This window comes from Vigna unguiculata, chromosome 1 (assembly GCF_037176805.1).
Source record: "Vigna unguiculata cultivar grain cowpea cultivar isolate G323 ecotype 2 chromosome 1, ASM3717680v1, whole genome shotgun sequence".
Taxonomy (NCBI): Eukaryota; Viridiplantae; Streptophyta; class Magnoliopsida; order Fabales; family Fabaceae; genus Vigna; species Vigna unguiculata.
This window is the reverse complement of record NC_140792.1, coordinates 3,455,864-3,577,759: the sequence shown is the minus strand read 5'-3', so window position 1 is coordinate 3,577,759 and position 121,896 is coordinate 3,455,864. Positions and strand designations below refer to the sequence as shown.

Below are 121,896 nucleotides of genomic sequence, written 5' to 3'. Positions count from 1 at the left end.
ATTGGAGCACTTGCTATTTTGTTGATGCTTTTCTTTTGATATCTACTTTTACAGTTTAGTTTGATCTTGCATTTCACTTAATCTGTGCTGCGCTTTACATTCCAATCTTGCCTTTTTATTTTCCCAGTTTTACTGAAAGTAGTACCTATTTTGTTCTCTGTTACACATTTCTCTTTTCAGTTAAATCCTGGTTTAGTTACATTTTTGTTTTCTAGTTTCACAGTCTGTATGTAGTGTTAATTGCATTCTAATTATTTTAGTTATTACTACTTTCTGTTCTTACTTCTGAAAATCCTCAAAAATCTGTCTTTCAACACAATCAATGAACTCATTGCATTGACTCCATCCTTGGACTGACCTGAGTTGATCCTTATATTGCATTAGTAAAGGGTGATTAATTCAGTTTGTTTGGGACAGTTTAGGCGACAAAATCTGTCTACCACTTGGGCGAGATTATCAGTTCTCGCCACTGTTCGTACCTGCAGCATCCATACCTTCATACCCAAAATACATAACCAGGCAGTTCACACATTCACAGTAACATGCAGTCCCTACAAGACAAGAAACATGGCTGAAACAGATAGATTTACGGAAAGTACTAAAGACCCTAGCTTCCCTTACATGGAAAGAGCTAGCAAACTACTTCGACCCTAAGCCCACGAACGCAACAACTCCCAAAGCAGATTTGAGAGCTGGAAATAAAGACGATGAACAGATAGGGAACGAGGTTATAATGCTAACCCTCAGTTGGAATCACGAAAACAAGTTAGGAATGGAAGAAGGGGAGTGAGATACAACTTACGTGGAGAAGAAACGAGGTTGAGCTAGCTTGAAGTGAACTAAGGGCTAAACCCTAACATAGGTTCTGTGAGGGAACTAAAGAGAGAAGTGAGGCATTGTTTTTGCAAGGAAGGCAAAAGTGAGAGGAGTTTGATTGCCTTAGAGGTCTTGAACATCCTATGGGTCAGTCCTTAAGCCCATTAGACTTTGGGGCAGCTCTTAAATATTAGGACTGAAATAAGAGAGTCTTACACTCTGCATATAAAAAATATACCAAATTCATTTTTATTTTTAGTCCCAAATACTAACTAAATATACTAATATTAATATTATTCTATTAAATATAAATACGTTCGAATAAAAATTTACAAATTGGACTACGTTGAAAAAACTCAACATTTAGTCTATTAAGTAAGTCGTGATTGTGTATATTCACAACTCTATCTATATTTGTTTCTTCTCGGATAACTTTATCATGGTCGAAGGACAAGATGAAAGAAGAACATTTTAGTTATATGATCTAAAATGACTCACGTAAGAATGGTAACAATCATTTGCAAATGTATTTTAGTCCATATAAAACTTACATATAAGCGCAATACAAAATTAAGTATAAACCTTAAACATATAATTTAATCCTTGTTTCAACAGTTTAAAAAAATTAATAAAAAAATAAGAATAATAAAAAGATTAAGTTAAAAGTTATCTTTCTTAAAAAATACTAAATATTTACCAAATATAACCATAACTTCAACTCAAATTGATTTCCTTCGGATTTAAAAGTTTGTAATTGGAATTACTTTATTGACTCAATTCAAGTTTACTTATTGTTTCTTGATTTTTGATGAAAATAGAATCAAATCAAACGGTAATAATAATGGTACGTATGTGATGGGACCCACTAACTTACACACGTGCCGACCGAGTTCGGTTCTCTGCTGTAAAAGCGGTGCTAAGCCTCTACTGTGCTATTTAAAACGGCGTCGCTCACACTTTTTGAATTTAATAAAATATTTATTTATTTATTTTTAATATATTATTGAAACGGTTGCGTTTAGTTTTAAAATTTAACAGCTTTAGGTTATTGAAACGGTTCGTTTAGTTTTAAAATTTAATAGCTTTAGGTTATTGAAACGATTGCGTTTAGTTTTAAAATTTAATAGCTTTAGGTTATGTCTGGAAAACTATGAAGCGAGAAAAAACAACAACGATGACTTTCATAACCATTAAGATGAATAGTACTGAATTTTGGGGATGGATTTAGGGCCAGCAGTATTTTTCGGAACTAATTGCAGTAACAGCAGTGCAGAGCGTTACATCTCATCTCCACCACAAGGCTTCTTCGTTTTCACCGATTCAATCGTTGCATCTCGTCTCCACCACCAGCGCCTCTGCAATGCAATCGGAAGCACCGTCAGATGGCTACGCCGACATCATTGTTGTTTTTACTGTTGCTCAAGGTTTATTTTGTACCCAATTGGTTTCCCTTTTTGATGAACATCCATCACTTTATCATACTCGCAAACAGAGGTGTTTCTAATTGGGAACATTAAATCCTTTTCCCCTTTTGTCAATTGTGTGTTGTCTTGGTTTATTGTTGCAGGTGGTTGTTGACATTCAAATAAATTCAGATCGCATTGAAATGTATGCCGATTGAACATCTAAAGGTAATGTCCTTGATATTGAATTTGCTCAAATAATGTTATTTGAATTCTGATATTGCCAATGGTACAAAAGATGTGTGGTTGGATGATGATGCCTTATTCAAATGGAAAAAGAATCCTGCAAATTAAGAGAATAAACTAAAGGAATTGTGTGTGCAAAAATTATTGCTTCAATTGACAAACATTGGTGACTCAGAAATTGAAATTTTCATTTCATTAGCTATGTCGTTACTGTTTGTTTTCAGAAATCATTTATGTTCCATTACCTGGTTCATTATATCTATGAAATTTTGGTGCAGTTGGAGTGGAGCCATCGGTCGTGCCACCTAGTCTAGAATATCTTGGCCCATCTAATTTATAATTATTGTTATTTCTGTGTAGGTAAGAATTTGTGTGTGATGTATGGGTAATGAAGAAGTGTGATTGTGTTTTGGTGTAAGTTTTGAGATAATTTATTTTGACAACAGAACATGATTGTGTTGATCTGAGTGCATTTCAATCTGAGTGCAGCAAGAAGTTGATATTGACATTGGGATGAACACAAAACAAGTATGTGGGGGCTAAAATATCTTCCACCTTCGAAAGACCTATGCTACCTAAAATGCACTGCTCCAAAGTTATGGCTACTTGATTGGAGTCTCCAGAGACGATTATGGTTTTCATGAAGAAGCTATACAAGAATTTCCTTGCAGCTTTAGAAGAATGACTTTTGAAACATAACTTCCTATTGTAATATGTAGTTTTTCTTTTGAAGCAAAGCTTCTTGTTGTAATATGTAGTTTATGTTTTGAAGCAAAACTTCTTGTTGTAATATGTAATTTCTTTGTATTGTAATAATGTACAATTTAATTGGTGTAATAAAAAGTTGTTCTCAGAAATACTTCTTTTTCATTCTTGTTTATACAAAAGATGGTGCAAAGTTGATTACAAGAGCATATCAAATTTCAGAACTTAAAAAGCATTAAGGAAGTCATATTTTACAAACAACTAATCATGACAATAAAGTGACCTAACTAAATTCTAATAATTGATTTGATGCAATATTGCAGCCATCTTAGACATCCTGAAACAATAAAATAAGATGTATGTTAGTAACTTCAATAAGCATGCTAGTTATTGTTGTAAGTTACTGTTAAATTCTAAATAAATACACATACCATAAGCATGCTAGTGAAGCTCATTTGAAAGGGTTGAGATAGAGAAGGTACTGAATATGACTCTAATGGAACTGAAGTTGATGACTCCAATAAATTTTGACTTGAATGAAGTTGTGAAGGATTCACTTTTCTTCTTTTTTATTTTAATTCATCAACCCAACTCTTCAAACGTCTATACTTCTTTTGTTTTGGACCATCTTTCTTCTTAAAGCCAATACCTTTGGATGTTGATGATTCAACCACATGTTGTGTTGCCTTAATAGTCGTACCATGAGTACCATGTGATTGATTGTTCAATCGAATCGCAACCACTTTCTTCTTAAGTTCTAACACCCCTTCCCAAACCATAGTGCATGCTTCTGAATCATCTGATACATCATGAGCTAATCTTAAAAGTCTTGAACATAGTTGCTTATATTGTTTTGAGCTTTCCAATCTAGGATCAACATTGATTGGCTTTCCACCATGATCACTCATTGCATCACTTCGTGCATGTCTTGCCCACCTCTTCAATATATATTTTTCTGGGAGAAGCTTGATATCCTTACAAAATAGTATTCTTAATGAATGACAACACAATATTTCCCATTGTTCAAATTTTCTACAACTACAAGTAATTGCCCACTCTCCATTCTCTAAGTATGACTCATATGAAACATTCCATTCTCCTTTTTCATCCACCATTGTTATGACATAGTTGCAACATACATTGGTTTCATTCCTTTCAATTATGTTTGTTGTAGATACAAGATCCCATTCTCGTTGGAACAAGTTGAACATAGGAGGAGTGTATATCTGTGAAAGTTGTCGAATTAATGGTGAACTTTGTACTATCATTCTTGGTATCTTTTGGCGCATCTCATAATCATGTTGTAACTCATTGTATCTTTTTTCTTGAACAATCCGTTCAAATTGCTTAAAAAATTGGTTGATATTCAAATTAGGCCTTGTGCAATTCTTTATATCTGAATTAATGCTTTCACTTAGTTGTGTGCTCCTCATGCCAAGCGTAAAAGCATTCTTCATATAACATGTTGCCCATTTCTCTTTTTTCTGATATATTGAATTCAACCATGTGTTTTCTTCAACATTGTATTTCACCAATAAATCTCTCCATGAGTTTTCAAAATCTATTTCTTCTTCATAATCATACATACACTTCTTGAAATCTCGTAAGAAATGTGATCCATCCTTCATTAAATTTCCAAGATGCTTGACTCCATTCCTCATTATATGCCATGTGCACAAACCATGCTTTGTCAACGACATAATCTCCTTTAATGCTCTTTTCATGGCTTGGTCTCTTGATCAGTAAAAATAGTTTGTGGATTTTTTTGATTGTGTGCTTGCAAAAATGTTTGAAATAACCATTTGAAGGACTCAATGGTCTCATCATACAATAAGGCTGCCCCAAATATCACCCCTCCTCTATAATGATTAAATCCCGAGAAAATTGCAAGAGGCCTATGATCTCCATTTGTACAATATGTTGTATCCAACAAAATGACATCTCCAAAACAATGATAATCAAATAACATTCTTGCATCAGCCCAAAATATGTTTGTTATTTGTTCTTCCAAATCCATTTGGTAGGCATGGAAAAATGAAGGATTATCTATTAGTTGTTGTTGGAAATATTGTAACAAAATTCCAGCTTCACCATATGCCATATCTCTTCGCCTCTTTGAGTTCAGATAGTTCTTTGCATCTTCTCTTGTATAGCCTAAATTCTCTCTACCTCCTGTATATTTACTCATCAAATCAAATGATGCCTTTTGTTGAATCCCTGCCTGTTCTGCCATTTCAAGATCATATGCTTGACAATCTGTTATTTTTCTTTGACAAGGTAATAGATGAACTGTTTCTGGTGGATGAAGTGGGTGGTTATGATCATCAATAAAATCAACTACTCTATATCTTTCACCAACTCTTTTAACTTTCATTCTTGTAGCACATCCTGTTCTTGTCTCAGGTCGAGGATTATTGGTCTTAAAGTCTCTTTTATCTGGTTTTCGCATACCTTCCTTGCAACAAACATAGATGTAAGAAGTAATACACCCATCTTTTTTATTCTTGCTAGGGTAGTGTTTTCTAACTCCAAAACCTTTACTACCACCATAATTAACCCAAAACTTCCATGCATCTTCTAAGTTATCAAATTCAAGACCAAGTTTAAGACTCAAACCTGTATCCATCAATTACTCCTATAAAAAACAAATATAAATAAAAACATTTATTAAATTGGTCATAAAAAAACATGAATGTTTTTAAGGAGAATCATGACAGAAACATAATAATATATGCTTACACATTTAAATGTTGAGAAGAAAAAAAAACTCAAAAGATCTACGCTGAATAACAAAAATAAATAAATAATGACCTGATAAACTTTTGAGTCCTGGTCCTGAGCAACTGCACTGTTTCATTCAGATGAGGGTTTTTTTACAACAGTGAAAGAGGAACTGTTAAAACGTTACGTTTCATTTTTTTCTACTAAAAGTTAATGTATTTTATAAAATTGGAAAAGTGTAAACGATGTCGTTTTAACTAGGCCAACAGGAATTAAATTAAAAAAAGTGCAAACGATACCGTTTTAATTGGGTCAGCAGAGACTCAGTACCTTCCTGTTCAGTAGAGAAACCAAACTCCGTGCCGACCATACCCACCCTTTTACGATTGAACATTGAAACCAAACCAAAAAGACCAAAACCAAAATCCACGGAACAAAAAATATTGATTTCATAGTTGTCTAAAAGATTCAGTGGTTCCACAATTCTTGCACGAAAACACAATTGTCTCATACCAAGAAGGCAAAAAATCTGTATGGAAAAAATATTTCATATGCACCAAGCTTGAAATTAAGAAAGGGAAAAAAATAAACTAAGGCTTTTATATACTAATTACATATAATTTTCCAATCACTTTATTAGTTTCTATTAAAATTTATAAAAATTACATGTTCATTAAAACTAAGAAAATTCAACTAAGTTTCTTCATTGGTGTACAACACTTTTAAATATACTTATGAAACTCTATCATAAGCTGCATACTTTAATACAACTAAATGTGTTAAAGATTCACAAGCTTTTAATAGAAACGAAAAAGTTTATGAAAAAAAACAAAAGATTAATTTTGGATATGAACGTGGAATTTATATGATCTTTGTCGTTAAAAAAATTATGGTAATCCTTTTTAAATTTGTTAGATCACTTTAAAGAATTTGATTTCTCTGTTCCCTTCTAAACAAATTCTCTAATTTTAAGTAAAAGATTTGATACTAAGAAAAATATTTTTAAAAGTGTATAGGTGGTGTTGTAAACAAAAAGATATATGGAAAAGATGCCGTGTCTTATTGAGGGTGAATAAAATATTAAAAGAGATTATATATATATATATATATATATATACATATATATATATATATATATGTATATACATATATATACATATATATATATATATATATATATATATATATATATATGTATATATATATATGTATATATATATATGTATATATATATATATATACATATATATATATACATATATATATATATATACATATATATATATATATATATGTATGTATATATATATATGAAGGTAGTTCTAAGATCAAGTGAATGAGTTTAAAACATGAGCCTATGCTAATAAGTAAATGAACCTAAATGAAACATCAAATAAATTTAATAAAATTTGGTTAAAAAGACTAAATTAAAGCATTTATATAGTTGAAGCACTAAATTGGCTCAAGGTTTTTAGGAGGGACTAATTCCAATTTTCACTAAAAGTTGAATAATCAAAAACATATTTAATCCCTCAATAATACATAGTCCCCTTCTCCACATATCTCTTTGTTCTTTGTTTTCTACATGGTATCAAGAGCCCTAAACAATCCATAATTGAGAATGGATCCTTGCAGTAGTTCCTCTTTCCTAAACCCTTAGCCATTACCCTTAAGCCCTAAGTTTCTTTCACAAATTTTATGATTTAGAAAAGATTCTTGTAGTAGTTCCTATTTCCTAACCCATAAGCCATAAGCCTTAAGCCTTTTTCGCAATTTTTCAGGTTTCACCTGATTACAATTTTGTTTTCTACTTTAAGGCATTTCTAGAGGTTCTACCCCATGTTCTTTATGTCATTTTAAGGTATTTGCAATCCTCTAATATTAGGATCTGTTTTGTTCGTTGCTTTCGCGGTGTGATTCACATTTTTTGTTTTGTATTCGATTTAGTATGGCAACTCGTAAAGATGATTCTCTTAAATATATTAATGTGCAATTGGATGGTAGAAATTATTCCTACTGGAGTTATGTTATAAAAAACTTTCTTCATGAAAAGTCCATGTGGGGTTATGGTTCAGGTAATTGGGATAAGGAGTAGGAATGTGGAACTCTATGTCTTGAACCAGTTCAAAGAATCAACAATTGCAACCTCTAGTGTGAATTTATTTTCATTTCACTTGTCTTCTTCTTTCTCAGCTTGCATTTGGTGGTGTTACAAGCACCTCAACATTCGATATTTAGACCTTTCACAATTTTGACATTTAATATTTTGATCTTTTGCAATTTTGGTATTTATAGATTTGTATATTTATTTTTAATCAATTATTTTATTTATAATTTATATTCTTTTATAAACTCGTGTGAATATAAATTTAAAAATATATTTAATTTAATATTTCTAAATTAATCCGAAATAAAAAAAAATTGAAGAGTAATTATAATAAAATACATAATTTAAATATATTGTAATAATGGTAATAGAAAAATTGTCATAATAAAATATTATAATTAATATTAGTTTTTGTAAAATTAATTTAGATAAATGTATATTTATTTGGTTAAAATAATTTATGTAATATATTTTTTGTATGTAATAAATTAGAAAAATAAAATAAAATAATAATATGATTGTATGTGGAAATATTTGAAAAAATATTAATGTAAAGTTAAAAATTAGTAATACGAATTTAAAATATATAGGTTTAATTATAAAAGAAATATTTGAAAAAATATTTAAAAAGTATGATTATTTTAAAAATTTTTATTTAGAAAAAATATGTAAATTTAAAATATAATAAAATATAAAATTTCTGAATAAAATTGTATAAAAAAATTTAAAATACAAAAGGTATAAAATTCAAAAATTTAAATTTAAATTCGAATGAGATAATTATTTGTGGTAGTTATTAGTTATTTAAATTAAAGTTCATAATTAAAAAAATATTAATGTTAAATTAATTATTAGTAATAGTTGTCTAGTAAACAAAGAATAAGGTAAATTAAGATAATTAATTTAAATTAAATTTGAAAAATGTATATTTAAATAGTTAAATCTTAATTTTATTTTCTAACTTATTATTATAAAATAAATATTTCATAAATTATTTTAATCAAATAAATATTGAATTTATCAAAATTAATTTTATAAAAAACAACCATAATTATAATATTTTTTTATGATATTTTTTCTATTACGATAATTACAATATATTTAAATGATCTTATTTATTATAATCATTCTTTAATTTTTTTTACTCAACTAATTTATAAATATTAAATAAAATATATTTTTTAAATTTATATTTAAAAAAAGTTTTTAAAGAAATATAAATTTTTAATAAATTAATTTATTATAAATGAATATATCAATTTATAAAACTAAAAAAAAAAGTTAAGAATTCGTTCATAAAAAACATAATTACAGTCGCAAACAATATGTAAAATTAGGAAAAAGCATGATGAAAATTTAATTTTGGAAAAAATGTATTTAAAAAGTAAAAAAAAATATAATTTGAGAAAAAAATTCTTATTATCAGGTCAATAAAATTAAAAGCGATCTACAATAATAAATAGGAAAAAAATATGTTTTTAGTCCCTGTAGTTTCAATGTATTTTGTAAATGGTCCTTGCTCGAAATTTGATTATCGTTTGGTCCCTGGGCTTTCAAAATGTTTGTTTTTCGTCCCTATTTTTGAACGGTGTTACGTGGCAAACAAAGTTCCACATCAGTACCAGATCTGTTGACACTTGTGTTGACACATAATTGACACGTGTCTCATTATTTTTTTTTTTTAATTTATGTTTTAAGATAAGTGAAATAGGCATTTTGGAAGTGAGTTTTTAATGGAAGAAAGGGTTGAATGGCAAGAGAGATATGGAAGGATTACAAGATAAAAACTAGTTGCAGTGAAATTGGGAGATCCAATTGACGAAGACATTGTTGTATTAAAAGGAGGTTAGTGGGTTGATGTTGGTGGTGGATGAAGTAAATTTTGGGGATTAGGGTTTCTTATTGTTCTCCCTTTCAAAAAATGAAAAAGAGTCATGGATCGAAGTGTTCCACCTCCTCTTCTTCATCTTCAAAGCTCGGATGTTCAAAAATTTGTGGATGTGGGAAAAGATTATTGCTTTTGAAAGCCACCACCGCAAAGAACAATGGTAGATTTTTTTGGAGATGTAGAAACTGGGCAGTAAGTATCAATTTTGGTAGTGTTTAGATCTGAGGCAGTTATTTGTTCTGAATGAATTTTTTTTTTTGGCCATTGTAGAGTGAAGGAAGTTGTAGCTTATTCCAATGAGCTGATGAGGTGGAACCTATTTGGGAAGGATTAACAGAGAAAAAAGAAGAAACCTTTTGTTATAATGAGAGAATGATTGTGGATTTGCTTCAGAAGAATGCCAAGCTAAAGAAGAAGTTGATGGAAGAGAGAAAAATGGGTTAAATTAAGATGTGGCTTTTCTTAGTTTCATGGGCATTTACTATTGTTTTTTGTACTTTATTCGTGCTGAAAATCAATTATAACATGTAGGCTGTTTATGTTTACTTTGTAATGAGTGGTGTTGAATTAAGACATTAGTTTTGGGTGTGTTATCAATCCATTCCATGGAAGTGTTATTTGTTATCAGTTTGTGGTGAATTGTAAAAAATGACATATAAATGTTAAAAACTTTGGCATTTGAAGATTATTTGTTATTAGTGTCTTTGTTACCAGTTCCTTACGAGTCCATTTGGAGTTGTTATCATTCCTTGTGACATATAATTGTTTAAAATTTTGGCATGAACTCGTCCATTATTAAGTGGTCCATAACATGTGTTGTAATATGAACACATACATGTATTAATTGGTTCAATATCATATAGATATTTAGCACAGAACATATTATATTACCAAGAGGATATAAATATAAAAGTTGCTCCATTAACATATCAAACGGTCCATAAACATTACAATGGTTCAATATCATGACAAGTGGTGATAAAGATAACAAGTGGTCCCCTAAAGTTGAATACAAAGCTTGATTCAAAGTTTGGTACAACCAAAATAACACATCTTCCCAAAATAAAGTTCCAATACCACTTAGAATTAAAAAACTCCCAAAATAACATAGCTTCTTCACTTTCATCCAATTCTTCAACACCACTATCATCCACATCACTTTGCTCATCCACACCAGCAACATCCTCATTCTCAGCATCTCTACCTTGACCAGCAAAATTATCCCTTCTGGCATCCCCTTTCTAAAAAACATCAACTTCTTCCAATATACCCTCATCCTCCACTTTGGCATCCTCTAAGTCAGCAACCCCAACATCTTTTATAGTAGCCTCATCCTCCAGTCTTGCATCCCCCTTATTAGCAACCACATCTTTTTCTCCAATATCCTCTTTCTCAACTCTTGCATCCCCCTTTCCCACCATATCCACATTCAACACCAGCCAACACCACATTAGGCCCCTCTTCACGTCCACCCTCACCTGCATCATGTGTTCATTCAATCAACTCAATAGGTTCAGCTGTACTCACCACATGTTCTACATAAATCTGGACCTCTTCTTTCTTTCTTTCTTTCTTTCTGCACAAGCACATAATTGCAGTGCATCATTATCTGATACAAAAGGCCTTAAATCCCTATCCATCCGACCTCTCTTTGGCTTCCACCATAGCTTCATCGCCTCATCGTATTTGAACTCCTCCTTCAATATAGACAACGCCTCAAAATAGGAGCACCTATCAAGATCCAATTCGTGGAAAACATGTTCTTCCCCTTCGTTGTAACGCAAAAACCCATCCTTAAATGACTCAAATTTTCCCATGTGGAAAAATGCAACTGAGAAAGACATTCTCTGCAAAATCAGAAACCCTAATTCGTCACCCCAAACGAAAATCCCAAATGCAACCAACGATTTCAAAGCATAAAACGAACCAACCAGTAAACGAATTGAAAACCTAAAAGAAGCGAATCAAACCTTCGTATTCAGCGGTGGTCAACGATTGTTGTAGCTCTGGTCGTCAGCAGATTTTACCATCCAAAGAAAAAATTACAGTAACCCTAAACGAGCGTTTCACCTATTTCACTTAACCTAAAACGTAAATTAAAAAAAAAATTAATGAGACACGTGTCAATTATGTGTCAGCACAAGTGTCAACAGATCTGGTACTGATGTGGAACGTCGTTTACCACGCAAGCACATTTTTATCGCCGTTCAAAAATAAAGATAAAAAATAAATGTTTTGAAAGCGCAAGGACCAAACAATGATTGAGTTTCGAGCATGGACTATTTACAAAATTCACTAAAACTACGGAGACTTAAAAACATATTTTTCCCTAATAAATAAGTTTAAAATCGATACTAATTTAAGATTTGAGAAACTTAGTAGAAGCCTCTGGATAAGATTAAATGAATATATAAATATAAATACAAATAAATTTAAGCTTATTTTTAAATTTATATAATGAATAGATTCTAAAATAAAAATAAATTGATCTTCGTCCTTTCTAGTATAACTTACGTACAAATTTTCGCTGTTAACAAGTTAAAACTCTTTGTGAATACGTTTATTTCATTATTTTTGGAATCCCTAGTTTTTCCTAATTAATAATATTCATTACATTCTCCTTAAAATATGCATTACATTTTAAATTTAAAAACTTCATTTAAATTCTTAAAACATATTTTTACTTTTATATAAACACAGCCTAATTAATATCGGCATTGACAATAGTAAATACTTTTATATAATTTTTAATCATAAGTTATTATTTAAATGAAGTCTACTTTAATCACATCACGTTTACTAGTTGGTATGAATTATCATTTAATCAACTTCAAACAGAAATTTAAGCTCTCCAAAACATATACATAAAAGAGAAGTAATAAGTGTATTGAATGAATTGAGAAAAAAAGTATGCTACATTTAATATAACCATAATCCAAACATACTATAAATCCGATTCAAAGTTCAAACATGCATTTATTCATGTTTATTAAGCAAGTTGTTAATTGTTTAACTTAATTTAAAGTATTAAATTTGTCTATAACTGTAATGCGTTTTCTTAAATTATCTTTAAATAATTAATAAATGGAGAAAAACAAACAATAAATTTTAATTTTAAAGCAAAATCTGTAAATTTTCATGGAAAAGAGAGAATCATAGACCATTAAAATAACTAAAAAAAGAATAAGATTTTTGTTGTCGTTGAAGACAATGTTTATGTTTGAAAGAAGAATGATAAGGCAGGAGACAGAGATGAAAAGTTCTCAAATTTTCAAAGCAAAGATTACATAACAAACCCGTTCTTACTCCCTGTTTTATTTTTAATTCGTTGATTTGTTTTTTCCCGAGAAAATTCTCTCTCCTCTGTCTCTCTCCCTGGTTTGAATTCTTCTTCTACTCACAAACGCGCACTTGTGTCTTCTTTCTTATTTATTGCACTTGTCATATCGTATACACGCTCTCACCCACCAAAATTTTCATCATTAACCCTTCCTCTCTGTTTCTGTAATGGCCCTTTGATAAAAAAACATCATCATTTCAGGTATTTGTCTCTCTCTATTCAATTTTCAACATCTCTGAGTTTTTATTCTTTTTTAAAGAAGTTTGTATATTTTCGTTTCTGGGTTTTGATTTTTCGAAACATTTTCATACATGGGGTGTTTAAAGTTTCAATTTTTAACTAAATTTTCGTGTGACCCACCTTATTAATGTCATTTTTTTAAATTTTGGTAAGAGTGTTGTTTTTGTGTGTCGTAGGTAGATCTGTGGTGGGTTTGGTCTGAAACCCAAAGCATTTGTTTGATGTTTCCAAGGTTGGGATTTTGGTTATTGAGCGTGTGGAATTGATGAAACACTTTGTTGCTACCCCTTGTGATTGATTCGCGTGATCAGTTTCTGCTTGGTCAATTGGGGTGTCTTAGATTGTTTGGGGCCATGCAAAAAATGTAAATGTTCAAACTGGGTGCCTTGGATTATCATGCATGTGTGTGGCTTGTTTTGGCTTTGGGGGTTAGGTTTTGATGGCATTGTGTTCGTTGACCTTTTTCATTTGTTGTGTATTGAGTTTGATTCGATAATGATGTTTATTGGAATGATTTGTGTGGGTTTTTGTGGACAGCCATGCATCAATTAACAGTTGGGTTACTGGTTTCTTTGTATTATATTAGTTTTTAGTTATTTTCCGTTGTTCACTTTCATCACTTCATTTTATGTTAATTTTTTGTTGTATAATGTTTCTTTTTTTTAATTAGTTTTAGCTCGTGAGTGTTGGTTTCTTTAGGCCACAATTTGATGCTAATATTGGTAGTTGAGTAGTGTTGGTGATTTTAGTCTCAATTTTGTGTAATTCCATTTCACTTTTCCGTTCATGTTTTTCTTCAATGTCTAAGGCAAATGGAAAACCCAAGCTATTTTGATGGGTACTTGATAAAACATACCCACTAGATCATTGCTTTTGGAAACAATTCCTAAGCTAGAAAAGTGGACTGAACTTTGAATATTTTTGAATGATGATTGCAACTTTTAGAAGTTTGATTTCTTTTGTTTGCTGTTATAAATTATATTCATCAGTTTTATGCTTTATTCAGCCATACAAAGTTGCTAAATTATATTTCAAAATCAATATTAATGTCATCGGTAATTGTTCTACCTTAATCCTCCCAACACAGGAAAGCAACCCTAGTTTAAGAAAATTGATAGAGAATGGATGTAAGTGTTAGTTTCCTAAGTTAAAATAAGTTGGTAATATGCATATAATACTTACTAGTTATGTGAACTGTGATAATGTATATTGTATAGAAAGAAATATGAATTCTATTCATCAAATTTCATGTGGTTGATCCGTGATTAATGAAATGATTTTCTTTTTTCATTCTCAAAAGGGCTTCTGGGGGTTGGTCGGACAAGCATGGCATCTAGTCATCCATTCTTTGATGATATTCGAAGCAAATCTAGCGTCGATCCTCCTCAAACGGAAGAGCCAACTGAAATTGGTGAACTTGTGAATGAGCCTCTGCAGACTGCTCTTAAACCTCATGGAACTGTTACAAGCAGTGTTCGCGAGCTGTTAGAGTGCCCTGTGTGTTTAAATGCTATGTACCCTCCAATCCACCAGGTTTGTTTTTGTTGATGTTAATTGCTCTGATTTGTTTGGTTCCTAACATAGCATGTGGTTGTAATTTAGTAGTACTGGGGTCAATTGTGCATGCCCTGATTGATTTTTGAAAACTAAGTACTTTTCCCTTCTTGATTTTGTTTCATGATTTGCAATGTTTTGCCTTTTTCTATGATTAAGTGTGAATTTAGTTCTCATTTGAAGTATTTTTCCAAAAACATGTCATTGAACTAATTGTGATTCAAATGTAAATCCCCTATTCATGTCTATGGGCTGATCTATGCTGAGATGATTGGATATCTTCAGCTTTTTTTGGTTAGATATGAAGAAATTTGGATTACACATGCTATGGAAATCGATGATAAATTATGGGTTATATCTCATTTGAAATGTCAAATAACTAAGTGTGTGTTTGGATCACCGTTGAAAAAGTTAAGTGTGGATGAATGACTGAAACTTCATCCAACGGAAAAGCATCAAAGGTGTTGCTTATGCAACCACAGTTTGGACCTCTTTGATACTCAATGAAACGTCAAAAAAATTGTCAAACAAGCGTATGTGACTTTCAATGGTCTTTAACTGACTTTTGGCTTTTGGGTGTTCGGTAATCCAAACACACGCTAAATCTTATTAAGTTTCATTTCATTTGAAATAAATCCTTTGAACTTAATTTAGAGGATGTGATACTCTCATACATGGAACAAAGATGAAAACACTAGGACTTAGTGATGTTTGTCATATGTAACTTTTGGAGTTTATTTATGTTTCTTTCAACTCAAAATAATCATACTTCGACAATTTTATTGAAAATAACCTATTTTGAAATTTGCATAACAGCATTTGCTTTGTTGATCTTTGCTGCAGTGTTCAAATGGTCACACTTTATGCTCTGGTTGCAAACCTAGAGTCCATGATCGGTGTCCTACATGTAGGCATGAGCTTGGCAATATCAGATGTTTGGCACTGGAAAAGGTGGCTGCATCATTAGAACTTCCCTGTAAATATCAAGGTTTTGGGTGCATTGGCATATACCCATATTACAGCAAGCTAAAGCATGAATCTCAATGTGCCTTTAGACCTTATAATTGTCCATATGCTGGTTCTGAATGTTCAGTTATGGGTGATATACCTTATCTTGTGACCCATCTGAAAGATGATCATAAAGTGGACATGCACAATGGTTGTACTTTTAATCACCGCTATGTCAAAACAAATCCACAAGAAGTTGAAAACGCCACGTGGATGTTAACGGTAATGTTTTTCGCCAAACTCCTTTCTCTATTCTTTTGTCCAGCTATTATTGATTGATGTTTGTTGTGACTGACTCATAAAATGATGCAGTTCTTTCTATATGATGAGCTTTCTCACAGTCTCATGATCTCAATTAAACTTTAACCAATAATAATAGGGTGTTGTTACTTGCTAGCAATCCTAAAGAATCCAGTGATGAAATTGTTATTTTCAGCTGTGTTAGTATGTAAATAACCACACTCTTCATCAGCAGATATCTTGATGGGAACATAGAATTGAAGTAAACTAAACTAAACTTATTCACCATTTGTAAATTTCTTATGCTTCAACAAGAAAAGTCATTAGATTAATGTATTTCAATTCTGCAACATATCAAACTTGTGTCTCACATTTTGGATAGCACCACAACACAATACAACATAACACAACACAACATAACACAACACAACACAATTTGCCTTCATATATAGATTTGTGCAAAACTATGTGACTTAGGCATTTAGCTGATTTTGGAGGTGACTTTTGTTTGTAGGTTTTCAGTTGCTTTGGTCAGTATTTCTGTCTACACTTTGAAGCTTTTCAGCTAGGAATGGCTCCTGTGTACATAGCTTTTTTGCGGTTCATGGGGGATGACAACGAGGCGAAGAATTACACGTACAGTCTGGAGGTGGGTGGAAATGGGAGGAAGATGATTTGGCAAGGGGTGCCCAGAAGCATAAGGGATAGCCACCGCAAGGTTCGTGACAGTTTTGATGGTCTCATCATTCAGAGGAGCATGGCTCTATTCTTTTCTGGGGGTGACAAGAAGGAACTGAAACTACGAGTCACTGGGAGAATTTGGAAAGAACAGTGATCGGTGATGATCCTTTTGTATTAACTACACTAGTTTGTAGTGTATCTATTTCTTAATTCTTTTGTAGTGGTATGAATCATCTGTTCATGTATTGTGTTTTGTAATTTAGGTGGCAACATCTCTTTGCTTAGCTCTAGATCAAATACATGAGCAAGCAGGCTCATTATGATATATTTTAATATAGATGTACAATCTTAGCTTGCTCCAATCTTCTGAGCTTTTAAAGTTCTTTAGTTCATGATTTCATCAAAAGGGTATGTGACAATTATAGTCTAATTTTTTTTTTTTTTAGTTTCTGGTTGAAATCTGAACCAAAAAGTGCTTTTTGCATTTTTATCCTTTAATACAGATTTCAACAGAAGTTTTATATGAATTGCATTATTCTGTCGTGAGTTTTTTGTGAAAATAATCTTAAGGGAAGATTGGTAAGTATGTATAGCTCAATGTTTTTTCTTTACCAAAAGGAAAATTTTTTATTTAGATCTGTCACTATAATTTAATATTTCATATTCAATGCATTTCTTAATTAGATTTAAAATATTGCAAGTTGATGTAAATATGGACTTACAAAAAAAAAGAAGATAAATATTAGGAGGTATTTATAATTTTGTTTAACATTTTTTATTTTATTTTTTTAATTATAAAAACTGTTTTTAACATTTTTTCGTTGTATAAAGAACATTAAAATCAACTTATTTTTATTTTCTGTACAATTTTTTAAATCAATGTGACAGTTTTTATAATTAAAATAAAAAATGAAAATGAACCATCCATTACAGAGCACTGTCACAAGTCACCATTTGAAATGATGCTTGAAAGGAGTTAATGGCCTTGATGGTTGAAGAAAATATAAAGGATAATGTAATAAAAATTACTGACATGCAACCAATCTTATTTCATTCACAATTCTAAGACCATACATCATGATTTAATTACACATTTGCATTCTTTAAACAATACAAACAAAAATTATAATTGATGGAGTTTCAAGGTGTGGTGGTTGGTTTAGACTCCATAGGCAACAGAATTGGAAATAGAAATAAGTGTTTAAGATTTTTGTAGTAATAAAATTCGGAGTGGTAAAAGGAGACTAGATTAGAAATTAGACTAGTGGAAGGTGGCTAGAGGAAATAGTGGAAACCTCTAACTTAGGTGCTCTCAAAATAATAGAAGAGTGGAGTGATCTCAACACAAACATTTTATTAGCAATTTCAAGAGTCAACTCTACAAAGTGCTCTAGGACTCTCTTTTATAGAAGAGAAGGTCACTAATGCACATGCACATGAAATTATATTTGAAATGAGATGCAAGTTTGGAGAAGAAGTCTCTTTCTTAGCCCTTGGATGAGCATGATGGGTTGGATGCGTGACAAGGGGCATGACACTCCTTTGCAAGCTACAAGCCACTTCTTTCATGTGGCAAGGAGAGTGTCTAGGCCAATGCTCTGTATTGGGATTGGATTAGCCCAATTAAAATCTAAGGAACAAGTTTATTTAGCCTACTATTTATGAAAGCAAGAGCTAAACAATGGACCCAATTTAAAAGGCTATTCTAATGATCAATCATGCAATCTCTTCATATCTTCACATCTTCTTTGGTCCATGAAAAGAATAATTGAAATCCATGAGAAGTTTGTCTATTTTGAGGCAAACTCATTTAGATATTCTTTAGAATGTTCCTTGTTATTAGGTCTCTTGGTGGGCTTTGGGCTTGAGATGCATGTGGGCCATGGATTGGGCCTTGAGCATGATTTGGGTCAAGGTTTTGGTCCAAGCTATAAGCCTTGTTGGGATCACATCATCCCCTCCCTCTTGAAGAGGATTTGTCCTCAGATTAAGAGGGTTGTTTAAGGCTCACAACAGCAAAAGTTGGGTTCCACCAAGATCAAAAATATATCTCTAATAATCATCAAACATTATTTTAGTATAATCATAGAGACCATGCAGTCGATATTGACACAAAATGCGTGAAGACGGGCTTTTAAGTTTGGAAAAATGTGATATGCGGCCCACTTTACATAAATTTTGATTTTCATTTTGACCTAATTGAAACCTAAAAGGTAACTCTAAGTCAAAGGTTGGTTTTGGAAAATCTTTGGAGGATTTTGAAATAATGGGTGAAGGTGGAAAACATTTTTAGGAAGAACTAAGACAAAAGAATTAATGGAAGATGAGGTAGAGTGTAAAGATGAAATCATTCCCTTTGAAAGCTTAATCTTGAGGTCTTTGTATCTCTATTACCCTAAATAAGAGTTCCTTTGCTTCTTTCCTCTTAATCTCTTCCTCTTTTCTTTTTAACTATTCCCTTTTTCTTTTTAATTCTTCCTCTTGTCTTACTCTCTCTTTTTCTTCATACTCTTTTCTCTCTTTTTCCTCCTTCTCTATGCTTAACTTCTCCTCAATCTTTCGTTCCTCTTCTTCTCTCAATTCTTTCTCAATTTTTTCTCTTTTCTCTTGCACTCATGTCTCTTTTTCCACGTGCTCTCTTTGCTTTTTAATTGCTCTTTGCTTTTCAATTTCTCTTTGCTTTTCAAATGCCTTTTGCATTTCAAATGCTCTGTGCTTTTCAAATGCCTTTTGCATTTCAAATTATCAAAGTTTTTCAAACTTTTCTTTTTTCTCTTTTCTTACTCAAGAGCAAGTCAAGTTTATCTTTAAAATCTCTTTTTTGACGAGAAAACTTTGCAAGATTTTGGATGAATGCATCACCTGTCAATGAAGTTTTTTATCCTAAACTGCTACTCTCGAGTTATCCTAAATAAAGAGGGAATAAACTATTTCCACATGCATGCTTTCAATTCATAAAATGTATTAATGTCAAATTTTCTTCCCTTCTCCACTCTAGATTTCCTTTGATGCTACTACTCACATGCACGTCCTACAAATCTAGAAATAACATGCCTAAAAATGTCAGATTGACTATATTTACGAAACAAAGGTTGCACCAACTTCTCTGTATCCCACATCCAATCTCTGAATGATATTGGTCCTATATCCTCTCCAAAGAATGGAATGTCACTATGAATGGTATGATGCAACTCATTACTACTATGCCTATGCAACCTAGGACTATATGTAGAATATGTACTCATGGTGATTGAATGAACTTATGCACTTGGATAGAAGGGTGAAAGAAGAGGACTAGCACAAGTGTACTTCCAGGTAAGTGAGGTGAGTCTCATGGACTTCTTAAGTACCAAGGCTAATCCTTGCCAAGGTTACACTTGCAAAAGTACTCAAAGTTCACACAAATGTTCAAGTAATAAGTAGATAGAATCACTTGAGACAAAGTACACAGACAAACAAACAAAGAAAACAAAGAAAATTTAACACTAAAAACGAATCCCTAATTGGCAAAATTTTAGAGACTTTGGTCTCACAAATCAAGCCATATGCAACGTGAAAACATGAATCTAAACTATGCGGCCTAAGGCAAGGTGAGAACACACTTAGAACTTTCAACACTCTTACCACTAAAAACGTTTCACTATAGGTGAGAAAGGTTCTACTTAGGAGATGAGATTGGAGACCTTGTGGTTCTCCAAAACATCTAAGTAGGCCACAATTACAATGAAAAAAAAACAACTAAAATTTGGAACACAAAGTAGGTGCTAAAATGAAGTATCCCGCAAGCACAATGGATACCAAAAGAATGGCCAAAAACAAGTTTAGAAACTCACAATTTTTTAGGCCATTTTACCAAAAAAATTTGCACACAAAGATACTTCAATTTGCACCAAATGAGTGACCAAAAGATGAAAAGAAAATAAAGAACAAAACTACAATGGAAACAAAGCAAAATAAAGGCTGAATGGTGCTGCCAAAACACTAATGTCCGAGAGCTTGATGGAAGGTTTAAGGCCTTAGTTGATGGCCAAAACTTATAGCACCAATTGTGGCAACTTGGAGGAACCACACACAATTATTTGGACATTCAAAGGTCACCAAAACAGCAACCAACAACTGCAAAACAGTGAAGAAAACAGCAAGAAAACTATGCAAAAATAAAATGGTTAGTACACACACTCTCAAAGGTTGTAGGATCAAAACTCTCAAAGGTGAGGAAGAGGAAGAAATTATAATGAAAGCACAAAGCTAAAAGTTTACTTCACATCCACCACCTAAGATGCTACCACTAGAATAGCAACCAAGCTAAAATTCATACCAAACACCAAATCAAATCTCAAACCCGAGAATCAATGCACTTGAAAAAAAGCAAAGAATAAAGCAAGAAAAGCTAATTAGAAGTGTTAAACCAAAATGAATGAACATGTAACATGACTTAAAGAGTACTCAAGGAATAACAAGCAAGAAATTAAAGTAAGAATTAAAGGCTAGCACAAACAAAAGGAACCTAGAATAGCACTAGAATTGAAGAGAAAATTTGAAAAAGAAGTGCTCAAACATGAAGCTTATAGTACTCATTGCAACAATGCCAAATGAAAGGAAAAATCCACTTGAAATTAAGGCAACTCAAGGCAATATAGAGCACACACCTAAGCCAAGAATTATATCAACAAAAAGCACTTAAAACACAACAAAATGCACACAAAACAACACTGAAAATGAATTTTCTAGAAACTGGCAGTCCAGAAAACGCTGATTGATGTTTCAACTTCACAGATTTTTCATATTTTTTGTACTCAACATTTTTTAGTGATTCTTTTTTTGTTATTTTATTCTATCTCTTATCTTTAAGAGGCAAAAATCAGAAAAAAAAAATTGGTTGAACCATGTGTTCAAGATAAATCACAAACAGTAGGTGTGCGTGTAGTGAAAACTGAAAACAGAGACTGTAGTAGAGTTGCTCACGAAAATTTAGAAGATGTTCTATGAACTTCAAGTAGAATGAACTTGATTATGATCTAGAATTAAGCATGAATCATAGAAGAACATCTAGAACACACAAAAGCAAGAATCCAATCGGTTAAATGGATCAAAAACAGTGAGAACATGCCTTACACATGCACAAGCATCACTTTGATGTTTATTGCTCTTTTGTGTGATGTAGGACTTGGTTCTCATCAAGAAAATGCAGAAAATAACAAATGAAATGAAACCGGAGATGAAACAAAACACTTAAACATGACTTAAGACAAAACACAAGATGATAAACAGAAAATAAATGGAAACCACCGAATGAAAATGAAGAACACACACTAGGAAGCAAAGAAAACGCTGCTGGAAAAATAAATGGAACTTAAAAACAAATGTGAACAAAAAATCATGGAGATCTACCATTTGAATCCATAGAATTCATGTAGACTCATAGATGTTCGGTTGATTTGAAGAAACTTGAAGAAAAGTCAAAGAAAATGGAAGAACAACACAAAAAGTGAAAGAACACAATGAAAATTGGATGAACAACACGAAAATTTGCAAGAACCACAAGATAAGACCGAGAACCTTACTCAAACTTGAGACTCCAAGAATGAGTGGCTCTTGATACCAATTTGATGGAGCTTCAAGGTGTGGTGGCTGGTTGAGACTCCATAGGCAGCGAAATTGGGAATAGAAACAAGTGTTTAAGGCTCTTGTAGTAATGAAATTTGGAGTGGTGAAAGGAGACTAGACTAGAAACTAAACTAGTGGAAGGTGGCTAGAGGAAATGTTGAAACCTCTAGCTTAGGTGCTCTCAAAATAATAGAAGAGTGAAGTGATCTCAACACAAACATTTTATTAGCAATTTCAATAGTCAACTCTACAAAGTGCTTTGTACTCTCTTTTATAGAAGAGAAGGTCACTAATGCACATGCACATGAAATTATATTTGAAATGAGATGCAAGTTTGGAGAAGAAGTCTCTTTCTTAGCCCTTGGATGAGCATGATGGGTTGGATGCGTGACAAGGGGCATGACACTCCTTTGCAAGCTACAAGCCACTCCTTTCATGTGGCAAGGAGAGTGTCTAGGCCAATGCTCTCTATTGGGCTTGGATTAGCCCAATTAAAATCTAAGGAACAAATTTATTTAGCCTATAATTTATGAAAGCAAGATCTAAACAATAGACCAAATTTAAAAGGCTATTCTAATGCTCAATCATGCAATCTCTTCATATCTTCACATCTTCTTTGGTCCATGAAAAGAATAATTGAAATCCATGAGAAGTTTGTCCATTTTGAGACAAACCCATTTGGATCTTCTTTAGAATGCTACTTGTTATTGGACCTCTTAGTGGACTTTAGGCTTGAGATGCATGTAGACCATAATTGGACCTTGAGCATGATTTGGACCAAGACTTTGGCCCAAACTTTAAGCCTTGTTGAAATCACATCAATAATTATTTAAATTCAAACTTTTTATTTTAATTTTAAAATTATAAACACATAATATAAAATTAAGAAAAGAAAACAAAAATTGGTAGAGCTGCAGTCGTGACCCAACAAGTTAAGCAGGAGAGATCAGAACAAACTAATCTCACCCCACTGAATCCTCTTTACCACCCTTACGGAATATTATATGAAGTAACATATTACCTATCTAGATTTTATTTTATTTTTGATTAAACTCTTCAGAAATTTAACAAAAAAAGATCCCTTCTAATATTGCAGCTGAAAAATGTCATCAATGTTATATTGTACCCAAAACCATCTTCCTCTGGGTAAGATTAGATGTCCCATGGAAACATAATTTTGATTCATCCTTTTCTTATTCTGTAGGGTTGCTGACATTAAGAACACTTGGCCAAATATGCTTTCCACCCTTCAAGCCTGTATTCACGAGCTGCCTCAGCAGGATTTGCTGCTTTGATTATGCCACGTCCCACAATGATTATGTCACTGCCCCTATCATGAACCACCTAAAAAGGAAAGTGAAAAAAGAAAACTAGGATCAATTTTTTCATAACCTAAAATTGGTGTAAAAGTTATTGCATATTAAGTTTCCTACAATCTGATTTTCAATTTTTTTCAATTTCACTTGTAGAAATTCAAACAAGTGAACTTCTCTTTTTAATGCTCTATGCAGAAAGCAAGGGCTCTTCCTTTTTCCTCCAATTTTTTTGTTTTCAATCCAAGAAAGAACAACAAATAATGTGGAAAAACACTTGTGCAAATCATTGTCTAAAGCAGCAACTTACAGAATATGGAGTGTTGTATTGCTGGCCTAAAGCATCACCACCAGTTACCATTTGAACTCCAGGAGTTGCCTGAATGAAAGAGGGATTTATAGGTGCTCCTGGCCATGATGCAGGATTGACTGAGATGAAGCCAATTACAAAATCAGAATGATCCTCAGCAATTTTTACTGCAGCTGCTGTATAATCTCCCTTGGCAAGGTTACCTGCTGAACTCATTTCAGCAAGCAGTAACAGACCCCTGCCACGAGGTAAACCCTGAGCATGGTTCAAGAAACTATGAGTTGAGGTGTTGCTATGATGGTGTAAAATAATTAAAATTACTACTGCTGCAGACCTTCAATTTTAATCCATCAACAATTCCAGGACCTGAGATTATGTGAGCATTCACTATATGAGCCCAGTCCAATATTTGAAAGATCCCTCTGAGACAGTGGAATAGAAACAAGTCATGTTGAATGCAGAAATGGATGAGAGGAATCCCAAAAAGGATTCATGACAATTGAGCAGTCTTACCCTGCATATTGCATGGTCACTGTGTTACCAATATCAGCAAATTTACGATCCTCAAAGATCAAGAAGTTATGTTTTTCTGCAATCTTCAATAGAATAAACCATATATTAGGCTCAAGTAGACCAGAAATTTAAAATATTGCTCGAAACATATCACACACAGTGCTCAAAATACATAAGGCCTTTATCATCTTAGGTTAAAGGCAGGAATCACCATCCTGTTTGAATAAATCCAAGCAAATAGTCTAGGCATGATTATGTCAATAATATCAGGAACCAAAAGGTTTCTTGAGCTAGCCGGGAAAGAAAAACATATGAACAAAAAAACGCTTCTTTTAGCACTATACCGAGAGAAGCTTTGAGCCAAATTCAGGAGTAAAATCTGGAAAAATATCCACATGAGTCTTCAGCAGGCAAATCTCAGGTCCAACCTGAGAAAGAAAACCAACCAAATAGTCAGAAGAAAATATATGATCATAGTCAATCTTCTTCTAATTAGAATCCAGTTGATGTTATAATGTCAGAAAACACAGAATTCTTCAAAGTACAAAAGCGAGAAAGAATTGTGCAAGCTGATGATCCGAGTGAGCAAAATAGTAGTGTCCAAGAAAATGACATCAGGACTACCTTCTCAGCAAGTTCAAGCAATTCAGCCGCAGTTCCAACATCAGCAGCCAGACACAAATTGCTCGTCTTCGCAGCCATTATCTCAAACAACCTCTTTCCCATTGGATTCTTTGAGAGCCTAGCCCTCTCCTCAAATGGCAAAGCCTTGACCTTTGTTGCAGGCTTCTCCACCTTTGCCACAGCCGCAACCTTCCGATTCTCCTCTAAGAACTTTGTAACAACCCCGACCATCTCCTCATCAAGTTTCCCATGATTGCTCAAAATTTTCACCATATCAGTCAATTTAATAATTGCATGCAGCTTGATGCCATTCTCCTCCAAATTTTCTCTCCCTCCTTGCTCTCTATCAATCAAAACAACAGCATCACTGATCTTCAACCCAGAAGCTCGTAGTGGTGCCGCTGTTTCCAAAACCGATGTGCCGCTTGTAACCAAATCCTCAATGATCAAACAACTTTGGCCAGCCTTGAAATCACCTTCAATAGCTTTAGCAGTGCCGTAATCTTTGATTTCCTTGCGGCGCATGACCATGGGAATGTTTTGGGCAAGGGAGACACATGTAGCAATTGGTAAGGCAGTGTAAGGGACACCACATACAAGATCATAGGAAGTGGAAGAGACTGAGGAAATAAGGGTTTGAGAGATTTGCTGGAGGAGAGAAGGGTAAGATATGATGAGGCGTAGGTCTATGTAGATTGGTGAGAAGATGCCAGATTTGAGCTTGAAGTTGCCAAATTTGACAGCTGAAATCTCATGGAGTTGAAGAACTAGAGACTCTACCAATGATGATGCTGACATTTCCACCCTTTTCTCAGTGTGTCTCAGAAAGAGGATTTATGATCTTAGAGATAACCTGTCTCACCCAGTATGCATAAGAAAACTGCTAAATTAAAGAGTTCGAACAATTGGTGTGCAGAGGTAAAAATTGAATACATATTTTTGTTCTGCAATTATAAACATCATAATGGAATTCAAAACATAGACTCATAGTTACAACATTCTCACCTTAGCTCACAGATCAGATCATAGATTGGCCAATTCGTACAAGTTACAACACAATCACTATCACTATCATAATACAGAGTAATGGGCAATGGCTAGAAGAAAATGAAAATTGGGTTAAGTAGAAGGTCACACAGACACAGATCAATCCGACAACCTCAACACAAATTCTTTCAAATTCTTAAAAAAGGGAGCCAAACCACATTCGACCAAAATACTTACAAGACTTCACAAAAACATGCTTTTGGGCCAAAACTTGTTACATCTTAGAAACTAAAAAGATGCAATCTACCTTCCAAACATGTTAACAGTTATGAAACCTGCGAGGAATCGATGACTGAACAGACCGAGAATGTCTTTCCTTTTCTTAAAAGAAAAAACATCAAACATCATCAGTGCTTAATCAGAAGGGGGGGGGGGGGCGCGGGGAAACACAAAAGCACAGTTTTAAACTAAAACTCAGGCAAAAAATGTAACAACCCAGATAAAGCTGCAACAATTTCAATAACATGTTAAACACACAGAATAGTTAAATGAACAAAAAAAAAATGTGCTGAAATAATACATGACATGCAAAGTTCCTTTTCACAATCTTCACTTTACTCCTTCATTGAACTAAAAAAACACACACCTGAGAGAAAGAGAGAGCTGTTATGGATGGAGATAGATAGACGGCGCTGCTCAAGTGGCTGCGTGCAATCTATGCAGTGCTCTTTATTCGTTAGGAAATGCCATGTCTGGTACTGCGTTTTTATATATTTATTATATATCATCTAACCCTACTATTTTCATTTATTGCCACTTGGTCCTCTACTAACAATAATTAACAACTCCGTCCGTTAAAATTTGTAAAAAGGGACACAAACATTCTAGTTTCATGGAAGAGAAATAAAATGGAAAAGAAAAAATATATATAAAGGTATTTGATTACAGAAAAACACAAGAAAGGAAAGAAATTTAATCTTATGAGACCCATATCTATTTTTTTTACTCAATTTATTTTTCTCAAATCAAACACTCCTTTTTATTTTTCATTTTTCAACTATTTTCGTTTTTAGTTTATTTATTTCATTTTTCTTTTACTACCAGAAAGACCGAACATGAAGTACCAGGTTGCAGAGGCTCGGCACAAGATCTATACGATATTAAAAACATGCAAAGTTGCCGTCGAACGGCACATGCAAAATGGGTCAACAAAACATCTCAATTTTTTTAGGATGTTCTAAACTGAATCATTTTCAATAGTGACCCAGACAAAAAACATTTTCAATAGGGAACCACTGTACCATAAACCAAACAAAATCAAGAGGTGAAAAAATCGAAACATCAGAAGAAACAGTTACGCCGGAAATAAGCATTATCTGGTCGGTTCGGTTTTGTTTTTTATGCTGAACCGAACCGTGAAAATGAGAACAGAGGAAAAAACCGTGGAAGTGGAAATGAGAAGGAAAAGGAGGCGAAAAAGACATACCAAGTAGAAACGCAGATGGAAGGCAAGGATGACAAGGGTTACGGGGAAAACGAGAATGAGTGTGCAGTGATGAAACTTTCTCCATATAACACATTGCCCAAAGATATTTAAATATAAAATAAAACTAAATGTTATGATAAAATTTTATTTACCAATTACTATTAATAAAACCGATTATCTTTTTAATTTTTTTTATAAGATTTTTTTTTTCATTTTACTTTTATTGATATATTAATTTTATTATTTTACTATTTGGATTTTTTAACTTAATTAACTTCTATAATAACAATTATAATAATTTAAAAACTAATTATTTTATAAATATTTTATGAATATATTTTTATAATTTTAATAACATTTTTCATTTTAATTATTATGATAAGATACATTTTTCTTCTGATTAAGAAAATTGGATATAGATATACATAACTTACGTGTTTTACTAAATTTGAATAAAAATTATTATTCTTATTAGATTTTCTAAAAGCTGAATATTAATTATCCATTTAAAATATTAAAATTTATTTATTTTGCTAGAAAAACATATGTGAAAATTTTTATTAATTTTATTATTATGAATAAAAGTAAATTTTGTAATTATTCTCTATAAAAGAAAACATGAAATAATTTCTTATTAATAATTGTAGGATAGATACAGCTGTAATACAAATTAGATGAAATAGGCAAATCAATAAGTAATAAATTTGAGGGTCATATTAGGTAATATTTCTTTTTTTTTAAGATCGAATTGTTTAGTAAGTTAATTAATTTATGGATTATTCTGTGTAAATTTGAACAAGACATATGCTTTTATATTGATTAGTGTAAAAACATAAAATAACGACGGGATAGGCTATGTTCTCCTAAAAAAAATGTTTATTTTGATGTTGTAACAATTTTAAAATTATTGACAAAATTTAGACCATAGTAAATATAGATTTCAATTCCTTAAAAGAATTTTAGCAATAACCAGAGAGTTTGGGGCTTTCACAACAAACAATTCCTACATAACAAGTTGTTGTACCTTTGACAACTAGAATTAACATAAAGGGGAGTTGTGTAGTTGAAGAGAAAGCAAGGGACGTCGTTAAGGTTGTGGTCGAGAAAGTTTGTCATGACAGTTTGTCTACCAATAGATGGGGTATAAATTGTGACAAACATTTCAGTCTTTCTTAGCTTAGTCTAGAGACCTTGTTAGACCTATTTTGTGCCTCCTAGTTAGAACTTTCTTAGCCTATGCTATTATATTTTAAGTTTGAATGATTTGTAGTTAAGACTTACTTAACTTGTTTTTCATGTAATAATAACATTGTCCTAAACATAACACTTAGATAAAGAAGCGATGTGTATCTATAGAGAATTCTAGAGGTGCATTATTAGAGGTTGCTAGCGCCATAGGTACAAACCCAATAAAAGTTATGTGGGATTCTAATGTATTTAGTTGTGACAGTGAAATCCCTTTATACATACAAGATAGATGGGCTAGAGGTTGCGACATAAAATTAAGAATTAAATTTAGTTATTTAGTTATGCATGATAATTTCTTTACCAATTTTGTAATGTTAATTATTGTATTATGCTTTAAATAATTTGATTTTAGGTATGTGTTTAGATTATGTGGGATTCTAATGTATTTGGTTGTGACAGTGAAATCCCTTTATACATACACGATAGATGGGTTAGAGGTTGCGACATAAAATTAAGAATTAAATTCAGTTATTTAGTTATGCATGATAATCTCTTTACCAATTTTGTAATGTTAATTATTGTATTATGCTTTAAATAATTTGATTTTAGGTATGTGTTTAGATTATGTTATAATGAAGGAACACATAATGTGTACAAATTCATGAATTCCAACTTATTCATCCATTAGGGAATAAGAAACCTTAAATCCAAACATACATCACCATCATCTTGGTTCAAAGGGGAAGCAAATACATTTTGCTTCTTATATTCATGAGTAAGTGTAGTTTGTTGTGTCTTCAAATTATAATCCATCTTTTTGAGTTGTAAAGATAATTATTTTCAATGTATATGTCACTAGCAGCTACTTGTCATTTCCCTAATTGATCACATTACTGCATGATTTTGCTTGTTGAACAAGAAACCCTCCATACATCTAAAACAAATAGTTAATCGGTAAGAACACCAATTTATGTGGTTTCATTTTATATAAGTGAACCCTAACTAGTGTTTTTTCTTATTAGTTCATACTCCAAATATGATATGTTGAAGGCTAAACCAACTACAAGATCGCAAAAGCTCACATGATTGCTCTTCAAGGTTTTCTATTTGTGTCTAAATATAGTTATTTGGTTATTTTGTTTTCTTAATCAAATATGTTCATTGTGTTGGTATTGAATTGTAGTGTAACAAACAAACTAGGGTACAAAGTGTGAATATTATGTGATGTAATGATGGTAATCATTGTTCGAACTAGTATTGATAGAGGTTGGTTCTAGGTAATGATTTAACTAATTCGTAATTAGAGTAACTTTGTCTATTTTACCTACTAATTTAATTTATTGTTTCTTGTTGTACGTTAGATTTAACAATACTTGGGCAACTTGTTTTACAGATTTATAAATATAATAAACTAGATGGTTTGTAAATATATTTTTGTTAGCTTAATTTCAATTGTTTAAAATTTTTCAATCATGACAATTGTACATTGTTGCTTAATTAGAACGAGAAAAAATGAACATAAAAATAGCTAAATATATAAGGTTAAGTATGTTGCTTATATTTTCTCATAAAGAATGGTTCTACACAAAATCATAGCTTAACATGATACTCATATGCAACAATTAGTGTGAGAATCGTTGTCACAGATAGGTGACAATTTCTTCTAACAATTATCGTCTATGATTAAATATAGATGATAGTTTAGATCATTGCCTAAAATGTTTTTTTGGACAACAACCAGATAGACGATATGTTTTTAACCATCGATAAAATCTTCGTATTACTGTTGTTTGTGACCTCGTTTGCATTAGTGATTTATGATTTTTTTTCCAATCTATATAATTTAGCACTTATATGACATATTCTAAAAGATTAGCCGATGTGCGCGTGTGTTTGAACAACATTTTTCTTGATAATAAATATATGTATGTATTTGATATCATAATGATCATAACGTTGCACCTTACATAACTACTAAAGTAAATTATTGTTTGATTGAAATGACATGATTGGGGTTTTTATAACAATTATACATTGGTTTTGTTGTTGATATCAGATAATTTGTTAAATTAGAATGTTTCAGTGTATGTATCAAGTGAATTTATAATTTATTTATAGGTAGTGAAGAAATCTAGACTCTTGAGACTGCAAGTGCAAAAAGGATGATTAGTGGATGCAATGTGGACCATTTAATTATATTATGAAAAAGGATGATTAACACTAGGATTATTGACATGTGAGAAATAGCTTCATTTGTTTTATTTGTCACAAAAAGGCACTTTGCATCACAACACACACATGTGAATAGTAACATAATGAAAATTGGCGCATTAAACATGGACCAATAAACCAATATGTGAAAACAAGACAAATGTACAAGTGGGGATGATAGAGTTGTATATTTAATTTATTTTTTTCTAAATTTTACAAAATCATCATTTGATAAAAGCTATAAAAAAATTAATTTGACAAATGCATTGTCAAGAAGTTTTTATAAGAATACAATGTAATGAAATAATTAGACGTAACTTTAAGTTGACTAACATAAAAAAACTTTGTAAACCTAAATTTGGCAAAACTTTCCTTCTTTAATTAGTTGTTTTCAAATATATTAAAGAAAGAAAAATTTACATTAGATGTTTTTATATTGGTTTGTCTAAAAACTCAAGTTCCACTAGCAAACTAATGTTGCAAAGTAGTAAGTGAGTATTTTTGGATTATTGTCACCCTTGACTAAAAATTTAGTATTCTTTGAAAAACAATCACTTATAACTAAGACGAGAGTTTTTTGGAATGTAATTACTTCCAAGTAAGAATAAGTATTCTTTGGAACACACTCACTTTTGTCTAAGATTGAATATTCTTAGAACATATTCAGTCTTGACTAAGACAACTTTGATTTTATAAAGCCTATGATTAAACACACACAAAATTACCATCTAAATGAGAGTGTCCTAAGATGGATACAAGTTCAATAATACTCTTTTAGGTTGCTAAGTGATGGGAAAAACAACAACACAACCAAAATACTAGATAATGGATAATTTCTCCTAACTTGCAAAAATCTATGACGATCAACAATAATAAAATGGCAACAATAATCACAATTAAAGAACACACCAATTTTACCATGGAAAACCCCTCAATTCAAGGGTAAAAACCATGGGTTGTCCAGACCAAATAAATCGCTCCATTATAATCAAAAGAGTGTACAAATGAGTCTTAACAAACTGCACAAACAAGTGCTAACATGCAGCCAAATAACAAAGCATCAAATCTTGCTAATTGAAGAACAAAGTGAGAAAAATCCCTAAAAACAGAGCTATTGTGCGGGACCAATATCTCAAACTCGAGACATTCAGTTGACGATCCGAACGGTCATAATGAAGAATCATATGTTGCGAACCTTGTGTCAAAGTTTCAGTCTGATCCAACGGTTAACGAACCCGCAATCGTCAATTTACCAAGATTGCACAATGTGAAAAATCTACAGAATTTTCTCCCCTTTCTCTCTTCTTCTTGACTACGTTTTTGGTCACTCAATGCTCTCACACTCTACTCTCTCTCACTTATCCTAAGTGAGTCAAATGGGTCTAACCAAGTATATGGGCCTTAGCATAGTTGGGAGTCCAAAGTTTGGGAGCCCAAACCAACACTAAGAAACACATAAAGTGCTCTTTTTATAGCTAAGACAATAATTTCGTGAAGATTTTAAGAGCTATGTTTGTAGTTGTCAACTTTTCTTCTTACGGATCTTCTATTTATTGAGGATGAGAACTTTGGAAGTCTTTTTCTTCTTCAAGCTTGTGTTTGTCCATATTCAAATAGGTAAATGCATTAAAAGTTCGTCTTGCAACATTGAATTCATGTTTAAGCAACATTTTGATTTATGTATGACTTATTAAATAATAATTTTTATACGCATGACTGTATCAAGTTGATGGTCTTTAGCGTTGACATTCAATCCATTTCATAAATTTTTTTGGTGTGGAATAATTTTAGTGCTTCCTTAAAAGATCTTAGACTTCTTGAAAGATAAATACAAAAGATATTTTCTACAATCTGAAATATTTAAAATATTTATTATGTTACATAATTGAGAAGTGTGTAATATTTTATAAAAATTCTTTTAATCTATCGGTCAATTAAAAAACATATATTTAATAATTTTGGTTTTTATTTGAATTGAATTTCTACTTTTGTAAAAATACTTAGATGTAATTAATTATGTTAAATTAACATTAATTTTGTTTGAAAGTATCATTTGTCAAAATCTAAATCTATCACTTATCAAAATCAAACTCTTCGTGACACTTTCAACCAGTTTTAATATCAATTTAATCAAAATGACCATATTAAATCTTTATTACAAAAACATTGACTCAATTTAGTTTTTTTTTTAAAATACATATCCAATTGAGTGAGAAAAAAAACACAATAAATAAAAAACACCAAATTTCTAATTAACTCTAAAATGTAATTATTTACTTTTAGAATATATACATTTTTAGTTTCACGTACTCTCTCAAATTTTATATTTAAACATCATATTTAAATAATAATAAAGAAGATAATTGAAAAAGTAAAAAAAAAAAAACCACAAAGTTATTAGTGGATTTTTCTTAAAAGTGTTATTGTAATTTAGTCTTTTCAAAATTACTCATTGATAAATTCCTGATTATTTTAATTAGTTCTTATGTCATGAAAAAAATACTGAATAAACAAAAATTGTGAAGACGAATACCATGTGACACAGCCTTGCAAGAGGATTCGTTGACCCAAACATGAAAACATGCACACCACAACCTCAAATATTGGAATAATGCAGATTATATACATATATACATATATATATATATATATATGTATATATGTATATGTATATATATACCTTCTCTTTGGGACAAAACATGGCCTCTGAAGAATGGGAAGCATTAAAGCAGAAAAGATTTGAGGAAGACTCAGATGAAATAACTCCAACAAGGGGGAAGTGGAACATTTTGTTAAGGTAAGTTCTTAAATTTTAATCGAATATTATATTTTGTAATAGAACTTATTTAATACTTTTGGAAAGATTAACTTTATTTTTGCTGACATTTTATTATGTAATTTTATTCAAATATTACTTCAAAAACATTTTTTAGTTAAGTTTTTATTTTAAAGAATATTCTTTAAATAATTTTATTTAGTTATTTAAAAAAGTGTTGTCAAGTATATATGGATACCAACATGCATAAAAACTAACGTATTCATTTGGAATCTTTTCGTGTCCATTTTCTTAAAAAAAGTATTGAAATTATTCATATATATATATATATATATATATATATATATATATATATATATATAGTGGCGGAGCATAAAGGGGCAAGCGGGTGCCACGACTCCCTCCCAATTTTTTTTTTATTTTTTTTTCATTATTTTACATTTAATTATTTTTAAATATTTTAAATAATTTATGTTTTTTAAATTAAATAATATTATATTCAAAATTAATAAAAATTAAATTAATTATTTTTTATTTATTTTATAAAGTACAATAATAAATAATAAAATATAAAATTAAATATATAAGAAAACAAAATTATTAAGATGTTTTTTATTTTCTCTCTTAATTATCTTTTGAGTTTTTTATATGTTGTATTATTCTTTTATGTTTATTTTTTTTTGTTATTAAAAAAAAGTTAGGCATAAACTCAGTATTTCTATCCTCATCTTTTTATATTTTTTCTTCATTAAATAAATAAATAAGGTAACTTTCTTTTGTCTCACTTGATAATAAACTATTTCTTTAACATTTAGTATTATTTTTTTATCTCATGACCTTTTTGTATATTAATTTTTTATTAATATAGAAGAAGAAACAATGTACTATGTGATTTTTCATAGTCAATTTTTAATTGTAACTTGATTATCATAGTTTTTTTTAGTAATTATGTCTCTCAACTTTTGATTAGATTATGATAAATTATTTTTTAGTCTTAAACTTATTTTCTAAATAGGTATATTAATGAAAAATAAAAGAATAAATTTATTTTTTAAAATTGATAGAGAAACTACTGGTGAAGATGAAAATATGATAATATAGTTATTTATCGCATAATAATGAAATGAAAGTTTGTGAATATTTTTTGAATCAAATGTATGTTAATAAAACAGAAGATGAATATTTTGCAAATAATATGATTATTTACATCGAAAAAAGTTAACTGAAAAATCTAATTATAATCAATTTCCATGAGTTCAAAAATATGACAAAAACGATAGACATTCCTTTAGATTGTGTAATTTCTTTGATAATTATATATGTACTAGATTATGTATTCATTTTTATTGAATTAGTCACAAAAATATTAAATATATAAATTTTGAGTATATTATTTTAGCTCTCCCAAAAATTTTGGTGAAGATCTGCCATTGTATATTATATATATATATATATATATATATATAGTAAATTATAGTATTTATAGTAGTATATTTGACTGTTTGTGACATGTTTTTTTCTTTTCTACTAAAAGGTAATTTTTTTCTAGTTTCTCTTTAGTTAAATAGTAAAAATGTATTATAGTTTACATCTACCTTTTTTACATTCTTCCAACCATATCATAGAGGGGACATAAAAGCACTTTTTAGGGTAAAACACTCCCTTTTTAGAGTTTAAATTGCTCTGACAATAATACAATGATAGTTTAAAAACTTTTAGCTCGGACAAAATTGTATAGATTTTAATAAATAATTTAAAAATCTTGTTAATGATAATTTTTAATCAAATAAAAACAAACTTACATGACTAACTCTTATACTGTCATTTTCTTTTTATTGCCTGTCTTCTTCTCGTTCAATATCTCACTTCTTTTTCTAAAGAATCATGACTAACTTTAATAACGAAAAAGAGAGAGAAAAAACCTTCAAAACTTGTAACATTTTCTTTTACTCCCTCACATCTTCCACCGCTCATTTCTTTTTATAATTAATCTTAAAAAAAATTTGGTTAATGATAGATTATTTTCTTTCAACTACTTCATTTTCTATTTACGATACTGAATTCAATTTATTGCTTCATGAATCTAATTTATAGTCTTATTTAAAACTTTGGATGAGCAAAAAATTCATTCCAAATAATACTATTTCAAGTTGTTCTAAATTTAGCAGTAAATTTATGTTAGCGAATACAAATATAAAATGGATAATATATATATATATATATATATATATATATATATATATATATAAATATATATATATATATATATGGTCTATCCTTATTTTAATATGTTTTCCTTTTTTAAAATATATTTATTAAAAAAATTATTTTCTTTGTTGTCTTTAGATTTTTTTCTCTTTAATTCTTATATATTATTCTTTTTTAATTATACAATGTTATTCATAAATTTTATTCAGATTCTCATGACATTTTAACATTAAAAAAATAGATATTGTAATTGTTGTGAGATTTTAATTATTTAAAATTGTTTTATTATAATTGTCTTACTTAAATTAAATTATTATATACTATTTTAACATTTAAGTAATTTTAATATATTCATTAATATTTCATGTTGAATCTTTCGTAAAACAATGTTTTTTATATTATGATTCATTACAAGAAAATTATTCAATAATAATTAATTTTAAAGATGAAAAATAATAGATATTTTAGATACCTATTTATAAATTAAAAATTATAGATATTTAAAATAGTTTATATTGTAAATAAAAAATTGTAATTATTTGGGAGTTAGAATTTAAATTAGTCTCTAACATTAGTTACGATCTTGTTTATCAATAGATTATTGTCGAAATTAGTCTCAAATTTATTATTTAAGGTTAATTTAAACATTAATTCATTTGTAACTAAAATCTTTGTAGATAATACTAGAAATCGTTTTATAATCTAATTCACAAACCAATTATAATTTTATATTCATAATAGTGATTATTTTAGATATCAATACTCTTTAGAGTTTATAAATCGGTATCTAAATTAGTGATTTACTATTTTTTTTAATCTAAAATTGGTTACTATTTTATGATTTTTGTGATTTGTTTTTCACAAAAAATATTTAAGCAATATTGAAATAATAACGAAATCATAAACTTTACTTTAGCTGGATAATACATGCAAATTCACACCCACCTTGTCAACCCTACTTGAAAAAACTATATGATAGAAATTTTATAGCTTTAGTTGCATGATTATCATCCAATTAAAAGTAAAAGAGCTTAGAGTTAGATATTTTTTTCCATTTTAATTTGTTTTGATATAAATATCAGAAAGTAAACAAAAATAGATTGGAAAATGTCTATTTATGGTAGTAGTTGAGGAATTGATGTATCAATGTGTGTTGGATAAATATACGTTGCTTTGTCATGAACAAGATTCAACTCGCCCCCATGAAGCGCGTTCAAGTATTTCTCTATGAACATCAAAGTTCTATGGTCGGTAAAACATTCATCTCAACAACAATTATCCTACTTTTTCCATTCACTTTTCATACAAATTAACATAAATTCACGAATAAGTTATTGAGAAATCCTTATTTACTTTCCATTATTTCCAATTCTTTTTGGCTTTTTAGATCAATTATATCAATTATATCAAATTTCACCGTTTATTCTTCAAAGTATATTATCAACTCCAATTTCATCAATGTTTCAAAATCTTCCAATTCTTTGTGTTGCTAACAAAATTCAATTCACTAACTATGTTTTTTTTTTCTTTAATTTGTGACAATGTTTCTATTTGGTGTAGAGAATAAGCTGCCATTGAAGAATGCCCAATTTAAGATGAGAAAGGAGATTATTTAATTTGTAAGATTTTCTATACATTCGAAAAATAATTTTCTTTTCTTGTCTTTTTTACCATTCTTATTTAATTGTTATTTGTTCATGTTTTTATGTTTCTTCATGAAATTTGCAGAGGAGCAGTTGACAGACATAGCTATTCCAATGTTATAGCCTCAATTTCTTTTGAATTGGTTTTAAATATTTAAAAATGGAGATGTCTGTTCAACGAGAACCTCATAATACCAATGGCATATCCGGTAAAATATCTTCTTGTTCCATTTTTTTTGTCTTTTTAACATTGATGTGTTATACAAGAAAATTGAATTAATTTGAATATGATATATAGTATTATTTCACTTACCTTTTTTTCATTTTCATTCTTCTCTTTTATTGAGTTATGAGTGTACACAACTTTCTTCCTTCAAGGAACTAAGATTGAGTTCGTTTGTATATGTTGTTCTTCTCCATTCTGAGATAAACAATTTATGTGAAAAACTAAACAATGGATAATACAATTTTCTTTCTCTTAAGGATCTGAAAAATCCTATTCTTACAAATAGTGTAGAATTAGAATAAATACTTTAAAAAAATAAATACAATTTCTTTTCGTATAGAAAATGTTTTCTCTTCCTTTTCTGGCGTTTACAAGGTAATGCTTTATATATATATATATATATATATATATATATATATATATATATATATATATATATATAGTTATAATTAGATTTATTAGTAGTTAGTTTTGTTGTAGCTAGTCAAATTAAGAGTGCTATCGAAGACAATTAGAACATTTAAAAATTAATGAGACACAAATCTATAGTTTCATACTATAATATCTTATAGTATTTGAAGTTCCACATCGACTAGAGATAAGACAATTTCATAATATATAAGTGAGGTACAAACCTTATTTTACAAGTCAATTTTGTGAGGTTGATGTAGGTTTAAAACTTCCTTTTAACATATAGTATACTAAACTCTTTTATGGATATTGACTTTAGGGGAAAAATCTAGAAATAACTATAAAGTTTTAGATACTTAGTCTTTATTATATTAGCTAGTTAGTCAAATTTCGTAATAGTTACTTGTCATCTTTATGAAAACGAGTTTTAGGCATATCTAAATGGCTAGTGACTCAATTATTGCACGTAATCAATAATTGTATTCATTCTTGTTTTTGTTGTGTGCTGTTCATTTTTGTTTGAAGTGTTTACTTTCAATAAACAACTTTTTAATTGTTTTTTAGTGGTCAATGAACACCTCGTGCACAACATATACGTGATACTATTAATGTCTCAATTTATTATTATTATTATTAGGGTTAAATATGTTTTTACTCCTTCAAGTTTTAGTGAATTTTAGAATTAGTTCTTCTTCAAAATTTTATACCAATTTAGTCCTTTATTTTTAGAAATGCGTGAACTTATTCCTTCTTACCAAATTTTGTTAAATTTATTTAACATTTTAAATGTGTTTTATGATAATATTTGAGTTAACATTAAGAATCTTGTAATTGATGATAAGAGCATATATGGTTAATTGTAGGATCAGGATCAGGGTCTTGTCTTTATGATCTGTTTTGTTCAGAAACACCTAATCTCAATGCTCTCAATTTAAAAGAACGATGGCTGTCTTCTGGTGGTAATATACTTCATCTTATTATGTTGTTATGTTGAATAATCGTTAGTTTATTATGATGTATGGAGAGACCCTCTCAATAGTTTTAAGAAATTAGATATTGAAATATAGGATATTACAATAATTAAATTTTACTTATTTTATAAATATTTTGTTTGAATAGAGTAACTAAATATTTTACACTTTAATTTTTGTATATAGTAATTAAAATTTTCTTTTAAGATAAAATTTGGTATTAAAATATATATTTTAAAAATAAAATATACAAAAAATTGTTAAATTTAAATGTTGAAATAATATTTAACAATTTTTTTTAATACGCATATGTATATAATAATGCGTATAGAAAGTAGAGTTGTCACTTTGACCTAGCCAACCTTGGTTTACATCGGTCAAAGTCAAAAAGTCCACAAGACAAAATAACCAGATACAAAGGTCCACATGGCTAACAAAAGCCAAAATAGTCCATTTGGGTCGAAGGTGATGAGTCGACTCGAGTCGAAGATCATGTCGAGACGGTCCAGGTTAAATGTTGACTTGAGCCATATTAATATGAAAGTCAAGTAGAGTTGGTCCAGGCTAAAAGTTGAGCAAAGTTGGTCGAATCAAAGAATCAAACCAAGTCGGACTGGGTCGAAGGTTAGGCCAAGTCAACCTAAGACAATGGTCAACTCGAGTCGATCGAGTTGAGAAATTGAGTTGAGACGGTTAAGATCGAAGGCTGAGTCTAGCTGATTAGGTCCAAAAGTCAACTTGAGTCAGCCCGAAAGAAGGTCAATTTGAGTTAGCCTAGGCTAAAGGTTGACTCAAGTTAGTTGAGCCGAAGAATTAAGTTAAGTCGGTCCAACCAAAAGGTTAAGCCAAGTTGGCCTGGTCCAAACTGAAGGTCGAGGCAAGCTGGTTAGAACCGAAGGTTTATTGTACTCAACCCAATCAAAGGTTAACCAATGTCGACCTTGTCAAAGGTCAACCTGAGTCAACCTAGTGAGCCAATAAAATGAAGGTTTCCTTAGAAGTGAGTTGGGGTTAGTCCATAGGTCATGGGTCAAATTGACATCAAGAGAGTGACTAATTGTCAAATTTCAATTTTTTTTGAGTGAATTTTAAATTACATTATTTTACTTTTTTGAAATACCATTTTAAAATTCTTAAATTTTCATTTTATTTTAAAATTTTGTTCATCCAAACAACTCATTTTATTTAAAAAAAAATTCAAATTCACAAAATAAATGAAGCAATCTATTAATTGTCTCATCCAAAACACATTGGTAAGGGATGAAACACATTATAAGAGATGGTGTTAGAAGTGGGCTTTAAGCCTAACTTACTTATATACTATGAAATTGCCTTATAGCGAGTGGAACAAAATGTCCAAAAAATCTCACTAGTATAGGGTTTTTTTTTAAACAATGACTCTGATACCATATTAGAAGTGTGCTTTAAATCTAACACAACCCCACAAAACTGACTTGTAAAGTGCGGTTTGCACCTCACTTATATATTATGAAATTACCTTATCTCTAGTCGATGTGGGACTTCCAAATGGTGTTAAATAAATATTTGGAGATTAGGTTTTTATCATTTTAATTTTTTAACTAAATATATTTTGGAAATAGAAAATTATTATTTATTTTATTGTTAGAAAAAATATATGATGATCTTATTATTATTGTAGTTTTCAAATAAAGTCATACAAAATCATTTCATATTTCATTATTGAAAATTCAAAAACTACATGAAAAAATAATTTCCGACACAATGTAAAGTTTTTATGAATGATAAGTACAAATCTCGAAAGAATATATTTTTAGTAATCAATTAAGATGTATGAAATTATTAAGTGTAGCCTGCAAACTTCAATTGACAAATAGGTTAAGATTAACTTAAGCATGAAGTACATTTATTTACAAAAACAATATTATCAACCAAAATTTTATGAGATTGAAAAAGGATGACATAGAAAACTACATGAGATTATTTTCAACTATGATTTTCATAATTAAAAGTTATAAGCTTATATACTAAATATCATAGTATAGTATAAGAGAAGGAAAATTTATTACCTATATAAATTTCTTTCGATCATATAACTCAAAAAGGACCCATAAAACTAGCAATGAAGTTCTCACTCAAGGATAAAACAAAACAAAATAAGATTAGAGACGTTATTATATAAAAAGAAGATAATTTATACTAAAATAATAAAATTCCCATAATTTATAACTAATATATATATATATTTTTTCATTTCCGTGTATGTACAAGGAGGACCGCAGAAAAGATTAGACAATTTGATGCGTCAAGCTGGGAACAGGTATTGTGCCGATTGTGGATCATTGGAGCCAAAATGGGTGTAAGTATTCATTTTTAAAGAACTCTATTTTATGCTCAATTTGTTATTTTCTTTTTCTCGTTCTTGTTATGTTGTTTTTATTAAATTTTATTTCAAATATCATTATAAAAATTTTGATATTTTGACATTACACTCAATTGACATTGAAAAGTTCAATTAAAAATGTTTTATTAACATTTTTTTATTGTCCTTCCATCTTACCTTTAAAATATTAATTTTCATATATTAAAATTTCTAATATATTTTAAAATATCAAAATTAGTATAAATAACATATTTCAACTCTGCAAAATAGAAAAATAACGATAAAAAATTTAACCAAAAAATTCAAATTATTTCAACTATCATCTGTCACCATAAATTACTCCATTAAACAAAGTAAATACGAAAATCAAAAACACCCATAAACTTATAATCGAACAAAACCATCAATTTTTCATCGTGTTGAAATATCCCAAATTAATTTGAAAACTCCTATTTCACCTTTAAGTTTTACGATTTATTATGTAAATTATTGATTTTCTTTTTCTCTCTCCCGAGGAAAGTTTGATCTTTTATCCAATTTCGAATGTGAGAATACTCGGATATTATTCTAACACAATCTTTTCCATTTTAGGTTAAAAATTCATCGGAGATAAAATTAATTTATAATATATAAGAAAAGTGCAAACATTATCTTTCAAAATAGTTTTGTAAGGTTGAAAATGTTTAAAGTTTACTTCTTAACATAATATTATATTTTCTTAACATGGTATTATATGTATTAATTAAATTCTTTATTAGTGAAATTTGTTATTTGTTGGGTCTATTCTGTCAATTGCTATAAGACCACCCAATAATATATAATTCTAAGCTGGTTTTGTAAAGTTAAATTATGCTTAAAGTTTACTTCTTAACATTGTATTAAAGTCAGAGATTAGTCTATTCTGACAAAGTTTGTTGTATCTATTGTTCTACCCGCTATCAGATGACCAATTAATGTCTAATGTCTAATTCCATACTCAAGATGTATGTCTCGAGTGAAGAAATGTGTTAAAAGTTTTACATTAGAGATAATACCAATATATATATATATATATATATATATATATATATATATGTGTGGAAACCTTGCTTTACTGATTTTGTAAAGTTAATTCAATCTTAAAATTTACTTTATAACATTCTATATGTTTCTAGATCACTAGACGAATGAACAAATAACATCTAGGAAGATAAAGCATGATAAAATTTTATTGATAATCAAATTAAATGTGTAAAACCAAAAAGTCATAGTGTTTGCATTTAAATCTATCCACACCATTGGTTGAATATCAGGTCTATAAGCCTTGGAGTTTTTATTTGCATCAAATGCTCTGGAGTACACAGAAGCCTCGGTGTCCATATATCCAAGGTAATTTATGAAGATTAATTATTTTTTATTGAAATAAATTATTACGAGTATCTATAGTTGTAAGTAGAAAATTCGTAACAATGATTAATTTGACATGAACACAGGTTCTTTCCCTAAAGCTAGATCAATGGTCGGATGAACAAGTTGATGAATTGGTGAAATTGGGTGGAAATACAGTAGTGAACAAGAAGTATGAAGCTTACCTGCCAAGTAGCATTAGAAAACCAAAACCTCATTCTTCCATCGAAGAACGCTCAGATTTCATTAGGTAATTGAACAACCACACAATACATGTCAATTTGAAGTCTCTGTTGAATTTTTCTGTATTGCTTCTCTGATGTGTCTTCAAAATATATTCGAACACTAATTTTGATGTATTAAAGTATATTAAAAAGATTTTTAAAATACCAAAATCGGTATATTTGAATGCTCAACAAAAAATAGAACCAAAACATCTAATAAAGAATCTAACTCTGATATTGTTGGAAATCTTACATCGACTAGAGATAAGGTCAATTTACAATATATAAGTGAGATCCAATCCTTATTTTACAAGCCAATTTCGTAAAGTTGAATTAGGCTTAAAGCCCCCTTCTATGCATGCATGCAAAATTCATAATTTAGTTGAAAACTGCAATTTGATATTATATGCAGGAGAAAATATGAGTTTCTGCAGTTTGTGGAAGGTGATGAGAACATGTCTTGCCCCTTCATACCATCCAATTCAGGAAGTTCATCAGATTCTCAAATTGGTTCCTCAAGACTTCAGTCCATACGAGAAAAAAAACAGTATTCTGATAATAAACAACAAACTAAACACCGTATTTGCAGAACATTTCGAAATAGTCGGGGAAGAAAAGAAACTCATGACTTTAGGTCTTCAAAGAAGAGCACCTCATTGGTAATGATTCATTTTATTACCGTTACCTATTTCAATATATATGTCAAATTAACATGGGGTAAATACAGTTTTAGTCTCTAAATTTTGATATGAAATTAAAATTTGTCTTTGTCTGACATTTTAATACATTCTGATTCTCAAACTTTAAAAATAAATGGATATAATTCTTTTAATACAATTATATTAAATTTTTTTGACATGCAACTACGTTTCTTATTCGACATTAAAATGAAAATGTGTTAAACAGCGTAAATAATTCAAATGTTAACATAATTTTTTTGTTTTATTCTAAGCTTTTTTGTCATGCAAACACATTTTCTAACCGACATTGAAATGAGAATGTGTCAAACGAGATAAATAACTGAAATATTAACATAATTTTTTTTATTTTATTCTAAGCTTTTTTTTGTCCTTATTATAGGCAGGTATGACTGAATTTGTTGGGTTGATAAAGGTGAATGTGGTTAAAGGAATTAATCTTGCTGTTCGTGATGTAATGACTAGTGATCCTTATGTGATCATATCCCTTGGTCACCAAGTGAGATTCTTCATCTATAAACTATTACTTCACACCATTCATTCATTCATATATACATTTGACACCTTCAATATATCTTCTCTTAAATTGCAGTCAGTGAAGACTCGTGTCATAAAGAACAATTTAAACCCAATTTGGAATGAAAGCCTAATGTTGTCAATTCCTGATAACATTCCTCCTCTTAAAATTGTAAGTTCAATATCATTTCCTTATCCCATGAAAAGTAATCAAACATGTCTTTTGTGAATAGATTGATAGATTAGGCTTAATAGTATTTTTTCTTCTATATTTATATAAATAATGATTCAATATTTATATATTTTCTATTTATTTTTAACTTAGTGTTCCTATATTTTTTTAAAAAACTCGATGTTGTTCCTATTTATAAACAAAAAAAAAATTTCAATATGTTCTTTTGTGTTAAATCATCATTAATGTCGTTTGGAGACAATGAACTCACATCTACTAATGCAATCACTCACTCTTTTTATGGGTTTATTGTCAAATCCCAGGGACAAAAAGAAAAGAATGACGTTAATGTTGATTTAATGGAATGGATCATATTGAGTCTTTTAAGCCAAAATAAAAAGAGGAAAAACATTGAGTTAAAAATATGTTTAATTAGTAATTTGGTTAGTATATTTAAATCATTAATTTTTTTTTTTCTTATATTTGTTTCTTATTCAATTGAGTCTCTATTTTGTAAAAAGACTCAATATGACTCCTTCCATTAAATTGACGTTAACACATTTTGAAAGTGTTACATGTCAAAATCTAGGTTAAAAATGAGTCAAAAATGAGTCAAAGTGTCAAAAATGAGTCTTCTTTTACCTTGGATCCCGTCTGATTCTGATACGGGTCGCCTTCTAAGTAGAAGATGACCTAGATTTTGACATGTGACACTATAAGAAAATCACTCATTAACAACCAATTTTAATGACAAAAAAATGTTAGTTACTATAGTGACCAATTTACAAAATAAAAAATTATCAGTTACTAAAATAATCACTACTATGAATAACAAATTATAATTGGTCTCTAAAATTTAACTACCAAGGTTTTGGCTACCAAAGAAATTAGTTTCTAAATTAGTTTCTAATTAATTAGTGACCAATTTAATGATCAATTATAATTTTTTATTCATAATAGTTTTAGTAACTAATAATTTTTTATTTTGTAAATTGATATCTAAATTGGTCATTATAGTGATAAACAATTTTTTGTCACTAAAGTTATTTATTATTTAAGATTTATCTTATAACGTGACAGACCAAATTTGAACATGCGACACCTCTAAACGTTGTTAAAGCCAACTTAACAAATGGAACCACATCCACTCTTTTTAAAAAAACTAGGGACTCAAGTGAGTAAAAAAAATATAGTTATCAAATTGAATCAAATATCTAAATATAGGAATAAGATTACTAATAAAGCCTAAAAAATTGAATAAAAAATATATATTGAATCATGGCTATAAATATAGGACAAAAAAATGTTATTAAGCTATAGACTAATATAGTTATTTTAGCAATAGAGTTCATAAAATTTGATATTTGATGTGGTGTGATCTTGTGATAATTTTTCCAAATAAGTAAGGTATAAATTTGTGAAATGTGTGAGATAGTGTTTGTTGATGAAGAAGAGTTACTCTTGCCAAAAATGCAGATTGTGTATGACAAAGATACTTTCTCCACCGATGATTTTATGGGTGAGGCTGAAATAGACATTCAACCTCTGGTCTCAGCTGCAATGGAATATGAAAAATGTTCAGCAAGTGGTGACAACACTCTCATTAAAGATGGCATAATCTCCCTTGAAAATGGCAAAATCAAACAAGAGGTCTCAGTCAGACTCCAACATGTTGAGAGAGGTGTGTTGGAGATTGAACTTGAATGTGTTCCTTTAACTCAGTAGTTAAAGAAACCTACTCAAAAACACTATTTGGATCATTCATTACCTCACCATACAAAACTGTCAATAGTAGCTTATCAATTCGTTTTAATCTTTTTACCTTATATTTCATGTTATCCGTCAAATTTAATTCCTCAATTAATAAAAATATTTAGAAAAATATACATGTAGCATTGCCAATTTCTTAATTATTATTATCTTAAAAAAATTCTTAATTGATCGGATCGATTAATCTAGGTGACAAATTTTCTTACTTACTCTACTAAGATAATTTTTGTGCAATATATGTGCATTCCAAAGAAATTCGAGTAAGCCGCACTTTCTCAAAAGAGAATGTGCATCGCATGGATCACTTGGAAATGGATTTCCTAAAACTTCATGCACTACAAGAAAATGCTTCGATAACAACTAATTTTAGTAATTAAAAGTTGTTAGTTATTATAGTAATCAATTTACAAAATACAAAATTATTTGTTACTAAAATAGTTACTATTATAAATAAAAAATTATAATTTGTCTCTAAATTGGTTTCTAAAATTTAGTTATCAAAGGAAATTGGTCACTAAACATTAACTACCAATGTTTTTGCTATCAAACGAATTTGTTTCTAAATTAGTCTCTAATTAATTAGTGACTTTATTTATAATAGTAATTATTTTAGTAACCAATTATTTTAGTAATTACAATCCATGTGCATGCACCAAGAGTGGTCAAAATGGCAAATCACAAATAATGCCATGTCAGGTAAATGTTAACGTCAGATAGGATACAAAAAATCTTGGTAACCCAATCTTTAGCTAACTAAACTAAACCAAGGGAGAATTGAAACAAAAAAAAAAATAGTGTATTTTAAACTAAATGCAATAACTAAACTAAACCAAGGGAGAACTGAATTTTAAACTAAATGCAATCATTACAAAATGTTAGTATAAATATGGGTGAAGTGAATAAAAGGGAGAGGGAAAGAGAGACAATAAGAAAAAAGAAGAAGGGAGAAGTAGAGAGTGTGTACGAGTGTGAGAAAAGAAAGAGGAGAAAAATAAAATACAAGGATCGTCTTCAAAAGTATATCTTCCATAGCTAAGATAAGGGGAGGAGACATCTATCATTTTATCTTTTTACTTTGATTTTTTTTTATTTGTTCATAATTATTTTTATCTCTATATTTACCTTAAGTGAGGTGTCCCTAACCTCATTCTAATTTATATTTAGTTCCTGTTCCTATTTATTTATTTATATTCATCTCCAATTGTGTACTGGTCCTATCTATTCGATTTATATTTACTCTATTTACTTATTTATATTTATCTCCAATTACGTATTGGTCCTTTTTATTTATTTATATTTATTTTAATTATGCATTGATCCTATTTATTTATTTATTTATATAATTATATGGTTTAATATTGAAATAAAATTTATGATAAATAAAGATTTGATTATTGTAGTTGGAGGTATGACCTTGGGGATTTAAACAAGTTAGTATTACTCAAGATGAGATGTCCTTGAGTTACTTTGTTGGCCATGAACTCATTTATCCCGACTGGTCACTACAAAATTAATCAACATCTTTATAAAGTATGATAAAATCTAGTTTTATGGATTTGGGAGAATTTTCGTTTCATTTTATCTTATTATGATATGCTTCATATTTTTATGTGATATTTGTCTAACTTCTTTGTTTTATGGTTATGTTTGAAAAACAAAATTTTATAACTTTATCATAGATGGTTGTTTCCGACATACCTGATCCCTTCTTCGTTGACATTGTGGCTGTTTTTCCGAGAAATGCATGACAAACCAATGCAGTGAATAATTCAGTGACATTTCAGGGAACAAGAAACTCTACTATTACTTGCTTCTTTGCTCCAAGCGCACCGATTATCATTGAAGGACAAATCAAAGTTACCTTCTATTTAACCCCAACAATCCAAGTGAACCTTATCCATAACTTTTTCCCTCCACATGTTTGAAAGCCAGTATATGAGGGGGAAACTGTAAATAAATAACACTCCTTCCTCTTCTAGTGTAGGAAATATAATATGTACTAAATTGTGTGGATATAAGATGCACACAACATTGTAAATATATATATATATATATATATATATATATATGTGTGTGTGTGTGTGTGTGTGTGTGTGTGAATATTTTAAGTATAATTAGATGTCATTGTATGATTTTGCCTCTAAATTTTATAAGTATACTACAAATAGTAATAATAAAAAATAAATAAATAGAAAAAATTGTTAGGCCGTCACATTAGATGGTATCAGAGCAACATTTTATGCGAGATCTATGAAATGTGCTCATTATATTTTTATTACTAACTCATACAATTTCATATGGCAAAACAATAGGAGGAATAATGAGTTAACTAGAGCAATGCAAGCTATTCGAGACATGGCTGCTGCTCTAGTAAGGAATCAAAGACCTGAAGGAAATCCTGAATCACAAAATTTAGTTGAATTTAAGAGAAACAAACCCCCACAAATTTCTGGAGGATATGATCTAGACAAAGCTGAATTATGAATTAAGGAGATGGAGAAAGTATTTCGAGTTATGAACTGTGCTGACAACCAAAAGGTGAGTTATGTTGTATTTATGTTAATAAGAGAAGTTGAATATTGGTGGGATGGTACCAGGAGATTACTTGAAGGAGGAAGAATAATTATTACGTAGGAAGTATTTAGAACAAGGTTTTTAGAAAAATATTTCCCTAATGATGTGAGGAGAGCAAAAGAAATAGAGTTTATGCAGTTGAAGCAAGGAAGTATGACAGTAAGGGAATATGCTTCAAAGTTTGAAGAATTAGGAAAATAATCTACTTTCTTTTATCACCAAAAGGAAAGGATGAAATGTATAAAATTTGAAAATGGACTTAGGGATGAATTGAGAAAAGTGGTAGGGATACTAGAAATTATTGATTTTCCTACGCTTATTCACAAGTGTAGATTTTTGGAAGATTTTGAGAACAACCAAAATAACAAACCAAAATATTTTGGATCCCAGACAAATAAAAATAAACGCAATGAAGGAAAATCTTACAATCGCCCACAATGGAGGACCCAATCCAACCAATCTTCATCAGGAAATTCTAGTAGACTTGTATATGATCATATCATATGCTTTAAATGCGGACAAGGTCATCATGCTAAAGATTGTCTTCTTAAGGGACCCGTCTGTTTCAATTGTGGGAAACATGGTCACCAATTCTCTGAGTGTGGACAACAGAAGCCACATTTCAATCCAGTTGCAACTAAGAGAAGACCTACAACAACAGGAAGAGTTTATACCATGACTGAAGCTAAAGCCACTGATAACCAAGATCTAATTCAAGGTATGTGTTTTATTAAAGGAAAAACTTTAAATGTATCGTACGACTCAGGTACAACTTATTCATTCATTTCAAATTTTAGGTTGTGTGTAGAATATCGTCAATTAAATAAATTTACCATAACGAATAAATTCCCTCTTCCTAGAATAGATGACTTGATGGACCAATTGAGAGGAGCTGATGTGTTTTCTAAAATAGATTTGAGGTCAGGATATCATCGGATTAGAATAAAAATAGAAGACATTCCAAAAATTGCTTTTAGAAATAGATATGGCCATTATGAGTATCAAGTGATGCCTTTTGGTGTAACCAATGCTCTTGCAATATTTATGGATTATATGAATAGAATTTTCGTCCCTTTTTAGATAATTTTGTAGTTGTTTTTCTAGATAACATTCTTATTTACTCTAAGACTCTTGAGGAGCATGAAGAACACCTTCAGACTGTCTTACAGATTTTGAAAGACAAACATTTGTATGCCAAATTGACTAAGTGTGAATTCTGGTTAGAGGAAGTGAAATTCTTAGGACATGTGATTTCCAAATAAGGAGTGTCAGTGGATCTAACCAAAGTATAAGCAATTTTACAATGGGAACCACAAAAAATAATGACTGGAATTTGTAGTTTTCTTGGTTTGGCAGGCTATTATAGAAGATTCATTGAGGGATTTTCCAAAATAGCTATGCCCTTAACACAACTCATCAAAAAGGGCCAAGCTTTTGTGTGGATAGAAAGATGTAAGAATAGTTTTCAAGAACTCAAGAAAAGACTAACCACTTCTCATGTTTTAGCTATATTTTGCTATATTTTGTGATGCTTCCAAAATGGGATTAGGATGTGTTCTTATGCAGGACAGAAAAGTAGTGGCATATAGTTCTAGGCAACTAAGAACACATGAGAAAAATTACCCAACCCATGATCTAGAACTAGTTGCCATTTTTTTTGCACTTAAGATATGGAGACATTATGTTTATGGTGGTAAGTTCAAAGTTTTTAGTGATCATAAAAGTCTCAAATACTTGTTTGACCAAAAGGAATTGAATATGAGACAAAGGAGATGGATGGAATTTCTGAAAGATTATGATTTTGAATTACATTACCATCAAGGAAAGGCAAATGTAGTGACAATGCTTTAAACAGAAAATCTTTACATGTCTCCTCACTGATGATTCAAGAAATGAATTTGTTAGAAAAATTTAGAGACTTGAATCTGTCGATCACCTTAAGCCATGATAAAATGCAATTAAACTCCATCCAGATCACTAGCAACTTACATAGGCCAATCCATGAGGCACAAGAAAGTGATGAACTCATTCAAAAGAAAAATAAACTGATAGGTCAAAGGGATTGAGAGAATTTTGGCATAGATAGAACAGGAAATTTGAGATTTAAGGATAGGATGTTTTTATCCAATAATGAAGAAATTAAGAAAATGATTTTAGAGGAAGCTCATAAAAGCAAATTAAGCATACATCCGGGCACAACAAAAATGTATCAAGATCTCAAGAAAATGTTTTGGTGGCCCAAAATGAAAAAGGAAATGGCACAATATGTTGCAAAATGTCTAGTTTGTCAAAAGGCTAAGATAGAACACCAAAAGCCAACATGAATGCTACAATCCTTAGATATACCTGAATGGAAATGAGATAGTATAGCAATGAATTTTGTAGTTGGCTTACCAATAACCCTTCAAAAATTTGATTCCATATGGGTTATCGTGGATAGGTTAACAAAGTATGCTCATTTCTTACCCATTAACATTAGGTATTCATTGGAGAAATTGATTGAATAGTACATAAGAGAAATTGTCAAGTTACATAGAGTTCCAATAAGTATTATATTTGATACGGACCTTAGATTTACTTCAAAATTTTGGGGAAGTTTACATCGAGCCTTAGGTACCAAGCTTCACCTTAGCTTAACTTATTATCCTCAAACTGATGGGCAATCTGAAAGAACCATTCAATCTTTGAAGGATTTGTTGAGAGCTTTTGTGTTAGAAAAATCTGATAGGTGGGACTGATGCCTACCTTTGATTGAATTCACCTATAACAACAATTTCCATTCTAGCATAGGTATGGCACCCTATGAGACATTATATAGGAGAAAATGTAGAACACCTTTGTGTTGGTTTGAGACCAGTGAAAATTCAGTATTAAGTCTTGACATGATTCAACATACAATCGAGAAAATCAAAATGATTAGGAAAAAATTGATAACAACTCAGAGTAGACAAAAAAGTTATGCTGACAAGAAAAGACGACCTCTTGAATTTCAAGAAGGTGATCATGTATTCTTGAAAGTTACACCAACAATTGGAATTGGTAGGGTGATGAAATCAAAGAAATTCACTCCCCGGTTCATTGGTCCTTACCAAATTCTTAGAAAGATAGGTCTCGTTGCTCATCAAACTTGTTTACCCCATTTTCTTTCCAACCTTCATAATGTCTTTCATGTGTCTCAATTAAGAAAATATATTTATGATCCATCATATGTGATAAGACTTGATACAGTACAATTAAAGAATAACCTTACATTTGACGCAATGTTTGTACAAATTATGGACAAGAAGTTCAAGGAACTGGGAGGCAGACAAATCCCTTTAGTAAAGGTCATGTGGAATGAAGCTAATAGGGATATTACATGGGAATTAGAAGAGAAAATAAGAGATATTTACCCTCATTTATTTTAGTCAATAAAATTTTCGAACTTTAGTCAATAAAATTTTCGAGGGCGAAATGTTTGTATCTAGGAGAGAAAGTATAACATCTCAAAATTTATACCACAATGTTTTCAGTATGTCAATACCTAAAATTTTATGATACATTACTTTCCATATGTATTGTAAATAGTATAATAAATTATGAACCTATGATATAAAAATTATAATTATTCAAGAAATCAAAATTTAAGTGTTTTAATAAAATAAGTTATAATACTTATAACATTACAACTAGCATTTCAGTTTCAGAAAAACATATGTTTTCCCTTTATAATAATAATAATAATAATAATATAAACACATTTATAATACGTATTACACAATAATTTTATAATAATGTTCTGTTATACACCGTTATCCTGTTTGTTGAAGTAATTCTAAATATCATGGATATATTTAAAAAAAAGTATTTATAGTCTTCTCCAAACTGAACTTTAATAATATATGTGTTGAAACTTTATATATTATGATAAAATAAACTAAAGAAAGTTTTAGATTGAATCTCACCACAACGTTACAATCCATGTGCATGCACCAAGAGTAGTCAAAATGGCAAATAACAATTAATGTCAGGCCAGGTTAATGTTAACGTCAGATAGGATAAACAAAAAAAAACTTGGTAGCCCAATCTTTAACTAACCAAACTAAACCAAGGAAGAACTGAAACAAAAAAAAAATAGTGCATTTTAAACTAAATGCAATCATTACAAAATGTTAGTACGTATAAATATGGGTGAAGTGAGTCAAAGGGGTGAGGGAAAGAGAGACAGTAAGAAAAAAAAAGGGGGGGGGAGCAGAAGTAGAGAGTTTGTACGAGTGTGAGAAAAGAAAGAGGAGAAAAATAAAATACAAAGATCATCTTCAAAAGCAATCTTTCATAGCTTTGATACCACTTGTGGGAAAAAAATGCATCATCAATTACGAACATTACTGTCTTTACCCCTGAGAATCACCCTATTAACAAAGAAATAAGATAAAAATAACGAACACAAGAATATTACGTGGAAACTCTAAATACGGAGAAAAATCACAACCACCAAAGAATAATCACTATGTGCAAATTTGTACAACACACAGAAAAAACTCTCAACCCTTTAACCATAAGTACACTCACACTTTCCAATACTACACCTCACAACACTCTACTACAAGAGAATAAGAAAATTCAAACACTAGCTCAAAGTGTCTTTGACTTGAGACAAGGAACATCATGGGCTTAGAACCCATTATATAGTCACTAACATCCACTCGCTAGGTTACCATAGGCGATGTGAGACTTTTCAAAACTTGTTATTTTCATGAGCCCACTAGTGTGTTTAGTATGAGTGAGATATATTCCTCACTTCTCTATTTGTGTTTGCAATTTGGGTTGAAAGTCTATTTAGCATGAGTTCTTATTACATGTAACATTAAGACAAAGATAACTCGTTATTTGTGTAAAAGTTATAATAATAAATAATACAACACAAAATACACAAAAAATATAGACATATAGAAATATTTATTCAAGAATAGTTAAAATAAAATGAAATAAATTATATATCTCTATTATCTTTCAAATGTTCTCCTTGCAATTGTACCGGTATTTACTTGTGTACATAGTACAATTATCACAATTGAAAACACAAATAACACAGACAAGGGTAAGTTATTATAAATAAATTCTTAACACAAGATAATGATGATATAAGAGAAATAAATTTAGTAACAGTTCATAAGTAATCCAATTTTAATCAAACATAACATACAAGAACCATATAGATCACACATGGATCTATATGTTAAAAGATTTTGCATAAGTGGAATATCAATTGACGTCTTCCGAAAGACACATATATTAAGTATGTCCTATAGAAACTAACATATGACTCAATCAAAGAGATGAATTTACAAGTGAACCTAGAATCATGAAATCATGTTTCTTACATTCCAAGTCACATATCTACACATGTCACAAAATGCAAAAACTTGCCCTCTATTTTTCACCACCTAATATCTTAGTGTATATAACTTAGATCATTAGTGAAATACCGATCTTTTTCATAATCTTTTAGGCACTTTGGCTACAAATCCAATGTCACCAATAGCAAGTGAAGTTGACTTCATTATCGTCAATTAAATTAGAAAAAGACTTTAGAGCTCTTAAGTCTACACGGACCACAACATGATAATCAATCATAACGAATTAAAAAATAATTCAAAATATCCACATAAATTTTATAAGTATTTTATAATTTGAGCTTGGTCTTTAACAACACTATAAAACTAGCTTGAATACACACCATATTCTATTCAAATCAAATACGTGAAATTCCTAACCTAATTCATAGATAATAAATTTCTTAAAAATATTAACAGATGTTTGATATACTATTTAGAAAATGAGGTAGTATTTCATGTTAAACAATAAAGCAATGCAAAAAGAAAAATACTTGGTTCTCTCACTATTCTCAATCTCTTTCATGGACCATGCATTTCCTATCCATAAACACGTTTACATGGAAAGATCTATTTTCTCACAAACCACCCAAAGACATTTTGATTGTTGTGTTTGAAATGGTACAAAGAAAAATAAAGAAATTCAAAATTCAGTTAAAAAAATAATGAAAATACATTTCTTCTTTATTTGTCTTTCTCTTCTAACATAAGAAGTAAGGTTGCATTAGGTAGAATGAAAAGTTTGATTTTTTTCTTTTTTTAATCAAAGATCTGAAGTTGGATTTTACAAATAATGTTTTCAAACAATAATGGTTTCCGGGAATATTTTTCACTAAATTTCCAAAAAAAAAAAAAAAACATTTTCAGAAAGTGGGTGAGAATCTAATTTTTAAAATAAAAGAAAATTACTTCAAATAATATATTATTTTTATGGCTTGGTAGAATTTCGTATTATTATATTTGCAACAATAACTCAATGTTTTTTCTTTCTTTGTTTATTTTTACTGGTTTCTATACTTTTTAATAAGATTAAATATGTTCTCTTTCGTTACATCAGTCTTAACGTGATACTTTTCACAAAATTAAAAAATAAATATAAAAAGTTTGTGATTATATATATATATATATATATATATATATATATATATATATATATATATGAGCTCATCAACCTCTAATTGATAAAAAAATTAGGGATTATATTAAATTAAAAATAAATAGAGAAAAAAACATCGCATCATTGCTTAAAAAATGCTATTAAGCCTACTCTAATTTGTAATGAATTAGAGATTTTAGTAAAACTAATCATCATTATACCAACATGGAAACATTTAAGATAAAATGTTTACAGAAGATTAAAAAATCATTGCTGGAATATTGTAGCTTATATGAGAAGGCAGAATATTAGAGAGAACTATATTTGAAGTTAATTTGGGTGTGGAAAAGAATAAGAATAATCATCAATGTTCTTTTCCTCCTCTTCTTTCTTTCTCTTTCAATTTTTGAAATCACTGTCTCAGCTCTGTTTAGGTGCACACCTACACTATTTAATGTGAAGAAACAAATGAAATGTCAACAATTTCAATTCACATTTATTTAGATATAAAACATATACATAATCATGCTTCAACATGAAGAAACATACATTCCTAGGTCTCAACATTAATGACAAGACATGTCACAGACATAAATAAACACTACTGTCAGTCTCTGTCGGCATATCTTGTTCTTTAAAATTGTATTTGTTGCATTTGTACATGTATTTCATCAATGTAATTTATACTAGGTTAAAATATATAAAGATTCAATAAAGGGACATCTTAAGCTATGTCTCTTACACCATCGAAAGTAACAAAATTCATTAAAAGTATGATTTGTTGAAAACAATTATCGTTTTCTAATATTATTTTTAATGTTACTGGTATAATTTTCTAAAATAAATTATTAAATATGTGATGTTTTCTTGACTGTAATAAAATAATTAAAAGATTGTACTTATGAATGTTTAATTATAGTGCATATTTTAAACAAATCAAAGATTAAGGGAAAGGGAAGAACATATAAATGACACAAGAGTAGTGTTGTTTTGGGCTTTGTAAATAATAGTTAAATAGAAATAAATTTATTTTCATAATAAAATTTAACCTTTTGTTGAAAGCTTAATTGCTTAACATAATAATAGAAATAAAGTGAAAAATTAGAAAATTGATATAACTAAAACTTATAGAATTTAAAGGAAACATATTTAATAGATTGGATATAAGGGTATGTGTAGAAGAAATTAATTAGTATTAATTGAAAATTTTGAAATATAAAATAATAATTAAATTTTTTTAAACACATGAAAAGGCAAATGGTATAATCATGATAGAAATATTTCGTTTCAAATCTTCTAAATATAAAATATATAAAATAAATGTTATTAAAAAAAAGTAAGAGAATAGTTTAGTTTATAAAAGAACAATTATTTAGCATTTACAAATTCAAGATAGTTTATAATCGGAGATGGTTACTAATATTTTAATTTGTATAATTTTTATTAGAACATTATATCTAGGGGTGGCAAAAATATTAATGTTTGTGGATATTTATGGATAAAATCTGCGACAAATGACTGATATTCACATATATTTGTTATCTTCTGCAGGTAGTGAATGTTTAACATATGTTTATAAATGGGCCGAATAGGATATTTGTTATTTGCAGATAGCAAATGTTTTAATATTTGTTTAAAAATGGGTCAGGTGCAACATTATATTATTCATACTCACAGGTATTTGTTATCTGCAAAAAGTTAAAATTAAAATTTAATTTTTTTAAGTTAAATTTAATTAAAATTAAAATCTAATTTATATTTTATTAGATTAAATTAAATTTATATTTTATTTCACATTTTTTTTTGTAATTTTATTTAAATTTTATTTTAAAAAATTATAAAATTCGTGGGTATCCATGAATACATGTGAGTTTTAGAATACTCACAAGTATTGCAAGTTTTAAAATACTCGCAAGTATTTTTTAAACGGATACCTGACGTGTAAATGAACAGGTAATAGATGAATGTTTCTGTTATAGGTCGGCTTGCGAATAGACTATCTGTATCCAACCCGACCCATTATTACAATTATAATAAAAATCTAATTTAAAGTATTAAAATATTTATATTAGGTTGTTTAAAAGATATAAACATACCATGATATTTTAATTTAAATTATCAATACTTAGAAATTAATTAAGTGATAATCATTAATCATTATTAAACAATTTAATATTTAAATATAAATATTTTAAAAACAATATATACATAATTTAGTGTGTTTTTAAAATATATATTTAAAAATAATTTAGTTATATATGTATATTATGAAAAAGAAAATGGCAACAAGAAAACATAAAATCGTGATTTCAACATCAAGAAGAAACATGCACATTTGTGTCCCGATAAATTATAGAATGACATATCCCTAAAAAACTTTAATTTTATTCTCATTATTATTGTCCACTAAATAATGACAACTTACCACTCTTTAATGAGGCTTGTACATTGCAAGAGTATACGTTTACACTTAGGTTAACTCATTTTAGGAAAACAATGCTACTTTCTTCATGCCTTTTTTTGAATATAAACTTTAATACAGTGTCAATCAGAGGAATATCTGCATTTTCCAAACATGTGTAGTCTAAGTCCAGCAACCATTAAAGACCATTAACTTTAACTTCAAAAGAAAACTAACATTCAATCAAACAAATTAAAAGAACTGATCAATGCACTTCTTTTCATAACTTCAGATGATTTTAATCAAAGAAGATGTAATTCAATCAAAATGCCATGAACAAACCACCATACAAGCACCATACACAAAGCCCAGGGAAGATGACACCCTAAATATTAACTCACATTTCTTGCAACAGCATTTATGAACTGATGTCACAACCACACTATTTCTTGTCTCAGTACTACAATTTCTTTACCAGGAAATCAATCTCATTAAATTCTATGAAACACCCTTCAAACCAACATCCATAATGATACCCTGAGTTTAATTACTCTTCCTCTTACCAAATGAGACAAAAAAAATGTAATCGCTATTCATATAAAAAATTACCAGGTCTGAAGAATGTGTTGGGCGAATCAAGTAGTATTCGATGTTTAACAGTGAGAGTGTTCAATAAACACAAACACACACGTGTGTGTAAGAGGGCACAGAGAAGATTGATCCAAGATTAGCCTAAAAAAGAAGGGATAATATTAAAAGATCCCAAGATTTCTTCCATTAGAACCACCAATATTTAGGAAATCTTTATACACCGCTAAATATTTACAGCCTTCAAAGGAATGACATCCAATATACACAATCCACATTCCCATTTTTGAATGAAGGAAAAAGACCAAATCTTGAACAAAACAAAAGCATGTTCAAGGAGGAATTGAAAAAGCCATGATCAAGAACAGCAATAAGGGCACCTGAGGAGTCCATTCTCGTTGCACTCCAAACACCTCTTCAAGCTCCCTTCGTCCTCATCAAACACCTTCCGACTCCCGCTGCAATTTTCGCACGGCACAAACCTCGCATCCCCACAAAGCTCACACACGAAGCCGGGTTTCAGACGGGGGAACCCTTCCAGAATGATCTTCGCCAGTTCCCCAGTCTCGAACAAGTGCTTGATCACCTCAGCGCCACCCACGTACTTTCCTCGCACGAAAACCTGTGGCAGCGACACATGGCGCTCGCCCAGCGCGCGCTGCAGCTCCTCCCTGTACGCTATGTCCATCGACACGTCCCTCTCGTCCACCCAAACCCTAAACCCCTTCAGGATCATGCGCACCGCGTTGCAGTCCTCGAACGTTCGCCGAACCCCGCGCAGGCTCGTTAAATACACCACGATCCGCTCCTCCGTCCCGGACAACCGAAACGGCGTCGTCGTTGTCGTTGTCGTCGTGCACGAGTCCCAACGCGCTTTTGATTCCGATTGGGACTCCGATTCTGGAGCCTTCTTCGAGGAGGACTCGAACAAGGTGCAGAGCTTCTTCACCATTTTCCCGCGGATTGAGGTTTTCGCCGGCTCAGAGGATCCGTAGAACCGGTTCAGCGAACCGGACCGGTCCAGACTCTGCTGGCTCTGAGGAAGGTAAGGTTTCTGCGAGTGCTCCGAATGAATCGTGTTCGACCGGTTGAAGAACGGAAACCGCGACATCTTCGCCAAATTCGACAATCTCCGAGCTCCTGAAGGCAAAGAATCGAAAGAATTTAGCGTGAGTTTTCGGAAATTGACTATGAAAGGCTATAATTGATATCATCTGATTAAAAATCGATTCGATTCAATTCAAAATCATTTCCATTTCCTGAAGCGAAATTTGCTCAAAATTAGGTTTCCGGCAGCTGATATTTCAACGCGGTTTCATTTTAACACGAATTAGAACATTTCAGGGTTTCTTGTGAGAATTTTTCATATTCAATCACAAATCACAACCGAGCTCGAATTTCAGGGATGATGGTTTAAAAGAAAACGAAAGAAAGAAAGCGATGAAATTCAGGGTTTACTGTAATTCACGTCCGGCGGCGGCGGCGGCGAGAATGCTCCGACGCGGCGGCACTGAATGACGGAAAGACAAAGTCCTGTCGGTGAGTTCTGTTACTTTCGTAAAGGCGATTATGTTTTTTTTTCTTTGTGTGTTTGTTGTTTGAAGTTTTGTGTTTGTTTCGAGTTTTGGGGTTTTCTTAGCAGAGGATCTGTGTCTGTGTGGTGTTTCAGTTTGGAGTTGAAACAAGAATTGGGTTTTGTTTGTGTTAGTTTTGGAGAATGCTGGAGAGAGATAGAAAAAGGTGAGGTAAGGGTTGAATGAGTTAATTATCCACAACAGCAACAATTTATAGATAGAACCCTTCAAATAATATAAATAATAATAATAATAGATTAATTAATTAAAAAAAATATAAATGAAAACAAGGTGCAGGTTCTGTTTCATCTTTTCTTCATTCGAAAGAGGAAATAAATTATGCATTTACTTTATGGTTAAATTTTTTGATGCATCAATTGTCTTATTTTACGTAATCTCTTTTTTCTTCATAGTTTTTCTTTTTTACAAAATATGAAGAATAATTTTCTTCTTTTTGGTGTCATGGCAACATAATACCAACTATGTTCTGTCGTATGTGTGTGTTGATTGCGAATGTCAGGCCCCACTTCACACGGCTAAACCTTATTGTAAATAAATTATAATTATTTTTCACAACTTTTCTATGGCAATCAAACGATTAATTTCATAATTACTCATCAATGAGTTTGAAAAAAACTATTCAAAAGATTAAATATTTATTTTCATTTAATACTTTTATAGTATAAATAAATAAATATTTGTGTTTCCTCTAATAAAAATATATTCTTCTTTTCCATCCTTTTTACATATAGTAAAAACTTAAATTCTTTTGCCATAATTTTTAAAATCCTGATTATCTACTTCATATGCTTACAGATTAACTTAAACTGTATTACTTTTTAACTATTTTAAGTTAATACATATCTTACTCAAAATATAACTTTAAATGATAATAAATAATTAAATGCTTGCATATACTATTTTATACATTATTAAAAGTTGACTCAGTTAAGTTTTAAGACATGATAAAATTGGATATGTCGAGTTAAATCCTTAACAAATTTGTATAGTCTATCAAATAATCGAGATATTTATACTTCTCAATTGAATTTTTCTTTAATTTTTCCATTTAGGTGTCACATATTACTTTCTAATTTTTATTTTGTAGTTTCATAATTTAATATTTTTTTTAACAGATTTCTTTTACCCAAATTGGAAAACATGTCAAAACTTTATATCCTTTCACTTGAGAAACCAATTTTCTAATTCGGTTTAGATTTTCTCATAACTTTTCTATCACAATCAAACAAAAGTAGATGGATTAACATAAGAAATGCACGGTTAGCTTCATAATTACTCATGAATGAATAAGTATAAGAAAAGTTATTCAAAAAGTTAAATATTTATTTTCAATTAATATTTTTTATATTATAAATAAATAAATATTTATACTTCCTCTTATAAAAAATTTCTATCAATAAAAAATATTTTTTTTCATCTTTTTACGTATAACAAAAACTTAAACTTTTGATCATAATTTTTAAAATCCAAGTTATTATTACTTTGTTTATATATATATATATATATATATATATATATATATATATATATATATATATTCAAAACTTATCACATTTTATATATATAATAAAGTGGTAGGTAACCAGCATTGACCACAAAAGTTTAAATTTTTACTTTATGTAAAAAAATGAAAAAGAAGAATATTTTTTTATTGATAGAAAATATTTTAATTGGAAGAAGCACAAATATTATTTTCTTTATATTGTATAAATTATTAATTGAAAATAAATATTTAATTTTTTGAATAACTTTTCTCAAACTCATTCCTGAATAATTATGAAGTTAACAGTGTATTTTTTATGTTAATCTTGTTTTGTTTGATTGTGATTGAAAAGTTATGAGAAAATCTAAATCGAATTGCTAAGTTGGTTTCTTTATATATACAATTTTAGACATTATTATATGTTGACTTAATTAAGTTTTAAGGTATGATAAATTTTGAATATGTTTAATTGAGTCTCTAGTAAATTGGGTGTTTTATCACTTTATATTTTTCAATTGAGTTACTTTTTAATTTTTCCTCTTAGATGAAGTCAAGGTAAGGACACATCGAACTGTGGCCATTTTTATCCTAGGGGAGAAGGTTTCGAAATAATCCACATCTTCAATTTGGAGAACACCTTTACTACAAGGTGAACTTTGTAACCCTTAACATTGTTGTATTTTAATAGCTTAACTTTGTAGATTCATTTGTATTTATAAAGACATTTTAGATTGCCAATATTTTTCTTTATCTGATATCGATAACATTGTGTTCATCGTCAAATTCACTACTTTACGACTCATGGCTTATCTGACGATGTTTAACAATTTCTTGGAAACGGTTTGAATTAAATTCAAATGATAAAAGGGTAATTGTGATAGAAAGGGACAATTCAATCATAAGTGACAAAAGACTGAATCATATAAAGCAGTTAAAGATACACATAACTGAAAGTAAGGAAATAGCACTTGTAAGGCTAGGTTGAGTTAAAACAAGGTGGAGATGGAATGATAGGTTAAGACATGTTGCGCAAAGAAGATGAAAGAATTGAAGAGGAGGAGGATGATTCCATATTGGTGTTGGTGATTGGGAATTTAGGATTTAGATATAAAGGCAATAAAGGATTTGAGGAAAATGTGGATTTACGTCGATAAGGATGGAAGATCCATCAAGAGGTAATGAGATTGTATAATTAGGAGAAATGGTCTGGGCTACGAGTGTGTATGTAGGGATGTTAATGGACAAAGAAGGTGGGTTGTTTCTGTCAAAGGGAAATAACATTTTATTATATAAGATATTGTTACTAAATTTTAACAATATATTTTTGCTTTAAATTTTAAATTAAAAATATAAAAGCATTTACCAACAACTTTCCATGAATTTATGCTTCTCTAAGATACCCCAAGAAACAAATGGCCAAATATGAAAAGAAACGATTCCTCAGCATATTTCGATACAAGAGATAACCATAAGAGGATAACAGTTCTTACACTGGATCAATAGTATGCTTGACGCACAGTCAAATATTGATGTTTTATAAGAAACCCTCCGTTAAGAATTGATAAATTGCAACTCTGACTCAAGGAGAGGACTGAAAATATGCCAACTAGAATCATGGAATGCATTATAATAATCATCTGAAACTGTTTGGATTCTAAATTCATTTGTAAATCCTCGAGCAGCCAAAATATGCCCCACCGAATTAAGAATAGGTGAGTTCTTACACAACGACACATGCTGCTCATATGTTTCAAAGCTGTTGCCAAATAATACCATGTTTTTCAAGAGATTCAGTTTCCAATTTGCTTGCAACAGGTTGTTATATAACTCTGCCTCACAATGAGGCATGAAGAACATTGTTGGCTTCAGTGCCTCCCGTCTCCCATGCTCGTTTATGGACATGACAGAACAACCAAGAGTTTCCAAAACCTGAGACTCGGTTGCAGAAAGAATAGGATCAAATACCTCTACGTTTCCAATCCAACTGAAATCTCTTTTCAACAATATTGCAAGGCTAAGCTGCAATCGAGGGGGCTCATACAGTTCAATGCTGCCTATACCATAAATGACCATTTGCATCTTTATCTCTGAGGCCAAAACCTTACTGAAGTAATCAGCAATTGATGTTTGAATTTGATCCCTGAAAGTATGATAGAATTCAGATTTATCAATCTTATTCATACATCTTTCCATTTTCTGCACCAACGTTGCTTTTTTGCTTGGATCAGTCAGAGAATCTGTTGGAGTCCATGGCTCTTGTTTTTCCTCCAAAACTCCAGATTGGGTAGCTTTTCTTCTTTGTCTGCTGCGACGGGGTAAAACAACTGTCCAACCTTCACTTGTTGTGCAGTTGTCAATTGTTAGAGTTTTCTCCGAAGCTGCCATTGAGACTCTAATTCTCTTAGTCTCTGATGCACTGCTTCAACCTCAGAATGCAATGTCAAATTCTGGGTAAAATTACATGGTGTTTAGTACTGGCTTTCCATGCTTACTCGTGCAAATTCAACAGCAGCCTGATCCATGTTATTTGTAAATAGTCTCATTCAAGAAGATGATAAAATTTGCGAATGCAAACTACTAAAGTACGCAAAAACATAATGTAAATGTGCATCTTTGCTTAACCATCTTTTCAAATGAACGTTGATGATAACCCCAGAATGCTCATCAATGAAACATACCCAAGAAATGGTGGTCATGAGAACCCAAAATCAATATACAGACTTGGTAGGATCAATATACAATCAACGTAGTCTTAAATAGGATAAATAGTCTTAAATAGGAGTTTTCGTGCTTTGTGCTAATCCTAGTTCCTAGGTGTATCTCTTTGAATTCTCTTCTCTTCTCTCATACATTGTATCTGATGTATCCAAAATGATTATAAATATGGAATCCTCAGAGAGGGAAAAATACTCTCTCAAATTTATTCTAATTCCTTTGTATTATCTTCAACTCTTTCTCTCCATCTGACACTTCTTTCACTCCCGCATGCCACAACCTCCAAACTTCTATCAATTTCATAAGAGTTAATGTGCCTTGGATTCATATGATGAACACGGGCTTCTTGATTTTCTTTGTTCCAAAAGGTGATTCTATGTAAATGTGCATAACATAGCAGGCTCAAGAGCTTTCCAAAATGGATTGGTGCTGGTTTAATAAGTTCAAGCCAAAAGACAAACAAAACACAGTCTCCAGAAAACAAGGAGACTACAGTCATTGCAAAAGAAAGGTCAAACCCCCCAACAAATTAAGAACCACCTTCGAATGTGACCAAATAGTATGTTGAAGCTGGAAAGCAGTACACAGAAAAAAATTATAAGAAGCAAATTAAGAACTTGCAAGAGAGAAAGGAATGGTGTAATATGCAAGGAAAAAAGTTGGCAGATGCTGAAGTCTATGAGGAAGAGCATAACAATTTGCTAAGGTAGGTACTTTGAGAAACGGGAGACTGAATACATGCGCATATGCTATGATGAAGAAACTTAAGAAATCTGATATGCTTCATAGAGGCTAGGTTCAACATGTAAAATTTCAGAGGAATCTACTGGCAGAAGTTGACAACAAGTGCATTGAAATGCTTTATTGTTCCTTTCAAGATGAACAGAATTTATATCTTATAATGGAGTATCTACCTGGAGGTGATATGACTCATATGACGGCTTTGCTAATGCTGAAGGATATACTGACCGACGATGTGACCAAATAGTATGTTGGGGAGTCAATTCATAAACATAACTATATTCATACACTTGGTGCTAGATAGAAATGCTCACATCAAGTTATCATACTTTGGATTTAGTAAACCACTAGACTGCAGTAATCTTCAGGAAGATGACTTCTCTATTGGAAGCAACAGAAGTGGAGCTCTTCAGAGTGATGGACGAGCGCACACGCAAGGAAAAAGGCAGGAATTTAAACTAACCCATGTTATCCACTTTGAATATATAAGGAGAGCATTGGTATATAAACCTTTAAAAGAGAGTAAACTAGGCAATGTTGGAATATCGTGCCTTTTGTAATACTCAAAATTACAACAAACGTTTTTGTAAGTTTGAAAGTTAACAACCAAACTCAACCATCCTCAAAACAGGCCCATGGAGAAGGGTTATATTGGTTACACATATAATAACTTTGAAAACATGAATGTGATCAAGTACCTCAAATTCCCGAATTGAAGAAGAACACAAAAATTAAACGGTCATATATGAAGAACCTTTTTTGATGATGAATCAGCTAGAGTTTCCAATTAACTGTGCAAGTGAGCTTCTTAAAACTCTTACCTACTCAACCGTAACTTCTTGGGAAGTCTGAATCTCAATCATGGTTACCAAAATCGCGACTGAACTCGTGAACACTTCCGAGCTCAATTGTAAATTGGAAAAAAAAACTAAAAACAACACTGAGTTTGTTTGTTTTTAGAGCAAAAATGCATCCAGGAAAAATCCTAATCGAATAAAAATCCTACAATATAAATCTGTGACTTTCAAATTGATGTTCAATTGTATTCTAATACAGTGAAGGACAAACCTCCGGTGCTGACGTGGCAGCGCGGTTTTCGGTGGCGGAGCCCCAGGTAGAGAAAGTGGAAGGAACAGCCGCTGCTACCGTCGCCGCAGCCGAGAAATGAGAGAAAACTGGCTGTAGGACTGGGTTTATTATGGACGAGATCAACCTTTTCAATTAGGTTCTTCTCAGTATCAATATTCTTTTATTTGTCAATGTTTAAATATTTAAATCAGATAAAGTAAATAATACATTGATTATAACAATAATTTAACATAAATTTTATTAAATTAAGTCAATTACATTTTAAAACATGAAGTTAGAGTTTGAAATTGGAGTTCAAAATAATAAATATTAGGTTTAATGATCCGCGTGTAAAAGGTGTGAGTTGAGTCCTCCTAGTTTTTGAAAAAATATCTCAATTAGGTCTTTTTTCAGCAAAAAATTATTAACACCGTTAACGATATTGATATTTGAAATGATTTAATAAAATTAAGTATTGATATTTATATTAAAATTTAGTGATAAAAGTCATTAATTAAGTTAACGACCGTAGTATTTTTTGTCTGAAAACGATCTTATTAAAAAAAAATTTCAAAAATTAGGACTAAATTGACACATTTTTATAGTTCAAATAGTTTCCCTTTCATCATACTTATTTGTTCCTCAACCAATAGGAAAAAAGAAAGTTTGAATCACACCAAACTTCAAGAAACTATAAATCAAAATTTTGGTCAGTTATAAATGATCTAGTATTAATTGCTTTACAAAAACAGAAAAAGGGGAACACTAAAAATGAACTTTAATAGAAATGAAAAAAAAAAGTATAAAAGAGAATGGAAGGGTCCCAAATCCTTGCATGGTGACACTAACATTCAATTTGCTTCCACTTTTCTAAAATAGATTATCATAAAAATAATTGATGTGTTTGTTAAAAATATTTTCACATGTTTCGTAAATAATCGATAATTTTAGATAATAGTTAATTATAATTGTAATATAAAACTACACTTCATAAATATTAGATTATGAATAATAATAATAATTATTATTATTATTATTATTATATTGTTTATAAAATATTTTTTGTTTACTTGATAAACAAAATAATCGATTAGTATTTATTATTTTGAAAAGAAAATTATCTATTATTGACATCATTTTATATTTTTTTGAGAGAGTTTTATTTTTTTATGAGATATTTTAAGAGTATTATACATTCTATTTTGTTTGAAAAATAAGTGTTTAAGGTTGATTCAAAGAAATAATTATTCTACAGATTTTTTATTGTGAATTTGTTACATTTCAAGTGATGTTTTTCCTTTTTCTATTTAAATTAGTATTCTGACTCATGTGTATGCACGAGACGTATTTGTTTTATTTTATACATTAAAATAATAAAATAGTAAAAGTATTATATAATGAAATATTATAGAAATTAAATTATATTATTGTAAATGTTGTTATTAAAATAATGAAATAGTAAATGTAAGTGGTGCAATAATTATTTCGGTTTTAAATATAATAAATAGAATTGATATCACAATATAATACAGTTAATTAATTTTTCGAAATAATGATAATAGTCTATGATCCGTGCGAACATTTTTTTGCTTTTCTTTTATTTTAAATTTTTTTAGAATAATAATATAATTGTTATTATATTTATTTAACCATTAAAATACTAATAATAATATTAATATAAATTATAAATTATAAAAATGTTAAAAGATTAAAACTCTATTTAGCAAAAGTATTTAGTATAACAACGTTTTCTATAATTAAAAAAAAACACATTTATAATAATAACATCATTACGAATAGTAATAATAACAATACAAATAATAATGATACCAATAATAATAATATTTATGCTATAAATATTAATATTAATGCTAACATTAAGGCTAATGTCAACTATAATAATCTATAATTATATATAAAGATATGCATTAACAACAAAACAAATAAAAATGACAAGTAATTGAAATACGATCCCGTAATAAATTAATTTAAGATGTGTGTCTAACTATAATAATAATAATTTTAATTTTAATTTATTTTAAATAATTTTATTTAAAGTAAAAAATACATATTCCTGGATAGATAGTTGCATGTATAAAAGAAAACCTTGCAAGTATTTTTTCAATATATTTGGTAAGTAATAAAACAAATTTTGTTTGAAAAAATAATTAACAAATAGATATTACCCGTAGTGGCATGAATATTTTATCATCCCTGGTTAAGAATGAAAATTGAATTACCCGTAGATAATCTTTAATAATTAATTTCATTTTAAGTGTATATTATACTTCTAATAGATGATTCTTTATTAGTATTTGGTCGATGTTAGAATAACTAAATTTTATACCATATGTATAAAATTTAGGGTTAATTATGATTTTATTCTTCAACTTTGATGTAATATTCGAAATCTAGTTGACATGTCAAAACAAATTCTAACATCATTAAATTATAAATATTATATTCATTTATTTAAAAAATTTAGAAACAAAAATATATATCAAAATTTAAAATATAATCAAATTCCAATTTTTTATCAAAGTTTAAAAATTAACAAGATACTTAATCCTGAAATTTATTAGTATTTCAGAGTTAAAGTTTAACTTATTATGGCATTCATGTTGTACTGTTTTACCACAACTAGAAATCAGTTTCATGTTGACTAAGACGTAAACAAAATCGTGTGCGTGTGAGCCTATGTGAATAGTATCCGAGAGTTTAAGTTGCTTTCAACCAATTTTTTTCTCTTCAAACGATTAAATTTGATTTTTCAGCAATACTCAGTCAGCTTAGTACTAATTTTGAATGAAGAATGGTATTCATAGTCATTGCAATGTAGAACACACTATTTTGCTGGTTCGCTTGGCATAACAGCTGGGGGAAGTTAGTTGTCTTCAGTATCTAGACGACAATCATTCCAGAACAAAAGGGTAATTAATAAAAAGCAGCTTTCAAAATTTGGCAGCTCAAACCCTTGCCATATATAAGTTGAAATGCATGTTCAGGAAAGTTAATTCTTCAGGAAGCTTCTGGATGCCTTCAGGTTTCATTTATTACAGCAGCTAATTCTTGACGAAATTTCGGAATTTTGTCTGCTTCAACAGCCATGATTAATCCCGTGGACTTGTAATTCTTAAGCTGTAGCAAGCAGAAAGAATTTTTTGTTCAGAATAGTTGATAAGAGAAACTGCTATCCACTTCGACCATTTCAAATTTTAGCAAGACACTCACAAAAATTCAGAATTTTTGCATTCACACCTTAAAATGAGCCTTCCACGTTAATAGTTTTAAATATAGTCCCATCTAATCCTTAATAAATGTAATGTAAAGCCTTATTCAAAATTATAAGTGAGCAAATTAAAATGTAGAGTTTTATAGCCGACTTCCCGTGCTAATAATGTAGCAGCGAAGAGAAATGAGGCAATCAATCATATCCAATGTTATTGAAAATAAATTTCAATTTGACATGATTGCTTTGGCTGTTAAACCAAGGTAACTACACCTTAGATGATAACTTATAACAGTAGTCTTTTTCTTAACATCCAATCTTTTGTAAGAACTACGATCTTCATAGCCAAAGAAAAACAGACATGAAACAAACTTTTAGACACAACGAGTCATCCGATAAAAAAACTAAGCATATCACTCCAACTGAAAAATTAGCATAACCATCTCCGCCTCCTTTCATTACATATCAATGAAAGTCACAAAAGATTGATTTTGAATAACATGAAGAGCCAAGTGATTTCTGATCTGCTCCATCATTCATCCGTACAACGAATCCCAATCATGAAAATTTGAGTTGGCCTATAGCCCTTTGAAAAAGGAATTCGATTTACTTAGATCCTCATCCTTAGTTATCACTTTTTGACTCCTTCCCATTTTTCTTTTATTTTATCGTTGTTATCCATTACAATTCCTTGCAAGTTTTTTCATTCGCAATATTTGGAAATTTTATTCACAGACACCATTTGCAACTCATCGAAATAAGCTTGGAAAAGAAGCTAGCCCTGTGCAACTTATCAAGCAATTCGCCCACCACATAATCCCCTATCAAGAGTACAATAATCAATACACATTTGTCATACGGAGTCCTCTTTCCTCACTGGAATTACAGGAATGGCATAAACCCAATCAATGTACTACCATATAATCCCCAAATTTACCATCTCCTTCACTGGATTCTCAATTTTTCAATTGTGGGTGTGAGGATATCTATAAGGCCTCACACCAATTGGAACTTTCCCAGGTATAGGTGGGTCTTGCTAATAAGTGGTATAACCCATACCCTTGGGGTACTGATTAAGAAATTAATAAATAGAAAACTCTAACAGAAAATCATACTGAAGATGCACTGCAAGTCATGGCACTTGTTAGCATTTTCCACACACACACACACACACACACACACACACACACACACACACACACACATATATATATATATATATATATATATAGAGAGAGAGAGAGAGAGAGAGAGAGAAAGGTATCTCACATCGACTAAAGATATAACCAAATTATAATATATAAGTGAGTGTAAATTTATCCTTACTAAGCCAACTTTGTGAGGTTAAGTTAGGTCTAAATCCCACTTCCTCGTAGGTATTGAAGTCATTCAAAGTCTATCCTCTTGTCAAGTTTATTGGATCTATAATGTCACCAATTATTGGGTTCCCCCCATCTCACACTTGAGATGCCCAGTCCTCGGCTCAAATTGTGAGGCTGAATTAGGCTCAAATTCCACTTTGCTTAGGCTAACTTATACTAACTCAATAACACAATTTGAGTCTATCCTCTTGTCAATTGAAGTCATTCAAAGTCTATCCTCTTGTCAAGTTTATTGGATCTATAATGTCACCTATTATTGGGTTCCCCCCGTCTCACACTTGAGATGTCCAGTCCTCGGCTCAAATTGTGAAGCTGAATTAGGCTCAAATTTCACTTCGCTTAGGCTAACTTATACTAACTCAATAACACAAAACTAACTTAGTTTAACTAATCAGTACTGTGCATGTTACTTCATTTATGTAAACATCACAACCACACAGAAAGACCACCTTGGCAAATAAAGTATAGATGTATTCTAGGTCACATTAAAAAGTTAACAAAAAATAAGTAACTTTTAGCATGTTAATGAGAATTATGAACATAAAAATGATAATTAAGATTGAAAAACATAAAACTTGCCTCATGAGGTGCAGGCTGCTGACTTTGCCATGGAAAGTAGAAGGACCATGAGCTTAACTGGATATTATCAGGAAAATAATCAGTAATAAATCAGAAACAAAATAACTCAAAATGATGCCAAAAAATATCAATACCTTATGAAATATTTCATCCTCAAGCTTTAAATATATTATTCCCTCCTCATTGTCATTGTCATTGTCCCGTTTTGTTTTCTGTTCTGCGTTCTTGAGCTATATTTTGACACCCAAAGATAAGTAAAATGTTGGGGAACAATGAAATTGGAACATAAGAAAACATCTTAACATAAGCCACACACAGAAAGGGTGATTCTACAGCATCATACATACCACGTAAACTTTGCTAAGTATTATATAATGCTTAAACTTGAAGGAATTTCGGAGCTCCTCAGTTGGCTGTTAAATACAAAACACGACAATTTAAGTTCTAAGTAGGAAAACCATCGCTAAACAGAAACACGCAGTAACACCTCACCAATGTGATATTACTGACATCTAACCTCATCTTCTGTGGCCCACAACACTTCATCAAAAAGGGCATCATAAAGTGGAGGTAAAAGCTGGGGAGGAAGGTTCACCATGCGCTGAGATACCAGGATAGCTACATCGCGTTCTTGCTCCACCAAAAGCAATCTCAACTTGTCAGCTACATCCTTCTCTTGGTGAGCTTTATGGAGTAGAAAATCCTTGAGTGTCACCATGCATCTATGCTCCTGGCAAAAGTATTTACAACCACTTAGAAAGTTGATGTTGTTTGCTAAACCAGTCCCAAAGCATAGCAAGTTTGATGCATAAGAGTAGGCCAGTTACCCGGTATCTATACAGATTAAGAGCAGTAACAAGAGCAAAGATTCCTTCATCCTCATCATCCTCTATCTTAACAACAGTCCCCACAGTGCTCTGCTCCAAAATCAACTCTACAAAGGCACTCAAATCCCATTCTTCATTGTCAAGATAGTTTTGCAATAAGGTCTTCACTCCATGAAAATCATCAGGTTTTGGATCGAAAAATGAAAAATCTGCTTGGACAACTCCCTATAACAACACAACTATTTCAATTAAACTCAGTTCAGGTTTAAAAAACTGCTCCGTGACCATTTTTTCAGCCACAAAGTCAAATTGTTTGGAGTGTCCGCCACTTCAAAACTTGAGCTCAGTAATCCAATGTTGAATTAGAAACAGTTTGTTAATTAAAAAATAAAAATAAAGATTAGGATTAGGTAAGAGGTCTTACATCAGAATCCTCGTCGGAAGACTCGGAATGTTCGGGTTTGGAAAAATCTTCTCGCACAACTCCCTAAAACAACACGCGCATTATTCCGATTAATCTTACCAGTTCAATGTTGAATTAGAAACATTATATCTATAAGAAACACATGAGAACTGGGATAAGAAGTCTTACATTTAAATGATGGTGAGAAGACTGTGCCGGTTGGGGCTCCTTAGCAGGGAGAGTGGGGTTAGGGTTTTGAGAGCGACGCTTAGGCGCGTGCAGAGAATGCATGCGAGCGAGAACGAGAGAGCGAGCGAAAGGGGAGAATGTAATAGGCCATGATTTTGGTCGTTGACGTCGGCGTTTTGGCCTTGGAAGGGTTTCTGTGTTCGATTTCAGAACCTTATAACGCATCATGAACTATGGCGTGTTCTTCAGTGGAAAAGTAGAACAATTCAGTTTCCGCTCAAATTTTTGTAAGAAAACTAAACTGTGTTCTGTTTTGCTTCTCCACACCGAACTTACTTCGTTCGCCTCTTGTCTGTTTCGTGCTATATAACTAACCCTAGAGCTTCTGCTTCTTCCACTTTTTTTTTTCTCTATATCTTTTTTTCTCTTTTCTCTTGCATTCTCTTCAATTTCCTTCAAATTATTTTCTTAATAGTTTCTAATTTAGTTTAATTTTATTTTAATATTTTAGTTTCTATAATTTATCAGACTGGTTGATATTGATTGTTTGGATTACCAGTTAATTTCCTTCAAATTCTTTTTCTTTCTTCTACCTAAAATATTTCTGAGTAAGAGTTAGATTCGAATGCAATCCAATCAATCAAGTATGATTTGAATTTAATATTTAATATTTAATTGATTAATTTATCAAATTAGTTGGATATAGAATGTCCCTATTGAAGGTTATTTGAGTTGTGAATTTATATTAGATCTACTTTAAAAAAAATCAACAAAATAAAAATATTAAATCTTTTAACAAAAAAAAAATCACACGTGTAATTTGGACAATTAGTTTTATAATTAACTCTATAACTGTATATATTTTACTATTGAATTTTAATTTAAAAAATATTATATCAAAAATAAAATTTAAAATTTAAAATATACTTATAAAATTTATAAACACTTAATTTTCAAGTTGAGTTGATAATGACAAAATTGGGATTCATTATCCAGTTTACCAATTTTATTTACATTGACATTTTAATACGGAATTTAATTTTAATTATATTTAAATTTATTTATTTATCAAAATTTATATTTTAAAAACTTATTTTCAAATAATGTAATTTAAAGCTTAAAAAATCTATAAAATAAAAGGGTATAAAAAAAATTCAACATTAAATACATAATTTATAAAATATTATCTTTAGATAAAAAGTATATAAATATAGGATCTCTTTGAGATGAATTACAATTGTTGGATGTTTTAATATAGCATAGAGTGTTGAATGTGTGTAAAATGCATCAAAGTTAAAAGTTATTTGGGTCTTCAAACTCTTCAAATAGAACATGTATTGTGTTTTCTTTTACTTTATTATGTACCACGTCTTGATGTTATCTACCTTTATACATCAAGTTCTGTGTCAAGGGTCTTCATCTTGTGATCTTATGAAGGTGTGTATTACATTTTTGCAATAAAAATTTGAAAAGCCTGAATACCATACTTGAAAAAAATATTTTAATTTATATATATATATATATATATATATATATATATATATATATATATATATATATATATATATATATATATAAATGAAAAAAAATTGAGGGAGTCAAAGCTCCCTAGGCCAAAATTTTATTTATAAGTTGCATACTTATTGATATTGAGCAAAACTAACCAAACAAATGAGATATGCATAAATATACCTAATATGTAATTACACTCATTTTAGTAAAGTTCTTAAAAGTAGTTCAAAATCAAAATAAGAACTATGATTACACTACACAATATATTCATTTATCCACAAAACTATTCTTTAAGATTTCTTTTAGTGATCCACACTTCTATTGCCTAGTCTCGTAGCCACTTGCACCTCATCTACTAAAGTCATAAAAAAATTATCTTAAAAGATAACATACGATCGATAATGTTGGAAATATTTTATTATAATTTAAAAAATAAATAATAAAAATAAAAATTTTACTATTATTGAAGTTTTCATGAATTTTTAATTTTATGGATTAATGTTATTTAGGATTAACGACTATATTTTTTATTCCAAGTTATTATTGTATCTTCCTTTTCTACTTATAAATATCACATAGTGCATGAGGGAAAAATACAACAATAATGACAACAAACACTAGAGTTTTCTCAAAAGTGTTTTTCTTTTATTCTCTATACTATCTCTTAAAACAGTGGTGTTCATAAGGTTTGGAGATCTTTCACTGCACTTGATCGATCTGACAGGTTGTTGTATCATGGGAGAAAGATGCATATGATTTTGTTTTGCCCTGTGCAATAGGGGCATTTTCTCTCTAAGGATAGCGTTATGCGTGTTTCAACCTAGACCAGTGGCGGATCTTGACTAAAAAGGTTGAAGGGGCCAAAATAATATAATTTTGAGATCATTATATTTCGTCATTAGTATAATGCTTTAAAAAATTGCTTCTCTACTAAACAATTTGATTATAATGTTTCAAATCTTGTTTTCATCAATAGTTTCCTTTATTCTTTTATTCTTTATCAATATATATTTTTTGTACATAATATTGAAAAACAATTTATCATAATTTAATAAAAAATTGAGGCACATAATTATTAAAAGAAAAATATATTATAGTTAAGTCACAATTAAAAATCAATTATGAAAAAATACATGATACATTTTTTTTTCTATATTCATAAAAAATGAATAAACAAAAAGCTAATGAGATAAAAAATAATGTTTTCATTATCAAGTGAGACAAGAGACAAGAAAGGAAGAGGATAAATGAGAAATGAAAGCAAAAATAATTTTGTGTCTAACTTTTTTTCTTAAAATACAAAAAGAAAATATATGAGATGAGAGATTATTACAATTTGTGAAAAACTAAAAAGAAAACAAGAAGGAAAATAAAAATTATATTAATAAATATTTGGTTTAAGTACTTTTGATTTATGTTTCCGTTTAAAAATGTTAAGTCGGTCCTCCAATCTTTTTAGTCTTAATTTGTCCTAAATTTTTGAAAAACTAATGCAATTTGGTCTTTTACTTAAATTTCTTGAAACGGGTAGATGATTCTTTCATTAAAATTGAAACTCTTAATATGAATGATTTGCTTTCTTGATGTGATTAATATAATTCTAATGTCAATTTTTTGACAAAAATAGAAACCAAACGAGAAATTAAATCTAAATATTTTTATTCTCTATTATCTATTAACATTAAATACACCATTTAATTTTCATCAATTCCTAAAATATATTACCTATGATTTAAAAAATTCAATAAAATTTTAATGTTATATATATATATATATATATAATTAAAAAAAATTCAAAATTTGGAGGGGGGGCCATGGCCCCTCCCTGCCCCAATAAACATCCGCCCCTGACCTAGATTATCTCTACTCCTTACCTCATTTATTTTTTATCTATTATTTATTATTGTTATAAAAAATATTGGGTCTCTGATTAATATTTGTTAATTTATATATATGTCTTAGTATTATTATTGCTCTAATAATTATTATTATTACATTATTTAATTTTTTTTATTATTATTAGTATTATTTGAGTAATCATTTTCTAACATTCTTAGAGAGAAAAAATTGGTTATTTTTATTTTACTTTCCTCATCTTTGTTCTTTTCTATCATTAAAGATAATATAAAAGAGAAGATTGAAAAGACATCTTATGAATTAATGTGTTTGTTATAGTTATGTTAAATCAATCTCAAATAAGCCTAAAAATTTAAGTATATAATTGTTTCTATTTCTATTGGTAATAATAAATGAATTTATGGATTAATAAAATCTTGGCTCACTCCATAATCTTGTTGTGATGTATAAAGCTAATATTTTTTTCTATTATATTAATATATTCTTTAATATCTTATACTCTTACAACTAATACAGATATTCTAAATCACGAATATATTTTTTAAGTGTTTTATATGAAAATAATTATAAAATAATTTGTCATACTAAAACTACCATTGTGTTATGGAAAACACTTGAACTAAACTTTGCATTTGCAAAAAAAAAAAAAATTAGCTTGATATTTATATGAAAAAAAATGACTGATAATAAATATAATCTTTATCAAATTTATGAATTTAAAATTATTGTTTATGACATGAAATTAAAATGAGTTATTTAATATCATCCTTGTGATCATGTGTTTTTGTTTGTAAATGATATAGTTGTGGTGATATGTTTGAGTTAAGTACATTTATATTATAATAAAATATTTAACAGTTCTTCTTTGATTATCACAGATGTTGAAAGTATTGATATATGACATATTACTATAATTTTTTGAGAAGTTTGGTTAGAGCTCATTTAATTATAAAATTTTGAGATACAAAATTAATTAAAAAGGAAAGTGATGAATATGTCTTTAGAAATGAGAATACATTTTTGTATAAATGAGCGTTTTTATGTGAAATTTATGGTATTATTCATTATGTAACATCTTCATATAGTGTTAATCTAATGGTCAAGTGAAAGAAAAAAAAATGTTTTGATATGGTAAATGTTATTCTACAAGTTCTAGCTTGCCTAACATTATATTAGTGAAATTTTATATCCTGCTTACCATATTTTGAGCATAAAAGGTTGTGATAAAACTTGTTATGAGTTATGAAAGAAAAAAGAACCACATTTAAAATATTTCAAAGTGTGGGGTGTCTTGTAAAGGTTAATATACCTCTTGATGAGAAAAAAAATCTTTGGTTATTTATACTTATAAATTTCTAGAGATGTTTCCTTCAAATGATAAATTTACTAAATTTGTTTGTGATATCTCTAGTATTGTTTTGCCATCTAGTGATAATATTATTTGTGTTTCTTCTAGTTATGACAATATGTCCAATTTCTTGAGATAATTGAAGGATATACTAATGTAAATTGAATATTGATTCTGGTGACACAAAAATCAACTACTCGTTATGGTTATGTTTTAGCCTTGGATGGAGGTGCACGATCATGGAATATGTTAAAAAGTTGTTGTTCTATCATGATCTATTATGCAAGCATAAATTATTCCTTCTTCCAATGCATCATGACAATCAAATTGTTATATTTAAAGTTTCTAGTAAACATGTCAATGAAAAATTGACATATAAGAATGAGAGACAAATATATTAGAAACTTAATTACTCATGGTATTGTCTCTCTTGACTTTGTCAAGTCAGAAAAAAATATTGCAGATCTGCTTATCAAAAGGTTGATGCATCAATGGACACACATTTCCACATGAATGTTGATCCCATGAATGGAGTTCAATGGGTAACAACGAAGTTGTTATTGACTAAAGTACACCAAATAAGTTGATTAAATTTTGTCTCATTCCTATGACAATGTGTATTATAAATTGTGGAAATAATTAGGTTGAGGTATATGCATTATTATGCTTATATATTATTTTTTAAAATACCTCTTAATAAACCCATTGACAATTATTGTAGGGGTGTGAGTCACAAACCACCATTTGAGGATTTACCTAGTGAGTGTGATGGTGGGGCCACCATCGTGAGACATGGGCAAGTCTCTAAATGATGCTCATGAAATAAGATACATGCACAAGGCCGTAACGTGCACCCACTGATTAGAACCTATAATGAACATCAATATTGTATGTGTTGTTTACTACAACCTGGTCACATGGGATGTAGCTCAAGACAATCAAGTTTATGCATTTTCTCGGGTGGAAGTTGATAAGCACTAGGTGTAAGGCTCAAACCCGGAAGGTTTCTTACGCTAAACTACAATATTTTATTTTAAAAGATAATATATTTTGTTTAATTTTATTTTTTAAATTATGTGGGGAATTGTTGGAAATATTTTATTATAATTTAAAAAATAAATAATTAAAATAAAAATTATATTATTATTGAAGTTTTCATGAACTTTTAATTGTATGGGTTAATGCTATTTACGATTAACGACTATATTTCTTATTCCAATTTATTCTTCCCTTTTCTACCTATAAATATCACATAGTGCATGGGGGAAAATACAACAACAAAGACAACAAACACTAGAGTTTTCTCAAAAGTGTTTTTCTTTTATTCTCTATACTATCTCTTAAAACAATGGTGTTCATAAGGTTCGGAGATCCTTCGCTACACTCGATCGATTCGACGAGTTGTTGTATCATGGGAGAGAGACACATATGATTTTGTTTTGCCCTGTGCAGTAGGGGCATTTTCTCTCTAAGGATAGCGCTATGCGTGTCTCAACCCAAACTATTTTTACCTCATTTATTTTTTATCTATTATTTATTATTGTTATAAGAACTGTTGGGTCTCTTATTAATATTCGTTAATTTATGTATATGTCTTAGTATTATTATTGCTCTTATAATTATTTAATATTTTTTTTATTATAGCGTACACAGGCGTTGTCGCGCTTGTTTGTACGCATTTTTTAAATATGTGTGATATTATTTTAATAGTTGATGATAATATAATGTTATTAAAATAATATATAAAATAAAATTATATTTATTAAAAATAAAGTGAAATATATAAAATAAAATTATATTTATTAAAAATAAAGTGAAACATATAAGAAAATATGAGATAATAATTGTTGATAAATAAAGAAAAAAAGTTTATCTATAATAATATATAAAGAGGATTCCCTCTTTTGTGTCCACATTTCAAAGTACCAATTTTATCCTTTAAAATATAATTATTTATTAAATTTTTGAAAATTAACCTTATTTTTATAAACTTTTAAAAATAATTATATTTTAAAGGATAAAATTGGTATTTTAAAATGTGGACACAAAAAAGAGAATTCTCTTTTTATATTGTTATAGATTAATATTTTTTGAGTAATCATTTTCTAACATATAAGTCATGCATTCATAGCAACACATATGCTATTATCACAATTCACAATTATACGATTCACAACTATGAGTCTTACACCCATTATTACAAAAAATCGTGTGTAAGTTGTGATGTTTATTTTTATATATTATTATGTTTTTTAAACGTAGTTATTATAATGCGCGTGACATTTTCCAAAAATGTTATAATTCTTGACACTACAAAGTATAATATGACATTTTGAAATGAAACACCGTAACAAATAGTTGCCCTCAACTAGTAATGATACCCGTTTCTCATACTCTTATGACAAAGTAAGTTCACTTATAGTTTTCAAAAAAAAAGTTATCGACATGAGATCCTAGTATAGGATACTCCTTCAACTCTGACCAACTAGACTTCGTTATCTATATGAGTTTGTATGTTTAGCAAAGTTAATGATGACTTCAAAATAAAATCATCAATGCATAACACTATATTAATTAACATTATTTTCTTATAATACTTTTTTTTTTAAATATAAACCAAATGTGATAAACATAATTTTCCATACTCATTTTTATAAAATTGGAAAATTATTTTCTACCAACCCTTCATTGTTGTTATTTCTTTATATTAAAAAATTCCTGAAATTTAATAGTTTCCTCAAACTTCATACAAAATTTCCTTTCAAAAAAGAAAATGAAAAAAAATTTTGCAGAACACGTATCAAGATTCCTTGAACGATAAGTGTGAATCAAACGTAGAATAAATAGCTGATCCTTTTACATTTTTAGATAACCCATTTAGATGGAAAAAAAAAATAGCAAGAGGAAAAAAATTAAATTAAAAATATATTTTACGTAAACTTCTCTTCCACCCACTCAAATTAAAAATATACTTTTCAATAAGAGAATCATCCACATTAATTCAACACGAATATCCTAAATTTTAAATCTACTTCAATTTTACAAATAATTTTGAATCTAATTTGCAAATTAAAACTTACTTTTCATATAATATAAATTTATATATATATATTTTCGATTAAGGAATTAAATATATTTTTTGTCGTTAAATTAATACTTTCAAGAGGTTAATGTCTAATGGAACTTCCTTGTTAGGAATAAGGTTTTACACTAACCGATGGGACTAACTATCTTATAATTTAGATTAGGGTGAGAGTACAATTTTTCATAACAATTTAAAAATGAAAAACATATTTAACATTTTAACTAATATAAAATCCTCAAATAATGTAAACTAAAATATAATTTTTGTTAATATGATATTAAAACAATTTATTGTATATCCAAAACAAAGCCATTAATAATAAAACAAATGACCAAACAAAAAAATATAAGATGAATCACTTTACATATAATCACTTAAGAGTGTCAAAATTGAACAGCATCTAAACCTCCTATGGTAAAAAAAAAAAAAGAATAGTTACATAATAAAATATGATTGATGATGAAGATGATGAAGATGATGATATTAGGGTTAGCTTTTGAGTCTTTATAGAGAACGAACAATGTCTACAGCCAATGAAAAACATGAAAGAACCCATTTTTGTAGTGTCATCCAACATTCGAATGCAAATCCAAGAGCCATAGTTGATCTCATCTTCATTGCAATCACTCTCTTCAAACTTGGTTGAAGCCAAAAGGAGAATGAAAAAAAGAAAAATAGCAGAGATTTTTATTAAAAGATGAAGAAAGTGTGAGAAAATATTAGAGGATTGTGTTTGAGTTTGAGTGCTTGCATTTACTTATATACTATTATTTATCATGGTTTTGTCTTTCTTGAGCTACTACTAACCATATTTAGTGTGTTTACTTGTTATGGTTTCAATATAGATAATATAATAATCTATAATTCAATGCAATATCTTTATTTATGCAGCTTCTCCAAGATTAAGAAAATTATTAAATTTCTTTAATTTTAAATAAATGAATAAATGGATATTTTTTTCAGATCCAATATATTTCATTAATGATATAAACAACAATTAAGTAAATTGTTGCATTTAAATTTTGTGAATGTGAAATATACAATAGAGTAAACAGAATTAAAAAATAAAAGAATTAATACATTTGAAAAGATAAAAAATTAGAAAAGTAAACCACTTATTAAATGATTTATTTTTATATTATAAACGTGAATTTTCATTTTCCAACCGATAAATATTTTTACTTTAATTTTAAATAAGTTCATCTATCACGGTTAAAATTTCTTAAAAAAAAAAATATACGAATGGATCATACAAAATTGATCATAAAAATACATCATAAGAAAAAAATATTTATTATGAGAAAACTAAATAAATATGAATATTCTGTATCAATTCGAACATGTTTCAAACAAATTGATTTTTTAGATTATTGTAATCTTAATTCATTTTTGTTATTATCGAATATAAAGTACTAATAGGCCGAATTTCTTAAGGTTTATATATATATATATATATATATATATATATATATATATATATATATATATATATATATATAACTGGTTTGTTAGAAAAAAAATACTTATTTTATTAGATATAACCTATTTATAGATAGTATAAAGTAGGTAATATTTTAATTTGAATTTAGCTTTTATATTTTATATTCGAATCACTATATTAGTACAAAGATATGTCCTAATTTTAGTAATTGATTTTTATAATTTTCTCCAGATGAAAACTAGGATGGGAAAAGACCATCATATATTTAGGAAAGAAAAAAATACCTCTCACCGTTGGATCTACATATCGTTAAATTAACGTTCTAGATGAGATTATGAAAAGGTGCTAGCATGTGACTGGGTCTTTGATGTGTGCTGCAAAGAGATATAATAAATTCGAATATGTTTTAAAAAGTTTATTTTTTATAATTTTTAATTAAAATATTTAATAATAATTTCAGATATTTTTTTTTAAAATATAACAAATAAGTGGAATATGACATGGGGTTTTGCCAATACTAACAAAATATGGTGAGTAAAAATTGATCTTTATATAATACAAGGTAAATGTATTTATTTATGGTAAAGAAGAATAGCTTCTTCTTCTTCTTTATATATTTAAAATCACTTTTTATTTCTTTTAGCGCATTTATTTTCTATGAAAAATAATTCCAGCTGTTTTCTTAAAAAGACAGAAAACTCCCATCCTTTTATATTTTACTTTTTAAAATAAATTTATCCGAATATGTTAAAAATCATAACATATTATTATTTGATTAAAGAACACTTCGAAAGAAGCGAGAACAAAGCATTGGAGTGAGAAACTATTCTACTTGGTTTTATATTCATAATTCTATTTAAATGAAAAGTAAATATGATATATACATTTAAGGTTTATACGGAAATTTTATTTAAATTTTAAAAAATACCCTTGCCATGTACGGTAATTCTCTAATTCAATACATTAAAGTAGATGAAATATTAATTTTAACGTGTAAATAAAAAATAGTTAATTTAATTATGATGCACTACTTTTGTCCTCTAAATGGCGTTGATTGTATTTTCTAAAGTTCAGAAGTGGTTTAAATAGCATTTGATTGAATGACAAAAGTAATATAATTCAAAATTTCAACTATAGAGAGACTATTTTGTTTTTTTTTATTCGAGAAAAAAAATTATATATTTAAGAAAAGGTTTTACATAAGGAAAATAATTAGTTCTCCATATATTAAATATTATATAAAATGTAAAATTTAATTAGTTAACAACGAAACAAATTATTGTGACACAGTCAACTTTATATTCCTAAACTACATATATTTACCTATTTATTGAATCATTATCAGATATACTAAATCTTTATCAAATTAATTTCATGATAAGATTTTGTTGCATCAACTGTTTTTAATTTTGTAAACGAATTATTGCTCTGTATCGCCCGCCCACGAAGTAACAAAAGGCTAAAGAAAATTGAACAAATCTATGAATAATAAAAAAAAAATATAAAGTAGGGACTATAGTAATATAAAATTAAGAAACTAAATTGCAAAAAAAAGAAACAGAGACCAAAATTGTGAATTTTATTAAATATAAGAACTAAAATTATAGATAATTCTCAAACAGAAATTATTGCCTGTAAAAGTGTTTCAAAATAGACGGTAACTTATATGTACACATAAATATATTTCTTCTCAAGGTAAAATAAAGCAAAAAAAAAAAAACCATGTTATTTATGTTCATCTATACCTGTTAACCTGCATCTATATTGGTATAATGATAGTAGGTTATTAAACAAATGACGAATAAAGAATAAATTATCTGAATTTAAACAAGAATATAATAAGCAAAACAAAATTATATAGTTTTATTATTGCAGCATATTCACCAATATAATAATAAATACTTATGAATTTACAAATAAAAGGATATTAACTTTATTGATATTCTCCATTCTTTTGCTCTATTAATCTTTTTTTTTTTCGGAATATTTTCATCACTTATTTGAATCTTATAGATTTACCTTAGTAATTTAGTAATTTGAATTGAATTTTATTTTATTTTATCATAAGAAATTTAAAAGTTAATTCTTCTAAAAATAACAATCTAATATTAAAAAGAAAACTATTAACATCATCATCAATTATCTCCTCTAGTATTGTATTAAGCTTCATCTTGTCCACTTTCAGTTTTGAAGAACTTGAAAAAGAAAATCAATTCATTTGTCATGACCAATCATTTGAATGAATATAAATATGTTATTTGAAGTGCTAATTTAATTACCTTCTATGTCAGTCCAATAGCCAATCTTGAACACACATCAATGCCTCTAAAGTGTCTGGGTGTAATCTACTACGATATGGAGTAAGAAATCGACCACCACTACTAAAAGAAGACTCATAAGCAACTGTTGAGATAGGAATATCTAGAAAATCTCTTGCAATCATTTAAAAAATTGGATATTTTAACCCATTAGCTTTCCACCAAACTAAAATGTCAAATTCTTCATGTGAATTAGGTAGTGTCGGTTTCTCCAAGTAATAGTCAAGTTCCAACTTATAATTTGATGGTTCACTTTTCTTTGCAATCTGATGTTTTGCAAAATCTCTCCTCTAAGCATCTTTTCTTCCATCAACACTTTGACATATATTTATGTTTGGATTTTGACATGAAGAAACCAACTTCTTACCTTTCATGTTTATTTCATACTCTCTTACCAAGTCCTTAAAAAGAATCTTTACCTTTTCAATTTCACAATAAGATTGATCACCATATTTCTGAGGGAAAAATAATCCAACAAATCAATTTTATACCTGGGGTCTAACACATACCTTTAGCCATCACTCCACTTATCACACCCCAATACTTATCAAACTTTAAAACCATAGATGTAGCCATTTGATGAATAATAGAATTAGAAGAGTTGAGCCATTCCATCAAAGCCAACTTAATTTGACATACCTTTGGAAGAAAATGTTGGTAATTGGATAAGTACCAGAAAACAAGAGTGTCACATCATAAAATATTTCCAACTTTTGACAAATTTCATTTACCATTTGCCAATCATATGCATTGGGCAAAGCTTTATATTGAATCTCTTATTGTGATAAACGATCAAATACTTCCTTGCATTGTATGGCTGCTTGAAGCATTAAAAATGTAGAATTCCACCTAGTTATGCAATCAACAACTAATTTTCTTTTGAATAGAATATTCAATTGAGCACATGTCTCTATAGATTTCTCTTCTCTTTTAGGTGTAGTTGTCCAAAAATTAGCATTATCTCTAATCTTTTCAATGACATTAGCAATTATGGACAAACCATCCTTCACAATCAAATTCAATATATCTGCACAACATCCCATGTGAAACAGTTGGCCACCCAAAATAAGAGACCTACATGAGATCTTATCTAAAATGTGATCAATCATAACATCATTTGTAGTGCAATTATCAACTGTCAAAGTAGAAACTTTTTTATCTATATTCCAATCCATTAAACATTCAACCAACAATTCAGGAAGAACTTTACTAGTATGAGAAGCAAGCACATACATAAACCTATATTTGAAAGACAAATTTCATTAATCTAGTCAAGAAGAACAAAGTTAATATGAAAATTATAATTAAAATAGAGTATAATGTTATTACCTCACAAGTTGACTTTGTAGCCTCCATAAATCATCAATAAAATGAGTTGTTATAGTCATGTAGCCTCTATTTTGATTAGTAGCAATCCACATATTAGTGGTAATTGCAACTGGACTTTGAATCCTTGACAACATTAATTTCATCTTCTCTTTTTCTTGCATTGTAATCCTTCATAATATCTTTTTTTAAGGTGTTTCGAGAAATCACCTTGAATAGAGGTTGAACAACATCAAAAAATTATTTAAAGCATATATGATCAACCATTGACATTGGATACTTAAGTAGAATTATCATCTTACAGAGTGCATCTCTAACTGTTTGTTTATTGAACACATAGTTGCCAACAACTACGGTTTCACCACTTTCTTTATGAGTTTTTAGAAAAGATTGTCTGATGTCACGTGTTGTTTGAAGCTTACAACTCTTGAAATGGCTTCTCAAATGTGATGTACCTTACTTTGTGTCACCTAAAAGACTTTTGGCGCAATAATTGCATATCGCTTTCCATTTTCCATCTACCTTTTGTCTCTTAAAGTGATTCCAAATATCTGATAATAATCTTCTTGAATTAACAGTTGGAGTTGAACTTTCAATTTCTCCTGGAATTGAATCTATAGGAACATCATTTTGATTTGAATCTCCTACATTTGCATTTGGTTCTACAAATATTCCTTGTTGGCCATCATCCATAGGGAAAAATGTATCTTGATTAGACATTCGATAAATATTAAAACACAAAAAAAAAAATAAATTTTGAATAAGAAAAAAGACTTATTCATGTTTAATATAATCATTCATGTGACATGATTATGGCAAAATTTAAATGCCATGGAACGAAAAATTCTAATCATTAATTACTGCCACCATATATAGAAGAAAGTTTTGGAATACTTCACTGAAGCTTTGGGAATACCGCCACCATAAAAATTCTAATCATTCATGCATATGCCCCCACACATCTCTTTATGTAAATACTTCACTGAAGCTTTTTTACTTCTAGGGATTGTTTTCAAATTTATTGAACTAAACATTTATTTTTTCTCACATTTTTATGTTGCAGAGATCAAATATATCTTCTATTGTAATAATAACTTGTATAAAAATACAAAGAGCTTGTAAAATAAAATATGAATGAGTAATAAAGTATGAATTTCTAAACTTGAATTGAAATAGTGAAAAAACTAGGTGCACGTGAATTCATAAGTTTTCTTAGTCATTTGAAAGACTTAATTTTGGAAATATATATTGTCTGCAAGGTTCACATATTTTTTATAGTCTTTAATCCCCTTTACATGATCATGGCTTATGCTTTAGGCCCTTCCATTCACTAATTCATGAAGAAAAATGATTCATAGACATCTTAAATATGTTTATATTTATTACATACTTTTTTTCTATTTCTTTTCTTATCTTATCTTAAATTGATAATGTCTTAATCAATTTTTTAATCAGGCCCTTCCTTTGTCATTATATATTGATATTGATTTAAGTATCATATTCTGTGGTGTGAGGTTTTAATATCTCTAGAGAGAAAGAAAATTATGTCTTAAAGTTTCATTTGAAGACAAGTTTTCAAGTTTTAATGGCCTTATTTTCGGTGGTTAATCAGTGTCATTTTTTAGCTCTTATCACAACTTCTAATTTAAAAAAATATATCTCTTAATTCTCCAGATCCAGAAACGACCTTAATCAGACAGGAAAAAAATAATTGGATAGTTCAATTTATTCAATAAGAAATAATTGGAGTCATGAGTAGTTCAAGTTCATGTATTAACCTAGAACTAAAATAAGAGATAAAAAACATACCCCTTTTGAAGCTTGACCCGAAATTTGAAGGATTGGAGGACAGTCTTTGGAAGATTCAGCACGAGAAAACTGGAAGCAGAGAGTGAAAGGAAAATGGGTTAACAAAAGGGATAATACCCCAAAAGGGTTGTTGAGTAAAAACGGAGTTGTAGAGGGAGAAAGAACAATTTTTGGAGATGAATGTTAAGTTTGTAAGAGAGAAAATGAAAGAAGAAACATGGGTTTACTTGTTCGAAAATCCTAGAGCACTTGGATGGCAACAGTGAGCCAAAAAAATAAATAAACTTCAGCATCAACCTAATATCTTATAACCTAACATGAATAAATATGTAATTTCATTTTCTTAACAGGTAGTGGGTACCCGTGGGTACGAGTAGTATGATACCCGACCCATACCCATTAAGAAACATGTATTAAATTACCAGCTACCCACTACCCGCAGAGGCGAATTCTTTTGCCATCCCTAGTTTTGATGAATATCCAATATTAGTTAATATTGACTATGTCTTAAATAGTACTCAATTTAATAAGGAGTAATGGTGTTTCAAATAATATTCGTGTTTAACTACGAGAGGTCTAAATAATAAATGTTTTGTCGCTTGTAGTGGTAGTCTATAATAGTGAAACTTTGGTTGTGTTGATTATGAAGTGAACAAATGAACAATGTTTTTTCTCAACCATACTCATTTCTTTTTATGATGGATATTATTAAACTATAACTAATTTAGGAAGAGGATATTTGTGAAAATGAACTTTACAAAACTTTGCGAAATGTTTTAGAAAATCACAAAACACAATTCAACCTTTTTTTATACATATTTTCACATACACACACTTCCTTCAACTATGACAGATAGAAGATATTGTGGATGTTGGGTAATGGAGGATACAAAACAAGTTTATATACAATAAAACCTATTCTTTTATCTTGTGTTTGGATGAAGCATTTCAACAATGTTGAGAAATTAAAATGCATTGTATTTGAATTACTTGCAATTAAATTTCCTTCATTTTCTAAATAACTTGTTTGGATAAAGAAATTAAAATATCTTACATTTAAATTTCTTGTTTGGATAAAACAATTGAATTTCTTGTGAGATAAAATTTCATTTTAACAATATTTATTTTAAGCTTAATTATGTTTTGAGTTCATGATAAATTTGGAAATGGACTCGAGAACCTAGATGGGTCAATCCGACCTGGTTCATTTGGGTCATTGGCCTCACATGGCCCCACTAGGTCGTCGGGCTCGCCTGACCCATCTGGGTCATTGGACCTGTTTGTGTCATCGGGCCTGCTCGATCAGTTTGTATCACTGGGCCGCCCGACCCGACTAGATTGTTAGGCCAATCAGTACCGTTCGGGTCATCGGGGTGGTCGAGCTTGTCTAGGCCGTCAAGCCAGTCGGGCCTGTCTAGGTCGTCGGGCCAATCAGGGCCATCAAGGTCGTCGGGCCCATTTTGGTGGTCGAGCTAGCAGGCCCATCTAGGTTGTTAGGCAAGTCAGGCTTGTCGGGTCAACAGGTCGGGCGTGCCCGTATGAGTTGTTGGGCTAGTCAGACTTGTTTGAGTTGTTGGTTCGGTCGAGCCCGTACAGGTTATTGGGTCAGTCGGGCTCGTACTAGTCAATTCGCCGACTGGCCCGACACATCTATGTCTTCGAGCCCGTGCGACACCTCTAAGGCATCCTACCTGCCCGATCTTTTAGGGTTATCGGACCCGCCCGACACATTTTAGTCATACTATCCTATCTGACATATAATAAGTTTTAATAATTTTAAAAGAATTTTTATCCGAGACATTAATAAACAACTAAAAACCAATTTCTAAATTACGTAATGTACTGTATGGCCCATCGATCAGGCGGACCAAGGTCAAGCGGCCGTAGGCCGCCCGCTACAAGCGGACCTCACCTTGGGACGTTGATGTAGCGATATCTCCGGAGTGCTTTAAGGGGAGCTTGCGACCAAGGCTCCCCCCGTTCTCAGGATGAAGTCTCAGCTTTGAACACACTAAATCGACTACCCGTCGGTCAGCCGGACTAAACACCCCTCGTGTTCATTTCCAATTGCACTTTGTCTCCACCTCTGTGGAGACCCTCATTCATAAGGACAACCGACAAGACGCACGACCCTTCGGTCGGGCAGCCACACCAAAACCTGGATCAGTAAGTTAAAAGTAAATTAAGATAATACAAGTTAGTAATCAAGTTTAAAAAGTAATTAGACCATGATTAAGAAACCCTAATCATGGGCCCATACCGAAAACTATAAATAGAGGCCCAAGGTAGGTTGGTAAGGATCTGAAAACTACATTTATTACAACATTTATTACTATCTGCCGATCGACCTTAAACTAACTTAAGCATCAGAGTCTTTTAGACTGGTACCCCGATCATCCGACTGGCCGAACGAAGGAAGAGAAGGATTGAACTAAATAGAGCATCTGACCAGCTAGCTAAGGAGAATACAGAACAAAAGGACTTGCGGGTAATTTGAGTGTTGATAGTAGGTGCTTGACCCCTACACCCGAAACACGTAAATACAGTAAAAAAAATAATAAAATTATACTACTCTATAATGCCATTCATTGATAAAATAATAAATCCTCTATAGTATTAAATACAGCTGGAGCGTTCCAAATAAATATATTAATTTTAGAAGTTCAGAGTTAATAATTAATAAAAAACAAAAACAAGAATTAATGCAACATGTCTAATTTATTATGCATATTCTAGTTGATATATATATATATATATATATATATATATATATATATATATATATTACATCAAATAGAACATTTAATTTCCTATAACTAAAACTAACTATTTATTGTAGTACAACTATTTTATATTAAAACTGAATATTATTTGAAACAAAATTACTTCTAACTAAAACTCTAAATTACAAGAAAATGTGATTAAATGGTAGGAAACTTACTAATTAAAAGAGGTGTTATATCGTATGACATATATAAGATGAAATTTACTTTTCTAGGTAGTTAAAGAACACAATAATCTTTTGTTAACGAGGTAGATTTTACAAGCTGAGATTCTATCTTTATGGAGGGTTGTTCAAAACTTTATTAGTTTGTTCTGTACACAATTTCAAGAAAAAACTGTTGGAAATCTTTTTCTAATCATTAAGACATTGAATTTGTTGCATGTGTCCACATTCACGCATGCATTAACTACTTTTCATTTTCATGTAACATTAATTGTATATCTAGTCTTTAAACAAAATAGAAAACCATTTATACTTTTAGAAGTTTTAAGAAATATTCTTTTAAGACCGATTAGAAAACAAACATTCTTTATAACGTACAATAAATATTTATAATATTTGAATTATATTTTAAATAAAATAGAAAACCATTACTTTCTTCGAGATATCTTTAAGGTAGGGAAGTTTTTTAGAAATATTCGAACATTCTCTATAATGTAAATAAATATTTATAATATTTGAATTATACTTAAAAAAAAATAGAAAAATCATTTATACTTTCTTCAGTATATCTTTAAGGTAGAAAAGTTTTTAAGAAATACTTTTGTAAGACCGATTAGAACGAACATTCTCTATAATGTAAAAGTATGATGCACCGATACTTCAATCTAGATTACGTATCCGTATCCAACACTTATCGTGTCCGATACTTTCGAATACTTTATCGATACTTATCAATGAATTATAATTGGTTTCTAAATTGATAATTAAAATAGTTTCAATTATGAATTGGTTTCTAAATTGGTCATTAAAATTAGCTGCCAGATTTTGACTATCAAAATATAAATTGGTCTCTAACATATTTTTAGTTACTAAAATTAATCATTATTTAAGAGTTTTCTTTAAATAGTACTTTTATGATGAGAATAATTTATATTTGTTATGTTGACAACTTTAGTACATATAATTTTAATTTTGATTCACACAAAAACATATATTTATTATGTTTTTAAGAATTATTGTATATTTTTTAATTTTCATATATCAGGTATCTATCAGGTATTGTATCCTATTATTTTGAAAATAAACGTATCGACGTATCAGATACGTGTCGTATTTGATACACGTATCATATCTGTACATCATAGACGTAAAATAAATATTTATAATATTTGAATTATACTTTAAACAAAATAGAACATCATTTATACTTTCTTCAAGATATCTTTAGGGTAAAGAAGTTTTTAAGAAATATTTTTTAAGACGATTATAACGAACATTCTCTAGAACGTAAAATAAATATTTATAATATTTGAATTATTCTTTAAGATCATGTATCTTTATCATCTGTTTAAACTCATCAAACATAGTGATGCCAAAAGTACTTTTATATGTCATGATCTAATGCTAAAATACAGATTGTCTTCATATATTATACTTTATTTTGTAAACACTTAATCAAAATTAATCAAAATAACCGGAGATATAATAAAGTTTTCTCTATCCGTAACACACTTGATTCATGTGATATACATGCTTCAGTGTGAGAAAAAGTATTAAAGGTACGATACTATATGAACAAGACATGATTAGATACTCTAGGGAAATTTGTATAGTTAACAATAAAGGTGTATTCTTACGCGGTTGATGACTTGAGGGAGAGAAATATTGATTTGGGTTAATTAGAAGATGATATTTATGTTATTCTTTTTTATGGATTTGGGAGTGATAGTGGGGTAGATTTAAGAGTAATTTTCGTGAAAGTTTGTAAAAGATTTAACTGATGTAATTAAAAAAAATTAAATTTAATAGATAAAAATGTAGAATGACCTGATTGTTCTTGGTGTTAAAAAAAGTATAATTAAATGAAATTTAGATAAATTGTAATTAGTTTTTCATATGTTATTTTCATAACTAAAAATATTATAAATATTTATGAATTGAAAAAATAATATTAAAATATATTTAATTTAGAAAATTTAATATTTAATTTAAAAAAAGATAAACATGGGATACAAATGTAAAGTAGAATCGGATACAAGTAACATGTATCCGAATACTTAACCATTTGTAACCGAATACAAATGTGGTAAGTGGAAAGTTAGAATCAGATATAAATGTATGCATCACGAATCTTATTCCCAGACCTCGAGCCCATGCCTATGAGTGCAGCAGCGACGTGATTTTTTTTTTTTTTACATATAATAACATGAAAATAAGAATACTGTAGTAATTTATCATATTTATCCCTTAAATCTCTTCAAAAAGAGAGAGATCGATTTATACAGTAATATCACAATTATTCGTCTTTTCATTGCTACCTTTACCCAAAAAAGAACAATTGTTTCTCTCCTTCATCGCTTTCCATTATGCTATCCATTATGCTACTACAGTATTTTTTTTTCGCATGAGAACAGGCCCTAAGGGATTATAATGCCTCTGACCCACATTTCGCAAATCCTATATTAGCATTGAACACATTAAAACCCTAGAACAGAACTTTAAGCTCTATATGCACATTTTTAAGTATGAAGACTAAAAAGGTGAGGTTTATACATATAAGTAATTAAACAATAATTTTAAATGCAAAATTTCATAATTAGGAATTGGTAGATTCTAGATATCAATATTAACACTACATAGAGAAAGTTTCTTGACATTAGCATGGATAATAAAATATGAAGTCAATTAATTATATGAAGTCAGTTTATTTAAAAAAATCTTTATTTAATTCCAACACTCAAAAGATTACAGACTGTGAGGTTACATGACTTTTTTTTTTTTCTGTTGGCTAAAATTGTAAGAAATCACGTCACCATGACTGCACAAACTAGTGAGATCGTATCAAGGTTCCTGCTGCAAGGAACAGGCTAAATACAGCTGCACTCCCTAGAGTTGTCTGTCCAATATGCCTTATCTTGAGGAATCCAGGAACCTGCAAGGTTTCAACATCAAATATAAGAAGCTAAACCACGGAAGCTACATCAACTCAGAAATACAAACAATTGCACTCCCAAGATAACCAGACAAACAGTTGAATATATGTGTAGATATATATGCCAACAGACGATAAATAGATAAATGCTTTAATTTAAATGCCTCGCGGCTGGAGCATACATATGACTGACAGGTAGTCCAAGACTGAATATTGAATATTAGATACAAATGCAAAAAAGGACTGAGGAGCCCCTAAAATAGTTAAATGGTAAGATATTTTCTAATATCATAATTGCATACACTCAACTACACCCACAACTTGAACTTGAAAATATGCACCGATATTTCAATTTGTATCATGATTCCCGTATCCGATATTTTGAGATATTTTACCGATACTTGTCAATAAAGTATCTAATACATAAACTAATAATATTTTTATGATGATAATAATTTATAAATTTTTATGTTGAAATTTTTTAATACATTTGATTTTAATTTGGATATACACAATAGTAATCATATATTTATCATGTTTCTAAGAATTTTTTGTACATTTTCAATTTGTACATTTTCAATATGCATGTATTACGTATCATATCCTATTAATTTCAAAATATGCATATGTATCTGATACGTATTGTATCTGTACATCATAGAATATACTATCCGTGTCTTTTCTTCGACATTGTAAATCAATATGAGAAACAATGACTTGTTATAAAACATTTCAAATTCTCTATAAAGATTAATTGCCCTTTTCAAATTCCCTGTCCAAACACACTATACAAATAATACTAATAGGCATAATTTTACAATGTAAGCAATTTGTTTTTTTTTTTATAAGGAAATCCCAATACAAGATGAATTTTATCTTTTAGGAAAGGTAATATCACCTTATCATCTCCACATTTTCCCTATGACAATGGGCCTCACAACACTTGCGAAGGATACCATGAGCAATGTGAGCACTACACAAGACCCACGCAAAGTACTGATCCTGAATATCTCATGGGAGTGTTTTTCTTAATGGATTGAAGGAAGAGGTCAGGGCTACATTTAAAGGTGCTGGGCAGATTCTTTACCAAAGATGATGAATTATGCTATGTGAAAAGATAATAAGAACTGGATATATAGATTGCATTTAGAAAGGGTCGCATTTAGAAGTTATCAGTCATCCAAAACATCAATATATAGATTGCGCTATAGGAAACTGGGAGAAATCAACCCAAACAGAAGGTTCGGGGATAGAATCTACAATAGCCAGAGCCAAAGTACTTTGGAAAGCCAATGAGGAGTTGAAGAAATACGTTGATGCAGAAATACAAAATGAACTCAACAAGAAAGGGCTTTACTGTAAAGGATGATAAAATATAGCTTGAATCATTTATGTCAAGAAATTACTGAAGGAAGATCTATAAGGAGTACAAGATATGGCTCTTACTTTGAGTTCAAAGAAAACATAGAGGGAGTTTTAGAGGACTTCATGTACATTAGAAATATGAAAAATAAACAATTGGTACTGAGTTTGTGCTTGCAACAGGTAGATTGAAACCACGACAAGAATAACTGATCTTGTTCAAAAGCTAGGTATTCAGAATTAAGAGCTCTCGTGTAGCAATCATGTCCAGTGAGAAGGTGCGGTGGAGTTTTAGGATGAACAAGACAAGCCTGTGGCTTTTAATAATAACTGACAATTTGTTTAAGGCAAAGAAGAAAATTATCTCCATTGAGTTTTTAAGAAAATGCACGAGAAAAAGTGAGTGGGAAAGAAGAGGCTACAGACATGGAAGGTGGTGGAATGGGAGAAGCCATCGTGATTTCCTACGATCTGGACCATGCTGAGTTTAGGGAAAACAGAGAATTTTAGACAACTTTCTGTTGATTGATAAACGAGGAAAATAGTAAAATTGGTACTGAGTTTGTGCTTACAGTATATATTTATAATACAGGAAGCCTAACTACAATCTAACGCCAGTTAAAACTGTTATTGGGGATTCGAGACATTATTTACCATCAGCTAACTGAACTACAGGTAATGAACTGGTGGTAAACTAACTCCAGTAGACTAAGAAATGATATTCTCAAATGCTAAATTTCATCTTGATTACAGAGTGAAGCTTTGGGATGGGGAAGTGTTTTAGGGACCACGGTCATTATTAGAAAAAGGTGATGGAGACACAAGTGAAGAGAAAGGAATTCAGTAAATATGTCTTCCATTTTGCCCACATTCTGATTCAGTTCTTCTACTAGAAGAAAAAAATCAAAGCTTAAGTTTTCTTTCTCCCCCTTTCTCCTGTTTATTCTTTGATCTTAAACAGTTAAATTCCTCATCAGAACTGTTCTCTTAATATGACACTTAGTTAAATAAGTTGCAAAGTCCCTAAATCAGCAGCTTCATATAACATTAATTTTACACTTAGTTAGGGTTTAAGATAAGTTAAAAAAAAAAAAAAATCAGAAACACACTTGATGTCCCAGTGAAATAGCTTTCGGCTCCAATATGATTTCTTTCATGAAAGACAAACTAACTTTTTTTCCCTCAATTCTTCATTAATTAAAACCTTACCCGTCATCAACATTGCCTTTTGAGAGGCAAATTATAAAAGAGGCAAATTGGCTTTTCCAATTCAGTCATTAGATAAATAGAGGCATCGAATCACATACCTTATACCTAATTGCATCGTAAGTCCCATAAACGGCACCTGCATGCAACGCACCAAATTTCAAAATCGACAAGATTAACCGAAGAAGAGAGTGAAAGATGTGCGGTGTTCGGCTTAGTGAAAAGGAGATAACCAAACAGAGGATGAGAGGTATAATCTCACCGACTGCGCCGCCAATAGCACCGCCCACGGCGGCTCCGGTCGCCACGCGAGTGAGGACGCTGTCTCTAGCCATTCCTTGTTTATTTTTCGCTTAACTTGTTCTTCAAATTGGATTTTTCTCTTTAATCAGAATTTGGTTTTATTAACTTTAATACTCCTTTTGATCTGAGATAAAAGAACCTGAGAAAAAACTATTTTTACTTATTTTTAACTAGGGGAAACAATCCGGCGTGTGTCCCTCTTTTTTTTTTTTTAAATTAAATGTTGAAAAACTGATTAGTTAAATTTAAATAAATCATTATTTAAAAAGGCAATCATTAAATTTAAATAAACCGTCATAAAAATGTTATCAGAAATTAAAAATGTATAAAGAAAAAGCGATTACACAAATCAATCATTTTTATATACTGATTAAAAATATACAAGTCCAAATCATCATTATTGTATTCATTATTGTATTCGTATTTTCTACCATATTATTTTATTTTAATAAAGTAAAAGTGGTACGTGTTTATATTATTTTGATTTTTAATAGGTTCGACATAGAAAAATATTGATTTGATTTCTCTATTTTTTTTTATCTCAATTCTTTGAAGCAATCAAGTAATAGTGCACTAATAATTAGAGATGTAAAAAAAAATCTGTACTATGGGTATCTGCGGATAAACTTAAAAAAATATGGTTTAAAGAATTAAATTCACCTATTTCTAAAGATGGAGAACTAAATTTGTTCAATATTTCTAAGAGGGATTAATTTCAATGTTTACTAAGAGTTGAAGGACCAAAAACATATTTAACCCAAAAATATATAATAAAAATATCAATTTGAATAAAAATATCAAATTTAATAAAAATATTCGTATAACATTTATATAAAAATTATTTTTTATTTCAATTTGGAAAGGGATAAAATCGTACAACTTTTATAAAAATTGAGACTAAATTGAGACAAAATAAAAATAGAGAGACCAAATTGAGAATGAGAGAATGACACCTAGTATAATAGTGACACATGACACTATCACTACCACATCACACTCACTACCACATGGCACGATGTCAGCTTGACACATGGCAAATTTTTAATTTTTAAAATATAATTAAAAATTTTAAAAAATAAAAATAAAAAATTCCAAGAATTGACACGTGGCACCCCTTTAATGCTCTTACTACACCACTAACAAAAAGGACTTGATTGCATTAAATCTATTTATAATACAATTCAAAGAATCACAAAAAGCAAAAAATTACACGTGTCATTTTCTTAGAATTTCTACAATTTCAGAATTCAAAACTTTTTTACCTCTTAAGGTAATTTGGACATGTGTCATCTTCTTATGAATTCTCAGGCCCTCTTTCTCACTTTCCACCACACTCACATTTTTCCTCTCTTTTCACTTTCCCTCTCTCTTCACTTTCCCTCTCAGGCCCTCTTACGCACTCTCCACTTCTCTGCGTCCTCAAACCCTAGCCACCTCTCTGCCTCCGCCTTAGTCGCTCTGTTTCGCTCTTCCTCCACAAACGCGATCCACCTCTCTACCACCTCTAACGCTCTCCACCTCTCTTCACTTTCCCTCTCTCCAACCCTACCATGTTTTACGCACTCTCCACTTCTCTGCCTCCTCAAACCCTAGCCACCTCTCTGTCGCCGCCTTAGACGCTCTCTCTTGTTCTTCCTCCACAAACGCTGTCCACCTCTCTTCCTTCTCAAATGCATTCGACATTTCTACCGTGTCAAACCATCTCCACGATTCTCTCGACTCAAACCCTCTCCACTTTTGTGCCGTATGAAACCCTCTCCATTCGAATTGCACTCTCCCTCTTTCTGCCTCCTCAAACTGTAGCCACCTCTCTAACGCCACCTGAAACGCTCTCCTCAAACCCTAATTTTTTTTCTTACTCTCAGTGATTCCAACTTCGTTAACATTAATTTTTTTTGGCTTCTAACTCATTTTTTGGTTTGTTTTGTTTGTGTAGATTGTTTTTGTGCTTCTGTGCCTCCATCTCTCTAACGCCACCTCAAACGCTCTCCATCGCACTCGAATCGCACTCTCCCCCTTTCTGCCTCCTCAAACCCTAGCCACCTCTCTGATGCCACCTGAAATGCTCTCCTCAAACCCTAATTTTTTTTCTTACTCTCAGTGATTCCAACTTCGTTAACATTAATTTTTTTTGGCTTCTAACTCATATTTTGGTTTGTTTTGTTTGTGTAGATTGTTTTTGTGCTTCTGTGCTTCCATCTCTCTGACGCCGCCTCAAACGCTCTCCATCGTCTTGGGTAATAACTTTGATCTCTTCACTTTTCATTTTGAAACTCTAATTTTTCATTTCTTACTCATGTTTTTGTTTGTGTAGATTGTTTTTATGGTTCTGTACCGCCTGAAAGCCTCTCGACGTCTTTGTTGAATCAAACCTTTTCCACTTCTTTGCCGCCTCAAACCCTACCATTTCAATATGATATGTTCTTCTAATCATACTTTGTATTTTCATCTATTCACTTCTCATTTTGAAACCCTAATTAATTTTTTCTTAATTTTATTGATTCCAACTTCGTTTACATTTTTTTTAGAAATCTAACTCATGTTTTTGTTTGTTTTGTTTGATTCCAACTCCCTTTAATATGTTGTATTGTTTAATTCATATGTTTTGATTAAACATGTCTTCCATTGTTATTGATTTTCTGATGTCTGATGAAGAAGTTTGAGCTTTTATTCTTAATGTCTGTCGAAGCTTGATCTTATTGTCCCTCAACTTTCAAGAAACCCCAACATTTGAGGTTTATTTCATTCTGATGTTATTTTTATATTTTCTCTTACTTTCCATTCACCTCAACTTTCAAGAGACGCCAAGATTTCAGGTATAATTTTGTTTAAATGCATAAACTGTTGCCATCTTAAGTCATAAGCAAATTTGTTGTTGATTAGTTATGAATTTGTTGTATTGATTTTTTGTTGTTGTATTGTTGATTCAAAGATCTTCCATACTACCATTTGAAAATTATTTTTTTGTGGCCTATTGCATGTTTTATTGGTTTCTATTACTTGAGAAAGTTGCTTCTTAATATTAGAGGATGTAATTTGACCTTTTATTCTTAATGTTTGCTAAAATTTGATCTGATTGTACCTCAACTTTCAAGAAACCCCAACATTTGAGGTTTATTTCATTCTTATGTTATTTTTATATTTTCTCTTACTTTCCATTCACCTTAACTTTCAAGAGACACTAAGATTTCAGGTATAATTTTGTTTAAATGCAGAAACTGTTGCCATCTTAAGTCATAAGCAAATTTGTTGTTGATTAGTTATGAATTTGTTGTATTGATTTTTTATGTTGTTGTATTGTTGATTCAAAGATCTTTCATACTACTGTTTAAAAATTATTTTTTTGTGGCCTATTGCATGTTTTATTGGTTTCTATTACTTGAGAAAGTTGCTTCTTAATATTAGCAGGATGTAATTTGACCTTTTATTCTTAATGTTTGCTGGAATTTGATTTGATTGTACCTCAACTTTCAAGAAACCCCAACATTTCAGTTTTACTTAATTCAAACCCCAACATTTGAGGTTTATTTCATTCTTATTTTATTTTTATATTTTCTCTTACTTTCCATTCACCTTAACTTTCAAGAGACGCCAAGATTTGAGGTATAATTTTGTTTAAATGCAGAAACTGTTGCCATCTTAAGTCATAAGCAAATTTGTTGTTGATTAGTTATGAATATGGCATTGAGGTAAGCAGAGACCAAGGAGTAGTTGGTAATGGTAACCAACTTTTAAATGTAAGTCAAGAATATTGATATAATGGAATCCCTTTAATATGTTGTATTGATTTTTTGTTGTTGTTGTATTGTTGATTCAAAGATCTTCCATACTACCGTTTGAAAATTAATTTTTTGTGACCTATTGCATGTTTTATTGGTTTCTATTACCTAAGAAAATTGCTTCTTACTATTAGCATGATGTAATTTGACCTTTTATTCTTAATGTTTGTTGAAATTTGATCTGATTGTACCTTAACTTTTAAGAAACCCCAACATTTCAGGTTTACTTAATTCTTATGTCTTTTCATATGTATACATCAAGTCAGTTCTTTCCTTTTTCATCTACGTTACAACACTTATGTTACTGTTTGCATTACTTTACTTCTTTCCTTTTTCTTCTTTGTGTTTTAAATTTATAAATGTTCAAACTACATCTTTATTTGAAATCAGATCTTTATTTCCCATTTTCGTTGATTTGCCAACCTTTTCCAACATTTAAAGTGACTTTATGTTGTCTTTTTGTACTGCTCTCTGCCATATTTCCTTTTCTTGCACAACATTGAGCCATGTGAAAAACAAATTTTGTTTTTTCTGTGGTCTTCATATTTTTGTCAGTCACTTTTCCCAATTTTTACTCCATTTGGTTAACCTAAACCACAGTCTGCGTATTGTTTTAGTAAATATCTTTACTCATGTCAAAATCTGCTTTTGCTTTTCCTGATTGTTTCTAAATTTGTTAAATGAAAACCAGAGCATGCGTATGGTGTTGTTTTTTATTTATGATCTTCCAATATTTTTTTATTATGTGTTTTTGTTTTGTACAAATACATGTCTGCAGACCTTTCTTCATTCCTTACTATACTCTAATTTCCCTCATTCCTTAAACCATGTCTGTTATCCAAAAACACACTCACTCCTTACAAGAACTCAACCCTGAGAAGGAAAGTTGGAATATCATTGTAAGAGTTGTACGGTTATGGTTTGTTGAAGATTACACAAAAGGAAAAATCCATTTTCCATGGAAATTGTTGTTCAAGACAAAGAGGTACCTTCCTAAAACTATAAACGCCTTTTATTTTTTTACTTTTCCTAAATTTTTTATTTTTACCCATAAGTTTAAATATGATTTTATTTTTTCATTTATCAAACTGTTTTTGCAGGGTGTCCTAATCCATGCATCTGTTAGACGCACATTAATATACAAATTCCAGTCTGAAATCAAAGAGGATAAGGTTTAGACCATTCAATCTTTTAGTGTTTCATGTAATGGTGGTTCTTATAGAACTACAAATCACGCCTATAAGATCAACGTCCAATTTGGAACCAAGGTCAATATGGTTGAAAGTACCTTAGTTCCGAAAACTACAACTTTATACACCTCTTTTTCAACAATCATAGCTGCTGGTTTTGACACAGATTACTTAGTTAGTAAGTATATTTTTCTTTCTTTTTTCGTATAACTTTTTGTTAATTTTTTTTCTTTCTTTTTCCTTTTTCTGTAAATGTCATTGGAATGTTTATTGGTGTTGGAACAGAGAGGGAGCTAGAGAAAGCTGGTAAGAAAACCAAAATGAATGTCATCCTTATTGAAGCTGATGGGTAAGCGGATTTCATCTATTTTTCTTCTTTAGTGTTTTTAATTTTTTTTATGTATTTCATCTGCTTCTCTTTTTATGTGATTTTTAACATTCAATAGTTTGCGACTGGAGTGTACTTTATTTGGTCAATATGTTGATATGTTAAATGCATTTCTGGCCTCTGGAGAGGATCAACATGTTGTCATTGCTTTACATTATTGCAAAGTGAAGACCTTCCAAGGTAACTAACTTTGATTATTATTATAGTTGTATTAATTTTTAAAATTGTTTTTGACATGTTGTCTTTTGTAGATAAAGTTTCTATTCAAAACTGTATGAACTGTACCAAGATAATTTTTAACTGTGATGGTGAAGATGCAAACAAGTTGAAAAAAATGTAAGTATATATACATAAGATATATCTTTGTTTATAGATAGATATATGTATATCTTTGTAATATAACATATTTTTTTAACGTAGGATGTGGGATAGTACTGAAGAAGAAAGCAAAGTAAATAAGCGAACAAATCAAATCTCATCTGATTCCATTGTAGAGGTAGTTGAAGATTACAATTTAACTTATTTTGTAAAGCTTTGTATATGTTAATTTGTTTAATTTTTTTTTTAGGATTTGCTGATCAAATTCACAGAAGAATCAAATGATGTTGAGACTCTAAGTGATCATTTGAACAATATAGTATCAAGCCATGTTCCTGCCAAAGAATCCTTGAAATTGATGAGTTAACCCACAAAGAATTGGACAATCTTGATTTGGCTACTCAACCACCTGTCCCAACACTTAAAAGACAAAGTCGATCTATGGTTCAAGAAAACAAGAAGATTCCAGTGAAGATGTTGAAGAAGAATATCAAGATTGAAAAGTGATAGACTACAAATTGTAATAAACTTTATTTGGTTTTTTATGTTGGTTATGTTATTTTTTGAAAAACATTTGCTGCTTTTATGTATTTATACTCATGACCACTATTTATTTAAGTAATGATTTTCTGAAATAATTTTTCAATTCGGATAATAAAAATAATTGAAAATGATTATGATAAGAATTCAAATATGTTAAAAGATTTTATTGATTTTCTTAAAAAAAGGTTAGAAGTAATAATAAAGAAGTCAATTTTATATTTTGCAGTACTAATATTTAGACATACTAATTGAATATAATTTGCAAAAAAATCTATTAATTCCTTTACAAAAATTATTTTAATATTTGTTGCAAAATTTATTTTAATTGTTTTTTAGTAATCTTTAGCTTATTCGAATAATATAGTAACCATGAAAACATTAAAACACATTTCAGTTTGATCTCTCTTACAAGTTTTTTTAATTTAAATTTAATTTCTTAGAATTTATTTTCATTTCTAAAATTCAAAACAATAAAATTATTTTGTTTTGCCCTTTATTTAGTAGTTGCATGTTACACTCAATGTAGAAACAAATGTCTGCTTTAAGGGTTGACTATTACAAACCATAGTACTTTTGTGCTTGCCAAAAAAGGACATATAGCACAGATGCACATTCTGAAATGAGGCTTTGCATTGTCTGCAAATCATCAATTTGGACATTGCAGATCAAATCTTTTTGAAAAGGTACGCTTTTCCAAATATTGAGTTATATGTTCAGTTCTTATATTTCCATATCAATGAAATGTTTGTTCTTTTTTGTCAAAAGTTTGTACTGATAGTACCTGAATCAGGAAGAATGTGCGTGGAAAACTCAAAATGTGCCTACATCTATTAATAGCTTTTTTCTTGCTTTCTACTTTACTTTCTTCACAGTGCATTGTTAATTGGTTTTGTTATTACTTTTATATTATTACTTTTAAATCTTAATCTTATTTGATTTCCAGCATGTTCTGAATTTGTAAAACACCATAATACAACAATACAATGCATAACTTCTGCACACTTTGAACATTATCACAACAAAATGGTTTCAACAAATGGAAGAAGAAAAAGGAAGAACATTGTCTCACAAAATTTTTTCAATACCTTGATGAAGTCCATAGGTTAAATAAATTTATGTTTCTCACATTGCATTTTTAAGTTTCTTCATTTTTTCTATCTCATTTCATTCGTTTCTCATCCAATTAAATTAAATCTACACTCATACGTAAAAACAAAGATGTAAATACTAATCTTACTTCATGTATGTTATTTTTTTTTTGTTCTTTTGATTGCAGTAACAAATGAGGACAAATCCAGTCCAAGTGAAGCATTTGCTTTTCCAAATACTACACCTCTTTCTCAGTTAAGAAATTGTGGTAATCATTTTTTCATTCACTATAAATTTCATCCAACAAATTTATTACTGCATTCATTATTGTCAATCTGTTTTTCATTTCCTTCACAAATATTGATATCAAAAAGGCACCAAAATCAATTTACTCAATGCACTAACACAAATATGGATTTTGTAAAAACTTTTAGTGTGATAGTTTTCTATATGTTTATTATTTGTGTTGCATAGTTTACATCTATTATTTTCTCATTTTGAATTTTTAACAATTTTACCAGTATGAAAAGAAAATGTTACCCCAGATGCAACTATCAAAACCTACTTATCTCTCAATGAAGATACACACTGCAGAATAAAAGAATTCAATCTACAAATAGAAAGCCACTTTCCGAGTTGACATATTGTGGTAAGTTTGTTATTTAATTTAATTTTCATTCAAATTCAGTACAAATGCTAGCACTACAGACTTATTAGTCTCATTATTCATCTTTAATGCATATTATACAATTAACACAGATGGATATTAGATGACATAATTTTATAATCAATTTGTTTCATCTTTAAATGCATTTCATAATCATTTGTTTAACTGCATTTTTCAGAACTTGACCAAAATAATGGGAAAGCTGCACGAAGAAGAAGGAAACTTATTATAAATCAGAAGTTGGCAGAAAAAAGTAATACCATTGGTGATAAAAATGTTTAATTACTAATTCTTTATATATTTATTATTATCTTATCTTGATTTCAATTCCTTTCATATTAAATTTTACTATTACTACCTCTCTTATTAGAATTTCATGGTTCTACCTCCATTGGATCTACCAATGCTCCAATTTTGCAAAACAGCAACAGTAACAACACAAGTACAAATAAAAAATATATCAATTTTTTTAATGCTTTTCTTTTAATAGAAAAAGTACAAACATAGTGCTTTGATATATTTTAGTCTTTTTTTTTTATTTTAGTTTTTCAAAGTCAAATTTAAGTTATTTTAGTTATTGAAATGTATAATTATATTTTATTGATAAATTAAATTAAGAATAGAATTACAAAATCATATATATCAATAATATATATTGTTTTTATAAATTTAGAATTCAGTTCATTAATTTATGGATGTACTTGTAGGTATTGTTCAATTTGATTGTCATATTGGAAGAAGCAAAACCAATTTGTTTAATACACAAGAACTGTTACCTAAAGAAATTGTGGGTAGTAGCTCCAGTCATGCTTCACTAAATTGTTTTGCTTTTTCTGAAGTTGTTAATCCTTTTTATGTTCAACAAAACCAAAGTCATGGTAATTTCTAATATAAACAAAATTCATTTCATTACTTTAATTTCTTTAATTGTTACAAATTCAGGTTGCTAATATTCATTTTGATCTATGTTCAAGGTGTACAATTCTGTCAGCCTTCTCGGGAGCAGGCTATTACATCTATTTCGAAGATATTGGATTTTGACAATAATTCTGAAGAAGATGAAAATGATAGTAATTAATAATGGTTCATTTTAAATAATAAATACTTACTGTTTCTTTATGTAAAATTGGTTTTTCCTTTTCTTTCATACAACATAATTGGACATTTCGTATCTGATTTGTATTCAAAAGCTGAAATTCAAGGTGAAACAATACTTTTTAGGGTTTTTATATTTAAGTATAAATGTTATTTAAGTAATGACATATATGTTTTTTATGTACTTAGGAAATGTTGATATTGGGGAGTGTTCACTTGAGTGTCCCTATTGTCAAGCTCAATTGTGGTACGAAGAAAGATCTGATAAATGCGAAAGATTAAAACAAGTTGATTTCTCTCTTTGTTGTCAAAAGGAAAAAGTACAACTTCCATTGTTGAAGAAGCCTCCACAATTGCTTCAAAAGTTGTTAAAAGGTGAAGACAGTACAAGCCAACATTTCTCACATTACATAAGAAGTTACAACAAGATGTTCTCATTTACATCCATTGGTGCTAAGATCCATTCCTCGATCAACGATGGATCGGGTCCTCCTCAATTTATTCTTAGTGGTCAAAATTACCATCGCATTGGAAGTTTATTGCCTGAAAAAGGATCAAATCCAAAATTTGCACAACTATATATTTATGACACAGAAAATGAAACAACCAACAGTGTTAGTCACTTTGGGTATGTGTAAATAGTTTATTTATGTTTTAGCCATCATTGCGCATATAATTGTTTAATTTTTAATTTTACATTGAAGAAAATGATTGACAAACACAATGTACTTGCTCAAACATTCAGAAGAGTAAGAGATTTTATACATGATGATGAACAATCAGATTTTGGATTGAGGTTATTTAGACATCGCTTTAAGGATCCTAGAGTATACAATACACCAGTAGCAGATGAAGTGGCAACATTGATTGTTGGTGATTTGAGCACCTTAGATGTAGGAAGTAGGGATGGCAACGGGGCGGGGACGGGTTTCACTATCCCATACCCATCCCCGTAAAAAAAGTTCATCCCCATCCCCATACCCAAACCCAACGGGTATCAAACTTTTATCCCATCCCCATCCCCACCGGGTAACGGGTATAATCTTTTACCCGTACCCGTATCCGTTTTCTTACTACTTTAATATTAATTTTAATTAATTTTTATAAAATAATAAAAAATTACGGTAAAGGAAACATAATATTATCAAATATTCAATATTAGGAGTATGGTTATTTTTTCGATATCAAATACTTTGAAATAAATTATAATTGTTTACATTTTATATTAGAATACCAAATAAAATTTAATGAGAACCAAAACATTTATTAAATTTGCAAACATTAATGAAACCTAGTTGATAAATTTTAAAAATATTTTTAAAAAAATATAAAAGGAAAAAAAATTCTTAAAAAAATATAAAAGGAAAAAAATATTTAAATTAAAATATATTTTAAATGTTTGTTTACTTCAGTTTTTTAAATTATAATGAATCTATTTTTTATACACTAGTAAAAGTTATAATACTCACTTGATTAAAATAACGCAAAGAACAAATAATAAATATAATAATAAAATTTTAACATAAATCTTGTATCTTTTAAACCACAATATATGTTGGATGGTGGTAAAATAATATTCATGGCAATTACATTAAATTTTTATATTATAGTAAATAAAAATTATTTATACAATTGTAGTGAAAAAATTAAAGTATGATTGTAATGAGTTAGAAAATAAAAAATAATTAGATAAAATTTATCGAAATAGTATTCTACATGATGAAAATAAACAAAAAATAAAAATATAAAAAAATTAACAAATGTGTGTCTTATAAACAATTTGGAAACTATTGGAAGGAATCACACAAATGAAAACAAATATATAATTAAAGGTATGATAAGATGAAAAATATCTTAGAGATCTAAGAAAACTTTTCAAATATCATATATATACTCAATGTTTGATAAAAAAATGATGCAAAGAACAAATAATAAACATAATAAAATTTTATCATAGATATGGTATTTTTTAAACTCCAATATATGTTGGATGGTGATAAAAAAAATATTCATGACAAGTACATTAAATTTTTATATTGTAGTTAATAAAAATTATTTATACAATTATATTGAAAATATTAAAGTATGATTGTAATGAGTTAGAAAATAAAAAATAATTAGATAAAATTTATCGAAATAGTATTCTATATGATGAAAATAAACAAAAATAAAAATATTAAAAAATTAACAAATGTGTGTCTTATAAATAATTTGGAGATTATTGGAAGGAATTGCACAAAGAAAAACAAATGTATAATTAAGGGCATGATAAGACGAAAAACATCTTAGAGATCTAAGAAAACTTTTCAAATATCAACATATATACTCAATGGTTGAGAAATAACAAAAATTATTTTAGCGAAACAAAAGAGTTTTTCAAATGACACAAAAATTAATAATAATAAGTAAAGAATTTTTTTTATATTACCTAGTAAATGAAATGTTTATGCTATTAAACACTTAAATTGAGAGTATTAAATATTCTCATGTGAAAGGAAAATATACAATAAAAAAAATATTAAAAAATAATTGAAGTATTCAAATGTTAGACATAAATTTTTTTTAATTGACATATATCATTTTAACATAATTACATAAATGTTGTGATAAAATAAAAAATATATTGGAGATGCAAAATGAGTTTCATGACAAACCAAATATTTAGAAGAAATAAAAAATAAAAATCATCCTCATTTAAATTATTAAAATATTTACAATTAATTAAGTAACCCTATATATATATATATATATATATATATATATATATATATATGGTTACTTAATTAATTGTAAATATTTTAATAATTTAAATGAGGATGAGGATATGGCGGGGACGGGTATTATGGCGGGGATATATTCATCCCCATCCCCATCCCCATACCCAATTGAAAAAATTGGGGATTCCCCATACCCATACCCATACCCAGTCAATGCGGGGATTCCCCATCAAAACGGGGACGGGTTCGGACAATACCCACGGGGACGGGTTTGTTTGCCATCTCTAGTAGGAAGGGACATCATTGTCAAGAAAGTTTCTGGTCAGTTAACAAGACTACATGAAACACACACATGTTTCATTCCTCTTCAATATCCTTTGATTTTCCCATATGGAGAGGATGGTTGTCAAGAGGATATTCCAATTAGAGATTGTCAAAAATATGGACAAAGTAGAAAGAGAATTTGCATTTCTTTACGAGAATTCATTGCTTTCAGAATACAAGTAGAAAGGTTGAATTTGGTAATGTTGTAAATTCACGTAGATTGTTTCAACAGTTTTTAGTGGATACATACACCATGATTGAAGCCCAAAGGTTGTCTTTTATACGAAATAATCAAAAACTCATTCGTTCAGATATTCTGAATTGGTTACAAGAAGCTGTTAACAAAGGTGAAACTGATCCTTCTTCCATTGGTAAGCGTATTATTCTTCCAGCTTCATTTACAGGTGGTATGAGATACATGTTCAATAATGTCTAAGATGCTATGGCAATTTGTAAGAGGTATGGCTATCCAGATTTGTTTATAACAATCACATGTAATGTAAATTGGCCTGAAGTTCTTAATTTTGTCAAATCAAGAGGATTAACTGCTTCAGATAGGCCAGACATTGTTTGCAGAGTTTTTAAAATGAAATTAGACCAAATGATGACAGATTTCAAGAAGAATCATTTCTTTGGCAAAGTCAATGCAGGTATACCATTCTACTTTTCTTAATTTATTTTTCTTATTGGCAATTGTTTTCTCTAATAATTATTTTCCAAATTTAGGTATGTATATAGTTGAATTTCAGAAGAGAGGTTTGCCACATGCTCATATATTACTATGGTTGAGTGACTCAAACAAGTTAGAAAATGCAAAGCATATAGATCAAGTCATCTCTACTGAACTTCCTCATCCAGATCTCTATCCTAAACTTTCAAAGGCTGTTCAAACATATATGATACATGGTCCTTGCGGAGCCGCTAGATTCAACTCGCCATGTATGAAAGAAGGTCGGTGTTCTAAATTTTTTCCTAAAAAATTTAGACATTCAACTACAATTGGTGAAGATGGATATCCTATATATAGACGTAGAGATGATGGTTTATTTGTGTTGAAAAATGGACATAAATTAGGTAATGCAAATGTGGTGTCGTATAGTCCTCTTCTCTTAATGCGTTATCAAGCTCATGTTAATACAGAGTATTGCAACAAATCCAACTCAATCAAGTATTTGTTCAAATATGTCAACAAAGGTCCTGATAGAGCAACAATTAAAATTACAAACAAAGAGAATGAATCTACAAATATGCATATTGTTAATGAGATAAAAAGATACTATGATTGTAGATATTTATCTGCATGTGAAGCAGTTTGGCAAATTTTTGGCTTTGATATCCATCATAGATGGCCAACTGTTCAATGTTTAACTTTTCACTTACAAGATCAACAACCAGTTTTGTTTAAAGATGATGATCGAATTGATGATGTATTGCATAGGAATGAGAATATGAATACCATGTTCCTAGCTTGGTTTGAAGCTAACAAAAAATTTGAGGAAGGTAGAAACTTGACCTATGCTGAATTTCCAGCAAAGTTTGTTTGGATGTCTCAACAAAAACAATGGAAACCAAGAAAGCAAGGTTATAGTATTGGTCGACTAACATATGTTCCTCCAGGATCAGGTGAATGCTACTACATGAGAATCTTACTAACAAAACAAAAAGGTTGTATTGATCATGATAGTATAAAGAAAATTAATGGTAAAACATTCTCCACATACCAAGAGGCTTGCCAAGAATTAGGATTTTTGGCAGATGGCAAAGAATTCATTGATGCCATTAAAGAGGCTAGCCATCTTGCATCTGGAAATCAACTTAGAAGGTTATTTGTTGCTTTGTTAATCATGAATACAATGTCTAAGCCAAATGTTATTTGGGATGCAACTTGGACTTTACTTGCAGATGGTATCCTATATAAAAAAAGAAAAGACTTGAGCATACCAGGTACTAAATTGAATTAATCTACACTGTTTTTTCCATAATTAGGTATTAATTACATTTTCTATTTTGTAGATTTTCAAATTAAAGAGCATGATTTATACAATCTTTGTCTACTAGAAGTACTAGAACTTCTAAATTCAAATGGGCAAGCTTTAACAGATTATAGTTGCCTTCCTCAACCTGATCTTTCAAATTCATTCAAATTTCAAAACAGGTTCATTGTTGATGAAATGAATTATGATAAAGAACAAATGGAGAAGCTACATCAATCTCTATTGCAGTCTGTCACTAATGAGCAACTACGTGTTTATAACAAAATTATGACAACAGTGAATTCAGAGGTAGGGAATTTCTTTTTCTTATATGGTTATGGTGGTACTGGAAAAACATATCTCTGGAAACTTTTGTCAACTACTATTAGAGCAAAGGGAATGATTGCCCTTAATGTAGCTTCAAGTGGCATTACATCTTTATTGCTTCTTGGAGGAAAAACTGCTCATTCTACTTTTTGCATACCATTAGCAATCAATGATGAATCAACCTGTAACATCAATCAAGTAAGTCTTCGTGCTAAACTATTGATGGAAGCAAAAATTATAATATGGGATGAATCTCCTATGATGAATAAGTTATGCTTTCAAGCTTTTGATAGAACATTGAGAGACATTATGAGAGCTACGAATCAACATAATGCTGACAAACCATTTGGTGGAAAGGTGGTGGTCTTGGGTGGTGATTTTAGACAAATCTTGCCAGTAGTAAGAAAGGGATCAAGGTATGATATTGTGAACTCATCAATTAACTATTCTGATTTGTGGCAATATTGCACAGTTCTTAAGCTATCACAAAACATGAGGTTAAGGACTGCTGCTTCAAATGAAAGTGCAAAAGATATAAAAGAATTTGCTGATTGGATTCTTAAAATTGGAGATGGAAATATGAATTTGAATAAAAGTGGTGAAGCCAACCTTTCAATACCAACAGATCTTCGAATTCAGGAAAGTGAAACACCTTTACTTTCTTTAGTCAAATTTGTTTATGGTGGTCTAATTGAAAATATCATGACTACTGGATTCTTTGATGATGGTGCTATACTTTGCCCTACAATTGATAATGTTGAACAAGTAAATGACTTCATTTTATCTTTGATTACTGGTGAAGAACAAGTTTATTTAATTTCGGACAGTCCTTGCCAATCTGATGATGATCAAGAAATTCAAGGTGAGTGGTTTACTCAAGAGTTTCTAAATGATATTAAATGTTCAGGAATTCCAAATCATTGGATTAAATTGAAAGTTGGCATACCAATTATGCTTTTAAGAAACATTGATAAAGCAAATGGTTTGTGCAATGGTACAAGGTTGGAAGTTAATGATTTGGGAAAGAATGTTATCTCTGCTATGGCAATAACTAGCAAAAATGTTGGTGACAAAATATTCATACCAAGAATGAACTTGACACCTTCTGATTCCAGCATCTCGTTCAAATTTCAAAGGAGGCAATTTCCAATATCCTTATGCTTTGCGATGACAATATACAAAAGCCAAGGTCAAACTCTTTCTAAAGTTGGACTTTATCTTCCTCGCCCAATTTTTACTCATGGACAATTGTACGTAGCAATTTCTAGAGTGACATCAAAGAAAGGACTAAAAATCTTAATTCTAGATGAAGATGGAAAAGTAACCACTACAACTACAAATGTGGTTTACAAAGAAATATTTGAAAATCTTTGATAAAGGTATAATAATTACTTTTATATCATTCTTAAAAATTTTCAATTATTGTACATTTAACTGTATTTCTTTTTTACCTTGCAGATTACAATTGGTGTAGATTACTTTATTTTTTGGGTCCATATACAAATTTTGGTGCACATTACAGTTCATGCAGATTAGTAGTGTATAATATATAATGATTGATAAATGTTTTGATAGCTGCATTAAATATTATTTTGTTTTCCAGGATATACTTCATTGAATTCCAGTAATGCTACTTATATATTAATACACTATTGTTTCTGTTATTCGTTATATATATATATATATATATATATATATATATATATATATATATATATATATATATATATATATATATATATATATATATATGTGTGTGTGTGTGTGTGTGTGTGTGTGTGTGTGTGTGTGTGTGTGTGTGTGTGTGTGTGTGTGTGTTGTTTTTCAATTGTTATTTGTTGCTTTACTGTATTGTCAACAATAAATGTCTAGATACATGTGCTTGGGTGTTACTGAAAAAACAACATTCATTTAAATTTACATAATTGCATTTCATTTCTTTAATTTTCTAAATGTTAAAGAATCGGAATTATATAATTTTGCTGTTACTTTACCTGTAACTTCTATACTTTATTTTATCTGTTACTTTTTGTGTCAGTGAACAATAACAATTTTAAATTTGTTGTCACTGTTTGCACGTGATAATATTCTGACTTAAACTTTCCCATTCCATTCACAACTTTCACTTTACCATTTCATACACATCCTTCACTCAACACTACATTTGCACCTCCATTTCTCTACAATTTCAAAATTGGAAATGGAGCAAACCCAAGATCAGAGAACAATACTTTGGAAGTTCAACACCATCTACATATTCTCTAAGGTATGTCTTAAATTTTAACACAAATACAAATTTAGATCTAATACCATGCATTGAGATTTTCTGTTCTATGTGGTTTGCTGTGTTCTGTATTTATATTGTATCATCATGATCCCCACTTTAGTTGTAGTATTACAGAGGAACACAATCAAATATACTAACGTTCATTTAACATATGTACTGCACTTTCATATATATCTAAAGATTTTAATCTTCAGAATTTTTACTTTATATAATTTTTTTCTAATTATTTTTGAAAAGAATTATTAATTCTGGATTTAATTTTTATCAATGTCTGTTTATATATAATATATTTTTTGTTGATATATAAGTATGTTGACAACTTATATATGTTTTGTTTTTGTTTCTGTTCTTGCAAAAAAAATATTGATAATGTCTTTATTGTTTGAAAATAATTTAGTGTCCTCATTATTTTGTAGCCGTTTTTGTTTGTTGATCAACACTTTGTTGTTGGTTATGCACACGAATTAGGCCCACAATGGCATTTGGTAGATGTAAATGGTATGAGCACAACACTTACCTATAACATGGATTCAGATAACCCAAGGATCATTGAAGGTTGGTTTAATATGAGAAATTTGTATCAAATTCAAAGTGATTCTCACATCCAGTTTCAGTATTTGGGAAATTCTTTATTTCACCTAACAATGTTTAAAGGTGGATGTACAACAAGTTTGACAACATTTATGCACCGTATTACTCATCAAAATACAAGATCTATATTTTCAGTGAAATTGACAAAGTATCAAAGCAAAGCAAGTCACTTGGTATATTCCTCCTTATTTATTCTCATGCTTATTACTATAATTAAATTGAAATACTTATACTAACAATAAACGTTTGAATCATGTAGGATTTGCCATCAAGGGTGACTCCGCAAGGCGATGCTAACACTATGCAAAAATGCTATTTTTCGTACTTTTCGCGCAGCAGGAACCGCCAGACGCAGGTTTTATACCGCCAGGCGCCAAGCTCTTGAATTCTGGGCGCTAGGCGCCACGAAATTTTCTGGTTTGCGTAGTTTTCGTAAAACTACATTTCTCGATTCGTTAACCATTCGATTTAGGTGAAATTTTGACAAACGATTCATAACATGTTATTCACTTTGAACGGTGGAGATTTGCATTTCATGTTTGTAGCTAGCGATATACATCACTCATGATTGGTTGTTTTAATTTCCTAATAGTATGATTATTAATGGATGATTAAGTGTACTTAAGTGCTGGTATGGCCTTGATCGGTGAATATATATATATATATATATATATATATATATATATAATATAGATGTGTGATTGATGAGTATATATATGAATTTTGTGATTGATTGGATTCTTTGGAAATGTTTTTTGAAAATGAATTTAAGTTATCAACTAATTGATATATCACGTATTTTAAAATTAGAAGTACAAAATATGATTCTTCATTTGCGTTTAATGACTTTCAAAATATAAGTAATGGTTCATATTTTTTCAAAGCTATAAATTATTAAGGAAACAAAGTTATTAAAGTCGTATGTTTTTGTTGTAAATAAAAATTAAAAGTTCAAAAAGTAATAAAAGAGAGATTATAAAAATTATATTCACCTATATTCACCTACCAAATATTTAAAAATTATAAGTAAAAAAAAAAGAAAAACAAAAAATAAGAAAAGACAAATAAATAATTAAATTATGAAAATAAAATTAACTTGCAAGAGATTAAATTAATAAAAAAATGTATTAATTTTGTATACAAAGAAAAAATATTGATTAAATATTTTTTCATGAAAAAAAGACATTATATATATATATTAGGTATTTAGAAAAAAAATTAAATAAACGTTCATACAATTAAAATAAAAAAGTATTTATTCTTTAAAGTTCAGTCAATTAAAATAAAAAACTTTGATTCTTTAAATGGAAATGAATGTGGGTGTGTGTCTTTGGTTGATTAAAATCAAAGCACTTACAAAAGAAAATTTCAAACTTTAATAATTTTTGTATCTGTTAACAAAGATTGATTAAAAGATTTTGATGATCATAAAGATGCTGAAGAAAACACTTGAAGATATTGAAGACAATATAGTTTATGTTTAAAGATTCTTATTGTAATAGACTTAAACTTTTTCTAGTTAGGTGCTTTTTCTAGTTAGGTGCAAAATTGTTAGAACAATAGCCAGCTCGCAACTCCTCTGAGAGAAACTCATTTTTTTCGCAAAAATCAGTATGGTAATCGATTACCAACTTATAATAATCGATTACCAACTCAAAAAATTCTATTTTTCAAAACCTACTTAAGATAATCGATTACCACGAATGGTAATCAATTATCACTAGCAATTATAACTTGGCTCTTGAAAAACGACTTGAAATAATCGATTACCATTTCTGGTAATCGATTACCACTGGCAATTATAAAAATATTTGTTCAAATTTGCACATGAGATAATCGATTACCATTTTGGGTAATCGATTATCCTTGGCAGTTTCAGCTAAACTCTTCATTTCTAACTCAGCCTGTGAAAACCTCTTTAAAGAGAACTCAGTTTCCAAACTTCAAATTACCTTTTTAAGATTCAGAGTTCTTGTATTGTGACTGCAAAGTGTTGCTCTGTGAGATTCTTAAAAAATAGCTTTGAAAAGCCTAGTGTGAGTGAGTGATAACTTTTTCTAAGTGAGTTCTTAAAAGATTGAGTGATGTGCTGTTGCTGGGAAAGCTGATCATCCTTTGTGTGATTTAGGGGGAGCTTTTTGTTCATCTCTTGTGGTTGTTCAAGAGAGGTGTTTTCTAATCCTTACTCTTTTATAATCTATTGTAATCAGATTATTAGAGTGATTGAGTTAATCTCTTTGTTTAAGAGATTAACAACTGGACGTAGGGTCTTTTGATCTGAACTAATATAAATATCAATGTGCATCTTCCTCCCTTAACCTCTTTATTTATCTGCACTTGCATTTAAAGTAATTGTGATTTTAAGTTAATCATTTAAATTTTGAGAAAAATTTTAAAACCTGTTAAGACTTATAAAAATCCAATTCACCCCTCCTCTTGGTTTTTGACTTTAGTTTAAATATTCCGCTACGCGATACCAACAATTGGTATCAGAGCTTGCTTTGATAATTATTCAAATTTTTCAAAAATGGTAGGGTCAAACCAAACTTTTGCTGAAGGTGCGTCTATCAATAGACCTTCACTTTTCACTGGTGAAAACTACCCTTTCTAGAAAGTCAGAATGCAAATATTTTTAGAATGAGTTGATAGGGGTATTTGGGATGCTGTTTTGAATAGACCATTTGTTCCTGTTAACACTGTTAATGAAGTGTAGGAACCAAAGCCTTTTGCTCAATGGACCGCTAATGAAAATAGGCAAGCTCAATATGATGTTAAAGCTAGAAACATCATATCATCTGCTCTAACTCTTGATGAGTTCTACAAAATTTATGTTTGCACCAGTGCACGCAAGATGTGGGAAATCCTTCGAGTGACTCATGAAGGAACTGATGATGTCAAACAGGCTGGAAAGAACTCCTTGATACAAGAATATGAAATGTTTCTAATGCAGCAGGGAGAAACCATCTATGATGTGCAGAAGCGGTTCACACACATCGTCAACCATCTCAGTGGGCTAGGTAAAACCTTTGATATTGATGAACTTAACATAAAAATTCTTAAATCCTTGAATAGGACTTGGCAGCCCAAGGTGATGACCATCACGGAGTCACAAAATCTTGCAACAATGACCATGGCGGCTCTCTTTGGAAAACTGAGAGAGCACGAGCTTGAACTGGGAAGATTGAATGATGAAGAAGATCAAGGAAGAAAGAAGAATATTGCTTTCAAAACTGAAGTTGTCAAAGGAAAGAAGCAAAAAGAGGAGGAAGATTCTGATGATGATGAGAATCTTAGTCTCATGATAAAGAAGTTCACAAAGTTCATGAAGGCCAAAGGCATAAATCAATTCAAGAGCAATAAGAAAAAGAATCAAGGATCCTCCTCAAACTTTAAATGTTATGGATGTGGAGAAACTGGTCATGTAAAAGCAAACTGCCCAAATTCAAAAAGGAGTGATGAAAAGAAAAGCAAGAAATATTATAAGAAAAAGGCATACATAGCGTGGGAAGATAATGCCTCAGGTTCATCCAATTCTGAAGGATCCGATGAGGAAGAAGCAAACTTTTGCTTAATGGCCAATAATGATCACTCTGACAGTGAGGTAAGCTCCTCTGATAATGAAAATGAAAATGATTATGATTCACTTTATGATGCCTTTCAATAATTGCTTGCTAAATCTAGTAAACTGGATATTGCTCACAAAAAATTAAAAATTGATTTTAAAGAATTACAGAGCAATTTTGAAAAATCTCTTGAAGAAGAAAATGCTTTAAAAAAAATAAAATCTTAAGGTTGGAAAATAGAGAAATTGAGACAATTGAATGTGCATCTTGTAAAAGCTATATGTTTGATTTAATGATTTTAGAAAATCAACTTAAAAAGGCTTTAGAAAATAAATCTTTTGAAAAACATGTTTCTAAGAAAAAGAATTTAAGTAGAAACAAATATGTTCCTAAAAGGACTCAGAGTGTGGGTAGAAAAAGGAACTGCTCACTCTAAAAATACTTGTATAGCTACTTGTTTTTATTTCATGAAAAAGGGGCATACATCAAATAAATGCAATATTAAACATTATGATGTTTCAAATGGGAAGTATACTTGGATGCCTATTGTTAGATAATTAGTATATCTCTTTAACCCCAAGGACCCAATAAAGTTAATGGGGACCTAAAAATTATTTTTCTTATTTTGTAGTTAACTTCCAAAGCCAAAAAATCAATGTGGTATCTTGACAGTGGATGCTCAAGACACATGACGGGTGATAAAAGAAAGATCAAGAATCTCAAAAGAAAGGATCAAGGATGTGTTACATATGGAGATAACAACAAAGGGAAAATAATTGGAATTGGAGATGTTGGTGGAGGGGATACCTTGGAGATCAAGGATGTGCTACTTGTAGAAGGACTGAAGCACAATCTCCTCAGTATCAGTCAGCTATGCGATAAAGGTCTCAAAGTTATCTTTGAAAGTGACTACGACACTATCCACCAAAAGAATTCTAAGGAAATTGCTCTGAAAGGTATGAGACACAACAATATCTATTTAATTGATCTTGATTATGCATCATCTAGTAATATAACATGTCTTGTTGCAAAAGAAGAAAATCCTTAGTTATGGCATAAAAGGGCTGCTCATATTCACATGAAACAATTGAATAAGTTGATTTCTAAGGATTTAGTAATTGGTTTACCAAAAATAAAATTTGAAAAAGATAAAATATGTGCTTCTTGTCAAAAAGGAAAACAAGTAAGATCATCCTTTCATTCAAAAAATATTTTATCTACTTCAAAGCCATTAGAGCTTTTGCATATGGATTTATTTGGTCCCTCTAGGGTTAAGAGTTATGGAGGAAATTATTATGCTCTTGTTATTGTGGATGACTACTCGAGGTTTACTTGGACATTCTTTCTTACTTTAAAAAGTGTAGCCTTTAAAGCATTTAAAAAATTTGCAAAATTAGTTCAAAATGAAAAATATTTGAAAATTAAGACTATAAGAAGTGATCATGGTAGGGAATTTCAAAATGAGTCATTTGAAAATTTTTGTGATGAAAATGGAATTTTGCATAACTTCTCCGCACCTAGGACATCTCAACAAAATGGAGTTGTAGAAAGGAAAAATAGGTCCTTAGAGGAACTAGCTAGAACAATGCTAAATGAACATAATGTTCCTAAGTATTTTTAGGCTGATGCTGTGAGTACTGTATGTTATGTTTTAAATATAATGCTTATTATACCTATTTTAAAAATTACTCCTTATGAATTATTTAAAGGTAGAAAGCCAAATGTTGCCTATCTTAAAATTTTTGGATGCACATGTTTTGTTTTAAATAATGGAAAAGAAAATTTAGGAAAATTTGATTCTAAAGCTGAAAAGGCAATATTTCTAGGATATTCTCTCACGAGTAAAGCATATAGAGTTTTTAATCGAAGAACTTTGAATGTTGAAGAATCCATGCATGTTGTCTTTGATGAAGTTGTAGACCCTGAGGAGAACCCTCTTGAGTCAAATAAGCAAATTACAGGTTTTGAAGAATATATTCAGGAGGCCCTTGATGAAATGTATTTAAATGAGAATCCACCTCCTCAATCTGAAGATCATGAAAAGTGCTGGAAGTCACCAAGAGGACTATCTCTAGACAATATCATTGGTGATATTTCAAAAGGGGTAATCACTAGAAATATGAATAATTTATGTATGAATGTTGCCTTTGTTTCACAGATTGAACCAAAGAATGAACAAGAAGCTCTTCAAGATGATCAATGGTGCATTGCAATGCAAGAGGAGCTCAATCAATTTGAAAGAAATAAAGTATGGGAGTTGATTCCAAGAGATGAATCACTTCAAGTGATTGGCACAAGATGGGTTTTCAGAAATAAGATGGATGAGGATGGAAACATATGCCCCTGTTGCAAGGTTAGAAGCTATACGCTTACTTCTTGCTTATGCTTCTATTATGAAATTTAAATTATATCAAATGGATGTCGAAAGTGCCTTTCTAAATGGTTTTATCAAAGAAGATGTGTACGTTGAACAACCTCCTGGTTTTGAGGATTATAAATTTCCAAATCACATTTATAAATTGAAAAAGGCACTTTATGGTTTAAAGCAAGCACCTAGATCTTGGTATGAACGCTTAAGCACATTTTTGCTCGAAAATGATTTTGAAAGAGGTAAAATAGACTCAACTCTGTTTATTAAAAGGGTAGGTGAACACATTTTATTGGTTCAAGTTTATGTTGATGATATAATTTTTGGATCAACTAATAAATCTCTATGTGAAGGTTTTGCAAGCATAATGCAGGGTGAGTTTGAAATGTCAATGATGGGAGAATTAACCTTCTTCCTCGGTTTGCAAATTAAGCAAATGGAAGAAGGGACATTCATATCTCAATCTAAATACTGTAAAGCAGCAAGTACTCCTATGGCAACTTCCTGCTATTTGGATAAAGACGAATCAGGTATTGAGGTAAATCAAACTATGTTTAGAGGTATGATAGGGTCTCTTTTATATCTTACTGCAAGTAGACCTGATATTATACAATCTGTATGTGTTTGTGCTAGATATCAAGTCAGTCCTAAGGAATCACATCTTATAGCAATAAAAACAATTTTAAAATATCTTAATGGAACTATATCTTTTGGACTTTGGTATCCTTCTAGGGCCTCACTTAGTTTAATAGGGTACTCTGATGCTGATTATGGTGGCTGTAAAATAGATAGAAAAAGTACCAGTGGTACTTGTCACCTCTTAGGAAGCTCATTAGTTTCTTGGCACTCCAAGAAACAAGCTTGTGTGGCTTTGTCAACTACAGAGGCTAAATACATAGCTGCTGGAAATTGTTGTGCTCAAATTCTCTGGATGAAACATCAGTTAGAAGATTATAATATTTTTCTAAATCATATACCTTTGAAATGTAATAATACCAGTGCTATTAATTTAACCAAAAATCCCATCATGCACTCTAGGACAAAACACATTGAAATTAGACATCATTTTTTAAGAGATTACATAAGTAAAGGCAATTGTGAGATAGAATATGTAGATACCAATCACCAATTAGCTGATATTTTTACCAAACCTTTAGCCAAAGATAGATTTTATGAACTTAGAAGAGATCTGGGAATCTTAGAAGTGTCTTAAAAATGCACCAAATTGAACAAAAAAGCACAAATTCGCACTTTATAAAAAATTTCGAAAAACAGTGTTAATAATCGATTACCACTTATGGTAATCGATTAACAAGTCCTCTTTCTATTTCTGGGTTCTCAGATTATGAGCAAATAATCGATTACGACTTACGGTAATCAATTACCCACCTTCGTTGCCCCATTCTAGACTCTGCAATATGAGCAAATAATCGATTACCACATTTGGTAATCGATTATCCTTCATCGTTGCACGTTAACCTTTCCTCAATTAGCCGTTGTAACGGCGAGATTCTCCATCAAATAACCAAATCAAACCGTTTTTTTTCCTCTCTCAGTTATAAAATCCTTCTTCCACAAATCATTATTCACTCACAAACATCCAAAATCACTTTTCCCTTTTCCAAAACCCTAAAACCCCTTTTCTGCAAATCAATGGCAGAACGACGCAGGAAGATTCCCACTCATCGACGAGGTGCTCAACCTTCATCCTTTGTTGATCTTCCTCCAAGAGATGCCTCCATTGATGGCTGGATCTCTTATGAAAGCATACGCTCAGAGTTTCTCACCCTCTTCAAAGAAAAACCACTGCAAACGCCCAAGTTCATCAATAATGGCTGGTTCCAAAACCAAGGATTCTCCTTCCCTGATCTTTTTCGAAGAATAAGTCATTCGATTCTTCACAGAAATGCAAGGTGTTTACTATCCCGATCTTGTTCACGTTTTCCATTCTTAATGATGATATCTGGACCAATGTAGCACGAATTCCTCCTTCTGCTGACCACATATCCATCTTGTCTACTCACATCGATGGATTCAATAGAATTCTTACATATCAATCTCTTTTACGGCAGCCTGATTTGCACATCAGCAAAAAGTTATTGGCTGGCCCTCTCACAATTGAGGCAAGGCTGCTGCACTGTCTCATTGTCTGGATTTTGTGCCCACGTGGCACCAATCATGCTCAATGCAGTGAAGCCGACCTACTGATCATCTATTGTTTAATGAATCATATTATGATTGATTGGTCAATGTTGTTTATGGAGACTATGCTTAAGGCAAGAAAGCTTACCCAATATCCTCTTCCATATTCTCTTCTCATATCTCGCATCTGTGAGTACAAACAGGTTCCAACCGAGGGGGAACTCTGTCAAAGCACCTCACCTTCAAATGAAATCTCTAACTCTTCCCTCAGGCAAATGAAGATTGTGCAATTT

The 121,896-nt window shown here is 29.9% G+C and overlaps 9 protein-coding genes, 2 long non-coding RNA genes and 2 pseudogenes across 17 annotated transcripts; 5 read left to right on the top strand and 8 right to left on the bottom strand.

Moving 5' to 3' along the window:
- The first annotated feature begins 1,942 nt into the window (after positions 1-1,942).
- On the top strand, positions 1,943-3,322 carry LOC146888627 (uncharacterized). The gene is made up of 3 exons (XR_014993018.1): positions 1,943-2,240; positions 2,384-2,447; positions 2,955-3,322. It is a non-coding gene; the product is annotated as an uncharacterized LOC146888627 (long non-coding RNA).
- A 417-nt stretch (positions 3,323-3,739) lies between these two features.
- On the bottom strand, positions 3,740-4,894 carry LOC114182598 (protein FAR-RED ELONGATED HYPOCOTYL 3-like). The gene has a single exon (XM_028069496.2). It carries the CDS (start codon positions 4,892-4,894, stop codon positions 3,740-3,742), a length of 1,155 nt encoding a protein of 384 aa, XP_027925297.2.
- Positions 4,891-5,796, bottom strand: LOC114182587 (protein FAR1-RELATED SEQUENCE 5-like). The gene has a single exon (XM_028069487.1). The coding sequence runs from the start codon at positions 5,794-5,796 to the stop codon at positions 4,891-4,893; it is 906 nt and encodes a 301-aa protein (XP_027925288.1).
- A 7,321-nt stretch (positions 5,797-13,117) lies between these two features.
- On the top strand, positions 13,118-17,311 carry LOC114180619 (E3 ubiquitin-protein ligase DIS1-like). 2 transcript variants are annotated; one of them, XM_028066947.2, is made up of 4 exons: positions 13,118-13,427; positions 14,767-14,999; positions 15,864-16,250; positions 16,783-17,311. In XM_028066947.2, exons 2-4 carry the CDS (start codon positions 14,793-14,795, stop codon positions 17,101-17,103), a joined length of 915 nt encoding a protein of 304 aa, XP_027922748.1. In that variant the 5' UTR covers positions 13,118-13,427; positions 14,767-14,792; the 3' UTR covers positions 17,104-17,311. The 2 variants fall into 2 exon arrangements, with proteins under 2 accessions (XP_027922748.1, XP_027922788.1); XM_028066987.2 differs by lacking the exon at positions 13,118-13,427 and adding an exon at positions 13,468-13,830.
- A 6,308-nt stretch (positions 17,312-23,619) lies between these two features.
- On the bottom strand, positions 23,620-27,872 carry LOC114192832 (uridine 5'-monophosphate synthase-like). 2 transcript variants are annotated; one of them, XM_028082655.2, is made up of 7 exons: positions 27,790-27,872; positions 25,317-26,169; positions 25,037-25,120; positions 24,693-24,775; positions 24,514-24,601; positions 24,180-24,434; positions 23,620-23,900 (listed from the first exon to the last, which is right to left on the bottom strand). In XM_028082655.2, exons 2-7 carry the CDS (start codon positions 26,112-26,114, stop codon positions 23,772-23,774), a joined length of 1,437 nt encoding a protein of 478 aa, XP_027938456.1. In that variant the 5' UTR covers positions 26,115-26,169; positions 27,790-27,872; the 3' UTR covers positions 23,620-23,771. The 2 variants fall into 2 exon arrangements, with proteins under 2 accessions (XP_027938456.1, XP_027938455.1); XM_028082654.2 differs by lacking the exon at positions 27,790-27,872 and adding an exon at positions 26,950-27,211.
- Positions 27,873-33,889: 6,017 nt separating this feature from the next.
- On the top strand, positions 33,890-46,667 carry LOC114163783 (putative ADP-ribosylation factor GTPase-activating protein AGD11). 4 transcript variants are annotated; one of them, XM_028048101.2, is made up of 11 exons: positions 33,890-33,985; positions 37,733-37,791; positions 37,901-38,024; positions 39,316-39,411; positions 41,674-41,761; positions 43,078-43,153; positions 43,258-43,421; positions 43,808-44,054; positions 44,476-44,592; positions 44,686-44,781; positions 46,258-46,667. In XM_028048101.2, the coding sequence occupies exons 3-11, from the start codon at positions 37,976-37,978 to the stop codon at positions 46,504-46,506; spliced, it is 1,182 nt and encodes a 393-aa protein (XP_027903902.1). In that variant the 5' UTR covers positions 33,890-33,985; positions 37,733-37,791; positions 37,901-37,975; the 3' UTR covers positions 46,507-46,667. The 4 variants fall into 4 exon arrangements, with proteins under 4 accessions (XP_027903902.1, XP_027903911.1, XP_085523266.1 ...); XM_028048110.2 differs by lacking the exon at positions 33,890-33,985 and adding an exon at positions 37,329-37,419; XM_085667137.1 differs by lacking the exon at positions 33,890-33,985 and adding an exon at positions 37,431-37,604.
- Positions 46,668-58,724: 12,057 nt separating this feature from the next.
- Positions 58,725-60,352, bottom strand: LOC114189454 (uncharacterized). The gene is made up of 2 exons (XM_028078044.2): positions 60,044-60,352; positions 58,725-59,725 (listed from the first exon to the last, which is right to left on the bottom strand). The coding sequence occupies exon 2, from the start codon at positions 59,694-59,696 to the stop codon at positions 58,944-58,946; it is 753 nt and encodes a 250-aa protein (XP_027933845.1). The 5' UTR covers positions 59,697-59,725; positions 60,044-60,352; the 3' UTR covers positions 58,725-58,943.
- LOC146888626 (uncharacterized) lies at positions 59,626-60,345 on the top strand. The gene is made up of 2 exons (XR_014993286.1): positions 59,626-59,754; positions 59,930-60,345. It is a non-coding gene; the product is annotated as an uncharacterized LOC146888626 (long non-coding RNA).
- A 2,734-nt stretch (positions 60,353-63,086) lies between the features above and the next one.
- On the bottom strand, positions 63,087-66,351 carry LOC114163953 (protein SENSITIVITY TO RED LIGHT REDUCED 1). 2 transcript variants are annotated; one of them, XM_028048357.2, is made up of 2 exons: positions 66,188-66,351; positions 63,087-64,176 (listed from the first exon to the last, which is right to left on the bottom strand). In XM_028048357.2, exon 2 carries the CDS (start codon positions 64,046-64,048, stop codon positions 63,215-63,217), a length of 834 nt encoding a protein of 277 aa, XP_027904158.1. In that variant the 5' UTR covers positions 64,049-64,176; positions 66,188-66,351; the 3' UTR covers positions 63,087-63,214. The 2 variants fall into 2 exon arrangements, with proteins under 2 accessions (XP_027904158.1, XP_027904166.1); XM_028048365.2 differs by having other exon boundaries at positions 63,087-64,110.
- On the top strand, positions 64,797-66,287 carry LOC146888625 (uncharacterized; annotated as a pseudogene).
- A 2,632-nt stretch (positions 66,352-68,983) lies between the features above and the next one.
- LOC114189694 (CDK inhibitor P21 binding protein) lies at positions 68,984-73,163 on the bottom strand. Its single transcript, XM_028078375.2, has 8 exons — positions 72,797-73,163; positions 72,629-72,691; positions 72,205-72,429; positions 71,895-72,107; positions 71,725-71,790; positions 71,512-71,607; positions 71,378-71,434; positions 68,984-69,325 (listed from the first exon to the last, which is right to left on the bottom strand). Exons 1-8 carry the CDS (start codon positions 73,022-73,024, stop codon positions 69,227-69,229), a joined length of 1,047 nt encoding a protein of 348 aa, XP_027934176.1. The 5' UTR covers positions 73,025-73,163; the 3' UTR covers positions 68,984-69,226.
- Positions 73,164-83,774: 10,611 nt separating this feature from the next.
- On the bottom strand, positions 83,775-84,731 carry LOC146888624 (zinc finger BED domain-containing protein DAYSLEEPER-like; annotated as a pseudogene).
- Positions 84,732-93,103: 8,372 nt separating this feature from the next.
- LOC114178024 (uncharacterized) lies at positions 93,104-96,356 on the bottom strand. The gene is made up of 3 exons (XM_028063701.2): positions 96,202-96,356; positions 96,041-96,078; positions 93,104-93,371 (listed from the first exon to the last, which is right to left on the bottom strand). The coding sequence occupies exons 1-3, from the start codon at positions 96,272-96,274 to the stop codon at positions 93,267-93,269; spliced, it is 216 nt and encodes a 71-aa protein (XP_027919502.1). The 5' UTR covers positions 96,275-96,356; the 3' UTR covers positions 93,104-93,266.
- Between the last annotated feature and the right edge of the window lie 25,540 nt (positions 96,357-121,896).

What these genes read in the sequence shown, in the direction of transcription:
- LOC114182598 (XM_028069496.2), bottom strand. Translation starts at nt 4,894, where the DNA reads ATGAAAAGAGCATTAAAGGAGATTATGTCGTTGACAAAGCATGGTTTG.
- LOC114163783 (XM_028048101.2), top strand. Translation starts at nt 37,976, where the DNA reads ATGGAGATGTCTGTTCAACGAGAACCTCATAATACCAATGGCATATCC. An exon ending in TAATACCAATGGCATATCCG is followed by an intron (nt 38,025 to 39,315) that starts GTAAAATATCTT and finishes GGTTAATTGTAG; the next exon opens with GATCAGGATCAGGGTCTTGT. An exon ending in TCATTGGAGCCAAAATGGGT is followed by an intron (nt 41,762 to 43,077) that starts GTAAGTATTCAT and finishes GTTGAATATCAG; the next exon opens with GTCTATAAGCCTTGGAGTTT.
- LOC114178024 (XM_028063701.2), bottom strand. Translation starts at nt 96,274, where the DNA reads ATGGCTAGAGACAGCGTCCTCACTCGCGTGGCGACCGGAGCCGCCGTG. An exon ending in TGCTATTGGCGGCGCAGTCG is followed by an intron (nt 96,079 to 96,201) that starts GTGAGATTATAC and finishes CGTTGCATGCAG; the next exon opens with GTGCCGTTTATGGGACTTAC. An exon ending in ACGATGCAATTAGGTATAAG is followed by an intron (nt 93,372 to 96,040) that starts GTATGTGATTCG and finishes GAAACCTTGCAG; the next exon opens with GTTCCTGGATTCCTCAAGAT.
- LOC114189694 (XM_028078375.2), bottom strand. Translation starts at nt 73,024, where the DNA reads ATGATGCGTTATAAGGTTCTGAAATCGAACACAGAAACCCTTCCAAGG. An exon ending in TTAATCTGTATAGATACCGG is followed by an intron (nt 72,108 to 72,204) that starts GTAACTGGCCTA and finishes TACTTTTGCCAG; the next exon opens with GAGCATAGATGCATGGTGAC. An exon ending in TGTGGGCCACAGAAGATGAG is followed by an intron (nt 71,791 to 71,894) that starts GTTAGATGTCAG and finishes TGTATTTAACAG; the next exon opens with CCAACTGAGGAGCTCCGAAA.
- LOC114192832 (XM_028082655.2), bottom strand. Translation starts at nt 26,114, where the DNA reads ATGTCAGCATCATCATTGGTAGAGTCTCTAGTTCTTCAACTCCATGAG. An exon ending in GTGACCATGCAATATGCAGG is followed by an intron (nt 24,602 to 24,692) that starts GTAAGACTGCTC and finishes CCACTGTCTCAG; the next exon opens with AGGGATCTTTCAAATATTGG. An exon ending in TTGATGGATTAAAATTGAAG is followed by an intron (nt 24,435 to 24,513) that starts GTCTGCAGCAGT and finishes AACCATGCTCAG; the next exon opens with GGTTTACCTCGTGGCAGGGG.
- LOC114189454 (XM_028078044.2), bottom strand. Translation starts at nt 59,696, where the DNA reads ATGTCGCGGTTTCCGTTCTTCAACCGGTCGAACACGATTCATTCGGAG.
- LOC114163953 (XM_028048357.2), bottom strand. Translation starts at nt 64,048, where the DNA reads ATGGCAGCTTCGGAGAAAACTCTAACAATTGACAACTGCACAACAAGT.
- LOC114182587 (XM_028069487.1), bottom strand. Translation starts at nt 5,796, where the DNA reads ATGGATACAGGTTTGAGTCTTAAACTTGGTCTTGAATTTGATAACTTA.
- LOC114180619 (XM_028066947.2), top strand. Translation starts at nt 14,793, where the DNA reads ATGGCATCTAGTCATCCATTCTTTGATGATATTCGAAGCAAATCTAGC. An exon ending in TGTACCCTCCAATCCACCAG is followed by an intron (nt 15,000 to 15,863) that starts GTTTGTTTTTGT and finishes TCTTTGCTGCAG; the next exon opens with TGTTCAAATGGTCACACTTT. An exon ending in ACGCCACGTGGATGTTAACG is followed by an intron (nt 16,251 to 16,782) that starts GTAATGTTTTTC and finishes TTTTGTTTGTAG; the next exon opens with GTTTTCAGTTGCTTTGGTCA.